We start from the raw sequence: 105,025 nt of genomic DNA, 5'->3' as shown, positions 1-105,025 counted from the left end.
GCGAATTTCGCTTTGTTTTATTACTAAAGCAAGGTTTAATACAAATAATTCAATCTTTTATTTGGGAATCGAACCCGTCACATTTACATTCACCACTGTACCTATTCCCCATGTCGGCCTCAAATTTAAATAAATATTGCCTCAAATATGTATTTACGTCAAAATGCCATACAGATATGTATCTAACGCGTATATAATATTGATTGATTGATTTCTCGAAATATGGCGTTTCGAGCGTGCCAGTTGAGCACAATTCATTTCGCCAATGTCACGTTGTATGGAAAACACACGAAGGAAATTGACCGGTAATAAAAAAGATAAATATACACAATTATAGAATACATGTAAAAAAAAGAGATCCTGTGTTAGTACAGCCTTCACCTAAAACAAAACAAACACAAATTTACAATATATACACAACACATTAGATTAGTAATAAATAATATTTTACATGGGGGTTAATTTAAAGTTTTATTTTGTTAAGTTTAATATATTTACATAAAAAATTACATAAAGGACTAAACACAAACATTAACAAACACTGAACATTTAAAGGACGAGGGACTTTATGAGGGAGGACATCATATAAGGGACGAGTTAACTTAGGACAAGAGAAAAGGATGTGGGAAGGGGAGCCGTCGTCCAGGCCACATTCACACAGAGAGTGGTCCCTGACCCTGATCTTAGCTAGATGTACAGGAGTAGAAGCATGCCCAAGACGTAAGCGACAGATTGTTGTAATAATCCTCCGTTCAATAAACCTTTGAGAATAAAACCAAGGTCGCCTAGGAATATCAGGTTGAATAAGGGCGTAATACTTACCTTTATGGGATTTTGACTCACTCCAGGAATTATTCCAGGACTTATGCAGATGAATATCCGCAAGGGACATCAGATCTTGGGCGGAATTGGAGAAATGGTCTAATGTGCCACACTGAATAGCTGATTTAGCGCAGGAGTCTGCAGATTCATTCCCACTGATTCCAGAATGTCCTGGAATCCACACCAAAGTAACATCCAAACCCTTTAGATGACAAGAGTACAATTCTTTACGAATCCTTAAAACAATTGAAGATCTCAATCTACTATAAAATGGGCTTCCCTTTAAGGCCATTAAGCAGCTTAGTGAGTCAGTAAAAATAACCGTCTGTTTAAAATTGTGGGAATGTGTAAACAGGACTGCTTCTAACAAAGCAACAGCCTCGCCTGTGAACACAGATGATTCGGGAGGGCATTTAAATTGTAATATAATTTTGAATTTTGGTATCCAGCAAGCTGCACCAACACAGCTTTCTTTTGAAAGCTTTGATGCATCTGTAAAGATGAGGATGTGATTTGAAAAATTTTCATTTACTATGGATTGAAATTTTGTGTTGGTGCCAGGATCTCCCTTGGTTAGGCCAAGATTTGTGACGATACAAGGAGAATGAACTAGGGCGTTATACGGTGTAAGGAATAGTGGATTAGAAGGAAAACAAGTCAAAGGATTAGGAAGAGAGGTAAGTCTAAGGAAGCTATCAAGCAGGTATGGTAAAGGTTTGCCTTGAGGAATGAGATCAGCTAGCTTAGATAGCTTAGACCGTAGAGGATGGGAAGACAGCTGCAACATTTTACTCACAAATCGATCGGAAAGGAATTGTCGGCGGATAGGAAGTGGAGGATCTACACACTCCACCTGCAATGCATTGGTAGGAGTAGACTTCATCGCACCTAGGATAATCCGAAGACATTTATATTGTATTCGGTTTAATTTTTCAGTAGGTAATTTATTAAAGGGGTCTAACACAAATAATCCATAGTCAATATGACTGCGAATTATAGCATTGTACAGCAGTTTTTGAGTATAAGGGTGTGCGCCCCACCACACACCAGACACAGCTCTCAAAGCATTAATGCCTTTTTCACATTTCCTGCTGAGATATTCAGCATGAGCAACTCCGTTCAATCGCTTATCAAGTATTATGCCTAAAAATTTGACGTTTTCTGTTAGATGAATGGGAATATTATCACACAAAATTTGAAAATTTGGAATTACTCTCTTTTTTGTAAACACGACCGCTTGACATTTAGCTACCGACAATGCCAGGCCATGCTCAGAGAGCCACTGGTTAAGATAGTGCAAGGCAGTATTTAAGCGAAAAGTTATGTCCTCCATAGAATTTGAGCTGTAATAGAGGACGATGTCATCAGCATACTGAAGGATGTTACAGAAATTATTAACAGATAATTCAAGGTCATGTGTGTATATGTTATACAACAGCGGACTAAGAGCTGAACCTTGAGGAAGACCTTTCCAGACAAGTCTGGAAGGTATAGTAAGAAGCGGATGTCTTACAGATACCGATCTCCCGGTCAGCAGATTACATATGTAATGGGACATCCTCGGCGGAATACTCAGCTGACGCAATTTCTGCCTGAGCACCGGAAGAAGAACATTATCATATGCAGATGCGACATCTAAAAAGACACCAACCAAATACTCTCCTTTGGCAAAGGCTCGTCGAATATCTGTAGTAAGAATACTGAGACTATCAATAGTACTTAGCCCCTTTCTAAAGCCAAACTGAGAGGGCGCTAAGATATTCCTACTTTCCACTATCCATTCCAGTCGATTTTTCAAAAGCCGTTCAACAATCTTAGATATAGTAGATGCCAGGGCAATGGGTCTATAGGAATTAAAATCTGAAGGACATTTTCCAGGTTTGAGGATAGGGATAACAATTTGGGACTTCCATGAGTTGGGTATATTGCCTGATTGAAATATTTTATTTATCATGTTTAGAAAATGGTGTTTAGATTTATCATTTAATCTTGTAATAAAGGAGTAAGAAATACCATCCTCACCTGGACTGGTATCCTTTAAATCCGTTAAGACGTTTTTAAGTTCTTCAAAGGAAAAAGGAAGATCCATTTCCTCCGAAGATTCAACCGGCGTGGATATAAATAAATCTTGGGATGGGACAAAAGGAGGAGCCAATTTGTTTGCAAAATCGTTGAGCCAAACAGAAGGATTATTGGAATTGGGACTGCTGACATTGTTAAGAGATCGGCGAAATCTCTTAACATTTGTCCAAACAAGGGAAGGAGAGGAACGAGGACTAAGGGATTCACACAAACTTATCCAACCACGTTTTTTCTTTTTCCAAATGCAATTTCTAAACTTCGCATCCTTGCGTCTGTAGTCGATAAAATTTTCCATAGTCATACAGGCTGCGTATGACTCCTCGGCAGATGTTCGCCGAAGGACAGAATCAGAGCATTCCTGATCCCACCAGGGATTGAAATGCATCCAATTCTGAATGGAGCGGTATTTGGGGATATGTAGGTCAGCAGCAGACATAATAGCAGAGACAAACCCTTCATAGTAAACAAAGATACTCTCATAATTACCAGACTCAGAAAGATTGCACAACATGCAATCCACAGAGTCGGCGTACTCGTTCCAGTTGGCCTTTTTTAAATTAAATCTATGGGGAAGGGAAGGACTAGGAGTGGAAGGAAGTCTATTATTTAAGGACAGCAAAATCGGGAAATGATCACTACCATGGGTAGATGGAAGTACAGACCATGATAGTTGGGAAGCAAGAGAAGGAGAAGATAAGGAAAGATCAATAGCAGACCTAGGGTTCTGATTTGGATTAACCCTACGAGTCGGTGATCCATCATTGAGAATGCAGAGATCCACATCATCAATCATGTCCAGCAACGAAGGCGAAAATCCATCACAGTAGTAACACCCCCACAAAGTGTGATGGGTGTTAAAATCACCCAGGACCACCACAGGGCTGGGAAGCGAAGAGATAATAGACTTAAGCTCTAGAAAGATGGAAGGGGAAGGATGAGGGATGTAAACAGAAAGGAAGGAAATACCAAGGGTCCTCACAGCAACAGCATTCAACTGTTGACTATGAGAAGGGAGAGGAATACGGGAATATGGAGAAGAGTGCTGGATGAGGATAGCACTACCTCCATACCCGTCATTTCTGTCCTCCCTTAAACAGGCGAAACCTGGCACCCTGAATCGGGAGTCAGGCACCAGCCATGTTTCTGAGAGGGCAATAATGACAGGATTATGCAGAGAAATAATAGAAAGTAGTTCATGCTTTTTAGCACGAATACTTTTACTATTCCACTGCAGGAAGAATAGTGGAGCCATTGTTGAGGATTTTAAAGATTTTGAGTAGGTTTTGGGCAACGTAGGACGGTAAAGGAAGTTCATCAGCAGTTGAGATTATGCTCACAAGAGTGTCAGTCAAAGCAATTAACAGATCCTTTGTAGATTCTGCTGGACTGTCAGAACCTTGATTTAGTGCACAACCATTAGGAAGGGACGAGGAACAATTGCTAATAATGGACTGGTGAGCTTGTCTATTGTATCCCTTTGCCATAGGAGCGTGGGGACGGGGAGCTTGGAAAACTGTTTTACAATAGGATTTAGAGGAAGTAGCAGGTCTGCTTTGTTGGGGTTGGGGGTTTGTGAAAACAGGAGGTGAGAACATTTCCTTAGCAACATCTGCATAGGAACGTTGGACAGATGGGAACCGAGAGGATGCTTCCATATAGGAAATACACTCTTGCGACATAACCGTCTTAATGTTCTGTTGTCTTACAAACTCAGGGCACCCTTTATCAGTTGCAAAATGTTTAGCTGTGCAATGGATGCAGGTTGAATTTTCCTGCCGGATGTCACATGCATCACCAGTATGAGACTGGGAACACCTATAACACCTTGGCTTTGATCTACACTGTGACTTAACATGACCAAAACGACAGCAATTAAGGCACTGGATTGTAGGATATTTATAAAGTTCAATATTAAGGACAGATTTATAGGAGAACACTCTTTCAGGCAATTGTTGGCCACGTATAGTAATTACAACAGTTTGAGTTGGAACCCATGTAACTACACCCTCACTTACATTCTTGCGGTTCATTCGTCTTGCTTTTATAACTTCTCCGCATGCACTAGGGAATATCAGTGAGCCAACAAACTCTTCCAAAGACCATTCAACGGGAATTCCTTTTACAATTCCCATCCTTGTAATATTAAATGTCGGGATTACACAAACATATTTACATAGACTAAGAACAGGGTTATTCAAAAATCTATTTGCTGCATCAGCAGATGTAAATTGGACACTGATTTTATTGCGACCCACATTTTTAACTCCATCATTAACTATATCAGTGATTTTATTAGTATGGAGAAATTGACCAAATTTAATGGCTCTTATAGAGGTCCCTGCAGATGGATCAGGAGATTCCCTTGACACATACACAATAAAGGGACCTTTATCAGTACTAATATAGGATTTTGGGGCATCGGATAAGGCAGGGTGGGTCCATACATTCTGGATGGAAGGAGTGGCGGTGGATGGGTCTATAATAGTTTTTTTAATAATATCCTGGCTTGAGGATGTTTCCTCAACTTGCCTCTTTCTATTAAACACTTGAGCTGTAGAATTTACATTACCCCCCCCAGGATCAGGGGGGTCAGGCGGAGGATCAGGGTCCATCTTAAAATAAAATAACCTAACTATTAACTAACACTAATCTAAACTATAAAACAGCACAACTACTCACTATTACCAATTACCTTATTAGTATGGATCTATTTACATTATTATATAATGTTTCCACTAAGTAAATAAAGAGTTTCAACACTAAAAAAGATATATTTTCACTAACACGTGTGTCAACCAAAACAAACGTCAGCGAAAAAAAAATCTATATAATATTTATGCACTCTTCCAGTGAAAGCTTGACATTTGGTCTTGACGTGGTTAATGTCAGAGGTTTCGTCAGCGTGTCGCAAAATGGCTGAACGCGCTCATCTATCTCTCACACGACGCCTTTTTCGTTATTCTAATGATAGTAATTAGGTAAAATTGATTGCAAATACATTATATTTTACAACACTAGTCGTCGCTCGTAACTTTGTTTGAATTGACTTGAAAAATTCTATTTTTTCCCTCGTTGTAATTACTACAAATTTTCTTTTAGTTCTCCTCTACACTCCCTAACCTACATACATACCAAATTCAACTTTTCTAAGTCCAAGAGTTTGTCTGTGCTATGTCTGTCTATTACTTAGGAACAGACTCAATTTACAAATATCTTTCAGTTAGACTTGTCTCTATCGTAAATAGTAATTATTTATTTCTTTGTTCTTTAGATAACCCGTTTATCGAAAAAGATATGCTATACCTGAAGGAGAGAGAGATTATACAAGATACAATCGATCCATCAGCCTTTCAACGTCCACTGCTGGACATAGGCCCCTAGGCCTAATTCTGGCCACTCCGTCCTGTGCCCTTTGAATCCAGCAGATTCCCGGTCGTCGGTCCACCTGGTTGGAGGGCGGCCTGTGCTCCTTTTGCCGAGACGAGGTCGCCATTCGAGGACTTTTCTTCCCCATCAGTTGTCGACGCTCCTGACAATATGGCCTGCCCATTGCCACTTCAGCTTGTAGATTTTGAGAGCTATGTCGGTAACCCGCGTTAGTCTACGGATTTAATCATTACGAATTTTGTCGCGTAGAGAAATACCAAGCATAGCCCTCTTCATCGCTCGCTGAGCCACTTTGAGCCTGTGGATAAGGCTTGTAATGAAGGACCACGTCTCAGCGCCATAAGTTACCACAACAAGATACAAACCCAATTATTAATTAATATCATCCAATATACCGACACCCAAAAATATCCGCCTTAAATACAAGATATCATCAAATAACCGGCTTTTAATATCATATATATTCTATTTAATATCGATTTTCTATAGTTTAAGATTAAAATATTTCAAATAAATTATGTATATATAACATTCTTGATGAGTTATAATTAGCATAGCTATATTCCATCTACCATCACGCCATCACGTGCAGTGACAAGGCCTTTGGACGCTATAATTTATGGTTTATGATATAATAATTAAAATATATCCGTTTCATACTATTATAGTAAGGATAAGATGTATGGTAATTGAACGCGATAGTCGTGGGTTCTAATCTTGACATAATATTTATATTTTAGTAGCATTTAGCGGCGGCTTCGCCCGCGTCATCAAATGGAAATATCTCTGATCGCTATCTGGAACACTATACTAGCAATTCAGATCAAAGTTCCTGACATTATTTTTGCTTTCTTGCTCTACCAGGGACAAATTTAGGTGTTGAGTTTCGCTAATCACCACGCAATATCTCAAAATTTGGGGTGTGCATGGGCACCAGAGTGTCTCAACTCTACGTTCCCTCTGCCTAGGCTGCTACAGGATGCTGTATCCTGCAAGGCTTAAATGATATATACATATATGAAAATATATTGGAAACCTTTTATTTATGTTATTAAATTGTTTTATGATAATTAATCAAATGTCAAGAATTATTACAATTTTGAATAATAAATTATGAAGAACTTTAAGAAGAAGCTCAATAAAATATTAATGATATAATGCGGAAACAGAACTAGTTGTAATTAACATTTCGTTTTTTTTTTATTTTATGACTGCTGACGATAGCCGTGGGTTCAATTCTGTATTAGGGAAATGCTTAACACATTATATTTTTTTTATATATCTATTTATCTACCCTTATTGGTGCAATTTTCTATTGATAATGGTCTCCTTCGGTGTAGACAAAGATTAATCTTATGTTAAAATTCTCCGTTCTCCACTAGCCGCTGCCTAGCAAAAGGGGGGTTTTTTTAAAAGTAATATGACTATAGTTAAATCTAATCGGTTAATAATCCGAAAACCGTTGATGATTTTTAATATATTCAATTTCTTAGTGCATAATTATTATATAGAAATATAAATATAATAAATCATTAATAAATGGTTATTTTTAATAAATAATTAATGTAAAGACTTGAATATAAATGTGAGTGGTAAGGTGATTTCTGATTAAGCTAGCTTCCTCATCATTAGATTAAATATTACGTAGATATCTACTCTCCTATTATATTAGGAGGCCAGTATAGTAAACGCGACAGGTTTTGAGTTCGATTCTTACTCAAGGAAATGAAAAAAACATATAATTGAGCTGAAGAGTTTGTTTGGTTGAATGAATCGACAAATTCTTTTGGTCAATTCGAACCATTACTTCAGTTATTTTATTGTGTTGGATATTTAATAGGTTAAATAAAGCCAAGTATATTAAATTGCGATTAATATTTGTATAATATTATTAGACCCAGACCGTCGTGGCGTAGCGGCACAGCAGCTAACTGACGGTTGTGGATTCTAGTTCCACTCGGGGAAATTAATTATTATCATTTTATCGCTCTGGTAAGAAGACAACGCAACGTTTAGTTCCCCCGCTTAACCAAACCCAAAAATAGCGCAGCGGGTTCCCTCTACTTACTTTTGTACGTACGAAATACGTGAAGCTAAAAAATATATTTTAATCTACCACGTAAATAAACCTTGCTTCATTTTGTATATCAAATAATAATTCAATCAATGGCTCTCATTACATCACCGTGTAACCACAATCCGCCATGGATTACGGAATGTTTCAAATATCACACGTCGTTAAGGCATTGCCCGGAAATGCCTATTCATTACACGTGGATTGATGTATTTTACCTTATATTTCAATGTTTATTGATACGAGGCCTTTATGGCGCAGTAGGACAGCGTCTAATCGTTAACGACGGTTGTGGGTTCGATCCCCATTCCAGAGAATTATTGTATTACGCCATTTAACATGCATTGTCTCGAAAATTTTGTAGAAAATGAGGAATGGAGTGTCTTAACACTAGATTCCCTCTGCCTAACCGGTTTACCATGAAAAAACGTAAATCTGTTTAGTTTTTTTTTATTAACATATTCAAGATATTTGAATATGAGAAGGAATATAAACCTTTATATGCATGCAAGCTTCCCCGGGATTTTCCATTGTACGTCTTTAAGTCCACACAAAAAACTTGCGTGTATTTCCTTGACCTGAGTATGCAAAATCAGCCTTAGATTCTGCCAAATAATATTTTTTGTTACATGTTCCAAATGAACACAAGGTGGAAAAACAGAACGTAAATCTAAATTCTCTGTGCCTAATCTGCAAAATATGTTAACATATAAAAAAGGCAGTATCAATACGACCTCGTTTGAAAATTTATAAAAAAAAACATAATCGTGCGATCACTGACTTCTAACGTATTTTTAGGGTTCCGTGTCTCAAAAGGAAAAATATATCATAGTCTCACTTTGTTGTCTGGCTGTCAAGTCCATTTATCTCGAGATCACATAAAAATATTAAAATTTGAAATTAATATCAAATATTTATGTGGTCTAAGATACGGAACAAATGAGATCTCCCAGTCATATAGTAAATGCATTGTTTTTGCCGCATTTAGTATGAAATTCATCGTTTTGGGCATTGAGCATTTCCTGTAAACCTATAATTATGAAATTTGGAAAGAAGTGACAACTCACAAGAGAAATAAAGGAAATAATAAACTATTATTACAAATTAAAATTTTTTTAGAAAACTGAAGTTTGTCAATTTTTGTTAGTTTTGCTTCACGACCTACATTTAATTTTAAGAAATTGGTACGGAACCGTCGGTTGGCAAGTCTGACTCGCAATTGACGGGTTTTTTTATTGTAAAACCTCCAATCACATTAGTGGCATACATAACAAAGCTATTTATAGTTTAAAATAGATGTTCTCTAGTCATTAGTTCATATGAGAACAAAAGCGAACTGGTCAAGGTGTTTTAAGTGATTGTAATCAAATGGAATTCACTTATACAGTTTATAGTACTACGATTTTTCTATAATAATATGTTCTTCGAAGAAGAAGCGCAGGTTCTAATTCAGGTTCCCGCTATATGAATATATTTACAAATACAAAAACAAAATTATTAATCCTTTGGTAAAGGAACAGGACAGAGTGAAGAGTTTCTTATGTCTAACTTCTTGTCGTTTCTCTATATATATAGACATAAGTATATAATTTCCCTAATAAGAAAGATTAATTATTTTCATTTATTCGTTTTGGCTAGAGTTCCGCCACCCATAACACGCTAGGTCTCATATTCAGGTGAAAATGAGACAACAGAGGGTCTTGACACTGGAATATCTTAGCTCTCTATCTATTCTATCTATACTACTATGGAAGCGAAATTCTATTCGCTTTTTCTCGAACGAAGATGATTACTATGAGTTCCCTAGTTACCCCTGACTCATAATAAATAGAGGAACTACACTCCGCCACTAAATTGTGCACTTAAATCTTTAAAACTTTTATTATAACAAAAAATAGTTAGCGTGCGTTGGGTGATGTAACGTGCGTCTATTGAGGCTGAATAACAATAACTGTTAAGTTATATGTATGCTTATATACACATACATATGTAGATAGATTATTTAATAAATAGCTTCATAGCTGTATTCCTCTTCTAACAAAGTAGGAAGAAGAAACCTAATATTAATGTAGGTACTAATATTCTGTCTTGCTACCAATTTAGGGAATTAAACCCATAACTTTCGATTTTTTTATGTTAGTTATTTAAATATATTGACATAGATGTAGAAGATCCTACACATACGCCAACCGCAGTTTACCTTGTCTTAGAGACATTGCTGGATTGACATCGTGATTTTTTCTTTTAAATCTTTTTTTTTAATAACATTCCCCGGGACGGGACTTGAACTCACTCTCATCTCTGTTATTTAACGAGAATCCACTTTAACTAGGCCATGATGGCCATGTGACGACGTCGACTTACGTAATTGTAAGATTATCATAATATAACAATAACTTTATAACAAAAAAATCAATTTTTGACTGAAATATTATAATTACAAAACGACAATCAGAAATAATGTCCAATCAAATGGGCCGCTCCTTAAACGCTAAGCTTATAAATATATTAAAAAATAAATAAGCCTATTGACGACACTACATTATGTTTTGAACTTAATTTTTTAGGTTTTTCTTTTTAGAAAATAGTCTTAATATGTGTAAAATAGATAATATCCGAGTCACAAATTATTTTTAAACCTATGGTTAAGACATACCGTTTCCCACTTTCCGTAAAATTTTAAAAGCATGGCGTGTTGATTGGTGGAACTCAACTCCGCGCTTTGCATTACCAGTTGTGAAATACAAATACACAATTACCCACCACACGCTTTTTCCCACCTAGCTATATAGACAGAGTAAACCTAGTATTAGGACACTCTGTTCTCCACTTTCTGCCCAATTTTCGAACACAAAATGCATCAAAAATAAAGCCTAAAAGAAAAAACTATAGCAAAAAAATCGCACCGTGCACAGGCATATTTATTTAAATGTCGCCCCGTGACATATTGTACTTGACACCGGCAGACGCGCTCACCTTGACACGCGATGAATGTCGCACTTGCATAATTAGAGAATAAAAATTATAAAACCGTCTCTACCTCTACCAACCTGCCGTGTTGGCTTAGAGAATGAGGAACCATTCACTCGCCACGTGATCTAACTAGTTACATTGTTAGATGCGACACGATAATAATAATCTATATATATAAAATCGAAAGGTCACTCACTCATCACGAAATCTCAGAAACTACAAGTGTTAGGAATCTGAAATTTTGCATAGGAGTTATTTATAGGACGTAGGTGCTCGCTAAGACGGGAATTTGCAATATTCTACTCCTAAGGGGATGAAATAGGGGTTGAAAGTTTGTATGGATTTTTTTTTAAATCGCCACCGAATTTTATAAGATTTGAAATTTAGACTCTTAAAAATATTTAATTGAACACGTGTTTCATGATTTATTAGGATTCATCCTTAAAGGTGCAAATAAGCGGGCGAAGCTGCGCGTTTCCGCTGGTTATTAATAATCATAATAATTATTAATGATTAATAATGATTCTCTCCTATCCTATCCTATTTTATTATTAATCCTACTAATATTATAAATGTGAAGGTTTATGAGGCTAAATGTTTGTTCCACTCTCAAGCAAAAACTACTGAACTGTTTTAGATGAAACTTTACAGCTATATAGCTTATAAATCAGAATATCACATTTTGTAGAATTTGTCTTTAGTGTAATAATAAGTTGCGTGCTTTTATCTTTTGTAAAATATTAAAAGTGTGTTATTTCGTAGATCATACTGTATATATTTGTTTAGTAAGATGATCCCAGAAAGTAAAATGTTATTATTCTACTTGTGTTTATATTGTAGTATGAAAGTTTAAATGTAGCAAAATTTTAAAATATACTTCTTGGATAGTATCTAGAAATATACTAGTATAATACTATAGTATCTAGAATTCTTTTATTTCATATCCTGATCCTGATTTGTACTATATACAACGCTGTATTATTGACTTTATTATAATATAAAAATTTTCGTATATTAAATAAAGGAAAGAAAAACAATGGAAACAAGCACTGATTAGTAAAAACCTGTTATGTTCAAAAAACCTGAGATGGTTACGGAACCGACCGACCATAGACAGTTGGCGCCCTACATTCGTACTAGAAAGGTATATTATGTTAAAAAGAACAAAAAAGAATAAGCGGTAAGAAAATTAGGTGAGAAAATATTAAAAATGTAAAATACTTACTATTAATTAAATTTATTACTACTTATCCAAAGATACTTAAAGTTAGAGTCAGAATTAGAGTCCTCCCTAGATAAATATATCCATTAAGTGTAGCCCAATGGTTTACATGGTTTAATGACAATATGGCATAAAATTTAAATATTATTTTAAAATAAAAAATAAAAAATGCAATTTAATAAAAAGTCTATTAACCCCATGTCATATAACTTATAAATAAATATACTAACACGCTAACTAACATGGAGAACACGGAGGGAAAATAAAAAAAAATTAAAAACACTTTTTTTGATCCATGCAAAATAAAATTAATTCCAGATCGGTTCACCGAAATCTAAAATTCAAAATTATTATTATTAACAACATTGTTTTGTGTACATTTCAATTTCAAATTTATTTACAAAGAATCAGTAACCTTTTACTTTCCACTCAAACAGAGTGACTTAAAAATAAAAAAAATAAACAAATACATTTACAAGAAATAAAAAAAAATTAGGTTACACACACATATATAAGTGATATTCTAATTACATTTCAAACGAAAACACTTTTATTTTTGACCAAGTAAAGATTATTATCGGCTGACATTTCAATTACAAAATCTTTATTTAAAATCGATTAATTTATAATCAGACGATTAGTTAAGTAATATCTACATGTGTGACGTAACTATTTAATGTATTAACAAACAGATGAAGACATTAAAACTTATATTATGTAATAAAAAAAGCAAATATTATTATCGATTAGCCTTAGACATATGACATCTATTGTGCTATATAACAATCGAATTAGATCAGTAAAAAATGTAATATTTTTTGCGATGCTTTCACATAGATCTTGGTATTTTTTTATGGAAAGAACAAGACAAACAAGCATACGGATGGTGTTCCATGTCCACCCAGTATAGTCTGGTGCCCACCCCAGAAATTTAACTTACAAAAAATTTAACCCATAAAATTAATAAAACCACACTTACACGAACATATTTATTCAAAGCTAGTACTGCTAGATGGGGATTCGTGGTAGAAAGAGATTATTACTTTAAGCAATAGGATGAAACCGTCACAGTGAGACAGCGAGTGAAGGTGATTGTGGGTTCGATCCCCGCTCGGAGTAATGATTATATTTTCCCGCCATGGTAACTAAAACACACTTCATACATCATGGATTAGATTGAAGAAATAATAAAGATATGACACTGTAAAAAAGCTGTTTTAATTATTCATCTGAAGACTAAAGGAAGCAATACTTTGAACCTTTTGATCCAGTATTTCCTTACCCTGACAATACAAAGCGCGGGGCAGAGTTCCGCCACTCAACACCTAATGGTAATACAAAGGGAATAAAAAAATCTATTTATATATAATAGAGAAAAAAATATATTTATTTGTAAAAATCATCTTATTCCTGTATCGAGAAGTTTGCCCTTAATGAGGCTTGACTTGAAGCATTGACCTCTGGTTATCCTCACGACTGCGTTATTTATAAAGATTATCTACTAATAGTATCCGTGTGGGCTTATAATCGATTTGTCATAAAATACTAATAAATTTACATGGTTTTTAACGTGACGTAGATTATAGTATTTATATGGTTATGTTTTTTTGTATATTTTTTGGTTCTTTTAGATATTCTAGGAAATTACACGATGATTCACTAAGCACGGCGTTCAGTTCCGCCACTCAGCATTGACTATCTCGAATATTGGGCGGTAATTGGATAACGGTGTATCTTGGGTTACATTAGGTTCCCTAATGCTATGGGCGCGATACAGATAAAAAAATAGGTCAAGAAGGTACAGGGAAAGCTATTTTCTTTTTCTTAGTTATTATTTCTTAAAAAGACAAATTTTGAATTCCTTTTATCTAGGAATATTTTATAAGGATTTAGTGTAACTGATTGTTAATACGACAGGCATCTTTAGTGGAACGTAGACAGAGTCGTGGAGAATCAAAAGTCGGCCTCTCCTTTGAGGCAGTCACGCGCGGGGACATCAAAGATGAAATATTCGGGTGGCCATGGTTTATATCATTGTGAAATTTGTCGTAAAATTAATATCTCAAGGTATCCTAAGTCTAAGATTTTTCGAGAATCTAGAATCTAATGTTATAAGACGCATAAAAAATATATGAGCAGAGATGCCGTGAGATTGTGCAGAGGCACAAGAGAATGACTGTAAAGGCAACGGCTGTGGATTTGATTCCCACTCGGGGAATGAAATATTTAATATTCTTTATTGTTGTTCACATAAATTTGTTATCTACCCTATGAGAAAATAATGAAATAATAAATACTTATATACAATGCGAAAAGAAAAACGGAGGACAAAGTGTCCTAACACTAAATTTTCTCCGCCAAACCTGTAGACTACATAATATAACGTGAAGCTAAAAAAATCATAAGGGATATATCCTACAAAAACTTAACGTATGCGTTTTATGAACACCCTCCGTACGGCGTACGTGACGACACCAATGTAGTTAAACTATATTATAATAACGTTATTATGGATATTTTAAAGTAACAAGTTAGTAGTTACCCGTCTTGGCGCAATGGAACAGTATCTAACTGTAAACACAACGTTTGTGGGTTCGATTCCCACTCAGAGGAATGAATTATTTCTACTTTCTCGCTCTAGGAATAAGACAAAACGTAGCGTTAAGTTCCAGCAATCAAGACGTGGTGCGCGGAGAATAGCATGTCTTAACACTATATATATAGCAGGATAGGGAACCTACTGTTAAGGTTCCCTCTGCCTGCCCTCCTATATATATATAGATACAGCGTGAAAAACTAGAAAAAAATAAAAATGTCTGTCTGTAAAAGACACGACAGACCTACCACTAAAGTGATTCCCATATTTTTTAAACTAATATAATATTAACTTTCAAATGTTCTATACCGTCGTTATACCTATATACCGGCTACTATAAACACAGTGCTGCAGGTGGCAGTAATTAGATCGCAAAAACTGTCGAAGCTCCCCCTCCTTCCTCCCCTCTTAGTAAAAGCTAACTTCGACCGAAAAACCTCTTTAATATTAGCCCTAAGTAGTTTAGTTGGAGCTAGAACTTGCTTACTTCAGTTTTTTCCTATGAAAATGCTTGTGATATATTTTTTATATATTTATATACCTATCTATGTTTATAAATAATAGACTATCTATGTAAATAAATTATTCTATCATTTGAACTTTAGCTATTTAAGCTTTTACTGTTTAGGATTAATATTTAACTGTAGCTAAAAGAGATTGGAAAATTAGATTAAAAGGTAAACTAGCCACGGAAAGGACAAGTTATCAAAGGGACAATCAGATCATTAAAAGTATAATGAAATATATTTTTTAGCTTCACGCACATAGCAAGACTGGCAAAGGTAACATAGTGTTAAGACACTCCTTTCACTATTTTCTGCCGAATTCTGGGGGCATTGCGCTTTGCCTCGAAACCAAAGCGAAGAAATGAAAATATAAATTTATATAAATATTTCATCTCCTCGAACGGAAATCGAACCCACAACCAGTCGATTTTACAGTCACATTTTGTTCCTCAGCACCACAACTGGCCTCTAAGTTATATAATTTATTTATATTCGGTAATATTTATAAAAGACTGTCTCAAAAATAAATTAAAAATAATTAGAAAAACGTAGACACGGTAGCTGTAACACGAGTTTAGGAGATCTCGTTGAAAGGAAGACGAACGTCCGTCGCAATATAAATAGTCTATGTAGGTGATAGTAGGGTGGTTTATTTTTCCTCGTTAATTATACCGGCTAACAAGGTGTTGTTTCGCCTTATTTATTACTTTCTGACTGAAGTCTTTGGTACTTTTAAGAGAAAAATTGTAAAATATTTTATTTTATAAGCGTTGATGTAATTAGTGTTTGGTGGTTTTGAGTTCGAGTCCTTTCTTTCGATTAAATTAATGGATATGAATTTTAATAATTTTAAGTTTTTAGACCTAAAACACTTGGCTGCTTTTATTTTGAACAAATTAAAAAGACTAATTTTGTTTTCTTCAATTTTAGGCATTTTAGAGTGAAATTGGAAAATTACATATGTTACAACAGAACCATAACTACGCATTTTTTCTCTTTACTACACGACAGTTCTCACTATACGACAAATGTGGGTTCGATTCTCTCTCGGGGATAGGTAATAATTATTTTCATATCCTCGCTCTTGTAACAAGATAAAGCGCAGTGTTGAGTTCTGCCATTCAACATGCCAATGCCTCAAATATTGAATGGAAACCATAAATAATTATGCTAAAGTATATGTAATTTAACATATTCAACACACGTCCTAACAGAGAATCGAAAGTATTTATAAGCATTTTCAATTTATTAGAATACTATAATATTATGAATATTATATGGATATAATAAAATATTTGTTGAAAATAAGAAATTCTCACCCAAGTACCTACATACATGACTGTGATATCCGTTACACTTAATCGCAACAATAACAACATTTTTATCACAATACCAAAAATATCTCATAAACAACTAATATTATTCGATTCATTTATATATCGAGGGGAACTTTCACGCGTCGCCTCCCATATTATGATGTTTTTTTGTCATAAATTCATAAGTTTTACGACTTTTTACGTCCCTCCCTACTGCTTCCTAGCCAGGTGGAGTCTCCAGATTTATTAAAGACCCCCTATTTTTATAGGATGAGGGCAATGATAATGATGAAATTCTTCCCGTATAAGCTACGGCTATACGGTTTCTTTCCTCGTAAAATACTTAAATGTTATTGTGAGTTTTTTATGTTTGTTTAATAACTTTATTTTTATTTGTAAGTGATTTTACTTATAGTTGTGTACTGATTAACACAAAGTGTAGGCTTATTGACTTATTTGGATTTTTTGGCGTATAGACTATTTAATTCATCAATACAAATTATTATAAATATCTAAATATTGACGCTTTCAGAAATATACTGTTTAAATAATTTATAGTTTGATGAATTTGATGAATTTATTCATTCAATACCAAAATCCATATGAATGAACCGCCCGATAGATCAAAGATCGCCAAGTTAAGCAAGGTAGATTGGAAAACTTCCACAGTTGCCAGTTCCAAGTGGCGTAATTAACCCCTGAGAGTTAGTTCGTACTTCTTAATCTATCGGGATTCAGGTGCTTTATTGAATCACTAGCCTAATAGTCTTCCCCTTTCGTGTTTATGTTTCCAATATATTGTTTTTTTTTGAGCGTAGCACTATACTTGTAACTATAATATCAAAAAAGTTAGATTAGGTTAGGCACATTGTTGGCACTTTTGGGAATCTTCCCATTTGGAAGAATATGTTATTTTTAGTACTTTTTCAGAAAACGTGTAAAAAATTTTAAGCAGCGCGATTGGAACCTGCGTCGTTTAGACACCGTCCAAGCGATTTCAGGCCAGTCGTGGCGTAGGGGCACGAGCTCTGGTAAGTCACAGAAATGAACGCCGCGTTTTGGCTCGTTACTAAAGCGAGGAAAATGCAAATATTAAATATTTCATTTTCTAGACTGGGAATCGAACTCACAACCCGCTGCGTTTACAATAGCACGCGTGTGCATTACGAGGGTCTCAATTTTATTTAAAAAAATGTCGTACCCTTTTGACTCAGCAAAGTTTCTATAAATTAGCAAGGGTCGCCGAATCACCTGTGGGATCGTCGCGACGAATAAAATTAACTGCCTCCCATTTACGCGTCTGTGTACTGTAATTACTGCTATAGAAATATTTACGTTTTGGTCGTAAATAATAAAGATTGTTATTTTGTTTTCAATTTAATATGTCTTTTTTATTAGACAAAAAAGTTTCAATGTTTATTCTCTAACAAATCTACAGATATAGGTCCACAACTTTTTTTTTATAATGAAAAATTCTCGCATAGCACGTTAGTAAAAGCGAAACTAGTGTTAATCACTCTGTTCCGCCCAATGAAAAGAAAATTAGTGACAAAACCTAACGTGAAAATAAAAATAAATACATAAGAACACACCACGTCGATGTTAAAATTTTTATAAGTATATATTTTTCAGTTTTGTAATAAGGTGATTTTTCATCCATTCATCTATCGCCTAAAAACAAAAGAAAATATAAAAAAATCTAGATTTCATGAAAGTAATTATACCCAAAAATATCCCTTATCTATAAATTGGTCAAAAATATAAACATAGCGTGACGTCAGCCGTCACGGTACGAGGTAGACTGTTTACAACAACAGCGTGACTGGCTTAACGCGCCCTCCGCCGTTACGAGTGTACAGCCTATTGTGTGGGAGGTATGTATTAAACAATAAAAGATCTAATTTAAGTTAAGTTAAAATTATTATACACTTATTATTTAGTTAAGTTAATCTTATATTTAACTGTGATTTTGTCCACATCACGTATTTTTTATATTTTTGTCATCGGTATATTTAGTAATAATCTCTTTTCTTGGCTGGCACCGAATTCAAAAATAATGAATTTTAAGTATTATATATTTTTTTATTTTTTTTATTTTAAAGTCATTTAGAGACATAGTAGGTATTTATAAAATTTAAAGATTTCCCTTCATTTCCATAGAAATCCATCATTAGATTCTGACTTGGTTATGGGACTAATAGGAAAGTACGCTTTTAATAAAAAAAAAAAAACAATTTAAGTCCACCCACAAATAGCGGAGAAATCAACGGACAAACATAAAAAAACTTAACGAATTTAGAACCTCTTTCTTTTCGAAAAAGGAAGTCGATTAAAAACCCAAAACCTCTACCAAATAATTCGTTGGTTCCGTTTCACGCAGCACCCTCCAACATAAAATGAGTATCAAGTGAGCAAGGTAATGGGCCGGCGCCGACTAACTGTTACAGTCGGCTTTTAAAATAAACACATACTTAAATTCTATGGATAAGTATTTTTAATGTGTATTATAAAGAACCTTTTGTGTAAATCTTTTAGAGTTTTATTACTATTAATTATTAATAATAAATATTTATCATGAGAGCGTTTGTTTGAAACCCACGCATAACAGGACAACAGAGGAAGCCTAGTGTCGAGACACTGCGTTTCCATTAAGACACTACCGTTCCTCACTTTCTGAAGAATTCTGAAAGAATTGCGTATTCAGTGGTGAAACTCACCGCCACGCTAGATCGAGGAAATTAATATATTATTTAGTGAGAAACGAACCCTGGACATCTCTTATTTACAGTCCCATGCTTGATGAAGTTGTCGTCATATGATAAGACTTCTTAACTATTAACTTCTTAATTACTTACATTCTTCAGGACTAGGTATACCAAATTAACACATAATAAAACATACATTACGAAAAGACATACACAACGGTGGACTTATCTCTAGAAGAGATCTCTTCCAGCCAACCCGTGGAAGTGGATAAGTGCAAAGTAGCGGGAAAGACAAGATAGTGCAGTGAAATTGAGAAAGACAAAAACTAACCTAACTAAACTAGGGTTTTCACATTCAACCCTAGAGAGATATTATAATGTAATCATAGTCACAACCAGCTTTTTGCCATAGGTACCTATCAGTCGCCAACGAGACGCCTTAAAATTAATATGTTTTGTGCTTTTTACGGAATTATATTTTAAAATTTATGACACTAAAATACGAAAAGCTTAAAAATCTTGCTGCTATCTGCTGGCGGTTGGCCAAACTACCTGCGCAGTAAATAATGCAATCTGAGCTTGCCTCGGTTATTAAAACTGTCAACCCTGGATGTCCTGTACCTACTTAACTAGGTATATTCTCGATGTTTCTGATGGGTGCCAAATTCTGGGAGCATTGAGTCTTGCTACGCTTAACTCAACGCCGGTGCCTCGACACCAGAGCAAAGAAATGGAAATATAAAATATTTGATTTCCTCGAGTAGAATTCGAAGAATTTCTGGTTCTCTGGATCCTCAAATTACTGGATTTAAATAGTGGATATTCGGCATTCAGGTCGATTAAGATGAGGGTTTTTAAAGGCTTTAATAGTAAAAAAATCACAATTAATAATATATTTGACGTTATACAAATTTTTGATTTGGTAACAACCAAAAAATATGTTTTTTTTTGTCAGATTGTCAGATAATTTGCGAGTCTAATAAAACAGTGTGGAGCCCGCGGGCCGGCGTGGGCTGCGATAACTGCGTAATATGTGGTAATGGTTCCGTACTTTAGATATTGTTATAAATTTGTTGGTAATAAATACATTTTTATATTAACAAATATATAGATATTAGCTGGCGTCATGTGCGCCATAGATCCTTATGGTTCAAATCCACATAAGCTAGCAAGCAAGTTTTTTTTTAGGTTCACACTGTATGCTGAGAGAACCTAGTATTAAGACATTTGGTGCACGCACCGCCCAATTTTTGAGACATTGCAGTGTTGAGTTCAACAAAAAAATATAATATATATACCCTGACAGTTGATTGCGAGGAATATTTTTTTTAGTTAAGTAAGTCTATATTTGTATTCATAATGTATTTCGGAACCATTCTACTTTCTTCTTATTTTAAAGGAAAGGTAACAAATAACACTTTTTTTCTAAAAGTCTTTCACTTTATTTCATATGTAATAGCACTCATTCAACGGAAACGCCGCCATTTCCGTCCACCTGTCGCTGCCCAGCATCCGGTCCGATCCTTGACCTCTACAAGTGGTACAAGTGGATAATAGTTGACGTTTTGTCACTTGAAAGTCTTTTTGCTTTGAGTCCTGAGAAAATATTTATTATTTTTATTATGCGAAAATAAATATTTCTCAAAGGCCGTTGTGGCGCAGTGGGTTGGTTGTACATTAGATTCCTATCGGCTACCCAACATAAAAAGCTTTTTTTCAAATCGAACCAGTAGTTCCCGAGATAGCGTGTTGAACCAAATAAACTGCTTTATAACATTAATATAAAAGTCAAAGTATAACAAATAATTGGACCTTTTTCAAGAAAGCTTTCTAATTTAGACTTCTTAAAACTAAAATTAAATACAAACACCAGAAAAACCTTAGACACCCAGCATAAGCTTCCAAGACACATACTCCTTTTCACACCTGAGCAGACAGCGCGGGTGTGGTGCCAAATAACGGCGACTTCCTATCGCCTTCCGCTGCAGACGACTTTAAGGATATATGAATATTTTAATGTGCTCGCCACGCAACGCAAGATACTCTTGAGGATGTTACTGAAAAACATATTTGTTTTGTTTGGACTTGGCTCAAACATTAGCTCTTGGATGCAAAGATTGGTGAACGAATTGGTCATTAGTTGTTTTTCTTTAATAATTCACGCTGTATCCCGCATATTGCAGGGAATTTATTATTAAGACGCACCGTTCCTCACGCACCGCCCAATTTTCGATACATTGCGTGTTAAGTAGCAGAAATTACTCAGGAAATAGGAGGAGGCATGATATTTCCAAAAAATTAGAAATATCATAGCATTCTAAGGCCGTTTTGTCAAACTATAAGCGCAATGGTTTTAGGTTCAATAATAATAATTATAGTTAGTTCAATAATTAGGTTTTGGGTTCAATCGGGGGTATAAATATATTTAAATTATTTTAATTTTCTTTGCACTGGTAGATAAAACGTTACATACCAACTCTTGTCATATTAAATTTCAAAACATAAAATTACAAGTGGGGAATGGAGAGAACTAATATTGCGTTCCTTCTGTTTAGCAATGCGAGAACAAACTTAAATCTGATTTTAAAAATTAACAAAATATAAAAAAAACCTAAAAAACCTTACAAAAGCAAAATTCTGCAATACGCAAACATAAATACCCGCATACATTATACAATACATAATAACAGTTAGTTTTTCAACGTGATCGTGAACGTGAACGTAACGAGGCTACGTTACTGGGAACAGCCACTAGGTATACAATATCAGCATAATTTAACTGTAAAACACGCGTGCCTGGAGCGAAGCCAACCGCCTACCTGCTTTTGTATTGTTCATTTTCTTTATTTAATTTTTTCCTATATAAAAATATACAATGAAAAAAAAAAAACACCCTTTTCTACTTCAAATGCTATGGAATATGCCTCTCACCTCACTCTATCATCTACTATTAAGAGTTCCACAAGTCAAGGTCCTGGCTCCATCATCACACCAGCTCGTTTCTACCATATTATGCTTTTCATATTTTTTGTCACATAGTTAAATAGTCTCAAGTCGAACTTATAAGAGCGTCTCACTTATTTTCTTAGTGTTACAGATCTTCTGCGTAAAGCAGGTTAGACAGAAAGAAGTTAGTGTTAAGACAAGTAGAAAACGTACGTCCACCTATCGCCATTCTTAATTTTAAATCACGGGTTGCGGTGATTTTCGATATTCAACGCCGTGCTTTTTCTTATTAGTGCGGAAAAAAAGAAAAAAATCATATAAATGATATTAATTTGAGCTTATTTTTTTAAACATTGCTTTGGTATTTGGCCACCACCTAGGGTCCCTACTCTTTATGAACGTATATATCCAAGTATTAATTTTAAATTTTTATTTAACGCGGTAGGTACTAATACATAGAATAAAAATGATAAGGCCTTTTTGGCGCAGGCTTGTAAACCTACGGTTATTGGTTCGATTTCCACTCTAGGGAATGAAATATTTAATGTTTTCATTTCTTAGCTTTTCCAACTATAGTAACCAAGCAAGCACGGCGTTGAGTTCCGGGTTTACATTGAAATACTTTTTCGCTTTAATACATTACATATTTTAGTAAAAACATTTTTTTTTATGTTACTGCTACGCCACACACACATTTGGTTGATTTGGACCAGTCCTTGATCTTTCTTTAATATTTAAACAATTCAATAAGTCCATTAGAAACATTAATGTTTTTTACTTCAACAGTTATTACTACAATTACATGCACGATTTTAAATTGAAATTTAATATAAATTTGATTTAAGTAATTATTTAGTGAAATAAAAATATTACAAGAAATAAAAGAATCTAAACGATTCTCGAAGTCACGAGATGTACGTGTTTATTTTGATAAGAATTTATTAAAATTTCACTTGTACGTGTTAGTGTTAATGTAAAGTGGTGGAATTCAACGCCGCTCTCTGTTTGCACGTTGTCTACCAGAGCGGGGAACCATTACTCTCCTGTAGCAACCGAATCCACAAATACCGTATTAACGTCAGAAACGACCCCACAGCGCCGAGACTGCCTCCATTCTAGATTCTAATACAGTTAAAAATAGTGTAAATTTCATTTTTCTCATTAAAGAAGCCAGCCTAGTGTTAAATCACTCCATTTCCCATTTTCTGCCCAATTTTGAACATCGCGTGTTGAATGATGGAACTCAACGCCATACTTTTCCGTATATTCAAATGAAAATAATTTACGTATATTATAATAATCATTCCCCCAAATAGAGGATGGAGGAAGGGAGAATGGAGAATGGAGAATTCCCCAAACTCACAACCACTAGTCTCAAATCTAATTTCTAACATAATAAAAAATAGGGTAATTTAAAAAAAATGGTAGCGAAGTGAATTTAGGCAGGTAGAACAAAGCCGAGGCCAGTGCTGTAACTCAGTGCGTGTGCGCGACACGACAGCGTCGCCCGGTGATTTACTAGCGGTCAAAGATTAACTAACGCTGCATTTTCAATAAAAAATTATGTTTTAGGTCTATTTTTATGTCTAGAAAATATTAAGATTAGGATTAGCAGGTTGAAGTGGCAATGGGCTGGTCACTATTGCCGCAGAACCGATGACCGTTGGGGTAAGCGCGTTCTAGAGGGGAAACCACGCCTCGGCAAGCGTAATGTAGGACGTCCTCCAGCTAGATGGGGTGAAGATATTCGCAAAGTGGCGGGCAATGGCTGGATGCGAAGAGCTGAAGGTCGTGCCCAGTGGCGTGCCATTGGACAGGCCTATGTCCAGCAGTGGACGAGGACAGGCTGATGATGATGATTATGATGATGATAGGAAATATTTCAATCTTACATACATACTCGTATGTGAATATTATGTTATATAGTACAAAATATGTAATATAGAGCGATAAAACTGTATTTTTAAGGATCTCAAAACCTATATAATTTTAATTAATAAAGAGAAACTACATAACAAACCATGGATTCCAATAATTGGAATCAAATGCTAAATAATTGTATTAACTGTTGTGCCTTCTAGAAATTAACAATAATAAATGAGAAACGCGCGCGTAGGTTGAGGGCTTACTAACAATTTATTGTATGTATGTAGGTATGTATGTATATATAAAACAGCATTTCTGTGCAAAGGTAAAGTCCAGGCCCCCCCAGGAAATATATTTAGATATGCTCATGGGAACGTAGTGTCTTAACACTAAGTTCCTAACCTTGCTGTGCGCGGGATACAGCGTGAAGCTGATTTAATTTAATTTTTAACAATAATTGCATTGATAATCTATGAAAACGCACTGTACAAATCAACGAGGCGCGTATGTATGTCACAGCGATATTACGTTTCTAGATTTGTTGTATTTTTGTTCGGACAATACAATCTCTCGTCATATATTTAGGGAGACCAAATATTTGATAACTTAAATATAAAATTCATATAGATATAATGAAAATTCTACATAATTTTCATTATGAAACCGGTTTGCAAATGACTAAGAAATCGATTGACATTCCTTGTTTTGGACACATCAACTGTTAGGTTCCTAGGTTCCCTTCCCTAACGAATTGAACGTAATCGAACTCGCAACCTTCGTGTTTACAGTCGCATGCACGACCTTTATTTATAGATAAGGCTCTATCTTTCATTATTTTTCATTATTTCCTGTCACAACTTAGTAAATTCAATGAAGAGGTTCAACCATAAGGTCTAACGAGGTTACCAGCCCAGCCATATAGCACGTCTAGACTTGGTAATCCCACATACCTGCGTACAATGGACGCTCTTCGATAAAAGAGCATTTTTCTTACCAACAATGGGGAAAGCGTTTAAACTATTTTCAGTGTGGACAGGTGGAAATTCTTTTGTGAATGAACACGTTAATATAATACGAATAAGAATAAAATGAGACATGAGGCCTTCGTGGCCCAGGGGCACAAGGCTGTGACTGTATCCTGACGGCTGGTGGTTCGATCTACTCGAGAGAATGAATTATAATTTATTAATATTTTCTTTTCTTCGCTCTGGCACCTAGGCTAAAACCCAATTCCGGCATTTAATGCTGCCACTCAACACGTAGTGCCTCGAATTTGGTGGAAAATGTGGAAAAACGTATCTTAACACTAGGTTTCTTCTTCCGGGTGCGGGTTCAATTTCGAATTGAGTGTGGGCAATCAACACAAAATTAATTTTCTTTTATCAAATATACACGCTAATTTGAACTAAATCGTTATAATTAAATGATTTTTGAGTTTCACATCTAAAACACCCTACAAAACAAACTAAGAGGCTTCCTTTAGATAATTAAGCCACAAGATAAAGACAGCTCAGTTGTAACGAGATTAGTTAAATCCTAGCTCGTCCGCCCTTATCCAGGTGCTTCTTAAGCGGGCTTTAGTGTCCCTCTTAACTTGAATGCACCTTAGTAGATATAAGAATTTTATGACAATTTTATATGTATAAATAACATATTATTTGGGATGTGACGATGCACAGCATCTGTGAGAGGGCGCTGTATACTTCCCTTTGATTATCCAATGATTTTCACTTCCGGTTGCTGTCTTCGACCAATCAGCGATCGCCGGAAGTCACGTGGTCTCAGGTGGTAGGGCGCCGGAACGTATAATAGGCGACACTACGCTTCTTACCTCATAGCGTCGTTATTTCCCATTAGAGTAACATCGTTTAAAAGTGAAAGTGCTGTGGTAAGTGTAGTGTTGGAGGTGGAATTTCTTCACATCGTGAACCGGATTTCTATATCGGGCCTATTCCTGGAAAGGCCTCCAGCAAAGATGTTCATCCTCATCAAGAGAATTTGCTTTTGTGAAATTCAAAGGTAACAAAATGGACAACGGGTGAGTCATTTGAATCTCTTGTGTAACAAGTTTCTACATGCATGTAATACTGTTCTATTGCTTGGTATTATATATACCAATACTGTAGTGGATTCTGAGCTTACCGAACACGGCTGTGTTATAACCTACAATAAGGTTAGGTATATGTCTCAGATTTTCAGCAGTTATGGCCCAATTTTATTTCAACTAACGGGCATTGCAAAAAGCAAGAGGACTCATCGATTGTTTAACGCTCTTGGAGACGTTCTCGGCATAATGTCATGCGATGTAAACGGAGTGTACTAAATAAATCGATTTTCACCGAGTTTACTTAGTTGTATGATCCATTAATATACTACCTTCGTTTAAATACGATAAATTCGTTAGGAGCGTATCCTGAGCGAGTTATCAAATATATAAAAAATTCTGTTCTCCTCATATATATCAGGGAAGCGGATTATTTAATAGTTGCCAGTTGTCAAAACCAGATGGCGTTGCCTGTCACTCTGACGTGACACCGATCGATGACAATCAGAAATGGGATCGGAACAAGCTCCGGTCCCAACCACCTTATTCTGCGACATATATAAGTCTGTCTATTTTTAGATAAATCTTTTTTATTTATTTGTAATAGGATAATTACTAACGTTGTTGAAATGTTATAATCGCTGGGAGCGTATCCTAAGCGAGTTAACGAATAACAATGGATAAATCTGCGTGGGACTTTCTTTTGGCTTCTTTTGACAATTGCAGGCGAATACTCGGAAGAATTAGACACAAGGATTCGAAGACAATTTCAAAGCCTCCTGGCAGGAAAAGTGTTTCAAACACGGAATATCGGAGGTTCATTTTCTCAATCCAGGAGGAGTGAGGATAAAAGAATTGTGGATTTGCTGCTTATTCATGGTTACTGCCATCGCTGTGAACGTCATAACATTTAGCAATGGGCTCCATAGTATTTAGCAATCACGGGATCTTCTGTATGGCCTCTTCGGCAAAAGTTCTAGCCAGTCACCTTATCTTAGTCGCCTATTAGGGAGAGGGACTAAGAGGGACTCGGGCTATTATTTGACATAAGGTATGTCCAACTATTTAAAGTGCATTTATCCGTACATTAGAATTTAAAAAAAGCTCGGTACTATTTTAATGCTCTCAATTGTACGGGAGGGGGGCAGTTATAAGGAGGCTGCCTCTGAGCGTATCGGAGGCAGTGGCTGATGGTTTGGGCTCCGTAGGCCCTTCCCGGTTTAATCGCGGGAATGCATCTAGCCATTTACCTCCATGCCACCAATAATCCTTTTCCAAGATTATTTGAAGCAGTTAGACCTTCGTCAACCGTACATGCATCAAAAATTGAGAAGCATGCGTTGAGTATGAAACTCTAGCACGTTTAATTATACATTAGCAATTGTCAAGTATCAGTGCATACCGGATATCGGAAGTATGGAGTGAGAACCCGCCGACGGGTAACACAAGCCCAGAACTTAGTACAAGGGTGTTGCATGATTGTTAATAATTTTATTTAAATGTAACCGTATCTTCCTGTATACATTGTGTTAAGAAATACGGAGGCTGCCTATGGGTATATCGGAAACGGGTGTAGATGGTTTGGGGGCTCTGAAAACTCTTTTCGACTTAATAATGAGCATTCTCCATATCGTCTCTGGCTTTATCCAATAAGAATTTTCAAGCGGTTCGAGAAAGCAAGGATAGAAAATGGTGCGAGTCGAACGTTCTACAACTGATAAAGCAAACCAATAGGATATGGATGGTTGAGTAATGGATAAAAAGAAGCAATGTGTCAAAACTAAATTAAAAAACTGACTAAAATAGCGGGTTCAAGTATTATAAGAAGTCGCCGAAAGTTTCTTTGGGCTAATTTGGCATTACCCTCGTGCAAGTGAGTGCACATCCCCGCGAGTGCCGCGGCAAAAGTATTTTATAGCTGACGTATTATATAATAGATACCGTACATCCCTGTGGTGCATTCGAGTAGCCATCAGCTAGTAATTGAAGCTGATGTAGTGGAAGAAATCTATAATCCATATAGAAGAAAAGAATCCAGCTAGAAAATGCGACGGCGACTGATGTTAGTATTTGGAAAAAGAAGTAAAATTTCCATCTAGCAAGAGTAAGAAGCAGGAGGAGGAGGAAAAGAAGGCAGCTAAATAATTCAGAAGGCACATAAAGACCAAATTAATGTCGCCAGTTGAGCGACTTATTACTGAAGTTGTCAGATATGACAAAATATGAAATGCGAGAATTACAGACGACAACCTTTTATTATTAAGTTGTTGGATACCATAAAGTATGATAATCAATAATACTGCAAAAAAGACTATCAAGAAGTTTCATTCATTTTTTGTAACTTTGGTTCCAAAGCTGAGGAAAGCTAATGAAAATAATCGTCTTCATGGGACATGAGGGCTGGGTAAAGGTAGTTACATAATATATACCTTGGTGATATCCACGTGCGTAACGTAGATATTCCGCTGCATATTGCCATGAGTTTTGCATAAACTGAACCTGGCTAGCGAGGTATACACGTAGTCACAACTCCAATATGGCAGAGAACATGTTGGATGTCTACGACATCATTAAGTCCGGGGAAGTCGGACGTTTAAATTGAGTACATCTGTATTTAAATCGTATATTTTGACACTGTGAAGTTGCTCCTAAAAGCGAATTTCAGAGAGTGAACTATTGTAGTTCTAAAATACAGCTAAGAAGCGATAATTGAAATATTATAAAATTGATTAAAACTTTATTACACTTCGAAGAATGATATAATCATTAGTCGGCCTAAATTTTGTGAAAAACTAATGAGCTCATAAACTCGCATTTTCTAACGCATCGTATATCAAGTACAGTTTGCTTCAAAACTGTACCTAAGTAGCAGATAGGACATTCATATCATGAATTGTCGGTCTGGTTGCGGATCGGGTAAGCATTCATTGATGCTTTTGTGAAGTTGTAATACTCAAAGTATGTGATAATGAAATCAAGTCTTAAATTTTACAAATGCGTTCAAAGGTTTGACCAGTATAAGAATATATTATTGGGCTAAATACATAATATTTTATAGAGCATTCTATTAAATACTCTAGTGTTATAAATATGTTGTACTAATGGCATCAATTACAAGGTAATTTTTAACTTGGGTAACTACTTCATCATCATCATCATCATCAGCCTGTCCTCGTCCACTGCTGGACGTGGGCCTCTCCAATGGCGCGCCGCTGGGCTCTATCTTCGGCTCTCTGCATCCGGCCGTTGCCGCCACCTTGCGGACATCGTCACCCCATCTAGCGGGAAGACGGTCTTTAATTACGCTTGCCAAGGCGTGGTGTCCACTTTAGAACGCATCTACTTACTATAAATTTATTATAGTTGTTAAAAAAAGGAAGTATGGAGTTGGTTGCCGGTTCTATCTACGACCCGCTGTCTGAGCCGGAGATGGTTTCCAATAGACCGGACGACATTTTCATTGTCATTTCGATCCTGCTCGTACTTCTAACATCATATTTCGTTTAGAAATATTTTGGTGAAACAGGTGACCTGTCGAAAATTACGCTCTAGAGATGGTGGTGTCATCCTAAGAAAAATGTTTTTCTAGGTTCTACATTAAGAAACTAGCTAGACCACCGGAAACAGGCTACAAAAGGTAACAATTTTGTTGTGTAACTTAGAGGTGAGGCTACGCAAGGGCTTCATGAATAATAATCAATACTTATATAAACAGGTTATTAAATTATTATCAAAAGAAGTGAGCACGTCTAGCTTTATTATTTAGACGGTTATGCGAGCTTCCTTTCCTACTCATGCTTATCAGCGAGTTACGGATCATCTTTTAAAATTTGTTTGTATGCAAATTATAAGTAAATCTAATAATTGAAGTTAGATTATTTTGGCTCAGCTTCCGGCAGAGCGATTATTAATTGAATTAAAAAATTAAGCAATTAACAATTTGCTTATAAATAAAACAATGTTACTCATGTTTTTTGTGGTTTTACAGATCAATTTATCTGAATGTATCAGAATCGGTTTATACAATCATTCTGATTTAGATCACATAGCGTCGTGCGTGGTCACCAGGAGTTATAAACACGTCTCTCACAGATGCTGTGCATCGTCACATCCCAAATAATAGTACAAGTTTTACATAACAATAAAACTTGTATTATTGTGGAGAGACGATGCACAGCATCATTTTAAGGCTCCTGGTGAGAATCTGCTATGAGGTAAGAAGCGTAGTGTCGCCTATTATACGTTCCGGCGCCCTACCACCTGAGACCACGTGACTTCCGGCGATCGCTGATTGGTCGAAGACAGCAACCGGAAGTGAAAATCATTGGATAATCAAAGGGAAGTATACAGCGCCCTCTCACAGATGCTGTGCATCGTCTCTCCACAATAATACAAGTTTTATTGTTATGTAAAACTTGTACTATTATTGTTAAAATTTAAGCAATTTTGTTTTTAAAATAAAATAAATTATCAATATCGCGAAAATTTAACGGTGTGTGGGAAACGGAGTGTCTTTCTCTCTGCCTAGCCTAACTAAACTAACACTATTGGCTAAATGACGGGCGATAAACTATTATTTTAATTTAATTATTCCTCATAAATAATAACTGATTCCAGTCGTAGAGTACAAAAATGTGACTGTAAACGCGACTGGTTGTGGGTTCAATATCGACTCGAGTAAATGCAATATTTATTTAAATTTATATTTTCTTTTCTTTACTCTAGTGTCGAGGCAAAGGGCGGCGTTAAGTTCCGCCACTCAACACGCTATGCCGTGTGGGGAATGGAGCGTCTTAACACGAAATTCCCTCTGCCTACCCTGCTGTGTGCGGGATACAGCGGAAAGCTAATTTAATTTTAATTATTAATTTAATAACGTTAAACACATCTATAAGTAGGTATCTACGTGCACTTGGATCAAGCCCTAGATAAGACGGCAGTAACAAACGTTAACTAATCTCATTAGTATCGCGTCGTATCGTAGCGTCGACAGGTAGGAGTTAAATCAAACTAAAGTGTTGCTAATGGAAGGTCGATTTAAAGGAGCTTTTACACATAAATAGCTATTAAGTACTAATTACGGACGGAAGCCATCGTGGTGTATCGATACAGTGTTTGAGTGTGTGAGTTCAATTCCCACTTGGGGTAATGGGTATTTAGACTATTTTAATTTCCCCTTTTCAGTGAGAGAAGAGTTGCAGATCCATGCACAATGTTTTAATATAGAGAAAGGAGTGTCTAAGCCTTACGTTCCCTCTGTCCTGATATACAAGAAAAATATAATAGTTGTGTGTAAAAATATTTTAAACTGTTTACATACTTATTATTAAGCGTATTACAAATTATTTTAAACTTTAAACGTTTATTTAGCAGTATCTTAGTTAGTAGTTCATTAAAATATACTTTCCCATTTCCCTACATTTTAGCACAGCAATAAAGACAAAATAATGTTACTTACAAACACACAAATATGCAAAAATGTAATTATAATTAAAAAAAAATCAATATATTTAAAATTTAATTCACATAACACTTCAAAAAACGTACTAAACAAGACTTCTATAACTCTACAAGACCTTAGAAATATATCCACCCAATATAAATTACCCCACAAACCTACCATAGAAGACATACTATTACTATCATATTTTATTACATACACACAAATCACCCCCTCGATCCATCACACGTGTTTGAATGAGGGATCCTCAGGTCGCTATCCGTCAGGATTAGGTACTGGCATTATGCTGTGTTCATTGAGACCACCTTCAGAAAGTATGAAGCTCTTGGAAGCTTTGAATATTAGCAGTAATCTCTTATTATTTATAGAATAGAAGATTTTCTTTATATAATATAATAATTTGATATTGGGTCAAGGGGTTCTAGCCTAAATATCGTAAAACATAATATTATATAACAAACAAGGAATATTATAATTGAATACAACGACAAAAGGTTCATATCCCACAAGGTTGCGTGAAGTTGAAAAAAAATCAAATCTTTTCTGTCGAATTTAAAGGAATATTAAACAAATATTTTATTATACAAACAATTGCGGCGTTAAGTTCCGCTACTCAACACACAATGCCTCCAGAATGTGGCGGAAAATGGGGCGGTTTTAACACGAGGGCCCCTCTGCACCTGCAAAAGAAACACATTATTAAATTGTACACTTCTAATTCCCACATTCGTGTTCCATACCAACTGTTTTAAACTTAACAAACACCCTGTATACACAAGTGTTTCACATCAAGAGCGAAGGTTCCCAAAATACTAAAATTCAAAACGGAAATAGGAACAAATACGCGTTATTCAGTATAAGTCACATAAATAATGCTCCATTGCAATAATGTCGGACGTTTGCGCAAAATATTAGCATGTAAAGTAGCAATCCACTTATGTGACTTTTACCTGCACTCCTCGTCTGTTACTCTACCCCTGGCGAAAGCGAAGGTCGTGGAGTCGAGTTGTACTTCATTTTATTATATTTTTTAAGCTTAGAAGGATCCGGATCACTTCGTTCCTGATGTTCAGCCCAAATTTGGAGATAATGAGTGTTTTGAGAATTGGATCCACAATAGACATATTTTTAGACAATACATAAAATTGTATATATTCAAACTTTACTAAAAAGCTTTCTTGATAATATGAGTTAAAACTTACTTACTTAAATATTTATACTCAGAAATCTATATGAGGTAATGATAAATTCAAAAATAATTAATTAATTATAAGTATATTTAAAAACAATAATTTTATCACTACACTCTCCCAGCCTATCGTGTTTAATTAAAATTAATAATAACAATAACTTTTACATAAATCATCATAATATTTAATAGAATCTTGGCAGATCCATGATTTTTTAAGTTTTACACTTAAATCTTCTCTATAAATGAAATAAAGGTAAACCCAAATCTATTTTTAATTCCACAATAAAATAAACCTAATTAACAAACAAATTTAAAACAGCATCTACTCCACAGATCCCCTCACACACAATTTGTCGAGGACTTACCTCTTCATAAAGAGGGCTGGAATTTTTCTTTATGTTCCGGATCGAGGAGCTCCTGAGAGGTTTACGCGATCACAAGATGGCTGCGATCTTTTACGACATTATCAAACTTCCATTCTTGTATTAAGTTATTGATAAAGCTTTGCACAACCAGAAGATACGGTAGGTATTTGAATATAAATTTATATTTTCCAGATGAAATTGGATTGGACGTTGAGTTATTATATCTTTATACTGTTCTCCTGGTTTTAGTTGAGAATTTTTCAAATATTCTTTTAAATATTTAAGTAAAATATGACGTTTGCTGTTGGGATAATACATTCCATTACTAAAGGTATGTTTTATTAGCAAGCATAAATTACATTGACAACACATTACTTTTATTTGGGTTTAGTAAGATTATTTCTAATAATTCTTATTGAGTTTGAACAATGAAGGCGAGTGCTAATGTAAAAGATCACAGTGTAGGCCAGTCGTGGCGCATATGCCCCTAGTATGTGACTTTAAGCGCGACTCGTTGCGGGTTCGATCACCACTCGTGGGAATCAAATATTTATTTTAAACATATTTTTTTATTACTTGACTTTGGTGTCGACGCAAAGCATGCCTTCGAGTTCCGCCACTCAACACGCATTGCCTCCAGAATTCGCCGGAAAATCTCAATCTCAACACCGATCTTGGCCATTTTACCAGAGCGAAGAGCTTTTTTTAAATTTAAAGTAACAAAATGCATTTATGTAAGTTTTTTATAAAGTGATACATTTCTAATCTAGAAGCGGCATTCCTAGCGTCTCTGCGATAGGAAGGTTGAAGATATAAATTATCATTAGTGTACACAGGCAAGGCGGATGCACCGGACACCGATCACGTAGCAAATAGATATGGTATTTTTTTTATTTTCAATATTTTAGATATAAAATCCTGCTATGATCTTGAAAGTAAATATCACATGAACTATTTTTTTTAATCATTGAAAGATAAGCCATAACTAAATGCCGGCAGAAAGCGGACACTAGGTTCTCTCTGAGTATTTTACTATACAAAAAAAGACCTAAAGCAGCTTTTATAAATATAAAAAAAGTCATCAAATAAATTAGTAGTTTTTTAAAATATATTTTTGATCGCGGCGCACCGGCATAAGGGTGTGACAGTAACGCGACGGTTGTGGGCTCGATTCCCACTCGAAGAAATTAAATATTTATTTACATTTATATTTTCATTTCTTCGCTCTGGTGTCGAGGCAAAAGGCGGCGTTGATATCCGCTCAACACGCAATGCCTCCAGAATTCGGTGGAAAATGGGGAACGGAGTATCTTAACACTAGGTTCTCTACCCTGCTGTGTGCGAAATACAGCGTGAAGCTGTTTTAAATTTAAGTTAAAATTTTTTTTTTAATATATTTTTTAAATCACATCCACGTAACTCTACTCCGCATGGCGCCCGCACAGACTGCACTTACGGTGAAACAGTACAAATTGAAAACTCAACCGACGGTAAACGACGCACGACGTTGATTTGTCGACTCTATACTCTAACTATACTCGTAACTATATATATATATATTGTATTTGTATTGTTGGAAATTTATTGCGAAAGAATTAGGTTATTGTTGGAAATAACAAACTTAAACGGAAAATATATTTGTCAAATAAAATTTCATGGCATTTTTGATTTTGGATAAATTGTTAGAGATATATACATGTGTTTTATTGGGACTTTATGCTTTGATATAGGTAGTCTACGTTGTATTACTTTTTATTCTTAAGAATTAAGTTTAAATAATATCAATAACAATTATTTTAATAATTTTCATATAAAAATAATTTCAAGTACAAATTATAACAATTTATTTTCAGTAATTTTAGCTTAGATTTAGATCTAAGTCCTAGGACGTGATGCTTTTAAGTTGATTTAGGAAAATATATAATCACTAGCGGCCCGCTCGCGGTTACACCCACGTGAACTATGTTATTATTAATTTCTGTCTCCATGACTACGTCCTAGTGACGTCTATGCAAAATTTGAGGCTCCTAGCATTTGTAGTAAAGAAGTTTCATACAAACTTTCGACCCCAAAAACAACCCCTTAGAAATCGAATATTGCAAATTCCCGTCTTAGCGAGCACCTACGTCCTATAAGTAACTCCTATGCAAAATTTTAGATTCCTAGCACTGGTAGTTTCTGAGATTTCGTGATGAGTGAGTGACCTTTCGATTTTATATATATAGATAACTAGTGGACCCGGACGCGGCTACGCCTGCTTCAACTATAAGAATATTTATTAAATATATTCATTAAATTATTTTCAATTTTCAATAGAATTAGTAAGAAAATATAAGCTTAAATAATCAAAAAGAATAATAAGTAGATACACATTATTAGAAAAAATTATCTGAGTTATTGAAATTAACCAACAAAAGGATTAAAAGTAACTAAAGGATAGATATTCTTAATATTAGAAAAAGTACCTAAAGTTTTCCGTACATAGATATCGACTCTACGAAATAACTAAACATTTCTCTCTATTGAGTATGATAATTTTAGCGGGCAATATCAAATAAAATAAGAAGAGAATCAAAGTGTATTTTAAATTATTTATAAACAACAAATAAAGTTCGAAAATGTATGAAAATTTATAAAACCGTCAACGTCATCTGCCCGTTCGCGTCGGTCATACTGTGCCGCCCGCTAGGTGGCTAGGTCATTTGGAATCAGTGATATCTCCTTAAGGTATAGCGCGCACTAGTGATTTTTGTCACCGTGACTGTTGCGTCACTGTCACCGTGTACATTACACTTAATGAAGGTGCGCGCATTTGGATACGTGACAATTGGGTGACTTTTTGTCCGCGGAGGACGGCAACACGCCGGTGACGCAACTGTCACCGCGTCCATAGATTTGTATGCCCGTGCGCGCATTAGCAACTAAATGTCACCTTCCCCTTGCGGTTTCCATACTAGTCGTCTTCCGCATAAATATGAAACAGCAGCGTGTTGCATTGCAGCACCGAATTTTTATTTCAAGAATGGCGTCAAGTTCATCACCAAGGCAAAACGTGTGTTTTCATGAAGATAAAATAGACAATGACAATACTGATTGACGAAATTGAGTTGAGGCCATTGCTCTAAGACAAATGAAAAGTTGAAAGCCAATATTTTCTACATTTGCTTTTTTTTCTATTTCTTACCAACCATCTCTTCGAGATCCATTTTATCAAATGTAAAAAATTTCGTCACTGTCATCGCAAGTGCGCGCAGTCGCGAAAAGTATGGTGACATATCAGTGACAAAAAATTTATTGTCACCGTGACAAAAGTTACCAGTGCGCGCTAAGGCTAATTATTTATTAGAATGTTACACAGTAAACTATATTTTCAATCTAGATAAAATGTTAATAGTGACTATTATATTTATTTTCATAAGGATCAATATCAAAATGTCGCGGTAACGGTTGCGTAGCGACGCGACGGTTGTTATTAACATGGCAGAATAAATTGCATGTCAAATTAGAAAGTACTTTAAAATATATTAGTATATATGTGTAATGTAATGTTATATAGCCTATAGCACTTCTGAAGAATGCAGCTTTCATACAAAACAAAAACAATGAAAATCGGACCAGTAGATCCAGAGATCTTAGCGTTCAAACAAACAAACAAACAAACAAACTCTTCCGCTTTATTATATTAGTATAGATTAATCAATTATTTTCTTTTTCGCATCTCACATACACACAATAGCTAAAAATAGCAAGAACAAGTATAGTGAAGTGTGTTATTAGACGCCTGTACATCTATATTTTTACATAGCTTCTTTATATTGTTTGCTTTAATAGTTTTCTAGGCAATTAAGCCATTTTACCTTCAAATAACTTAAACATTATAGTTAAATAACTGCACTAATTAAATATGTCCTTTAATTAGGTTTGGGAGAAGAGGGTACTCTGTCTCTGAATGCAAGCACTATGTGGCTGCCTGTGTGGAAGTCGACGACTGTAAAGGCGCCACCTGCGAGAAAAAAAAATCATTAAAAAAATTATTCATTATACATATAATATTTTTTACAAATATAGGTAATATTGAAATCTATATAGCACAGCAGAACAGCGTCTGACTCAACGCGACAGTTATGCATTCGATTCCCACTCGGCAAAATTAATTACTGTCTTGTCCTTGCTCTGATAAATAAGATAACTCACTATGTTGAGTTCCGGCACTTAGTACTGGAACTGAGTGTCTTTTCTCTCTGATCTTACCATGTTTTATGCAGGTTACAGAATGGACATAAAAAAACACTGTTTTACACATACATACATTATATAATACAATCCTTAAAAGTTTGAGCGAAGGTAGAAGGCATTAATCTCTGAACGTTTCCGGCGGCCGTCATCCTCTTATTACTTGTAAGTTCGGCATTTCAGGTACATTTTTTATCTGAAACTTGGGCAACTCAGAAAGTAATCGACAGTAAGAATTAATGTGGCGTCACTAACTCGGCCGTCGCCTCTGACTTTTAAAAATCTCTCTTTCTTAATTTTTACATCATTGCAAGGTGTTAGAGGTGTAGTGGTGTGCGTTGATGTGTTATCGATGATATTATTTTAAGCTAATTATTTTATAATATTTAAAAAAAATACATTTCAATGTTTCTTGTGCTTCTTGAATACTAGTGTTATATCCTATGTGGATATATTGAAATCATACATTTTTTTTAATTACTATAATATAAAAAATCATTATACTAAACACAATTATAACGATAACGTAATATTAATATTTCACAAGGAGTTATATTTTATATAAGCTTGATTGACTTATTGTGAGAATGAATGAATATCAGTGCCTTTTATTTCTACATAAGACTTTAATTAGACACAATACGGGAGGTCCGCTCAACGGCCGCACGACAAGGTTCGAGTCTCGCAGGGTGCAACCACTTAGTGCATTTCTTCAGGGACAGAGTATATAGCTAAAGCTGTTATAATTACGTGTAAATATCGACATCGATAAAATAACACCTCCTTGTATGCGTCTACGAAGAAACCTATTAATAATTTGCGGGTGGTAAAGTTTTTAAAGTGTTTTCCTCCACCTTGTCGGGATGTCGGCCGCTAGAACCATTAATTACGTGCCTGAACCTGATGATATTGTTGAATTTTTTATGAAGGGCCAACAAGGGGAACGCGTCGATTATGTCGAGATTACCGTGTTTTTATTATGAACACGAGCTTACTTCATGAATTATTTATGTAATTAATATAGGTACAATTATACTACATTAGAATAGGTAGGTGGGCCTATATAAACACTAATTGAAAGTAATGATTAATATTTTATATATTGGTTTTTTAAACATTATTTATTTACTGCTCTAATAGTATGAGTCAATTCCATTTTGCCTTTTCTAGGCATATATAGATATTGTGTGCTGATTTGTGATATCTGAGGCGAAACTCTTATCACTTGTCAGAAAAAAACAGAAAAAAAGCTTAGGTATATATTAGGTATATAGTAACATTAATAATTCCTTGAGTGGAAATCGAATCCAAAGCTTTTATTCAAAATTTTCTTCAATAGCTTCTTAATTGAATCACATTTTTTTTTTATATTTGAACCACATTAAATATTTTTCTAAACAGGTAAACTCTATTACAGAGTTCCTTCGTTTTCTCATTTGCGTAATGTCACAAGCATTTCCTTGAGTGAAAATTAAATCAACAATTGTTGTATGGAATGGTATAATTTGTACCTAATGGAGCGGGTGATAAGAGCGACGACGCCTACGCCAGGGCGGTGACGGTGTTCGTGGACGTGGACGTGACAGTGCGAGGTGCTCAAGGTGTAAATGGCCCCTTCAAATTCAAAGGAAAACCTGTTTTGTAGGCATTGTTTTCCATTTTCTTTTGAATTAAGAAATAAAATATGTTTTTCGAAGCTTTTTTCTTTATATTTAAATATCAAAATTTAATTTTGTTAGGTAAGAGTTTCAGTGTAAGCTTTGGAATGGTCTATTAATTTATGAATGTACTAAGTCGGATAATGTGAATTTGATCCCCACCCAAATATATCTCCTTTTTCGCCTGAGTTCAAAATATTTAGTTTAGTTTTCAGTTCTCGTAAGTGTTCAAACTCAATGCCCCGTTTTATCTTGCCAGAACGAGAAAATGCAAAGATACATCTTATTCTCTTATCTTATTCTCTCGGATTTTATTAATTCCAATGCCGGATTGAACCCACGACCACTACGCCAAGGCCCTTATAGTGAAAATCATTATAACACGCTTTAGGTATATTATTTATTACTGACTTTTTCTAATATAATCATAATTAATATTAAGATTACATTCTATACTTTCAAAGATTATAAAAAATAAAAGAAATCTTTTTCCCAACATATTGTACCACAGAGAATATATAAACTCGGCAAGCTCATAATGTAAGTACACCTAGACACGTGAAAAATGTCGTCGTGAAACTGTCGTCTCAGCGGCAGCGGGTAACATGCGATTGTTAGTTTCTCAGTCTTAGTTGATAAATAAATAAAGGTGAGAGTTACAAAGTAAAATAATCGTAGAATTATGTATGTGAAAGTTTATTATTAAGCAAGTTTCTTACAAAATACACTAGTGATTGGAACCTCCTTTAAAGCATGTTGTTGTCTGTACCAGGAGATGTATGACTTCATTCTTCATATGACGTACTCAAATGATCAGTTTTTAACTGAAAATAACGATTTAAGTAGTATTTTTTTAATTATGCTGTTATTATGTCATAGTTTGTAAAATATATAGCTTCACTCCTTTGAACGAATAGCAGGGTAGGCAAGGATAATTTGGTGTTAAGTTATTCCATTCTCCACCATCCGATCAATTTTCGGCACAAAGCGTTCAGAGTGGCGATACTCAACATCGCCTTTTCTCTTCAAGAGCGGAGAAATTAAAATAATTTTAATATAATTATTCTCTCGAGTGAGAATAGAACCCACGCCATGGGATTAACAATTATACGCTGTCCCACTACACCAAGACGGTCTCAAATAGTTCTAACGTTCATATCTAACTTTTTTCATGGTATTTGTAAAATTAAATTAAGTACATTAAGAAAAAAAAATACAAAAAAATCACAAAAATACAAAATATAGCTGTAACAAGATATAGACAAAATTACATTATAAATATAATAATATTATTTAAAATTTATCTAACTTAGATGATTTTAAAATGAATAAACTACATTAGGCGTTTTTTAACGTCCGTCAAAACAGGATGTCGCCCAAAGCGCTTCCGGCCGATAACAACATCCTGTACGAAGTTTCACCAAGTTTCTCCAAGTTTCCCGAAGTTCGCGAAGCAGGTGCTCGTTTCGGATAAAAAATTTCCACCTTTTGTTGGCTGAATCTTTTTATGAAGAATAAGTTTTAAGACGGATCTGTTTTATGGAATTATTGTCAAGTAATACGCCGCGATGGGGAAAGTTTTCAGCACTTTATTTTTTCTGTGCTGAATTATATTCTCCAGTCTATGAATTTTAAATGATGTTTGAAATAAATGTCTGGTAATGTTGTTTTAGCGGCTCTTTATCACTAGTGAAGTAGCCAGAGAGAAATGAACGCCAAACGATACTTACTCGTTACTAATCTATCCATACATGACTTCTGAAGGGTCCTCATACTTTCATGGCCTCCCTCAGCATCATCCACACTGTGTTCTGAAATATCAACCGAGGTCTTTACCTGTCTCTCTTACCACTCACTTTTGCTTTTGCCATTCTTTCGTCATTAATCCTTCGACGTGCCCAGACCATAAATAGAAATATCTAGTATTTTGTTAAAAAAAATAATTCAAATTCTGTTGTGTTGTCTTTTCCGTTGTTAAAAGATCTTGATCAAGAGACCAAGATGTGCACTTATCTGCAGGAAATACACAATTCATCGTTAAATAAACACAAGATAAATATTTTAGGATATACCAAGCCAAAACCTTAACTGACCCAACTATCCCAATTAACAATTATCTAAATCAATTTAGAAACACTCATTAAGTTGATAAGATTCATCGATCACGTGACGGGCTTACGGCTAATCTGACTCTACATTAAACAACAATTTAGACTCAGGTATTATAATAAATCTTCCCAATCGCCCCGGGGCCACCCACTCGGTGGGAACCCACCAATTTACGAGATATTTCAACTATTGCAAATGGTACTTTAATACAATGTATTTGGGATGAGGGTAGTTGTAAAATTATGGGTAATTGTGTGTAATGGCTACGGCCGGTGTATAGCGAGATATTAATCCATCAGATCGTGATTAGATTCGGTGGCACGGAGTAATATATTCCAAGGTGTCAGCTTTAGAGATGTCTGGTGTCGATGTCTGTTATTGATTATGATGGACTGACAGTTCGTGTTATTATTCTTTGGGTTATAAGATAATTTTAAGTCTATTTACAATTTAATATTGATGTAGTTACAGTATTCCGCTTATTGCATAGGGTTAAGATTTTTCATTATCTGCCCATTTTTTGAGACATTCCACCACTTTGTCATGTTGCCAGATTGGGGGAATGAAAATAAATTATTCCCACGAATAAAAAACGAACCCACGACCATCGCGTTACAGACGCAGTGCTGCTGGGCCACGACCTCAAGTGAGTGTGAGTTACTTAGAAACCCTTTGTTTTTTTTTTGACAAATATTTAAATATTTTCAACACTTTCGTATTGTCAATCTTTTTCATAATTAAATGGACTTTAATATTTCATGACATCTTGTCACGCCCTTCCACATTCACCCATTCATTAAAAAATTGCAAAATTTCTCTTTCTACATATATTTAGTATCAAAATATATATAAGAAATATAACAAATAATAATAAACAACATACTATAACATATGTATCGATACAGGTAACCCTACAATCAGGGTGCAGCCGTCGATAGTCGAAGTTCGTGCCGCGGCAAGAGCAGGCCGCCTTAGCGACACCTTTAGATATCAATAACTTGTACATAAGTGCTTTACGCTCCATATTTATAGTATGGCTGTGGCCTATGGGAGATTATATTAGAAAGCAGGAAAAGCTTATAAATTTTGTATGTTTTTTAAATTACTAATGTATTTATTATTGTTTTTAATAAACAGCGGCCAGTCCTCCTTTGAGAAAATGAAATGTTTAATATTTTTATATAGTCCAGTTCCATCACTCAACACACAATGCCTCCAGAAATCAGCGAAAAATGGATAATGGAGTGTCTTAACACTAGGGTTCCCTACCTACCGTGTTACATGCGGGATACAGCGTGAACCTAACAAAAATAATAAGCATTATTTTACACTCAACCAAAAATAGCAATCCACCTTACCAAAAAACTTCGAGCTTCAAAATTTGCTTTAATAACACCTCTACCACCACAAATTTTCGTATTGACAACGTTCCCTCTAATCAAATGTAATTTGCCCAAGATCACAGAGCGGGTGATGCAGGGCGCAGCTACCTTATTTAATTATACCTAATTCAAATGTAGGTGTCTATTCAAATTCGGGAAATACCTATTATTATACCAGTTTTGAGTCTACCTACGTAATTGATAGTTACAATGAAGCTTACAGTTTGGATTTGAATGAGTTTTTTTAGCAAATTTCTTTATTATGATTTTTTATAATATTTCTTTGTAATTTTATTTTTATGAAACTAAATGTTATGAAAAGTTATATTCCATTTAATATAATAATGGACAGGTTAGATAAATAGTGAAGTTTATTTCGTGTAACAGCACTTCTTCAAATCAAAATCTAATAGAGAAATTAAATTATAACAATTTCTCTTAAACAAATTATGCAAAATAATAAATAGTTTCAAATAAAAATAGAACCATTGGGGACTATTAGTTTTTTATTATTATGCTTAGTCCACTTCTAGCTCCCACGAATGCAATTTTCATTGTAGAATTTTAAAAGAAAAAATAAATACTGTCGCAAGATGATCGAGGTAACCACAACTATCAAAAAATGCGGCATAAAATTACTGTGGTACTAATTTAAAAAAATAAACAAAAATACAAAACAAAAGCACAAATAATAAAACCAAACACCATATTTAGTTCTAGTTCAACTTTACCAATTTGAATACTTACAAAATTGGTTAAAACTTTCATATTACCAGGCATTAGGCACACACCGGACCTGCGGGCGATTGTAGCAAAGTATCCAAAAAAGCACCCGAGAGCAGCCCGAGAGTCGACAGTTCACTCAGAGCAGACATCGTCCACCAACTTTAGCGTAATTATCAACTTTCCAATCCGCTTAAAATGGCTAAGCGTTTGAAATTAGTTACAAATTAAAATACGCGGGCACCTGTCTCCGCAGAGCCGATTACTGGTGACGGGGCTTGTCGGGTTGCTGAGGCTTTAGTACAGCCCCACAGGGTTATGGGGGCTGCTGTTTGAAGGAAGGCTTCTTGGAGTAATTATAATAGGAAGAAATTAAGTAGGAAGTTGTGCGCGTATAATTTAGTGAAATTTTGTATTGAGATACAAGACAGGGTGTAAGACTGCATTTAGCTCAGCTAATAAACACGCAATGTCTCAAAAATGGGGAAGGGCATATCTTGACATTACTTTCCCTTTGCCTACCCAACTAAAAGCGAGATAAAGCGTAAAGCTGAGGGGCTAATTTCATAGGAATAGTTTTCTATGAAAATACTCCTGAAAACTATGTCTGTCTGTATGACCGTGTATTTGGTGAAACTGAAACAGTAGAAACTGTAATTTAAGTACCTACCGCTAAAATAAAAACTAAGTAACACTCAAAAAACCCTTAAAATATTGATCACCAAAAAGCCCAACAAAATTTGTACAAAATTTCCATCGCAACTTAGCGCGACTAATATTTTCCAGCAAGTAATATTTAAGCCTTTTCACAAACTCGCTTCGTGCTCGGCAGTAAGCTAACAACAATGCACCTCTGGGGGCCCGTAGCGCTGGCCGCCTTAGCACCTTAGCAGGTATAACCATGACATTTTACCCTCTCCCCCTCGACGACGTTCAGGGTTGTTGACAATGGTTATAGTCTATTGGGGATGTTTTGTATAATTTACCTGCTCTTTACAACTGTGAAACTGGATTTTCGTATGAGATTTTTATGTTGGTAGGGCGTTTTGTAATAGGAAAGGAAATATTTAATATTTTCATTTCTTCGCTGTAGTGTCGAAGGAAATCGCGGCGTTAACTTCCGCTACTCAACACGCATGCCTCTAGAATTCAACGAAAAATGGGGAACGGGGTTTCTTAACTCTGCCTACCCTGTTACATACGGGATATGGTCTGAGATTAAAATTTTATGATGACATAAATTAGAATTTTCTTTTAATTTTCATTTAGGAAACCCACAATCATTAATAACAAAGAATATCCAAACTCTAAAAGTTCTACAAAAGACTAAAACAAACACACTGCCCCCACATCCCATATACTCGTAGAGTGATCTCGTAGCTCGTGAAGCTCGTTTCCCTCTCCATCACTGTATCGACACAGTTTAGACACAATCGTGGCTAAGCACCTGCTCGCCACTTAACCCGCTTGCAAAGCGCTGACTGCCACCGAACCACGGACTCTTTTACGTGAGAAACTTGTATAGGGGTGCTGGTGTTCGTGTATCGATTATATTTACTTTAATAATAGTTTTATCGATATTTCCGAGGCCAGTTGTGGCGTAGCGTCAGAAGCATGCGAGTATAGGCATCGGCCAGGTTATGACCAAACAACAGATATATTTTTTTTTATTCTCAGCTTCACGCTGTAACCCGCACGTAGTAAGGTAGGTAGAGAAAGCCTACTGTTTAAACAATACGCTCCCCACTTTCTCAAATTATCTAAACCGAATAAATATTAAAAAATAATTTACTATGAAGCCAGTCATGGCGCAAAAGCATAAGCGTGTGACTATAAACGTGACAGACTGGGGCTTTAATTCCCTCTCGGGGATACGAAATATTTAATTTTTTCATTCGCTCTCATAACGAGGCAAAACGCGGCCTTGAGTTGCGCCATTTAACACTAAATGCCCACATATTTCAGCGAAAAGTGAGGAACAGAGTGTCTTAACACTATCTACCCTGCGAAATATGACATGAAGGTAAAAAAAACAAAAGAAAATACTATGAGTCCACGATATTCAGTCAAACCCTATCCAATATCGAGTGCAAGTGTTCGTGAGGCGATGCATGCCCATCGAGCACGCGCTACCTCCGCGCGGCTGTAGTGTAGTGGGGCACTCTGGGTCACTGGGGCACGTGGCGTCCTTGCTATTTGTTTTTTTTTAGACCTAGTCTTCTATGCAAATTTATTGAACTTTTTAGTATGCTCGCTTAATACATGATTTGGTTTCTTTCTTTTTAAAATATATGTAATCGTGAATATTAAATTTAATGTGTGTACTCAATGTAATGTTTTAAATATTTCAATGCGTTTTAATATTTTATTACACCATTACAGTAAATAAATCATGTAAAGCCAATCCAAATATAACTCTCTTAGCAATTTAATACCTAGAGATTATACCTAATATTTAGTTTTACGCCCAGTTTAAGTTGATAAACTCGTATATAAAAATTTTAATGATCCTGTTTAAAATATTTAAAAACTGTGTAGTTTTTTTACTGCAGTCTATCTTACACAGCAGGGAAGGCAGATCTAACCAATGTGCTTTCCGCCAATATTTTACTTATTACTTGTAGAGTGGCTGAGCTTGACGACGAAATCGAACCCAGAACGAAAACATTTAATATATAATTTTACCACCATGATGGCTATTTAAAGTAAAAAAAATAATCTAATAGGTATTAAAAAATAAAAAAAGTCATTAATTATTTTGTAAAATTTATTAGTGATCTCGATAGTAATAAAATACTTGCTCTACTCTCAACGCGCTACATGTGCCGCCGCGGATAAGGCACCGTGCTAACATTACCTTATTTAGTTTAATAGTATAGCTAAATTAAATATACGCTTAATTATATGAAACTTATATTTTATTACAATTTGATGGAGAGCAATTCAGATATTTTTCTACAAACATAATATTTTATCTGTTGATTTGAATTTCCAAAATTCATAAACAAAACTGAAATTGTAGGTATATATAAATAATTTAAAAATATATAAGAAAAAGGAAAGTTTCAAGAGCTTGAACCCCAGATACCTTCAAAATAACATGCAAGATTTTCATTCATATGCATAGTATATTATTTATAAGATATATTTAAATTAGCTATATTTATATATGTGCATATTTCCTGTGACACTTCTTTTTAATGCAATAGTACGTACGTATACGTAGACTAGTTTAGCCAAAAATATAAATTAATTTATCCATGCAACTGTGTGAAAGTGGAATTGAACCCACAATTATTGCGTATAGTTAGGATACATGTCACCTGTGCCATAATGGCGTCTATCTATCAATATAGTGTATGTCATTTCTACTGATGTGACCTAATTTCCCTATGTTATTGTATAACATATAGTATAAACAACAGTATAAAAAAGTACAAAAATCTATTATTGATTTAGTCTGTATCTATTTCGCACAAAACTAAGCTAAAGGAAAGTAAATCTACATACATTTTAAATTGCAACTATAAGTACTCCATATAAAACCCCCCCTCAAAATATTTACTTTGCACAAGCCTGAACCAGCTGCCTTCACAATACAATGCAATGCACATAAGGAATATAATATATTTCATTTAAATTTGTTCTACAAATACAAGTGTCACAGGATTTTTTACTACATTCGTATTTCTTACTATAATCAAAGTCTTAAGGCTACTTACACACTTGTCACGTTTAAATGTGAAATAACGAAAAAAATACATGTTAGGACAATTTTCGAATGATTGTTATTTTTTTTATATTTTATTATAATATGAATTCGACAAAATAGTCATAACTTTGCACAACTTACCTAAAAATAGTTTAATTATAATTTTTGTAAGGTTTGAGTCACGAAGTTACGTTACTAAAAAAAACAACAATTTACAAAATCAGTAGCGAACTTTACCTTAAAAAGTTTATAATTTATAATTGATGCGTCCCAATAGAGAGAGCACAAGAAACTGGGGTTTTTTACAATCAAAACAAAAATGTCATTGATATGTCATATCTCAAAAAAGTAAACATATTTGATATCTACAGGTATTATGTGACTTTGATATACGTTGAAATAAATAAGTGTGGATTTAATAAAAAAACACATTATCCTAACATGTGCATAGGGGTTTAACACAAGACTTGTACAATTTGGACGGAAAATAAAAAGCTCAAATCACTTTCAGCTACATATATATTAAATTCAGTTACAGTAAAGATGCTCCAGAATTTGGTGGTAGGTGTGAAACGGAAGTGTATTAATGGAAACAGTTTCTTAACACTAGGTTCCCAGGTTCCCTATGCCCTGATATGTGCGGAAAGCAGCATTAAGCTGCTTGCGAGTGACCGGGTTTTTAAATGCTTAGACGCTAATGCAAATGAAGGTTTGATTTTCTACTTTTTTAGTGTAAAAAGAAAAAAATCAAAGACTAGATATACAGAGTACTAAATTACAGAACGAAACTCCATTAAATTCATTTCATTTTCTATATATATGTAGCTGATAAAAAAAATAACTAATTTCATACAAAATAAGGAGATTCCAATATTTATCGAATACATAAGCTAAAGATAACTTACATCTAATTTGTATCTTTTGCTATATATATTATATTATTTAATGGATAATTTTCATTATAATTATTTATTGTACAGGAAGGCTTGGAATAAGTGATTTTGGACTGTTTATATTGCGTTCTAGTGTTAGCTCAAAGCTTTTTTTATACTAGGCGTGATGTATATTATTTAAAGTATAAAATTATAAAATTGTTTTCAAAAATAAAAAAAATATTTATTTATGAAAATCCTTTGGGGTGAATATTATTATCGCAAATGTTTTTTTAAGAAAAATATTTTTAAATAACTGTGATATTTCATTGACTTTAATTTAAAAAAAAACTTGATTTGGTACAAATAATATAAAATACAAATAAACACAAAGTACACAAATATACATATAAAATTATTTATAAAAAAGATTACAAATTTTATAAAAATTATGTTTACATCTCGATCGTTGACAATGTGCTTCAATCGTGCGTCAATTTCCTTAAATTTAAATTTATATCAAATTTATATTACTTAATTGCGTAAAACTAAACAATCTAGTGTTTGAAAGCTATTAGATAATAGTAAAGTAGGGTTGCCAGATATATTTATTTTTCCTTAAAAGTGTTTTCTTTTTCCTAAATACTTCATTCCCCCGAACCGACAGCCGCGGCTATGGCTTAAATATTTACTTATAAACTTTTAAATACCTGGCAACACTATAAGATATTCAATATATAGAAGAAATAGTTTATAAAAGTAGCCAAATGGCACTTAATGGGAGAAATAGTTTGGAAAAATGTCAAAGATTATAAAAAGTGTCTAATTCATTTCTTAAATTAAAATACTTTTAAAGTAAAATTGTGTAAATAAAAAAAATTGAGATACAATATATTATAGTCTTCTACGTTTCATTACAACATGAAATAGACTATAAAAAAATTAAATAGATCTATAATTATTATCGTGTACATATTATAAATAATTGATTTATTTATGAGAAAACTTATGTGCATGTCGCCGACAAACAAACAAAAATTACGGCAGTATTTTTTTTTATATCGAAAATTAAACCAATATTTCGAATATTGTAATATCAATACAAATACAATACTAAATGTTTCATTTTTACTTGCTTTATATACTTATTAGCAGAAATTCCAAAACCAGCAGAATAAATGTCACTGGGACCCTAAAAAAACTAATTTTGCATTACAGGATGGCGTCATAGTTCATTGTTCTAAAAATTTCCAAGTCAACTTGACTTTGAAAATTTTATACTTTTTGTAAAATCAAGCTTCTGATATAAAAGAAGAATTGAAATGTAAATAGTCAAGTTTTTGAGTTATATACCAACAGAATACAAGAAAGGTGTACAAAATTGTGTTATCTATGGTATTGTATTATTGCAATTACCGAGAAGATACCATGATATAGAAACATTATTGGTAATGTCTATATGAAGAATTCGCGGCGTTTAGTTACGCGTGCTCCGGTGGCGGCCGCTAGTGCTGCGGCGTCGGGATCAGGAGCACCGTCAGCGCCACGTTCTTCCTGTATAACAATTTAAAAAAATTAAAAACGTATTAAAAAATTCACGTAACGAAACACGCAGTCGCGCCTCTTTTAGAACGCTTAGACATTTTGCAAAAGGAACCTAATGTCAAAACACTCTGTTTTCATTCTCGAGACATCCCAATTCGAGACATTTCGTGTTACGACTAAAGAGGTGTCACTCAACGCTACACTTTGCCTTACAAGAGCAAAACTAAAAATAATTAATTATTTATCTACATAATATAACTTTACCTGAGTAAGATATTCTCCCTTGTGCCTGGAGAGAGCTCTCACAAGCACTATGGCCACGATTATCAGCAACAGGAATATGAATGCCAGTACCGCTGCAAATGAATGAAACAAATTAATCAATCATTACAATAAAAAAAAATCTTTATTTATTTAAAGTCACTTTATTTTTGGTATAATATATTATTGCTATTAAAATACTCACTCCCAAGTATAGCTTCGTCGGTGCGATGGAAGTCGAGGTCGGTGGCGAGATCGGCCGGTGGCGGTGGGCGGGTCTCAGCGCGCTCCGGAGGATGGGTGACCGGTTCTACCCCACAAAAGTCTTCGTGCAAGACACCTGGGGAGAGAAAATCGTTGTTTTCATTGTTCTGATTTGCAGACAAAGGGATGTCAAATTTATGTCAACAAATTATAAGAGTGCCTTTGTTTTTATAAAAGAAATCTACAAACCTCCTATGGTCCTAACATTGGGCGGTGGATCCTGCTGGAACAGCAGCTTCAGGGGGTAAATATCATCAAACTCAACTCTACTGACGCACCCCACGAAACCTTCATTCATAGATTCATTTCTCCCCACATACATATATTGTATATTATTAAATTGGGCGTCGGCCGACTCTCGTATGTTGAAATGGTACTCTTGTGTCTCATAGTTGTCCACCTGTTGGTGGGAATTTTTGAAAAATTAAATTTCCAATCAATTAACAAATATCCGGTAATAGTAAATAAAAAGCTGTTGATGACAATTATGAAAGTGTTATTCCACACTTGGGTAAGAAAAATACTTCTAGGACAAAAATTTGAAAATTCCGCTATATTAACATTTTTATACTAGAGATATGTTATATTAGTTAAAAAAATAAATAAGAACTAATACATAAAACATAATTAATACAAATCATTATACCTGAAAAACTATAGTAGAGCCACTATCTTTCCTTGATATTCTCACATCATGATACTGTCCAAGAGCGAAATGCTTGCCTTGGAATATTATTTCTTGCCTTTCGAAACCAAAATCAAATACTACTCGAAGATGACCTGTAAATTATATAAAATAATGAAGATGTAGGCCATCCAAAAATGGCATTGATTTTTAACCCCTCCCACGTCTTTGTCACAGTTGGTAATATTTGTGAGAAAACTTGATAATAATACTTAATACTTGAAACTAACATATAAAGAGAAATTGTAACAAAGTTATACCTCAGTTAATTAATGTTTTAGGATTAACTTAATTTAGAATTTTTCACTTATTAAACTTAAAAAAAAAGGTAATGGTTTATAATAATTGCATAACGCCATGGCTACGATCCTTTTTTGGAGGAATAAATAAAAATATAAAAAAAAACCCAACTTACCAGAATTAGACACCATAAGTGTCAAATATTCCCCAGAAATATTAGAATAGAAACCCAACAGGAATCCCTTAGGGTTAGTGGTGGTGAAACCCACGCGTATCTTTTCATTGATAGTAGACCTCCATGAACCAAGGAAATCGTATTTCACCATCGAATTCGGTCGCAGATTAACACCGATTTCTGGATAATAGAGAAAAAATATGTTCTTAGTGTTATTTTTATGTAAAGGTTGTTTAAAAGGTCATGGAATTCTTATGAGTTGAAAACTATATGAGAAAAATAAATAAAAATAAAATATTTGTGTTTAATGTTGTTTTAAAATATCCGGAAATAGATGTAAAAACACAAATTATCAATAGAATGGAATTAAATTAATAGATTAAGTAATATTATTGTATACATATATATATATATATATATATATATATATATATATATATATGACGGCGCGCTGCTATGTTTAGTTTTAATTATAATTTCGCAATTATTACATTTCGATTTTAATTGATTTATGTAATGGATTATATTAGAAGAATATTTAAAATGGAGCGGGTAACCCCGAATAGGGTAGTAGGTGTAGCCACGAGTAATAGCAGACGTCATTGGTTGACAGCTATGGCGTGAGATGTTCACCAATTAAACTATTGGCTCCTAATCTATTGTAATTTTGTTAATCTTGTGAGATTTATTGTAAACCTGTTATGTAAACGAGTAATAAGACATTGTAGAATATAAGTGTGACTTTTATTTAAACATCTCTGTTGCTACAACGCCCACAAATGAATAGTAACAGCCAAGACCGCTTGGAGGCTCCTTTTGATGCTTCTACATATATATATGTATACAATATATAATATGTTGTAAGGCATGGACCAAATATTTGTATCATCTTAAATGACAAGATTAAAAGCGTTATAATTAAAAGTATAACATACCATCAGCACAAATAGGTCCTTTGAACGCCGTCCAACGACAGTCGCAGGAGTACGAGTCGTAGCCCTCGAGACACGTGCCGTTATTGAGGCAAGGCGACGATAAACACTTGCCGATACATCCCTCTGACACACCATATAGACCTGGTGGAATTTTAACGGGTAAAGAGTTTTTTTTTAAGAAATTTAATAATGAGAATACAAACTCCCAAGCAAATGCCGCTTTTAACACCGTTATCTAAGAAGCGGGGGTTCCAATCACGCTGCGCCCAAATTTTTTACACATTTTCTAAAAATACCTTGATCTTACCTCGTCTTGCGTAGGATCTTAAGTCCACTGCCTTGCCATCCAACAATAACGCTCGTATACACCCTACGAAACCGTCTTTACGGTCGAGGGAGGCGCCTACTACTAGCGCAGTGGTTAATTGTAACGCTCGCACTGGTTCCTTGGCTGTGCGGATTTGATTTTTGAGTGCACCGTCTACTACTACTCTGGCTTCTTTTCTGTAATTATAGTTTTATTTTATACCCCGCGTATAGCAGAGTAGCGGAGCGAGCATTTAGTGTTAAGACACTCCGTTACTAATGCCCAGCCCTATTTTCGAGACATTGGGTGTTGAGTGGCGGAAGTCAAGCTACAGGTTTAGTAGTAGGTTAGAGTAAACATATTCAGAAGATTGGGTTATACTTTTATATAATGACATATCTGTGGGGAGCGGACTGTCGACTTTATGAAGGTTGAAAAGTCTAGTTGAGATTGAACTGGACATTGTTATGTTTTGAATTCAAATTTCACTATAGGAAATACATAACACCATGACAAAGAATAATTATATATAAAAAATATACAAAAAAATTACCTATTCCTCTCAATAGAAACGGAATGCCAGTTATTATCGGCGAGACGGTTACTAGTCTCCACCGACACGCCGAGCGGAGTATCTCCCACTTGGAACTGGAACTGAAGCTGCTTACCGCCGATGATGGACAGCTTTATGTAGTCTTGCGGACCCTGGTAGAAAATAAGTCATAATTAATAAAAAAAATACTTTAATAAAAAATCTATGAAATTTTTATTTTTTATTTTTTTATTTAAAAAAAGGAAGATGATTATGTATTTGAAATGTATGATTGTAGAAATACAATTTAATGGAATATAATTGATTATATTGTACTTTCCAGAGAATACACTATTAAAAAAATTACAATTCATAAACAAAACAATTTAACACAAAATTTAAATATCTACATCGCAAAAGCAAGAATTATAAATAAAAAAAGATAATAAAAACCTTAGAATGTAAAAGCACAGCATTTTCCTTAGTGGTCTTAAATTCGAAGTAAATATCACCACTGTGCCCGAGGTCGAATGTGGGGAGAGTGATTACTGCATCAGATATCCTGAATGTTACTGCATTGTTGAATAGATCTGGAATATAATTTTATATATATTTTAAAAATAATGTTTGTCAATAGACAAAGGCGGCTTTCAGGTTCATCACTCAACACGCAATGTACAGAGAATTGTGCGGTGGCGTTACATGCACATATGTGATCTCGCATCCACACAAGGGATCTCAAATGCGTGTGTTCTAGTAAAACACAAAAAGTAAAATATATATCACCATCTCCTTCACATAGCAATGGTCCCAATGTATATCGTCCTTCTTTCTCATCAAGATGGCTGCCTGTATCACCAAATCGGAGTTGTTTCACAGGCAAATATTCCTTTTCTGTAATATCGCCACCGTCAACTTGGAATTCTGTTATATAAATAGACATTATATTATTATTTTTCAATATTCAAGCGTTACAAAGGTATAATTTTTTTAATTAGTAATAACAAGATCAAAGCATATTTTTAGTCACCTAGGGCCGCGGCAGGTCCATGCTCCGCGTCGCAGTTGCACCACTTGGTGGGGTCGGCACAGGAGGCGGAGAGGCCGCACGCGCACATTCGCGAGCCGGGCGGCGCGCCCGCCCAGTAATCCATGCGCTGGCCGGCGCGCGACACCCACCATGCGAATGGATGGAAGTCCGCCTCCTCACCTGGGAGAATATATTTTTTTAGAATATGACTTTAATGCTATGAGGTTATTTGTTAGACCTACTGGCGTACTCTCTCTCTCTACTACAGAGAGAGTACTCTTCATGTTATGTTTATGTAATATTTTTAAACATATTTTTGTAAATATAAAAATAAAAACCAATCTATTAATCATTTATGGTAATTATTGTTTATTCGTGAGAAAAGGGGGAGAAGGAAAAGCTAACAAAAAAAATAATAAAAATCCACACTCACTCCTAGAATTCATAAGTCTTGAATGTCTACACATATATTCGAGTCGTTGTGAACATGTCTGACTTCTATTGAGCAATGCCTCCAGTTGTGCTCTCGTTGCATCATACACAATGTCCTGTCGGAAGCTGCCTGGCTCTTGATAGCCGTCGACTACAGTGGAGTGGGTGGAGGAGTGCTGGATTGATGTAACTATGCGACCGTCAGCTGTAGAGAGAAAATCGATGTTATTGATTGATAAGGATTTTTTGTTTTGGATTTTTGAATAATGTTAATCTTTAATGGCAATTAAAGTGTGTTAACAATAAAATACCTGTCTTGTACACTACTGTACTGAGATATAAAAATATTGACTTTGACTTAATTTGCTTGATTTAACTTTATTGTGTCGCAGTGGCACAGGCTTTGCCAATAAACGCGATAGTTGTCGGTTCAATCGTCTTTGAGGGAATAAAAAATTTTCATTTCTATTCAATTCTGTCACTGAAAACGCAGTGTCTCGAATTCAGATGGAATATGCGACTTATATCCTAAGTTTCCTTGACAAAAAACTATACTTACAATAAAAATGACAAGTGGCCGGGAATGGTGGTAAGGGACCAGATGCATCTACGTCCAAGTAAACTGAGGCTGAGGCCTGTCGCGAACCTGTACCCCCCGCGCCTGACTGCTGATACGCTGTACACGATACAGGATGGACCGCTGTGAAAAAAATATACAAAGTTTAATATAATCGTATAAAAATTTGAGCGTAGCAGAACTCGAACCCATGCTTCTTGTGCGCCGTCCAAACGCTCGTCGCCAATTTAGCCATGTAGTAGAAGGTAACGTCACAACGTAAATACGATTATAACAATTTATTGATTCGAACTCTAAGCATTATTTATATATTTACTAATAATGCTTAGGGTTGGAATCCCGATTTTTCCCGATCCGTTTTTTTATATACATAAGTTATAAGTTTCTTGAAAAAATCCTTAAATTATTTTTTTTAATAACTATATCAGTGATCTAAAATCATCTAAAAGTACTAGTGATAGCAATAATACTTACAAGTGTGACAGACAGCGCCCGCATATCCAGTACCGGTGCAGTCGCAGCTAAACTCCTCAGCGCTCTGCCCGCACACGCCGCCGTGCTCGCAAGGGTTCGGGTTGCACCTGAACATAATATGTACAAATATTCATTTTAGACGTGTTAAATATGGATAAAAGTGATTTATACTTAGTTTTGTCTCATCAAAATAAAAACATAATATTAAAACGATTTTTTTTTTTATTTTTATACATAAACTTATACCCTTAGAAAGAGATTAAAACAAAATATATAAATCCCTTGACCAATATATAAAAAAAAGAAATAATCATGATATTTAAAATTAACAGTATTATATTTAAATCGCACATTACTATGTAAGCAGTGGCAACACAAATATATTATCTACCCACCTATCAATCATATGACAAGCGTCGAAAACCACTTCGTTAGGGCAGCAGTACTCCTCCTTCTTCCAATCAGTAGGTAAACGGTAGTTACCATCCACTGCTATCTTACGCATACACCCGATGAAACCACGGGGCGGAGCTTTACCACCTGAAATAAAAAAAAAATCTTAGTAACAATCAACACGACTGCCGATAACACAACTGTGTATGTAGAAAAATCAGCTTACGCCTTGCAAACTGTATATTTATAACAATTTAAAAAAAAAGACTGACTCTAGAGCAAACTCTATCAAATATATATTCAATTTTTCTCAACTTTCAGTAAATTTTATTAATATTTTGTCTAACTTGACTACCTATTGAGCTAACTAACCTGCAATATAATACAAGTCCCCAGTAAAGAACCTCATCCGCTTGCTAGTCCTCACAGGACGGCGGTCCACCGCCAGCACCAAGCTATCCGGCGCTAGCGTCAATACTAACTCGTGCCAGCGCCCGTCGTTGTATACCTCTGCATAGTTGTCTAATTTCACTTTGGGTGATCCGGTTTCGGTGTATAGCTCGATTTTAACTTTGCCTTCTTCTAGAAATACCTGTTGAGAAAATTATATATTTATATGTGGTTAATTTATATTTTTTTATAAAATAAGCAATAAATTTAAACAAACATTAACATACCTTAACATAACCTTCGCTCTTGAACTTATGGAATATCAATAAGCCATGATTCTCATATGTACGGAACTCTAGAGACACATTTAATGTGTTCCCACCGGTGTAACCCCTTAGTTTGGCATATGAGCCTTCTTTTAAAAACGTTATTGGTACTACTGGCGGCTCCTGAAAAAAAAATACTTGGAAATTTAGCATTTTAAAAAACTTTTTATACCTTTTTAAGATTTCATAAATTTTTCATATATATATTTTTAAATATTTTTTTATAAATTTTTTATTATTGCGTCTAACAGACGCCGGACCCTTGTCTGAACTACCAACATGGAGTACATACCCGTAACATGAATTCAAACCCATAACGTAATTTGGACACAACAAATCTACCAGCTTTAATTGGGTTTGAAATCACAATTTCATTCTTTATCAAATTTATGCTATTGTATTTTAGATTAAAAAGACTTACCGGACATGTATAAAGAGTATTAACTTTCTGAAACTTAAATGCCTCTCCAGTTTCATATCCCTGCTTCAAATCTTGAATCACGTTAGTTGTATTCAAATACATGTTTTCAATACATCCTGTGAAGTTTTGTGTTACAACCAAGCCTTCTTGTGAATTGGGAACTCCACCGATGTAGAGCTAAAATAGATAATTTATAAAAATATATCATAAGAAACTAAAAAACCTTTGTATTAACACAATAAATAATAATAATAATAAATGACATTATTGATTGGACTACAAATAATTTTATAAAATATATTTTTTTTTGCTAGAACTAGTTTTCATAAATTATATATAATTAGAAAAAATAGTTCGGGAAATTAAAATCTAAATAGTATAATCGATCTAATGAAAAAAATTAAACTAGTTTTAAGGGGAGTTTGTATTGTCAAATTGTATGCAAAAAAAAACTGTTGTCATAAAATAATAACATGATGAAAATAATAATTATTACTTACAGCTCTATTTAAATTAAGCCTAGAAAACTCCCCCTTAATCCTTCCCTGTACCACAACTCGATCAACAGAAAACACTATATCTCTTCTATTACGCGAAATCACCACATCGTGCCAGATGTTATCGTCTAAGAGACTTCCCACTGATAACGAGGTTGATGTCGCAGAACCTGATAAAAGAGAAAAAATTAAAATTTGTAAAAATTGTAAAAATCCAATACACATAATGTGTAAAATTATATATCTAGAGGCCATAGGGAAAACGCGACGATTGCGGGTTCGATTTCCATTGCATTGCATAGCGAATTATTTTCACTTTCTCACTTCAGTCAGAGGCAAGGCGGAGAATTAACTTCCATTAGAGAATTGGACGACGTCTTAATACTAGATTCCCAGTGCCTACCCTAATATAAGCGGAATACGATGTGAAGCTAAAAATTTATATAATATTTTTTTCAAATTGACGCATATATATCAATCTATAGCAAGCATTGATCTATTAGCAAGGTAGTCAAAGGGAAACCTGTATTCATTAAGACATTTATTATATTCATCTTTATTTGTATGGCATTCAGTATCCAATTACTAAACTGTAGTAAAAACGATAAATATTTAAAAAACATATTTAAGAATTATTGAATGAGGCCAAGTAAAACAATGGCCTCTCACTCATTGACATTCATAAGTGAACGAAAGTGTTTTTATTGGCAGTCGGCCATATTGACTAAGATTGTAGAGTTACGGCGCCTTGTAAATTACAGCACTGTATACGAAATGTCGCTAAAATTGGCAGCCTTCTTGATTTATCTTTTCCATTCACCTCCTTAGTAAGATGAGATAAATTACTCTAACTATGAAAGATTGTTCTTGAACCAGATCACTTTGAATTTCGTTACTTATTTTTTTCTCTAATATTGTTTATTTAATATTTATCTACTTATTTACAGACCAAAAAACAAAAAATTATAAAAAAATCCCCAAACGAAATCTAAACCCACAAATAAGGCCATTTAACGTTCTTCAATGTAACGTTTCGTATACATACATATAAGTACATACTAAGAGCGTTTTTTCCTATAACAAGTAAATCTATACTAATTCACACTAACATTATTATATTCAGCTGAAGAATTTGTTTGGTTAATATAATAACAGTATAACAGTTAAAGTAATATTAAAACATCGTTACAAATATATATCACCGAGTATAAAATTTAGACAAAAAAAAGGAATTTCGACCAACTCACCAAGATCCACATTGAGCACTAATCTATTATCTCGTAGTTGCAACGCCAAGTAATCTCCCTGGGTACCCCTCGAATACATCAGGGCACCTGAGGCCACGCTCGTCTTGAACCTGAAGCGTATGGTCTCGCGCAATGCGGAGATGGGGTCCCGGAGGAGGTCCACTTTGATTAACGAGGACCCGTTGAAGTAGAGGGTATCGGCCACTGTGGACAATATGTTTGTTTTAGCCCCTCGTTGTATCCCGCTTTATGTGGGAGGGAACCTAGTGTTGACATAAAGTAGTAAGATTCTTACACACTGGCCAATTTCAGGAGAAACTCAGCGCAACGCTTTCTTTTTGTTTCAGATAAGGAAATTAAATAATAAATTTCCCCCGAACGAATAGAACCCACAAGCGTCGTGTTTACACTTAGAAGCTGCTGCGCGACAACAGTAAATGGGTTGTTATAATTTATCTCAATGTCCAATATAGATAATTTCAAAAGTATATTAATTTCTGTATTTATGCATCTCCTGTACTTAGTTTAAATACATAGAGACAATCAAGTAATAAATTACTTAATTCATACATATTATTTTGTCTTAGAAATAAAATATAACAATGCCGATATTATAAATGTCACAGTTCTAAGAATATTTTGTAATAATAATATAAAAAATACAATGTTATTATAATATTAAATACTAAAATAATAATTAATTAATTAAATAATTAATTAATTAATTAACAATAATTTAATACAATTTTTTACATAAATGTAATAGACAAAAGCCATACCATAATCACACCCATAGACTTCCACCCTCATGGAAATCTTGTCCCTCCATCGCATGGGGTTTATCCGTATGTACTGCGCTATGATGGGAACTTCGAATTCGTTTTTAACCACTGTGTTACCGTCGTGGTTACCTTCGAACATCTAGAAGTGTCGAAATTCTATATATAATATAGTAAATTCTACACGCCGCTGTTGCATACCTATTTGTTTGTATAAGGCACGATGTTTATACTTTATTTTCATTGCATTTCCAGCCTTTACAGATAAAACTATTAGCTTAACGCCATATCCCGCTTATCAGAACCTAATGTTAAAGCTCTATTTCTTCTTGCTTTGCTCTTGTTACCAAAATGAGGAAATGAAAATAATTTATTCCCTTGGGGCAATAGTAGGGATCGAAACCACAACCGTGTTTACAGTCAGACGTGCCGCTGCGCCACGACGGCCTAATACAGTTAAATCTACGTCCTTTTATTTTCCAATTTCTTCGCTTATGTACTAAAGCCGCCGTCTTTAACTTAATACTTTTACTAATAAAACCTTTTTAAGTTTGTGTACCTCTAAAAAAACTATTTAAATCAGAACTTAAATAATTTTATTAACAATAATTGCAAAAGCCAATTATTGAAAATAAATAATATTTATTAATTTATTGGTCACTTTCTATTCTTGACAAATAACATCAAGAACGCAGTTGGGATTTGACTGCATGCAAAATTTATCGAAATCCCTTAGGACAAACGTTTCTATTCTATTATTAGACGGTTTTATATGGTCAGAAAATTGGAGCATTAGGTCTAATCTCAAATACGGCATTTATACATATAGTACAAAATACTTACATTATCTCATAGATTATCTAATTTCCTCTGTTAGTTGTTCTGTTGTCATAACATTCTTCAGTAATATAAGAAGTTATTTTCACCATAACATAATATAAAACCAATATATTAAACAATAATAGAATAATATATAAATAGAAAAGATAGCAGTGCGAAAAAAGACCATCATAAGGTCAAAAATCACCTGAGTATATCCATCTTTATTAGAAACCGGCCGCCAGCTCTCTCCATCATCAGAATACTGTATCATATATTCCGTTACAAACTCTTCCGTTGCAAAACGTCCCCTAGTAGCTATACCACGGAGTTCCTTGCGTTTTCCAAGGTTTATCGTCAAATGTTGGTAGTAGGAACTCTCTTTGGCCGTCCAAGCGGATGTGCCTTCACCAATTAGTTAGTGCTTTGTTAGTTATGTGAAAGATATCTTAGCTGGACATTGTTAATAATATAACTAGATATTGAGTTTTTATTTTTCATCTTCGCGCTGTACCCCGCATCAGTGGAGGTAGAGAGAACCAGGAAACCAGAACAGTGTAATGTTGCTCCTTTACCCACTTTCGTCCAAATTATCGAGACATCAATCAAATTATCGAAGCATATCAGAGTGAGGGAAGTCAACGCCGCGCTTAGTCTTATTACCAGAGTGAAGAGATCATCAATCATTCTGCGTGTCATGTTTACAGTCACGACGGCCTCTGACTGACAGTACATAAAATATAAGATTTTATGTTAATCTGTTTGTTCATATGTATTTCAAATCGTATAAGAAGGTTAAATTTTACTAAAGCATAAAGTCCTATTCCTATTGTACGACCATTTTGAAATATAACTAAAATAACATTTTAGAAAACAATTAATTTTAAAAGTTTCATTTGAAGGGCATTCAAATAATTCAGTTTTCTAAAATAGGCGCTATACACATAAAAGGGGTGTCTCAAGGTCACAACCAGGGTTACGACATGGATGACGCAAGCAAAATTCAACTTACGAATTTACAGTGAAAATGTTTTTCATGTCCAGCTAAGATATAAATATAGAAATTGATACAGATAGTTAAATAATGAAGAAATATATTATAAACTAAGATAGATACTTAATACAAATTGAAAAATATATCTACTAAGAAAAAAAATCATATAAAAAAAACTAGTCTAAAAACCTATGCCAGTGCAAAACAAGCATCTAACTATAATGACATGCCAATAGTAATTTTAGTCAGAGGACCCATAATGATGTTAAGTAGAACCCATATCTATATATATTTACCTTGACTTCACCACCAGACGCCTTATATTGAACATAATCGAGGCCGTTGGAGCCATAACTGATATGGTACTCCTGAACGAATTCTTGAGAATGTGCTCTTCCTTGAGTTGCTACTCGTGTTATATTCTTGACTGTTCCAAGGTCTATCACAAGTTGCTGATCAAAATCATTTTCTGACGCCGTCCACGCATTGGTACCTTACGTTTAAAATACTACTTTTTTTAGTGTAATTTTCTTCTTGTTAGTATTTTAGTTAGTAATTGTTTCCGGTTAATTAAATAAAGTCAATGTTAATTTTTGTACTCTTTTAGTAATTTTATTCCCAAAACCTACCATTATTTGATAACACATATTTTAACATAGAAAAGTAAAATATACACAAAAAGTAATATTTCAATTAAAACAATTCTTAAACAAAATTTAAAATTAAACAAAATCATCTCTTAAACTATAAAATAAAAATAAACCATATTGTTTAAAATTTCACCAACACAAAAAAATAATTAATACTAAGATAACTTTTCCTCTTTTCTAAGAAAATTATTAACAAAATCAGTATCTGGGTGAACCATTGGCTTAGCTTCTCTCACAACATCATCAAATGTTAAGAAATCATATGAGACGGGAGTTATATCTTCTTCTTTATCAACTTGCATTGCAACTGCTACAGTATGATTCTTGTCTAATAAAGTTTCTTCAAACACCCAGTCTTCCTTAAGACTATTTTTAATATATAGCTTTGTATCTGTAAGTAATTTCCCAAGTTCTAACTCAGATTTGACTGAAAAGCTTATATCTATTAATGGTATTGTAATTCCTATGCCAATATTCTTCACATAACTCTCTTTTAAACACCACATTCTATAGAAACTAGCAATTTGCTCCAATTCTGTTGGGTAACTTTTGATTTTTATCCACTCATGACTGGAAAATTGTCTTTTCATCAATCGAAAGAACTCTTGTATATTCTTATTGGCTGGAGGCTCTATTTTCATTATGTCAATGCCAATGTTTTTTCTTGTATTACCAGCAAACACTACATAATCACCTTGATGAGATACATTGAAGTTAACAAATTTGTCACCAACATTTAATAAATATGGCTTCCCAAAACCATCTCGACCTAAACAAACTTCCTCATATGCTATAGAACTTGAAATATGAGCAAATTTTCTTAATATTAATCTTCCAATTAAAGATGATTTTGCATCTTCTTGGAAAACATATTTTGAGATTCTCAGTTTTTCCTCTGTTTGCATATAGCTTGATGCAGCTAATAACTGGCTAAATGTAGGTTTCCATGCTTTAACATTAAAAGCCCATCTTACATTTAAATTCTCCATATTTTATTTTGTTAAGTTTCTAATACTCGTAAAATTGTATTTTGCTATTAATGTTGGTTAAATTGTGTCAATGTTGACCTGTTGAGAATGAATCCTAGTTCAAGGTCCCTTAATAATATTTTAGTTAACATTTATCACACTTAGAACAGTGGTAAAAATAATTTTGTAAATAATAACACATCCACATAAAAAACATGCATGTATATAACAAACAAAACCAATTTAACAATATACAATGAACTACAGCAACCGAAAACAGCATCAAAAAATCTATTACTTCAAGCAAAATTATAAAATGCAAATTACTTATAAGAAAATATGCCTATCTGAATATTTTACTAAATAAATAAGGAACAATTTATATCAGTGAACTTAATTTTTCGTGATTAAACAAATAATAAAGCGGGTCTCACCATACAACTTAGCATTATCTGGCCCTCTTTCCCTCAAACTAGAAGTTGCAGTAAGTTTAGCACCATCTACAAGAGGCTCGTTACATTCGTAGTCGTAATAATATTTTGCTGAATCTAAAAATTATACATTATTTCAATATATCGAAATTTATCAAAGCATTAAATATTTATAAGCTATGCAGTCTAAAATTCAAAGTTTCAGTTGATCGTAACGTTGTATATATTGTTTACGGAAGATTCAAAATGCCAATATAACTTACCTGCATTAATATTCGTCGTGCTACACAAAAGTAACAAAATATAATAGAACATTGAACGACTCATCATAATTTCATACTTGTTTCTTTCTGATAATATAATATAAAGTAAGTCAGTCAAAAAATCAAATAAAACTGTTTGATCATTACGATCGGCGTTGTCAAACTCGTCACGCCGGACAACACCCCAAATGCGTTTTCCTTACCATTGAAAACAAGAAACTTCATATAAAACCCCTCTGATTGGTCAAATATTCATATTATTTTTTTCGAAGTATAAAACAAAGCTTTCTTTTTGTTTTCGTTCTAAAACATTTACTCTTCGAAGGCTTTTCAAAACTAAACAGCGTAACGATATTATTATTATACGGCAATTATACATTATTTTAAAATAAATATCAAATAAAACGGGAAACATTTTTTTTTCTTATTTCTTATTAAAATCTAATAAGATCCATTGTCCATTGTATAAGTTCGTTTTGTAATTTATTTTGTTCCTCTTCTTACCCTAAAAAAGTGGCAACACTTAAATGCAATTTTCATTGACGATTTACATTATAGAATCAATTGTTAAAGTTTTTCTTTTCATAAATTAACAAATTTAGAATTACGTGTGTAGAAATTTATTTGTGGAATATTTTCGTTAAACCTATAAAGCGCAAATTAAAAGTGTATATTTTGATACTTCCTCCCCTGTGCCCTTATACATTTACCGCAGCCTGTAACTTTCCCGTTAGCTGCATTAAAATCAATATTTTATTTGTGCCACGTTCTTGCGGCATTTGATTTAACATTATCAAAGGAATGTAATTTATTTTTCGATACATTTTTCATTTAAAGGTAAGTGTTCAAACATTTTATGACTCATAATTATTCAAATGATCTCAGACTTGAACCAAAAGTTGGAGACTATAGCGGTGTATGTACACTATACACAGTATTCAATAATCTATGCTTATAAAATTAAGATTCTATTTACATACGAGCTCGAGAATTTTATTTCTAACGTAATATAAGATATTTTTTTGTTATAATATAATGGTAATACTTTTGTCTTAAAATAATTTTATAACAATCTAAAAAGCAAACAGGAAAACGTTTCATTGAACTGTTTATTTTCAATGCATTATTACACTGACTGTAGTATGTAAGAGGCATATGGCATTTTATTGGTATTATATTTATACAAATCACTTGTTTATTGTTTAAACATGGAATATAAAATGTTATAATGAAATTTTGAATATTTTTCTTTTATTTAATATTATTTTTATTATTGCTTATTAAAGTATAATTTAGATCACTACAGTCCTAAATTCAAATATATAATATATAAAAATATTTTAACAGTCATGTCTAGCATGTCAGATCGTAAAGCTGAGCTGGAGCGTAAGAAAGCCAAGCTCCAGGCTCTTAGAGATGAAAAAGATCGTCGTCGCAGGGAAAAAGAACAGAAAGATGCAGAGGAAGCATTGGTATGTTTATAAGTGAAAGAATTTAGAAACAGTGAATACTCTTAAGTTTTATTATTTAATGAAAATATTTTGACACAACTAACTGCACATAATTTTGTCATGGAAAGAATACTTTCCACATTATATTTTTATCATATGTTTTGAAATATTGCTGTGGACAAAATATATAACTATACTAGTTAACATAGTTTTTCAATTCTTTTATTTGTGTTTTTTAATTATTATTTTTTTAAATTAATTATACACTTAAATACATTTATTATGTTCCAGCAAAGGGCAAGCACAGCCTCAAGTCTTGACAGCCGCAGGGATTTAGATGAGATGCTGTCATCTCTAGGAGTGGCTCCGGTTAAAGATGTTCTGTCGTCTTTATCTTCCATGACATCTTTGACACCACCGCAAACAGCATCACCCGATGCCAGTCTGCCGCATACTGATAAATCTAGCCTACCTCCACACGGGTATATATATTTCCACTTCGAAAATAATTTGAATGTAAAAATGCAATAATTGAACTCATAACTATTGTGTTTTCTATTCCACCATGATGGCCTTAAATTTGTTAAATTTAGTAACTTCATAAAAATGTATTTGATGTTATTAACAACAAAAATAGATTGTAACATACAAAAAAATTTCAACATAGGTAATTTAGAAAATATTGGTTAATTGAGTAGAGCTGAGATGATTCTATGTTGCACAAGTTTGAGCCTTAGTATATCAATCTTAATTTTTCTGTCTAAAATATAGTTGCTTATAGATTGAGAAGATATATATTTTTTCTCAATCAATCTATTTATCTAACAATAAAATATAATAAAAATTGCTTTCCAGAGGTGCAAAGAAGCCCCCACAGTTGCAAGTAGTGTCCGTACAGTCTACTGACATACCGCCAAAGGAAAATGTCACATACGCAAAACAAACTCAAACAACAACATCTGGTGTAACTGAATTGCGTGATGGTAAGTTTTTTGTTTTTATTATGAAATAATTTGATATGCATTTGGTTTTAGGATGTCTTCAATTTGTAAATTGAAGTTTCTTGTGCTAAATAATAAACAAAATAAAATTTTTTACTAATTTGCACTTGGATTTTGTGAATTTTGACAGTTTTATAACCATGATTATTTTTAAATATTAACTTTAATAATGGGATTTTATCTTTTACATATATATACATATGTTTTAACATGTGTATGTCATAAGAACATGTGGATTTATAATGTGACACAATATTTGCCCTTTAATGTCAAATTTTATTTGACAACAAAGTCGGCATTCAAATTCTCAAATACTAGTTATTGCTAGAATTTATATTTTGCATAAGATATTTGTTTTCAAAATGTTATATATCATTGATTGTCAATGTTTGACAAAATTAGCAATGTATACTTTAGTTATTTGGGAGTTTGTGTCAGTTTATTAATATATTAATTAATTATTTAACTGTGATGTCTGGGTGATGGTTTTAACAAGGTTATTTGCAAATATTTTTATTATTTATTTTAATATAATTCATTATTTACTTAGCTAACAATTCATTAATAATGCATAAATTTCATACATAAAATTCCATTTGAGTTATTGCTTTTTTTTGTTTTGTTTTTATTTTAGAGTACATATTTGCAAATAGACCGCACATGTGATAACCAACGACATCTGTAGTTACGAAACAGTATTTACTTTTCTCGCATCATTTTTGTTGTGGCCTAATTGGTAGTCTGAATTTGTTTTATGTCTCAATTGTCATTTAGTTTTCATTTAAACTAGTAGAAATATATATAAAAAAACCATTTTGAATAGTTAATAGTAACTTGAAGAATATTTTTTTATATCTTAATTTTAAACAATGCTATATGACATACATTTTTCAAATAAGTTTCAATTAGTATTCATTAATAATTTTAGTAATAGTATTATTGATTCATAAATTCGGACTACACATGCTACTCGGACTTAATTCGATCTAAAAGTACATTTCACGCAAAATTTTATTTTTATTAGCTTTTTAAATAACCCATTTCTGTGGGTTGTATATAGAACTAGAAATTGTCACAATTTGGGATTAATCATTAAAAAAAGCCATTTCAAAGTCCAGTGCCAGTGCCTAATAGCTATGAAAAAAATTACATTTATACTTATGATATGGCTTGCTTTCAATAGTTTTTATAAAAAAATGTAATAATATGATAATAGAAGGTAATAAGACTATTCAAGGTAAGTCCCCTTTTTTATTTACCACACTACCTGCGGTGAAAGTTACCATGGTCACTAAGATTGAGTTGTGTGTCATACACAACTATTAGTTGTTTTCATTCGACAAAGAGGATGACACCACAGATAGAAAGGAATTACTCAAATATTTACCGTACCATAATATATATCATAGATTTTTTTTTTGAAATCCCATATTGTGACTCATATAAAATAATAAATAAATATAAAATAATAAATAAATATAAATTAAAAAGGAAAAGTAAAAGTAAATACTGTATTGAGTTAGGTGCAATGTTTGTGTTTGTGCTACCATATAAAGGCTGCTCTTCCAATGCATCACCGCTTGCAGGATACATGGAGGACTGGTGGCGGCCGCGGAAAGGTAAATATTCAATAACTTATTAACATTACATATCATTTTTGAAATGTTATTCCACACTAAGAATAAAACAATACATTTTTAGAAAACGTATAAAAAAGAATTATCTGGAACTCAGACACGCGCCTTTTGAAAACCGTTCAAGAAAATTTCGAATAGAAAATTTAACGTTTTCATTTTAATTTTATACGTTTTTTTAAATATTATTAACACTACTTACTTACGTTACGGTTTGGATAACTTGTGGGAAATCACGGTAATAATTGGCAAACATTTCGTTACCGTCGTGGTAATCATTGGGGGATCATATCATTACCATTTTGGTAATCATTGTAATCAAATGGTTACCATGTTGGTAATATTCGGTAATTTATTTTGTGTTGTAATGTAGGATACGAAGTTTATTATTATTATTTTACGTAACAAAGTCATGTGGGGTTTAATTAATCAATTCATGTTTTAATCATCTTTTGGAATGACAAATGAGGGGTTAGTGATCAATTCTTTCCCAATTTTAATTGAATCTTAAAAAAATATTATTCGTTGTAGTAATAAGTATACACTAATAGTGTTAATTGCTTATTTTTTAATTTTTGTTCAACAACATGGAATGGAAATTCCCTGTCTCCTCAATTACAGAATTTAATTTTTTTTCTTTCATTGGGAATTCCAGAATAAATACATTTTGTATGTGGCTATTTAATAACTGGAATCATTTATCTATGGTGCATGGTATACGTGACACATAGTTTTATTTTTATTTAAAATTTTGTACAATAAAATTATGGAGATAATATAAATATTTTCACATACGCATGGTGGAATTTTTACAACATAGGCATGCTTTTAATAACTACACAAGCACTGAACATCGTTTTATTATTTTAAATATGTAATCATTATTTTATATTTCTATTATTATTGAAATAATTTCAAATATCAACTGAAACTTTTGTCACATGAAAAAATACCGTATTTTTTTGTCCTTATTGAAGTTTTTTAAAATTTTCATTATATGTTAGTGATGTAAAGTTTCAGAAGTCCAAATGTAAGCAAACAATTGTTTTTTTATTATTTATACGAGTATATCGAACGATATATTTATTTGAACTGACAGATGATTTGATTTTTTTGTCCTAATATAGCGCACGCAACTGACTACTACGGTAAGTCATTATTCCTCCTGATCGCTTTCTATCGTTCTAACATTCCTCCCTCTTTACTTTCCGCCGTTAACTTGGTGTCGGTTATATATATTAGGTCCATTATATCTGTATATATAGAGTATATCCTTTTTGTCACGCTTCTAGAAGTTTCTACTAACATGTCATAGCGGTTTAGCCAGATTGCTCGATAATCACCCATTTCATTTTAAAATCTCCTTCCAGAATGTTTTTATCTAGAAATCTGGTACATTCTCTACGACTAAGGTCAAGCAACTCTCGGGAATAATGCATCGCCGTATGATGTGGTTATATATTCCATTACCAAAAATACTATCTTATTAAAATGTGGCCTTCCAGAGTTCTCCACGTGGCCTACGAGCCACTAAAGAGGCCACAAATATTATATAAGCACATAAAAATATAAAAAAAGTATTATTCATTATAATATGTGTATATTTGATTATGGTGTTGGTATGGGGATCGCCATATCATCTCACGCCCACTTACCCTTTCGATTCGACTAACAAACACTGCACAGGTCTTAACACTACGGACCCATTTCATTCAACTATACGACTGGTTCATCGGCCTTCTCTAACTTGGACCTGGTCCTGCAATGCAAGCCATACCCAGTAATATTCCTTTATTTACGTAGTGTTTTCTTTTTGTGGGGCGATGTCCAAAAGCTTATACCAATGATTGGCCAAATTGAACCGTAAAAATCAAAAGATTCTAGTACAAACCTTTAGAAACAGTCATACAGTTAAATCAAATGGATTCACGAATCATGCTGTAAATTATGAATCGTTTCGCTGTTATATGTATAGTTCTGATTTTGTAATTTATATGGTCGAAAGATACTGACATTATTTTTGTTTTCCTCCCTTTTTTCAAGACGAGTACAATCTAAACCCGGGTTTAGAGTGGGAGGACGAGTTCACAGGTAGGTTTCAACTCCGAATCATAAGACATCGACTAAACTTGCCCTTGGTAGAGCCTGTGCCCTGTCACTAAGCATGCAAGCTCCTTATCTATTTCTTCATATATTTAACGCTATTTATCAATATATAGACGCTAACAATACCATTTAACATCGCACATCAGATTCATACGTGATATGTGGATTTATACAGTGTGTTCGCTGTTGATTTAATTATACATGTCTGTATAAGTTCACTTATCGACACAACTTGATGTTATACTCAGTATTTTTTTTTTTTATATTTTATATTTAATTATATTATTTATATGTATATGAAAGCTAAATATACGTGGCCTTATTATTATTTGTTTTTTTTTTTAAATATTTTGCATGTGACAGAAAATTATCGTGTGTATGCATGACTTAAAGTCATTGATTTGGTATCATTTAGATTTTATTTCGTATTTATTTTATATAAGATTACTCTCTAGTGGAGAGCTCGGGAAGTTGTTTTTTTGCATACTTTTATTGATTAGAGCTTTCTGTCACTCACGTTTAAACGCTTAGTTACTTCTAGTGTGTGTCCGATTTGCAGCACGTTGTGCGCTCTTCAACTGTCTAAGATGGATTGAGAACGCAAAATGGTGTCGCCATGACAGTCTCTACAAATAAACAGATAAAATATGTTGAGAATCATGATTATAGTTACAGTATAAGGCAGGATTCACACTATAGTGACAATAAAAAAAAAACTGTGTCCAATCTCATATTCTTATATGTGAAACTTATTCTTAAATGTGTGCTCTCGTATAAGAATAATGTTAACAGACCGAGAACAACCTGACACTGTTGGATCGCTAGTGTGCATAGTCCACAATAGGTTAAAACTATAATTTAGCAATGATTTTTTAGTGTTAAGGCTTTACAACTTATTGCAATGCAAACTTTAAATAATAAAATCAAAATTCTTTAGTCTTTTTATTAGATGAACGTACTCTTTTATCCTATCACATGCAGTCTGTATGTACATTTTATTTTTAAAAATTTTAGTTACTTAGTGAAATTATAGGCTTGATATATTTTTTCCCTTAATGATAATTGCATAAAAAGTCTTATACTGTAACTATAATTTTTGTTACGATTCCCAAATATCGATTCCTCACAAACAGTATAAGATTCCAATTTCCAAAGCTTGATGAGCTTACAAAGGACTTAATTTATGAGTAATATTAACGAGTTGATGCTCATATTCAAACATGCCATGCCTTTCGTGCTAATAATTTTAATTTATAACATTTCGTTAAAAAAAATATCCAATATGGGCTATTTTTGTCGTCGATTTTTGGTAACTTATTAGTATTAGTAACAATTAACAATACATAAAAAAGTTAATCTGTGTCATGCAAAACTCTTTGTGAGTTTGACTGCAGGATCTCGAGTCTATTTACTTGTGTTAAGTGAATATAGATTTTAGATAAACATCCAGTATTGGATACTTTTTTTTGGTGAAATTTTCTATTAATGTCATAATTTTCTATTAATATCAGTACAAATTGCAGTTGCAATACATTATTAAGTTCTTCGTGAGACACTTATTGCTTTGAAATTCTCAAGTGTAAGATGTACAATATCTTTCCTTATAACAGTTCTGTTTAATTTTTTTTATTACGTAGTTACCTCTTTTACCTGTACCTAAATATATTTTACATCTTATACTAATCACATTCGTTCTAAGTAGCTCTATTAGATATCACGATATAACCTCTTCGCTGGTAGAATGGATATTGCGAACACCCTCTTCCTTTCATACATCACGAAAACATTTCATGGTCCTATGAAGTTATTTAAAAAAAACACACATTTTTAATCTGCGCCTGTTTTAATAAGAAAAATTTAGATACAAGGATTGATAATAATTAATTGATTTCAATAAAAATTAAATAACTTTATCGGACATTAATATACTGCGATTGACTTAATTACAATTAAAATTTTAATATAAATTAATAATTTTTCTATAAGTAATGAATTTGTGAAAGTTTTATACATTAAATATGAGAAATACGTAAGTCAATCGCGGCCCGCTTGGTCGTCGGCCGCAAAGGGCCATCCTTATTCACCGTCCAGTGCTTACATTCGACGGGGACGGCGCACGGCAAGGCGATGACGAGGAGGCCGCGTTCCACGGGAAGCTCCCGCCGGGCATCTTGCCGCACGGCCTGCCCACCGTCAAGGAGGTGCAGCCGGCGGTCACCGAGGCGCCCGTCGAGAAGAAAGAGGAGGAGAAGGAGAAGAAGGGTAAGTTGGTTGTATAATAATTTAGTACTCCGAGTGGTAATCGAAGGCAGAACCGTCGCGTTAACTATCGGACGCGGTGCCGCGATGGCCTCTAATTGATTGTGTATAACATGCAACATTTTAGCTTCTTGCTTTATAAACATAAGAGAGTAGGCAGAAGAAACCTGGGAAACTAATGTTAAGACAGACCGTTCCTATTAAGACACTTTCGTTTCCAACTCTCCGCTGATTTCTGAAGATATTGCGTATTATGTGGCAGAACTCAACGCTGTATTTTGTCTCGTTACGAGATGAAAATACTAAATATTCCATTTTCTCATGAGGAAATAAAACTCACAACCTGTCCAGTTCACTGTCGCACTTTTTTTTGCCATGGCCGGCCTCGATTATTAAAAAAGTTAGATTTTACATAGTTATATTTTAAATATTATAACGTTTGCCCTCAGTTCGCGAGCTGAGCAACGACGAGAAACAGACCATTCTCCTGTCGTCGGAGTTCCAGAAGTTCGTCAGCCGCGCGGGGCGGGTCATCGAGCGCGCGCTCGCCGAGTCCGTGGATATCTACACCGATTACACAGGCGGCGGGGACAATGAGAATGCACAGTTTGTAGTTTTTTATTATACTTTTTATTGAAATATTTTTAATAAAGTATAAAAAAAAAAAAATATCACTATATGTGATATACCAATAAAGTTTATTGTAAAAAAATATAGTAATTAAACAAATTGTACCATATGCGTATATATATATATTTTTTAAATTACTTAATTTAAATAATATGGATTTTGATCTTATAGATGACAGGATTAAATACAGATTTTAGTAAATTTAATACATTTTTTTTAGTTAATAAAAGACTACATTAATCTGTTTTTACCATTCCAGAGATGACAAATCCGACGCCCGTCTCTCCCTCGTCCGTACATTCAGCGACGAACGCTGGTCCCGCGGACGTTGTGTGACATGTCTCGACTGGTCTTCAGTTCATCCTGAACTGCTGCTGGCCTCTTACCACAACAGTGATGATGCACCCCACGACCCTGACGGTGTGTGCCTCGTGTGGAACACCAAGTTCAAGAAATCCACGCCGGAGGATATATTCCATTGTCAGTCGCCGGTCATGAGTGCTACCTTTGCTAGGTAGGATGTTGTGATGCTTTTTCTTATTAACCATTAGCCATATTAAGATTAATATAAATATAGATTAATACTTGCATAGAACATTAATATATATTCTCATAAATGTGAAACTTATAACCATTGTGTGTATAGTAACATGGCTTCCAAGTCCGAATTTAGTTGATGGTGTTAAAATTGACATGTATTTTAGTATGATTTTAATATTAAATCAAAAAATGTCAATGTATCTGGACCTACAATTTATTAACATTTTTTTTTCAAACAGGTTCCACCCCAACTTAATCCTAGGCGGTACATACTCCGGACAAATAGTGCTATGGGACAATCGCGTTCAAAAACGTACACCTATCCAACGTACGCCACTCTCATCCCTAGCACACACCCATCCCGTCTACTGCTTATCAGTTGTGGGCAGTCAAAATGCCCATAACCTAATATCAGTGTCCACTGATGGGAGAATGTGTTCCTGGTCTCTGGATATGCTGTCCCAGCCCCAGGAAACCCTGGAGCTTCAGCATAGGCAAAGTAAGGCTGTGGCGGTGACGGCCATGGACTTTCCACATGGGGATGTCAATAATTTTGTGTTGGGAGGTGAAGATGGACATATTTATAGTGGATGCAGGTAATTATGGGAATATTGATATTATGAAGTGTTTGTAAAATATTAATATGTAGTTAATATTAAACGGTATGTAATATATTTATTATTAATATTCTGTATATGTACACCATTTGTGAATTTTGAAAATAGCACATCTTGACATCTTGATCTTGTTCAAACCAAATTTCATCAAAAGTGTTAATTCATATAAGTCGTGATTCAGAAGTAATAATAATTGATTATTTCCGTCTTAGTTACCTAATAACTACCAAAGTGATCATTATTCAAAATCCATATCCCCTAATAGTTGGATGTATGTGCACAGAAACATTCAGGCTTTATAAAATAACGAAAGTCTTTACTATTTCCTCTATTACCACATTTTCTATTGGTTTGATGAAATCAATTTTAGTTTTATATGTGGAGAAAACAATAAATAGATACCCCCACAAACATCCTGTTTCCTATTAAAGCAGCAATTTTTCAGTACCATCGAAATTGCTACCAAAATTGACCGAGTAACTTACTGCTCTTCTTAATGTGAATTGTCGGCTCTTGATTGATCTGCTATTAGTATTAAGATAGTCGGACGGAACACTGATACATAGAATACATATGTATACGTAACACAGGCATGGTCAGCGCGCCGGCGTATCGGAGAGCGTAGAGGCGCACGCGGGCCCCGTGACGGCGGTGGCGTGCCATGCTGCGCCCGCCGCGCTCGATCTCGCGCACCTCTACCTCTCCGCCTCCGTCGACTGGAGCGTCAAGCTGTGGAGCACCAAGGTACGCGATGTGATACTGACTACTGACCTAACAACTAGTGGGTGCTTAGCGGTATATTGTCATTTCAGTGTAGAAAGGAATTAACCCACATGTTACAAGTTTTGAGACTTGTTACAGTGAATAGTATACGTGGAATTCGTAAATATATTTTTTTGAACATAAAAATTTCTAAAATTAATGATTTCGCTCACAGATTTAGCAGTATTATTATTAATTTAGCGACAATTATTTCTTAATATATTTATTATTCTCATTTTGATATGTTTATATTGTATTTAATTTTATTATTTAATATATAGAAGCTTTGAGGGAATGAAATATTTCATATTTTCACTCTGTTAAAGAGATTAAAGCGCGGCGTTGACTTCTGGCACGAAACTAAAGTGTTTTAACGAAGAACGGAGTGAATGTTGATATTAGATTCCAAGATTCCCTCTGCCTGCCCTTGCTATGTGCGAGATACAGAGTAAAGTGTCTAACACAGCCTATGCCTACAGGAGAACAAAGCGCTATACTCGTTCGAAGACAGCGGTGACTACGTGGCGGACGTGCGCTGGTCGCCCGCGCACCCCGCGCTCTTCGCCGCCGCCGACGCCGCTGGCCGCCTCGACCTCTGGAACCTCAACAGGGACACTGAGGTATGTGCACAACACACAATCACACGAGGAATCACAAATTTTTAAAATAGCTCATTTTAGGAATAGTCATTTTATGTAAGTAATTTCTATTTAATGTGGCCAGCTTAATCTTTTATTTACCGTGTGAGACTTAGATTATCCATAAAATACCGAAAAGGATAGATGCCTTTCTTAGCCTTCCAATTTAAAGATAGATGATTACTGTACTGCATACTGCATACACGATATGTGTGATGTCATACGGATGGACGTCCTGTTGAACTTTGAGTTCAATAAATGCAAAAAATACATATAATTGTATTCTAAGTGTTCTTATTGTGCCAATATATCAACATGATTTACATGTAGTATATGTATTTATTTATAATATTATATTTAACAGCATATACAAAAACAAACATATAAAAAATTCATATTGCACATAGGTGCCGATAGCGTCAGTGCAGTCGGAAGGCGGCGTGGCGTTTAACCGCGTATCGTGGAGCCCGAGCGGTGGTCACGTGACCGCCGGTGACGACAACGGCAAGATATGGGTGTATGAATTAGCCGAGGTAATTAACACTTATTTGATGTTTACTTTATCAAGGGCGGCACTGTGGTACAGTATATAAATGTAGCAAACACATGAGGGTTACTTGGTCATGGGTTCAATCACTGTTTACAGTAAAGTTGTTTTTATTACTCAGTTTGATAAAGAGGTTGTCATGCAATGTATGCTTATCCTGTTATAGTGTATATTTGTGTGAGATAGCGGTTTAAATAAAATATCTATATACAAACGCCTGCAGCCCGGACCGGTTCGTGAATCCGGCTTCGCCATGCTATCAATTAATATAAAAAAATGAATGAGTGAATTGTAATTAATGGATAATGTATGAGAATATATAAAATATTTGTGTGGTGTGACAGAACGTGGCGCAGCCGCGGCACGACGAGTGGAGCAAGTTCGTGTACACGCTGCAGGAGCTGCGCAACAACCAGGCCGACGACGACGCGGACCGCCTCAGCCTCGCCTCCGGACCGCCCTCGCTCTCCTCGCTCACCTCGCTCGCCTCCAACCCGCTCAGGTCACACACTCTCCTACGACAGTTCACTTTTTATGTTGTTATAAATGTAACCTTTTATTTTACGTTTATAAACGAAAGAAAAAATACATTTCTCAAGGTTAAATGTTTACAATTAACTAAAAAATATAAACATAAGATTTAATGGTTTCATTTTAGTAATGTAATAAAATTATAGTGTTCAAAAAGTATGAAGAAATTAAAATTTGATGAAGTTTTGTCATGTTTGTGGAAGTAATCTCAATGAATGCGTTACTCGCGTCCTTACATTTTCATACGGAGGCAATATAATTTTTCATACTTATTTACAAAAAAATATGAGAATTTGGGAGATATTAAGAACAACTTTTACATTTTCAATAATTTTTCTAATTTCTATAATATATATTTGTTCATCCCTGCTTTCTAGAAAACCTGTTAAATAAGCGCTTTTGTATATGCCCAATGAAATCATAGTCACTTACTATAAGTAAAGATTTTAATGTTAATAAAATAAAAAATATGTTTTCAGATAACTGATGCACTGGAATGTTCGCTGCGGGTGGAAGGTGTAGATTAGAAAAAAAGGGAAGGTCAGACTGAAGGGAATTGTGGTGCATGTTATTGTAGAAATATTGTACAGTTGAAACTGTAATATATGATTGTAAGGAAAAATTCAAGTACATATCACTTTTCATATAATATGGTATCATTATTTATTGTCTTTTAACACATATACACACAATTACTTATGTGGTATTGTCTAAAAATTAAGAAAATTAATTTTAGTTATTTTATAAATTGAAAAGTGTACTTGAATTATTCTTATTATTATATTATGCTTACCGTCGTGTTTACATTGTGAAGCATTTAAAAAATCTGCTGTCTGCAATTCCTTTAGTCCAAGAAGAGATTACTTAATACAGCTTTATGATTAGTGATTCAAGGTAAACAAAAACCCGTTGCGAATAAACTAATATTCAAAAACGGCACAATGAGATAGTAAAAGAATATTACATACTACATATAATATGAATATTCTCTGGATATTATATACTAATTAAAAGCATTGAAAATTGTAAGAAACAAAAGGGTAGTCAGATTACACAAATAACATTGATTACATAAAATAAAAGCTTTTAATGAATAGGTAAATTTCGCTTTTAAAATTGTGCAACTTTATAGTTGCTGAGAAATATTTTTATTAAGTGTATTTAATATTAATTGCACACTACGAAAAAAGTATTAAAAAACATAAATATTTGAATAAAGCTTGACTTGAACCCACGGTGATTGCAAGAGGTGCAAGTCAGGTTCCATCATATTAAAATTTCTAGTAAATGTTACGGTCTATGTATTATATACTTATATGATATTAAATACATATAAATAAAAGGTAAATATTATAAAATAAATGTTTGCTTTATTTTTATTATCTAATAGAGCAGCTCTTTGTTTCGCTAAATGATAAAATTGTTAAATTATTGTTACTTTCTTTAAACATTGTTTAACTCTAGTATTAGAGATATATTTATTAAAAAAACCTATCACCTAACAGGTTAATACTTGTAAGTATATATGTAATTTATAATAAAAAACATCATTGCTTCGAAATAAGTGTTTTATTAGAATAATGTATTCCTTTTTCACAGATAACATTTCTTTATTGTTATATCAAATAAATGTAAATAGACTTACCTTAGACTCTGAAAGATAAATAAAACTACTATATTAAATTATCAAATTCATATATTTATGGTATAATACATTACAATAAATAAATTAATCTGGTTTGAATGGTATAACTATGTTTCCTTTTGACAAATTGACTTCATCCCAACAAGTACAGTGTAAGGTCTTTCTATCCATGACATCTGTGTATAGTTTCCCATCTAGGTGGTCCATTTCATGTTGAGCTATCCTTGCAGCCCAGCCTCTAAAAACTTTTAATATTTCTTCTCCCTCTGAGTTGTATCCTGCAACCAATTAATGATATAATAATATTTTTAAATCTATTACTACTTTTCTTAATTGTTCTAAATTAGAAGTTCCAGTTATGACCAATTTAGTTGCTTAGCAATATAGCTTATAAAACAGTTATGAATATGATTAAAAGACAATTATGTTTTTAGGAATTTAAGCATCCTATAGTGATATCTATAAGAGGAGTATGTTGTTCTAAATCCTGTTATAAATACATACAGGCCTAGCGTGATATTTATTATAGTCTGGCAAACATGTTATTGATAATGGGAAGCACGCGCGGCAAATTGCGCAGAAAGCGTATTTTGATGTCTGCACATAGACACCCGCTCACGCCGGACCGATTCCCCGTAAGGGCTCGCGGGGAATCGTTGCGGGGTGTGACCGGGCTACGGTACAGTCGAGTGCACTGTTGTGCACATTGTGTCGCTATCAGTTCATTACTATAAAATATGAATATAATATCATATGATAGCATCATATATACGGAATGGCATAGTAGAGCATATTTATCTAGTAATCATATAATAATTAGTGTGTTAGCTTAAGCAACATGCAAAATGAAGTTATGGTAAATTAAACAATTAAATAAAAAACTGAATTAAATTATTATAATGAGGCCAAAAACAAATCTTCTCAATCCAAATTCAATAAAAAAAGTAAAATTTAAAAAGTAAATTTAATATATAAAACATGCAAACAAATACAAGATTTTGGCGTTAGGCAACATGCAAAATCAACTTATGGGTAAGTAAATATTTTTTTTAATAATGGAAATAGAGATCTTAACAAATAAATTATGTTAATAAATTATATCTCCAAATTAAATCAAAACTTTATTACCGTTTTATTTAAAACGTTAGTTAATGCATGCAAGAAAGTAAAAAATAAAAATTGACAAATAATAAAGCTCAATCAAAACGGTAAAAGGCATTTTTGTTTACAATTAATTATATTCTTGTTTGAACAATATAGTGTGAGCTCGATTATACCTTTAAAGATGTGTGGGTGCGAATTTCCTGTAAGGACGTAGTGCTCACACTGACGCAAATGGCAAACTATGGCAAAGGGATACCGCACTCTCATTTTTTGTACCTCTAAATTTATTGAAATAATTTACCCAATATTATTTTCTTTTATATAATCTTTAAGAAGTTTAAATATTGCCAGATATTTATTTATTCATATTGCATAGTTTATAAGCTTGTATTATGCACACTGAATGTTTATGTTGTATATAAGTGTGTATATAGTATATACACATATACGTAAATATCATGTGCCATTAGTTATATAAGCAGAAGCTTAGAATTGATTAATTATTTATTGACTCAAAAATGTTATTATACTTTTCGGGCTAGTCTTGATTTTATTCTCGACAACAATGTATGGAACAGCTGATTATGTTGCGATATTTAGATATCCTCATAAAATTTTCGTTTTGTATAATTTACTACAACATAAACATGATCAGATATTTTAATTATCGTATAGGTAAATGTGATTTGCTAAGCGTGAGGTAAAACAACATAACAGGGTCACACTGATCGAACATTCTCTGCTCATATGTATACTGTGCAATTTACCGCGTGTGCTTCCCATTATCAATAACATATTTGCCAGACTATACTAAGTTCTCTGACAGATTGTACAGAAGTCTGGGGAATAGATTACATTCTACATAAAATAATGAAAAGGACAAGTTTCTTTAGACCAATTAATAAAAACAATTAATAAAAATGGCTCATATAGTTTTGCAAATGATGCAAAAGTAATAGTTGAAATTTAGAAATAATATAATTACTTTATGCTTTACAAATCCAAAATTAAAAGACTATTACCAAAAAAGTTGTTTTTTTGGAAATAATTTTAGTTATCTTTGTAATATCAATTTACCTGTGACTTGAACTTCATTATATCTAGCAACATCTGCAGAAAATGATCTGATGCTTTCACAACCTTCAGAATGTATCAGTTTCTTATAATCAACTATTTTCAATGTTGGATTAACAAAAACCTATAACATTTAAATTTCTGATAAAATATTTCAATAAAAATATTAAACAAAAATATATATATATTTACAGTTAATGGGATAGCACTTATGTCTTTCCTTTTAGTTACGTCTGCAGGTAAGTTGGCTATTTGTTTGGGCGTCAGCTTCATAATAAATATTCTAATATTAACGCCAATTTGAGGTGCAGCCATTCCAACACTGCTATACCGTTCAAGAACATTTTTCATATTTTGTATCACATTTTGTACTTCTTTTGATTTAATTTGTTCAATAGGAACTGGCTCACATATTTTACGTAATATAGGATCACCGATTTGTACCACATGCTCGTATGGAGGCTTTGAACGTCCATGGCTCGGTGCTAGCCTTGCATACCAATTGATAGCTTTTCTCATTAAGCCCATTTCAGTGAAATTTACATAAATATTTTGTTTATTATATTATTGAGCTTACAAATAGTAAAAAATAGTAAAATTAATTTAAATTTCCATTACAGTTCACAACTTCACACTCAATGTTTGAAGTGACAGACGTCAAAGATAAGTTATCACTTGTCAGTGTCACTGTTATTACTAGCTCATGTTAAAGTCGTTCGGAAACCGGATACGGTCTACGTTATACACAAAATATTCGACAAATGATTATGCTTATTCATATTTCATAATCATAACACACAGAATTTAAATTACTGTTAATTTTACACTAACACAAGATTATAACAACCGTTGAAGTTGTAAGCGTTCTATTCTTATTAGACAAGTCTTTGTTATCATTACATGTATACACAATTTATTATAAAATTTGTATAAATGTCAAATATTTTATTAGTAAAAATTGAATATTAAAATGAAATGAATTTTATAAAATGTCTCACAAACAAAAGAAACAAATATTAACTGTTAATGTTTACTATTCTAAGAAAAGATAATTTTTATATTATGTTATAGTTCAAGTCTAGTATATGTTCCTTGGTTCAAGTTCGATGCGGGTATTATGATTAATCACTATTCAAAAACGATTTAAAAGTTTAAATGTAAATCGCGCGCAAACCCTAATCTTTTTAAAAAGTTTGACATTCTAAAATTCCAAGCCAAGTATATTAATTATTTTCAAATTTTTAGTTTGTAGGTATCAAAATATGTCTTTCGTTGGCCTTTCGCGTCAAGTCTCTCGCGCGTCCTTTTGTCCTTTAATACTGATAAGCAATAAAGTTGTTATCGAACTATAGTTAATTCAGTTAAATTTGATTTTTTTTCTCTTTATTTGTATTTTATCAAATATAACTAGCATTAAATAGATACTTAAACTTATTCTGCTGAACCATAAAAATAATTTTATTTATACCTGTATTATGATTTGAACTATCTTGTAATTTATATTTCGATAGAAAGGAGACATTTGTTACCTCAAGGATTTTTGATGAAATAAAATAAACTAACTTTTTTATTAAGTAACAAACGTAACAGGCCTTACTACCTAAAAATACTTGTGCTCCTAACATTTCAGATGTGTAAATCAAACATATTATTAAAAACATCAAGTTTCATGTCAAGAACTATGTCTACAACTCCAAATGTAATATTTGAAATATTAAATAATGCAGGCATCATAACTCTGAACAGACCAAAAGTTTTAAACTCTGTTAATATATCCATGTTATCTAAAATACTATCACAAATGCGGGAATGGGAGACCAAAAGGAAATTAGTAATTATTAAAGGAGCTGGTGATAAAGCATTTTGCCCCGGTGGTGATGTTAAGCAAGCAATTGACAAACTAGAGGGCCCTCAAATATTTAGTGCAGAATACAATGCCAATTACTATATTAATAAATATAAAATTCCTTATGTAGCATTAATACATGGTATCACAATGGGTGGTGGGCTAGGTCTCTCAGTCCATGGAAGGTACAGAGTTGCAACAGAAAAAACTATAATAGCTATGCCTGAAAATAAGATTGGACTGTTTCCAGATGCCAGTGGTAGCTACTTTTTGCCTAGATTGAAAAATAATTTAGGAATTTATATGGGGTTGACTGGTATGAACAATTTTTATTTTTGTTAAATATTTTTAAATTAAAAAAAAAAATTGCAAATATTTAAAAAGTGTAATAGTAATATTATCATAAAATATAATTTTGAGGGTATTAGGGATAGAAATTGGTTTCTAAGTCCTCCCAGGGATACACATAAAGTCTTTAATTCTAGTGGTAAGTGGAGAATGGAGTGTCCTTAATCTTGTCACAAGGTTTTCTTTGCCTTGCTGGAAGCAGAGATGCATGAAAGCATGCAAGAAAACATTCAAAGCTTCTTTTCTTAGTAAATAATATAAAATGTTAATAAGTAAATAAGACTCATATATATTTATAAATACATCTTATAAATGCCCCACTTTCAAACAGGACAGAGGTTAAAGGCCAAAGATGCAGTTTGTGTTGGTGTTGCAACACATTTTATATCAAGCGAGCATTTAAATGAACTTGAAAAATCCCTTTCTGAATGTACCAGCCATGATGATGTCCAGAATTTGTTGGATAAATATAAGGAACCTTTGGAAGAATTTTCTTTGCAACCATATATTAAAGACATAAGTTATTGTTTTGCTGCTCCATCTGTTGAGGAAATTATTCAGAGGCTTGAGAAAATAAAGAATGACTGGTCTTTGGAAACAATTAATGTAAGTTCAAAATATTTATTTTTATTAGTCACTAAAGGGCTTCTCTTATCAATCTTTGTGGTTAATGACTTCAATTGATTAACAAAATATTGTGATTGCTTCTACTCAAGGCAAACAATTATATATTTCTTTTTTAGATTTACACAGCAGTATAGGTAGAGGGAACCTAGGAACATTAAAACAAAGAAAATGAAAATATTAAATATTTCATTTCCTCATGTGGGAATCGAACCCACAACCTGTCGCATTTACAGTCCCACACATAAGCCTATGTGCCACAACTGGCCTTGATAGAAGATTTGTTAAAAATACTTATTAAGATAAATTTGATGGTTTCCAAATTTTTATATGTTTTCTTAATGAGTATTTTTATTTCTCAAGAGTGGAATAATATGCTAAAAATGTTAAAAATATGTATTTATAGTTTTTTTTATATTAATATAGTATTAATATATTTTATAAAACTTTTAGACACTACATCAAATGTGCCCGAGCTCTCTAAAAATTACATTACAAGCATTACAAAATGGTGCCCAGATGGATCTAGCCGACTGCCTTAAAATGGAATACAGAATAGTGTGTCACTCAATTAAAGGATATAATTTTTCTGAAGGTTATTTAATTATTAAATTAGACCTATTTTTTGTGAGTGAATGCTAAACAACAAAGAGTAGTGGATACAAATCTTAACTGACAAAATATGAATATCTAATATAATACATGTTTGGTTTTAATTTGGTAATATTAGAGTTGTCAACTATTTGAAAAGTTTATATAATTTTGAAGCTACTAATAGTTAATTTAAATATAATTTGTCTAAAATTACCTTAATAAAATTTCTTAAATTTGACATCAATGCAGTTATGAGTGTCTGGTGGGTGGAGGTGACTTAAAACTAATTTGCTTCTGCCTACCCTCAAAAAAAAAAATCTATATTTTTATATGATATATTCTTTATTGCGTTTACTAATTAAATATCGTTATATCCAGGTGTACGAGCCCTCATAATAGACAAGGACAACAAACCACAATGGAGACCAAGCACTATAGAAGAAGTCGAAAAAGAGTATGTAGATTCCTTCTTCAAGAAACTTCCAGAAGATAAAGAACTTAAATTCTTTTATGCAGACTAATAAATATCTTCCATGTGCATACAGCAATCTCATATGTCTTCCATGTACATATAGCGATCAGTTAAATTTTATAATATGTTTAGGTGGAAAGTATTTATATAAATTTAGACTATAATTAATAAGAAAAATGTTTTCAATTGCTTAAAACATATGAAGGATGTATTTCTTTCTCTTTTAAATTATGTATTAGTATGTAAGTATTACAGGGTTTATGACTATACTACTTATTATCATATTTAACTAAGAAATAAAATTTAAATATATATATATATATCTTTTAATTTATACAACATTTTACTTGATAGTTATGTTAAATGTATACTATTTTAAAGTATGACACGAAAATAATGCTATAAGTATGTAAATTTTAATCATATCAATATCCTTTCTCGATAACTGATATTATTTTACATACAGAAACTGGTATAAAATTTTAATTTTCTTTTTATAGGAAAATTACTAACTTTTAGGTGAAGTGATGGATTTAAATTAATATATAAGCAGAGAAAATCTAGTGTTAAGAAATAAAAGTATTAAAAATTTATTTTCCTCAAGTCGGATTTAAAGCCACAACCTGTCTGGTCGCAGTTACACTGTGCCCTTGCGCCGCAATTGGCCTTAAATATTTATACGTTTTCTAAAAACAAGATAGGAAAATATAAAGATCAGAAACTATTGGTGTTTTATAGGTTGAACTATTTACATACTTTTATTACATGTTTTATAGTATGGCTGTGTCTTCGAAGACCTTAAGTTACTTCGTCGTCTCGTCTCATCATCGTCTTTAATCTCAAGTAAAGACTTGTCAGTATTTTTGTACTTATATGGATATTTTTATTTTTACATCAAATATCTTTTTACAGGAAAATGTTTTCATTGAAATATCTATGAGGAAATAACCTATATTTTTTATTAGAGTCTCTAGATCGATATTTTTAAATGTTAAGATAATAAAAACAAAGAATTTATAGTTTCGGTAAATTAACTATCACATAGTCATAATAAGAAGGAGCATAAATAACAGTATAAAAGTCTTAAAAAAACAAGCCAGTTTGTAACCAGTCGTGGCACTGGGGCACAGTGTGTCTGTAAACGCAACAGATTTTGAGTTCGATTCCCATTCGAGGAAATGAATTATTTAATGTTTTCATTTCTTCACTCTGGGGTCGAGTTCGTATTTCGCCACTCAAGACACAATGCCTCGAATATTTGGCGGCATTCCCTTTGCTATATGAAGTTGAAACAAAAAATACTTACTTTTAGTAACTTACATTTTTGGACCATGAAATTTGAATATTCAATTAATTATACAGAGTTGCCAGTTTGAATTAGTTAGCTTTTATTAAAATTATGACTGAAAATATTACATTTAGACTCAATAATGCCTAAATTTGTCATTAAAAATTACTTTCTTATAACTTTAATATGTAAATAATGAAAGATTAAACACATTCGAACATGTTTACACATTAGATTAGATCTTCCACATCATGTTTTTCCAGTATTTGACAGTAGATAAGATAAGAGAGAAAAAACACATATTTTTTTAGACTATTCAAAATAACTTTAAAATTTGTACTAAATAAGATAAATAAAGAGGCATATACTTATTACATTTATTAGTATTTACTAAATGTTTTTACATATAGTCTACAATTTATGGACGGCATGTATTTTTCAACAAAAAATTGCGAGTAACTTTAATAAACAAGTTCTGTATTTTATGAATATTAAATTCGCACGGAAACGATAAGGCTGTTTAAACAATCAGGGTTCAAGTTCAATAAAAGTAAGTAACTTATGTAATTACATTTTTAAAATGATATAATTTACTATTTTTTAACAAAAAATAACTATTTTCTAGTAACTAATAAAATATGTATAAATTTAATTGTGCACAGTAAATAAAAAGTGGCTTATTATACAAAAAATAAATAAGTTATAAATTAAAAGTAATAACTTGCAGATGTTTAAATTAAGAATACCACCACAAAGTATATTATTTTTAAAAAGAACAATGTCCAGCCAGGAGTCAGATGTGTTATTTGAGACAGTAAATAATGCAGGGGTTATCATATTAAACAGGCCCAAAGCTTTAAATTCTTTGAATACATCCATGGTATCAAAACTATTACCACAATTACGGGAATGGGAGAGCAAGAAACACTTAGTGATTATAAAAGGAGCTGGTGATAAAGCATTCTGTGCAGGAGGTGATGTGAAACAAGCAATCGATAAGGACGAAGGTCCAAGATTTTTCCACACTGAATACAATGTAAATTATCTTATTGGAAAATATAAAATACCATATGTAGCTTTAATAAATGGTATTACAATGGGAGGCGGACTTGGTGTGTCAGTGCATGGCAGGTACAGGGTGGCCACTGAGAAAACTATGATTGCAATGCCTGAAACGAAAATTGGATTATTTCCTGATGTTGGAGGCTCTTATTTCTTACCTAGGTTACAAGTCAATTTAGGACTTTATTTAGGATTAACTGGTATGTCTTAAATCAAATTATCATAATCATTTCATTACTAAGATATTATTGTAAATGGAGAAATAAAAGAAGTATTATTTACGTTATTTATTTGCTGTAATTAAAATATTTTTTTAATGTTTTTTTTAGGTGACAGGTTAAAAGGCAAAGATGTAGTTAAAGCAGGTATAGCGACACATTTTGTATCCAGCCAGCGTTTATATGAATTAGAAATGCTACTATCAAGATGTACCAGTGATGGAGAAGTACAGGCATTATTAAACAAATTCAATGAGCCCCCTGAAGAATTCTCTCTTGCACCTAATATTAAACATATTAATTATTGTTTTGCTGCTTCCACTGTAGAAGAAATAATAGAAAGGTTGGAAAAAGTTCAAAATGACTGGTCTGTTAAAACTTTAAAGGTAAGCAAGTGTGTCTGTATTTTAATTTATTTTAAAAAAATATTTAGGGTGATGAACAATTGGTAGTAAAATGCAAATGTATGATTTTTTAAGTTTTTGTTTGTGAGTTTGTCTGATTGTATACATACATTTTCTAAAATAAAAAGACAAATTTGAAAACTTTTGTTAGCTATTACTATTGTTGATTTTGAAAATTTGCACACTAAATGTAGAACTATAATAGTCCAGCAAAACTATAAGAAATAATGACATGCCATCTTTATAAAAGTTTTTCAGGGATTTTAAAGTAACATATAAAAATTTAAGATTGAAGAAGATGGAAAGTTAACAGAGAACTATAATAGCTTAACTAAAAATTTAAATGAAGAAAGCCACTATAGCAAAAACTGTTCACCATGGTACAGTTTCATTGTCAAATAAAATGTATTCTAATAATGAGACTAAATTAAATGCGTTCCATTTCCCCGTTTTGGTAATACAAAACAAGTCATTGAGTTGCGTGAGACGTGAGCCCCAGAGTGAGTGGAGTAATTTAGTTGGTTTGCATATAGTTCTTTAGCAATTCTGTGATAGTCAAAGTTGTGAGCAGCAACTAGTGATAAATAACTTTAATTTATTTTTTATGAAATTAGACATGATATTATAAATATTTCAGACTTTAAGTCAAATGTGTCCAGGCTCTCTCAAAATAACAATGAGAGCATTACAAAGAGGTGCTCAGTTAGAGCTGCCACAGTGTCTCAAGATGGAATACAGATTAGCAAACCGTTCTACATGCAACCATGACTTTCCGGAAGGTTTGATTAAATTTTATATTCACTTTCAATGCCTTACTTTATTTACATGGACAAGTACTATTGAGTCTCATTATATTTGTGTTTTAAAATATATTATTTTATAAACTACCTAAATATTACAGTATATATTCCTCTTATTTCTCTACAAACTGCCAAAAATATATTTTAACAAGAAATTTTATTATAATGCAGGTGTCCGAGCTCTTCTCATAGATAAAGATAACAACCCTCAATGGAAACATAAATCGTTAGCCGAAGTTGATGATGACTATGTTGAAGAATACTTTAAGAAACTCCCAGATGATAAGGAACTAAAGTTTTTTGATTCAAAACTTTAATAATTAAGTTTGATATAAACTTTTTAAAACTTTTGTAATGGACTTTGCATATATTTTTATATATATGTAGTAAGAGAGTTTATAACTTTTTTATATAAAAGGGAATATATGATATTATTATTTGTTAAAAAAAATCTTATAGAAAAATATGTGCCTTTTAATAAACAATTGTATTAAATAAAATATATATCATTATTTTTACAAGAATATATGAAACTTTTTTAAAGACATTTTTATATATATTGGAATATCTATATAAAAAATGTCTTAATAAATTTGCTTAGGAAATAAAATAAAATGATCATAAATAAAATTATCAGATTACCTCTGACATAAAGGGATGACTTCATTGTTATCAATTAAAACATTTTTTTCTAGACACAAGCATCAGTATATACTATTTTTTCTTTTATATAACTATTGTTTGGTTAAATTTATGATTAAAACCTAAAGATAAGTTCAACCATATAATAGATATATAAAATAATTAAAAAATATCCATTTAGTGCCAAATCATAGTTGCTTGCGTCTTTTTTTATATAGTCTACTCAGATACTTATAAATGTTTGCTCCTCTTAATCTTGAATATCTTAAGATCGTGATTTTTTTATCTTTAAAGATTTGTTTATCAGTATGATTTATGTAAAAATACAGAAAAGAAATGAAAGCCAAAATCTATATATTTTATTTAAAAATAAATCAAATATCTACTCTATTGTTACACAAAGTACAGTACGGTCAACAAGCCGTGGCCGCCCTAAAGTTAGCTGTATGGCTTTGCAGACAAGAATTTATAATTTTTCTTACTTATGATTATTTTCTTCAGGCCAAGACTAGTTGGCTCGTTGGTAATATGTGGAGGACTGTATCTAAATGGAGGTAAATATTTGTACAAACAACAATTAATACAGCAAGGAGAATGCTGAATAAGACGATTTCACAATCTGAAAACAAATAAATAAAGAATAAAATATCACAAAAAAAAAAAAAAAAAGATTAAAATTGTGTCCATTTACCTACCGATAAATATGATTGGTAAGAAATGACGATGTTAAAGCTTCGAATGACTACGTCCTTCTGTAAAATTGTTAAGTATTCTTTATTATCTATATCTATATCTATATATCTATATCTATATCTATATATATAATAAAACTGTAAAGAGGGTAAAATCTGTACATTGAAAATAAACTAAAAAAAACACTTCAGGGGGACTCAATACAACTAATAGAAGGTAAAAATATAATTTTTGGAATTCTTGTCTGTCTGTCTGTTGTGACTCTTTAACGCAAAAACTACAGGACGGATTTAAATGAAACTTCTTTTGTTGCATAGCTATTAGTCTTCGCCTACATATAGGCTATAATTTATTTTGATAGCCCGAATACCTGATGTGAAGCCCTAGCAGCCCGCCTAATCTATAAGAGATATCAATACAACGCTTTAGGAAAAGTTATTCAGTGTGATGAGCATTTTCTGTTCTGTTGACATAAAAAAAATGGATCTAATGTAAAACCCCAGTCACCCAGCTCAATTTTATAAGATATATGATGAGTCACCTTAAAATAAATTATTCTACGTAATAAACATTTGTTTTGACGTTTCTTGATACCATAATTATTATTTGAAATGGTTCAACACCAAATGATAGAAATTTAAGTAAATATATATAATTTAAATAAAAATAAAAAAAAAACCAAATACGGTAACATAATATATGTGTATTACAGAAAAAAATATTACATTCTTATAAATTTGAGGCCCGTTGTGGCGCAATGGCACAAGCACGCGACTATAAACACGACAAGTTCTGGGTTCGATTCCTACTCGAAGAAATGAAATATTTAATATTTTCATTACTTCACTCTGTAACGAGGCAAAAATAATTTTATAATATCAAAAAAATATACGAAAGGATCTTCTTATTTATAAAAATTAATCGCTGAATGTGTTGCTCAGCGCAAATCTCGAGAGCAGCTGAACCGATTTCGCTAATATTTTTTTTATAATATTCCTTGAAGTACAAGGATGGTTTTAACGAAGAGAAAACTTAAAAAAATTGCCAGAAAGGTTCTAAAAACAACACTTTTATATTCCCATACAAAAGATCCGTATTAATACTTAAAAGTCAATTTGGACTTTAATACCCTACTATAAAGTTTAAATGTTAGTAGCTGGATTCCTGAAAGGCAAAACAATTGAGTGACGTTAGTATCGTATAAATATTACAGCCCAAGATCCCAGAGCCGCACGACCGACGTCATTTTAGCAAAGCTGAAATTTTGAGGACTATTAGTTTTACATGTAGTTAAGACAGTATCCTTACTCGCACAATTAGTACATTTTTACAGTAACTTGAAAATGGGATCCTTTCAGAGGTAGCGAAAAATACCGATATATCCCTTTCTGGGAAAATGATGAAGCCATCGGATTGATCTGGTTGCTTATGAGGAGTCTTGAAATAGTCCGTAAATAATATATTTTAAATTTTAGATTTACTTTAATGTAATTTGCCCCAATTTTAAAGAACCTTTAGGACGTCTGGCATAAGTAAAGGTCCACGTGAAAGAATGTGAAATATACATTTTTTACTTTAAAACATATATAAAAATTCTCTTCCTTACTTAAGGGAGCGTTTTAAATTGACACTTCCAAGTGAAAGACCTGTACGCTCATGTGTAACTCTGAGAAAGCTTGAGTGCCCTATATTTAATACCTCTTTCTATGAAAAATCTTTCACAGTTCAAGCAGTGCGCTTATGGAACTTACTACCTAACTCTATAGAGTCGGGCAATCCATCTCTAAATACTTTCAAAATCAAATTAAAACAACATTTTCTCAATCTCAATTAGAATCTTTAGTAGTCGGTTTTTTTTTTATTAATTTTCTTTTTCTGTTTCAACTCTTTTATGTCATTGTATATATGTAGGTATAGTAATATTGGTTAAAATTATGTATATTTGTATGTAGGTTTATTATTATTATTAACATTATATTAAAATACCGCACCCGAATCATTTCTTTTACCATCCCCTACATTCAAGGGTTTCTGGTAGAGATCTCTATTAGAGATAAGTTATCCATTGTACACATTTTTTCTGTTGTCATAAGTTTTCTGTACTTTCTTTCTTGTGTGGTACATAAATATATGAATAAAAAAGAGACTTTCTACTTTAACGCAACTGGAAGTGTGCTTTAAGTTGGCACTATCTCTGAAGGTTTTTTAAGTTAGAGAGTATGCATACAGTCTTAAGTACATATTAGACTATCAATCCTCAAAATTTCAGCTTTGCTAAAATGATGTAGGTCTGGGGGTCCTGGGATCTCAGTCTATTAAAGTCAATATTTGTCAATATTTCTATGACAAGATGTCACTTGAAATGTAAACGTCTCATTGTGCGTCTATATTACTAAATCTAAAAGCCACAAATTTTATAAAATTAATAAAGTGTTGTGTATTTGTGACTTACTAAATATGCCTTCTATAAGGCGGTGGACAAATTTAGGCAGAAGAATCTAATCGTACTGCCCAGAACGTGAAGATCGCAATGAACGTGAGCACGATAGTTGACTGATAATGGTGCAAATTTGAATCGAGCTGCTTTTTGTTACGGTATATCAATTGATGCCAGCAGTGCCTACAGCTGTGTTGCTATTGGATCTATGAACTCAGCTTGCCAATATTGTAAGGTTATTGTAAAAACTCAGTTTGCCAATCAATTTGGTGGCGCAATGATTTTATTATAAGGAGGAGGATTGCCAGTGGTTCCACGTTCAATGCAAGCTGATGAACTGAATTCATGTTTAAAGTCCTCGAAATTGTGGAAACATGTCAAGGTATTACATTTAAGCAAGAATATGCGTCATGTTGCACAATGATCAATCTGCAGACATATTCTCTAAACAACTCATTGATATTGGTAATAGCAAACTTCCTATATATGCGCTGACTGGCTGCATTACCTTTCCTGATAGTTTTTGTCAGTTAACGTAATCAAAAGATGAACTCATTCATAAAGTGCTTCCAAATGTTGCCGAAATGTTGCTGATTATTTATTCCATAATTGGTTGAGCGAAAGAGCTTTACTGGCTGCCAAACACACTGATGTAAATGAATTAAATATAAATTTTGAAGATGGCATTCCTGGCAAAATAAGGACACATAAGTCAGTTGATACGGCAACTAATGAAGATGATGTCGTGAACTATCCACCGGAATTTTTAAATTCACTTGATTTGCCAGGATTGCCGCCTCACAACCTTCAATTAAAGCTTGAATGTGTAGTTATAATGTTGCGAAATATTAACCAACTGAAACTTTGTAACGGCACACGATTAGCGATAAAAAAATAATGAATAACGTAATAGAAGCAATCATATTGAAAGGAAAGTATAAAGGAGAAGACTTTTTGATGATGCGGGGCATCCCAATGATTTCGACTGACATACCATTCGAGTTTAAAAGACTACAGTTTCCAGTGCGGCTTGCTTTCACAATGACTATAAACAAATCCCAGGGGCAGTTATTAAGTGTTTGTGGTATTAATATAGAAAATTCATGTTTCTCGCATGGTTTGTTGTATGTTGTCTGTTCCCGTGTTGGAAAACCATCTGCTCTGTTTGTTTACGCGCCAGATAATCAAACAAAAAATAACGTGTATCATAAAGTACTACAATGAAAATGAAACTGAATTTAGAATAAGTAAAAATAAAATAAAATATAATAAGTAGGCATCATAATAAGATATCGGAAATTGTTATTTTTATTATAATTTTTAATGAATATTATAAGAATTAAAAATGATTTAAGTTTTTATTTTTTTTTATCTTACTAGCTGACTCGGTGTCGCGAATAGCAGAATACATATTAAAAAAAAATCGACTGTTAGGCGATACGAAGTTCGCGGGTCTGCTAGTTTGTTATAAAGTTGGAACAATGTCTTAACATTATGGTTCCTCTCCCTGCCCTGCTGTGTGCTTTTTAATTTAATTTAATTTAATTTATTTTTTTATATTTTAAAATGGTACAAAATATTAGGAAACCTAATATTTAAGAAAATTAAAACAAATATTTTATGTGTGGCACCAATAGATAATTTTACTATATCTTAGTCTTTAAGAAATATTTTTTTAGTATCACTTTATTCTGCATTTTGAAGATAAAGAAAACTAGAGATCTTTGATTGTTTTTCTATTTTCCAAACATTTAAAAAAAATACTTTTAAGTGGTGATTACATAAGCATACTGAATTTTCTGTAACTATTTATTATCATCATGTTAACCTTAGCGATGTTCCAAAGATCCGTATCCGCGGATGTGGACATTGAAAATCTGGATTCGTATCCGTTATTCACGGTTATATAAACGGTTTTAAAAGGTATATGTCTACTTAAATACCCAATGTATTTTACCATAATACTTCTTTTACAATTTACCTGTCCTTGCGCTATCCCTAAAATAATTGAAGTTCGCACTCTTCTTAACGTGTCGCCGGTACAATGGTGCCAGCCAGATGAAAATATAGCTGAAGGTATTAAAGCTGCCTGTAAATATTTCAATTACTGAATTTATTTAAATTATGACGTACAATATTTATAAATTAATTATTTACCTAAAATACCTAAATCATTTTCATTTCTCTGTTCCGGTAACGACAAAGGGGGACGATATGCTCTGCGATTCATGGTCCCTCGTCAATTTTGTGTAAAGTGAACGAAGTGTGAACACTAGGTTCCCTTGTTTCCTCTATTACCTATTATGAGCGTAGTGCGACCGTTTTTTTTTATTTCCCTCTTCAACGAACATAATATAAACAACACTGTCAACAAGTCGTGAAGTTAGGTTTTCTGAACTTATGTGCATTGTTTATTTGGGAAGAAAGTATGCAAAAGTAAGAAAAATTGTACAATCCTTCTAGAGTTAACTATAGGGCGGCCACGATTTGTTGACCGCACTGTAAATTTATTTAGAAATAAATATGCACCTCAACTGTTATATCTCCGGCGTTCCACATGATGAGACCAGTGCAAATGAGAACACAAATACTCGTAGTAGCAATAACCATAGCCGTCGTAAGTGTACGTTCCGAGTTCTAAAAAAATTGTTAATATAATTAGAATCACATTCGTTTCATATATAGCAGGGTAGCTAGAGAGAAGAGAGCGCTCAATACTTCGATAAAACATTTAAATTTTTCACGCCATTACTTAGATCCTTTTGCACTTGGACAGATGCAAAATTACCTACTTATTTTAATTTCTTTGTTCTGGCAAGACAAATGGTAGAATTGAGATTCTGCACTCAACAGTCAGTGTCCAGAATTTCAATAAGTTCTCTCTACCATGCTATATAATAAGGGAATATTTTTACTCACCATCATCTGTAACATTAAAAAAGAAAGAGCATAAACGCAAACCATCATCTGCCCACCGAACACGAAGCTACAGCTTAGTTGACATTGTGATGTACACCTTACATAAAATAATAAAAATAAAACACGTTAAAATAATTAGCGATGCGCGACTTATGCGCGGCTTCGCCTGCTTAAACGTTGTTTCTTCTGTTATAGCCAAATTATACATTTTTTTAAAATAAAGCTATATTATTATAAGATTTTATCTTAAACAAACAAACTTACCTCAGTACTTGAGAATGAAGCTTAATACCAACTTTAAGCGACTGTTCGTATTTTAATTGCTTTTCATGTGAGTCTATAGTTTCGTTATAGAATATATCATTTAAGCTATAAAAATATTTTTGCAAAATTTTAAACTGATGGCTTATTCCGACCGATATTATTATGGTCAAGACGATGCCAATCGATACCCTGGCCATGAAAGCCCACCAAACCAAGTAAAAGAACAACCGTGCGAAACTTGAGAAGACGCTAGTATCTTCACTATCAGGCCATGCTGTTACAACAGTGGTGAAAGACCCTTCTGTCAAACAATATGTGTATTATTATTAATCTTAAATTTCTTCTATATGATTACTTTATTTATACCAACAATTTATTAAATAAAAAAAATCCATACAAAATCTATTATATAACCCATGGACATAAACCATAATCTCTGGTCTTTTAAAACATTACGACCTTTTGCATCTAATTTTATTCAACTAAGTAACTGTTCATATCTATTAACATCATTAGTAAATATATATTTGTCTATACAATATACATACTGTACTTAAATACAAACCTGAGAAGATAACTTCCATAAAAGCATGGAAACCGTAAGATAGTAGCGCTGAGCTAGCACTCATCACATAAGCTATGGAGTAGTATGTAGCTCTCTTGATCATTTGCTTCTCAATTTCTGAATCATTATATACCGATTTCATGTCAATACTCAACATTATTAATAAACGTTTGATATTTTTTTTATAATACTGAGATCCTATATAATAACTTCCAAGGATACAATGTGTAGGCACAAAGAGGTAGAGATCAGAAAATTGCTTTTCAGTTAAATCACTTCTAGTGAATAATGCTCCCATTTCCATTAAGACAAATATAATCAAAGAAAACGTAATAATTTTATTAAAATATTTAGTAAATTTGTTATCGAATATGTTTTCTATCCACAAATTGTGTATACCGCAGAAACACCCTATTTTGTTTGCTATTGATATAAACTTAATTGTTTCGTTCGTTTCGTAAATCATTTTGCTATCTTTGATTTTATTATTTGATTAAAAATGAAGAGAAAGGTAAAAGGAGGATTTAAAATTTATTATATCATTCTATTTGCTACGGCGTTTCTTTTATATATATCTACCTAGGATAATGTAAATGAATGATAGCAAAGACGAATTTATTGTTGATTATTAATAATACCTGTTATTACCCACCCACAAGAGTGTGGTTAATTATATTATATATTATTACATAATAATTATGGGTTCGATCCCCATTCGAGGAAGTGAAATATTTATTTACGTTTATATTTCCATTTCTTCGCTCTGGTATCGATGCAAAAGCGCGGCGTTGAGTTTTGCCATTCAACACGCAATGCCTCTAGAATTCGGCAGAATGTGGGGAACGGAGTGTCTTAACACTAGGTTCCCTCTGCCTACCATCTGTGTGCGGGATACAACTTTATTATTATACGTATTTATTTAAACTTAGGCAATTCTATAACATTCAAGAATTTATAATATAAAAACCCTTAGAATACGTCCACATGGTTTTGTAATAAGCTTCTTTATATAATAATATAATAGATACTGCGTATTAATTTAAATTACTTATAATTAAAAGACGGCTATAGTGAAATTAACATCTATGGTGGATTAGTAAATCTATTATTTATAATGGTGACACAATTTATTGAGCTATTAGAATTTCAATGTTAATTCAATTTCAATTATCTCTCTTTGTATAAAATTAGAATTCCTATAATTTTCATCCTATAATTCTCTATAATTGTCGTAACTACGAAAATTATAGAGTATTATCAATAATATTAATACATTAAAAAATAACATATACCTTTATTTAAAAAAAAAAGCATATTAATTTTATTTACCGTGTAAATAAAATTAATATGCTTTGTGAAAACAATATTATGCTTATGTTTTTTTTATTCCTAAACGTTAATTTATTTAGTGATTAATCTGTGCTCATTACACATGTCAATGTCAAAAATCTTAAAAATATATTATCCTTATGTTCCTTGATATTATCTATTTATTTTTATATACTTTGGAGTTTATCACTTAAAGTAGTGACTATTATAATTAAAAGAAATACAAATAGAGTATAAACTTATAGGAAATATTTATGATTATAATATTTAAATAATAGTCATATTATTTATTTATTAGAAATAATGCGTCCGTATACTAAAAAACATTCACAATATCAATTAATTGAAGGTGTTCACGAACTGTGCAGATTGTGTATGGAAAAAACAAATAAATCTATTCCAATATTTACCGATTCACATAGCATTTGCGCCACCCTCACTATGAGGATTATGATGTGTGTCGGCTTAGAGGTACGCTCCTCTGCGAGATTCTGTGTTTTCAATAAAAACAAAACAAACTCAATACAAAACATTTTGATTTCTTTATTTTTGTTTCATTTTCACTAAAAAATTAACAAAAAAACTGCTTAAAGAAACTGAGCCTAAAAATAAGAAAACCTGAATATAAAAGTTTTTTTAATAATAGATAACCCGCGAAGAATGTCTACCCAACATTATTTGTACGCAGTGTCATGAAGCATTAAATAATTATTATGAATTCAAGAAGAAATGTATGCTCACATACCAGAAACTTAAATCTCATATGTTAGCTGTAAAACAGAAGGAGGCAAAGAAATCGTCAGATTTAAAAACAATGGAGTACAGTCATCAAATTATAACCATAGAAAATCTAGGTACTGCAATTCAATTTTAGCAATAAACTTTGTTTTGTGTAGCAATTTTTAATGATCTCTCTACAGAGATGCTAAAATTATAAACAATCAAAAATAATAAAAATGTATGGGTCCCTGGAAGGTGCATATTTCCATGGGGAGGGGAGGTCCTGCTATGTTTGAAATTTATCTTATCTTTTCTAAAAATAATTTTCTTTTCTTAATATGTAATAATACTTTAAAAATATAAACAATTTAGGTACTTTTGAGGAGGCTGCACAAGTGCCAGTGCTTGGAAACCATCCATTACAAATTGACTTAGATAACATAACTAATATAGCTCTTAGTGAAGATATAATTTTGGAGGAACCAATAACAGGATATTTACCCAAACAGGTTATTATTTATTAATCTATTCTAATTTTATAACAAAAGTTAGAAGAAAAATTCTAATTTTACTATTATCCAATTTTATAATCATAAAAAAAATTATACATTACTACTCTAATATAAATGAAATATTCTTTGGTAGTTGATGACTAAAAATGTTGATTAATTCCATATTATTTTGAAATTAACAAAAATTTGTATTGACACTGGTAAAATTAGACAATTTTATTTTTACATTCTTATCCCACATATTACATTTACATTTTAGCACATTACTTAGACAAGTAATGTGCTAAGAATGTAATAAGTGTGTACTCACTCCCAAGCTAGATTGCTTGACATCATATCACTTCGAGAACTTTTTTATTTTTCTACTCTCTTAAGATAAACACAACATTGAATTCCTCTACTCACCACATACTTTGGGCAAAAGTGGATTTTTAGAATGGTAATCTTTGCATAGCCTGCTATATATGGGTGAAGTACAAAAATATAATAGAGCTGATGCAATGTGTGAGTTTCTATATTCCTAAATCTATTTATTAGTATTTTTTTTTGTTTAGCTTCAAGTTATCAATCCTTCACATAGCAGCAAGGGGAACTTAATATTTGACCACTTTGTTCTCCATTAAGATAATCGCTTTCCCACGTTCATTGGAGGAGGCATTGCATATTCAGTGGCAGAACTCAACACCGCGCCTTACTTCATTGCCTCCAAAACGAAAAAATGAAAATATTTAAACAAATTCCCACAAAACAGGTGTACTGGAAAGACTACACACTGGGTCCTTTTTTTCTAGGATGATATACCTGAAGAAAGAATACCGTCACCACCCCCACCCCCACCACCTACGCCCCCACCACCGTCAGACATGCCGGAGTTTCTATCAACATTACTGTTAGAATTACGCATATTAAAGAAAAATGGAGATGAAAATATTCTACAAGATCCTAGTTTAAGGACTGTGGAGATTGAAGCTGATGAAACAGTATTTACTTTACAGATACTTGAGATAGAAGAGGTAAGTTATAAAAATATAAATTATATTATAATAAATAATATTGTCTTATATTTATTTATTATTTGTGTTGGGTTCAATACAAAAAAAATGCTTAATTCAAACCTACAGTTCCCAAATATAGTGTGATCAACTAAACAAAATTACTATCCATCACTTATATGCATAATAATTTCAACTTGCAGGAACAACCATTTGTCATAGATCCAGTGCCAAAAAGAAGTGTAATTGTACAACATGTGACTGGGGAAAATTCAAAATCTGAACTCATACATTCAGATATTGTTGAGGAGTAAGTTATTATTTGGCGTCGCCCGTTTAAACCTCACGATTATTTATTTATTTTTTCAGCTTCTCGCTGTATCCCGGTTGTAGCAGCGTAGGCAGAGGGAACGCCATTTTCCGTGGGCGTGTTGAGTTGTTGCCACAGCTAGGAAATGAAAATGTTCAGTGCAGTTCTTAATTTATGGCACTTTGAGCATGCCAGTTGAAATGAAAATGTTTATAAATAATAATTAATCCCCTAAAGTGGGAATTGATCCCACGACCGTCACGTTTACGTTGTTTACGCTGCTGCGCCACGACGGCATCTTATTATTATCTACTTAGTAATCTGAATTGCTTTCGTTTGCTAAGTGCATTAATACATTAAAAGCTCAAGTTTCAACTAATTCAATAATGCAGTTTCTTTTGTAGGAATTGTTTTAGTTTCTACTACATTGATAAATGATCCCAAATGTAGAGTTTTTCATATACCTTATATATATATAGACCGATTACAATTTTATTGTATGTTTAAATGTTTTAAATGCTATGGTACAGTGTCTGACTGTAAACGCGGTGGTTGTGCGTTCAATCCTGTTAAGGATTTATTTTGGGGATAGTTGTCCCGACCTGCGCGCCGTGCCACAAGGTTGTCTTGGAATCTGTCTTGTATTACATTACATCTAATTTGCCACAAAATCCTAAAGTAACAATTGCTACCTTTGCTAATTAACTGCTTTTTTAACTTCAAACAAATGTCCGATTGAAGCTTCTAGGATTCTTCAGAATAGCCTTGAAAGCATGAAGGAATGGCTGGCAAAATAAAGAGTGGCTGCAAATGTAGCCAAATCAGTACATGTGTCATTTACCTTAAGCAAGGAAAACACTAAATGATATACAACTCGCACACCAAGACTAATTTACGAGACGAGATTAATTTAAAATACAAATAAAATATAAATTAAAACCATAAAAAATGCCTAATAAACAAGGCTAGACAGCTAACAATCCCTGAAAGCATACACTACCTCAAGAATGCAAAAGACCTCGTCGACCAGGACAGTCATCATAAAGATTGACTACATAAAAGAGTACTCCATTGGAAGTATCATTTAACTGACACCTTCAAGCCTGTTGCTTTCTAGTCATCTGCTCATAGCTACAAAAATTTACATTGTAATTATTTACAATGTCAGTAAATATTGTTGTGAAAAATTATGTGTAATTAGTTGGTTGCGGTAAACGCAAGAGACAATCAAATTTCCACACGTTCTTAACATATATAACTGTCTCCCCTCAGCGGGCGGCCGCGCTGTGCGCAGTGCGGCAAGACGTTCGCTTCGGCGGGCGCGCTGCGGCGCCACGCGCGCACGCACTCGGGCGAGCGCCCCTATGCCTGCGCGCGCTGCGGGCGCGCTTTCGCGCAGCGCGAGGTGCTGCGCCGGCACGAGCTCGTGCACAGCGGTAGGTACTCGCGCAGAGCAGGGGAACCTTTCACACATCGCCGCCTATTGGAGGCATTCATCGCGCTTTACCTCGTTAGCAGAATGAGAAAATCAAAATATTAAATATTTTATTCTTGCAAGTGGGAATCGAACCAGCAACCGTCGCATTTGCAGACACAAGCTTGTGTCCCTGTGCCACGATGGTCTCAAATAATATAAAGTAAGTAAGATTAGATTTTTTACGCCGTTTGGCAAACAATATTTAATGAATAAAATATTATATTAAATTCTTATTGTCTATTTAATTGTCTTTACAGAGGAGCGTCCACATAAGTGCAGCACGTGCCCGAAGAGCTTCACGCAGCGCAACGCACTCGAGGCGCACTTACGCTCGCACGCGGCGCCGAACGCGCGCGCGCTCGCTCTGCACGCCTGCGCGCGCTGCCCCAAGGTGTTTCTGCACGCCTCCGGTACGTACTGCCTGTCGGTGTACCTGACGTGTTGGGCATTCATTTTTTCTGTAAAAAATTGTAATTTCATCAAATTTGTTTAATTTTATTTTCCTTAAAAGAGACGGGCATTAAATCATTTAATTATATTTTGGCTAAGATGCTTTTTACACATATTTTTTACTCCACGCTGTACATAGCAGGATAAGCAGAAGCAACCTGGGAACATAATGTCAAGTCACTCTGTTCTACATATTTCACATATTTTTTTCACACACACCCACACATTTTTTACATCTGCGATCAATATCATTATATTACTTAAACAAAAAATTATATTGCATTCTCAATTCCCCATCTATTTCTTAATTTACAATGGACAAAGTGGAAACCCTTTCACTCTTTCCACAGTAACTGGAGAAGCTAACCCCCAAACCCCGAACAATTGCTTAATCGTTCATAACCTTTGAATGTTATACAAGTATAAACCAAATCAATACAACACCACGTTGTATCGGTAGCCGCGGTCATTTAATCTTTCGTTCTTTAATGTTCTTTCGCCCCCGAAACTTGTTTTACGCAAAAAAAATGAAAATTACTATTTTAATAAATTATGAAAAAATCATTATGGATTTTTATTAGGTCTCAGCCGCCACATGATGATGCACAATGGACGAGTGTTCGCTTGTGGCGCATGCCAGCGCCGCTTCAGCGACCAGAGCTCGCTGCTGCGACACCTGCGCCTACAGCACCAACCCACCGTTACCGTGGCCTCTGCTATTGTGGCCTCTGCCACCGTCGCTTCTGCCACTGCCACCACTGCTACTGTGACCTCTGCCGTCGGACCTGCGCATGACGTCGTCTCGTAATTGTATATAACGTCATAATACTGTTGTGTTTTAAGAATATATTCATTTTATTAATTTAATATTTATATTATAATATTTACTTGTCACATAAGATTTCAAGCTACAGAATTTGATACTGTGATGTTGTAATATTCTTAGCAGCTTTTGGGAGGTCTTACGAAATTATACAGAGCCACCATCACTGTGGTCACTGCCATAGCAACCTCTGCCTTTGCCACTGTTGTCACACCACAGTAATGCTCGCGCAAGACATGTCTACTGGCCTGGCTTACGTGGCCTGTGATGTCATAGCTCTTTTTGTATACTATATGTGTACATTGTACTATAATAAGCGTGACCTCCGTCATCTCACCTACGTAAGACATCGCTGATGATGTCATAGCCTGTTGTATATAAATAAATAATATATTCATTAGTAGTTAATTGGCCCCCAGCCTGATCGACGACCACAAGCCCCTCGGCTTCGATTCTCGCATGAGATGCCCTCGTCGCCGACATCATCTCAAGCACGCACCTAGTGTTCAGTCTTTCTCAAGTACCGAGTACCCTATTCTCTAACCACACGGTGATTCTGTAAGGGTCAATAGGGCAAACAGCATTAACCTCATGTTCGAAAAAAAAAGTTCATTGATATTGTATATTAAACTTTTAAATATGTATTGTCATATAGCTTATATTTGTGTCCTACTTGTATAATAAAGAGTCGCGATTGCGATAGTGTAGTAAAAACTGATGAGTCACTCCGTTTTCCATTCTTATTGTAGCTTCTAATTATTTATACACTGTTGTAGATGAAATTTGTGATGAAAATGTATGTATGCAGCTGTGTATTGGTAATTACTTTTTTGTGATATAAATGTGAAAATATGAAATAGATAGGGCCAAAGGAAACTGAAACGATTCCATACATTTTTGGGCCCAGAATGTAAAGAGATGAAAATGGTATGGTTTAATATGTTCAGGGTCATTATTTCTTCCCTGAAAATTCTATAAATTTTGTCTATCTGATAGCGATAGATGACTGTCAGTATTAAATTTTCAAATAAATTATAAACTGTACGGTCGATCCCATCGTCATTCTTTAAGTAAAATAAATATTTAGTATCTGCTTTCTCTCGATAGATGATTTATTGATTTGATGATTAGATTCTCTAGCTAAATCGCGCTATCGTTTTGCTTGTTTTAATGTATAAAGCTTTCCGAGGCTCCAGGCGATTTTGATCGCGACATATACAGTCGGTTTCTAGTTATTAAGGAAGAACAATTGATACACTGGCTCTGCTTGTCGAGTCTTCTTCGTGGCTATTACCTCGTTCCATGTATTTGACATTCTGAGAATTCAACAAGAAGTCCAAGTAGCGTTGCCAACTATCAATAGTTTTAATATAAAAAAGCCCATGCGAGACCGTATTGATTGAATAGCTATATCGAAACTATCGATAGTTCGAAAGGGTACAATACTATCGGACAATGCAATACTATCGATAGTATCGATACTTTTCTGACTGGGAGATACGATACTGTCGATAGTATTGCATTGTCCGATAGTATTGTACCCTTTTGAACTATCGATAGTCTTTCTATCGGAAAACTATCGATAGAATATCGATAGCCTATCGATAGTCCACTATCGATTGGCAATACTAAGTACAAGTTCTCAATAACGGTTAAGGATCTAAAACTTATTATACTTATACTTTCATTTTTATCCACTTTTAGTATGTCAATTAATAATTATTTGCTATTCTACAAATGAAAAAAATTACAAATTTTTAGACCACATCTCAACTCTTTACATTTTAGCCTAAATGTTTCAGTCTCCTTTGATAATTAGATGAAATTTATGATCATCTTATTCTCATTAATTGAAAATAAAAACAATGAATGAATTTACTAAGTTACTTAGAAATTAAATCAGCTTCACGCTTTATCCCGCACACAGAAGAGTAGGCAGAGGGAACCTAGTGTTAAGACATTCCGTTCCTCACTTTCCGACGAATTCTGGAGGCACTGCGTGTTGAGTGGCGGAACTAAAGCCGCTCTTTGCCTCGACACCAGAGCGAAGAAATGAAAATATAAATGTAAATAAATATTTCATTTCCTCGAGTGGGGATGGAACACACAACCGTCGCGTTACAGTCACACCCTTGTGCCACTGCGCCACGACGGCCTCAAGTAAGTTACTTAGTAGATTTTAAATATTTGTATATATCTATAATATATTACTGTTTCTTGTACATAATATAAAACTAAAATGGCGCTAGTAGGTATAGCGTCGCTTTTTACTGATCATGTAATATTAAAGCGGACTGTATTAAAATTATATAGAAAATTAATTAATAATTAACCATTATGATTTTTTTTTTCAACGTGATTTTTTTTATTTTAATTAATATAGTTAAAAACGATAGTAATATGTGAATAAACAAGGACATTTCTATTCTTATCAAATCTGTATGATAAATAATTTTAAGTTCCTATCATATTTAATTAAGTAAATTAAGAAAATATATGTAAATAAAGTTCTTTTACTCTTCATTCAATTTAAATTGTCTGTACAGTACCTTAGAGGTCCTACGCCTGAATAGTATCTATCGCAGCACTTTGCTCTATGATCATTCTAGAATGACATGAATAGAAAAATTGTCTACGGCTTTGGTGAATAAAACGTGGTTTCTGCGCCAACGTGTAATTTTTAAAGTAAAATATTTAAATTTTAAAGCAATAGTTTTTAATGGTGTTTCTCTTTACAGGTTAGTACTAAATCATATCAGTTTCACACTGTAATTAAAATTTATAAAAATAAATTTCTCTTTACAGAGCAACAACTA

General features: G+C 33.3%; 8 protein-coding genes across 35 annotated transcripts; 4 read left to right on the top strand and 4 right to left on the bottom strand.

The window, feature by feature from the left end:
• Positions 1-46,411: 46,411 nt before the first annotated feature.
• Nrx-IV (neurexin-4) lies at positions 46,412-64,085 on the bottom strand. Of its 2 annotated transcripts, none has more exons than XM_085187388.1 (25): positions 63,882-64,085; positions 63,622-63,735; positions 60,784-60,980; positions 59,757-59,898; positions 58,978-59,181; positions 57,734-57,900; positions 57,234-57,410; positions 56,774-56,935; positions 56,469-56,688; positions 56,099-56,243; positions 55,704-55,810; positions 55,212-55,352; positions 54,654-54,857; positions 54,221-54,400; positions 53,977-54,114; positions 53,644-53,780; positions 53,212-53,363; positions 52,659-52,855; positions 52,352-52,492; positions 51,417-51,596; positions 50,963-51,096; positions 50,506-50,716; positions 50,258-50,392; positions 50,056-50,147; positions 46,412-49,800 (listed from the first exon to the last, which is right to left on the bottom strand). In XM_085187388.1, the coding sequence occupies exons 1-25, from the start codon at positions 63,946-63,948 to the stop codon at positions 49,702-49,704; spliced, it is 3,843 nt and encodes a 1,280-aa protein (XP_085043514.1). In that variant the 5' UTR covers positions 63,949-64,085; the 3' UTR covers positions 46,412-49,701. The 2 variants fall into 2 exon arrangements, with proteins under 2 accessions (XP_085043514.1, XP_085043513.1); XM_085187387.1 differs by lacking the exon at positions 60,784-60,980 and adding an exon at positions 61,866-62,062 and having other exon boundaries at positions 63,882-64,084.
• Positions 64,086-64,351: 266 nt separating this feature from the next.
• On the top strand, positions 64,352-78,158 carry sw (cytoplasmic dynein 1 intermediate chain short wing). 24 transcript variants are annotated; one of them, XM_085187399.1, is made up of 16 exons: positions 64,352-64,718; positions 65,229-65,353; positions 65,624-65,814; positions 66,188-66,315; positions 67,920-67,952; positions 69,095-69,115; positions 70,011-70,058; positions 72,198-72,335; positions 72,782-72,938; positions 73,222-73,476; positions 73,742-74,098; positions 74,710-74,863; positions 75,361-75,501; positions 75,927-76,052; positions 76,411-76,568; positions 77,077-78,158. In XM_085187399.1, the coding sequence occupies exons 2-16, from the start codon at positions 65,231-65,233 to the stop codon at positions 77,078-77,080; spliced, it is 2,034 nt and encodes a 677-aa protein (XP_085043525.1). In that variant the 5' UTR covers positions 64,352-64,718; positions 65,229-65,230; the 3' UTR covers positions 77,081-78,158. The 24 variants fall into 24 exon arrangements, with proteins under 24 accessions (XP_085043525.1, XP_085043521.1, XP_085043518.1 ...); XM_085187395.1 differs by having other exon boundaries at positions 64,356-64,718; positions 72,177-72,335; XM_085187392.1 differs by having other exon boundaries at positions 64,356-64,718; positions 72,165-72,335.
• Positions 78,159-78,275: 117 nt separating this feature from the next.
• Positions 78,276-81,269, bottom strand: LOC146538437 (peptide deformylase, mitochondrial-like). The gene is made up of 3 exons (XM_085187417.1): positions 80,613-81,269; positions 80,424-80,544; positions 78,276-78,520 (listed from the first exon to the last, which is right to left on the bottom strand). Exons 1-3 carry the CDS (start codon positions 80,946-80,948, stop codon positions 78,327-78,329), a joined length of 651 nt encoding a protein of 216 aa, XP_085043543.1. The 5' UTR covers positions 80,949-81,269; the 3' UTR covers positions 78,276-78,326.
• A 126-nt stretch (positions 81,270-81,395) lies between these two features.
• LOC146538436 (3-hydroxyisobutyryl-CoA hydrolase, mitochondrial-like) lies at positions 81,396-84,616 on the top strand. 3 transcript variants are annotated; one of them, XM_085187414.1, is made up of 5 exons: positions 81,396-81,532; positions 82,051-82,582; positions 82,946-83,220; positions 83,692-83,833; positions 84,211-84,616. In XM_085187414.1, the coding sequence occupies exons 1-5, from the start codon at positions 81,506-81,508 to the stop codon at positions 84,351-84,353; spliced, it is 1,119 nt and encodes a 372-aa protein (XP_085043540.1). In that variant the 5' UTR covers positions 81,396-81,505; the 3' UTR covers positions 84,354-84,616. The 3 variants fall into 3 exon arrangements, with proteins under 3 accessions (XP_085043540.1, XP_085043541.1, XP_085043542.1); XM_085187415.1 differs by having other exon boundaries at positions 81,516-81,638; XM_085187416.1 differs by lacking the exon at positions 81,396-81,532 and adding an exon at positions 81,650-81,668.
• Positions 84,617-85,852: 1,236 nt separating this feature from the next.
• On the top strand, positions 85,853-88,576 carry LOC146538435 (3-hydroxyisobutyryl-CoA hydrolase, mitochondrial-like). Its single transcript, XM_085186452.1, has 5 exons — positions 85,853-86,142; positions 86,320-86,854; positions 86,984-87,258; positions 87,914-88,055; positions 88,248-88,576. The coding sequence occupies exons 2-5, from the start codon at positions 86,320-86,322 to the stop codon at positions 88,391-88,393; spliced, it is 1,098 nt and encodes a 365-aa protein (XP_085042578.1). The 5' UTR covers positions 85,853-86,142; the 3' UTR covers positions 88,394-88,576.
• Positions 88,577-89,066: 490 nt separating this feature from the next.
• On the bottom strand, positions 89,067-94,929 carry LOC146538434 (uncharacterized). Its single transcript, XM_085186453.1, has 5 exons — positions 94,768-94,929; positions 94,378-94,485; positions 93,830-93,937; positions 89,414-89,470; positions 89,067-89,337 (listed from the first exon to the last, which is right to left on the bottom strand). Exons 1-5 carry the CDS (start codon positions 94,813-94,815, stop codon positions 89,296-89,298), a joined length of 363 nt encoding a protein of 120 aa, XP_085042579.1. The 5' UTR covers positions 94,816-94,929; the 3' UTR covers positions 89,067-89,295.
• An 87-nt stretch (positions 94,930-95,016) lies between these two features.
• LOC146538433 (uncharacterized) lies at positions 95,017-96,585 on the bottom strand. Its single transcript, XM_085187052.1, has 2 exons — positions 95,597-96,585; positions 95,017-95,341 (listed from the first exon to the last, which is right to left on the bottom strand). The coding sequence occupies exons 1-2, from the start codon at positions 96,060-96,062 to the stop codon at positions 95,028-95,030; spliced, it is 780 nt and encodes a 259-aa protein (XP_085043178.1). The 5' UTR covers positions 96,063-96,585; the 3' UTR covers positions 95,017-95,027.
• Positions 96,586-97,030: 445 nt separating this feature from the next.
• LOC146538432 (uncharacterized) lies at positions 97,031-104,736 on the top strand. Of its 2 annotated transcripts, none has more exons than XM_085186449.1 (8): positions 97,031-97,396; positions 97,614-97,779; positions 98,018-98,154; positions 98,949-99,170; positions 99,353-99,459; positions 100,732-100,895; positions 101,194-101,346; positions 101,968-104,736. In XM_085186449.1, exons 1-8 carry the CDS (start codon positions 97,229-97,231, stop codon positions 102,192-102,194), a joined length of 1,344 nt encoding a protein of 447 aa, XP_085042575.1. In that variant the 5' UTR covers positions 97,031-97,228; the 3' UTR covers positions 102,195-104,736. The 2 variants fall into 2 exon arrangements, with proteins under 2 accessions (XP_085042575.1, XP_085042574.1); XM_085186448.1 differs by having other exon boundaries at positions 97,032-97,396; positions 97,572-97,779.
• The last annotated feature ends 289 nt before the right edge of the window (positions 104,737-105,025 follow it).

The sequence above is a fragment of the Heliconius melpomene genome, chromosome 6 (assembly GCF_056956725.1).
Source record: "Heliconius melpomene rosina isolate 202511_hmr_F chromosome 6, ASM5695672v1, whole genome shotgun sequence".
NCBI classification, from domain to species: Eukaryota; Metazoa; Arthropoda; class Insecta; order Lepidoptera; family Nymphalidae; genus Heliconius; species Heliconius melpomene.
The sequence above is the reverse complement of the archived record's forward strand: the minus strand, read 5'-3'. Positions and strand labels throughout refer to the sequence as shown.

Excerpts from the sequence above, each read along its gene's own strand:
- LOC146538436 (XM_085187414.1), top strand. The coding sequence starts at position 81,506 with ATGTTCCTTGGTTCAAGTTCGATGCGG. Across the intron at positions 82,583-82,945 it reads AATTTATATGGGGTTGACTG|GACAGAGGTTAAAGGCCAAA; the intron begins GTATGAACAATT and ends ACTTTCAAACAG. Across the intron at positions 83,221-83,691 it reads GGTCTTTGGAAACAATTAAT|ACACTACATCAAATGTGCCC; the intron begins GTAAGTTCAAAA and ends TAAAACTTTTAG.
- LOC146538432 (XM_085186448.1), top strand. The coding sequence starts at position 97,229 with ATGCGTCCGTATACTAAAAAACATTCACAATATCAATTAATTGAAGGT. Across the intron at positions 100,896-101,193 it reads GCACGAGCTCGTGCACAGCG|AGGAGCGTCCACATAAGTGC; the intron begins GTAGGTACTCGC and ends TTGTCTTTACAG. Across the intron at positions 101,347-101,967 it reads GGTGTTTCTGCACGCCTCCG|GTCTCAGCCGCCACATGATG; the intron begins GTACGTACTGCC and ends GATTTTTATTAG.
- LOC146538433 (XM_085187052.1), bottom strand. The coding sequence starts at position 96,062 with ATGATTTACGAAACGAACGAAACAATTAAGTTTATATCAATAGCAAAC. Across the intron at positions 95,342-95,596 it reads TATGGAAGTTATCTTCTCAG|GTTTGACAGAAGGGTCTTTC; the intron begins GTTTGTATTTAA and ends AATACACATATT.
- LOC146538434 (XM_085186453.1), bottom strand. The coding sequence starts at position 94,815 with ATGATGGTTTGCGTTTATGCTCTTTCTTTTTTAATGTTACAGATGATG. Across the intron at positions 94,486-94,767 it reads TTTTAATGTTACAGATGATG|AACTCGGAACGTACACTTAC; the intron begins GTGAGTAAAAAT and ends CAATTTTTTTAG. Across the intron at positions 89,338-89,413 it reads CTTACCAATCATATTTATCG|ATTGTGAAATCGTCTTATTC; the intron begins GTAGGTAAATGG and ends ATTTGTTTTCAG.
- LOC146538435 (XM_085186452.1), top strand. The coding sequence starts at position 86,320 with ATGTTTAAATTAAGAATACCACCACAAAGTATATTATTTTTAAAAAGA. Across the intron at positions 87,259-87,913 it reads GGTCTGTTAAAACTTTAAAG|ACTTTAAGTCAAATGTGTCC; the intron begins GTAAGCAAGTGT and ends TAAATATTTCAG. Across the intron at positions 88,056-88,247 it reads CAACCATGACTTTCCGGAAG|GTGTCCGAGCTCTTCTCATA; the intron begins GTTTGATTAAAT and ends ATTATAATGCAG.
- Nrx-IV (XM_085187388.1), bottom strand. The coding sequence starts at position 63,948 with ATGATGAGTCGTTCAATGTTCTATTATATTTTGTTACTTTTGTGTAGC. Across the intron at positions 53,781-53,976 it reads ATTGCTATGTGAAGGAGATG|ATCTATTCAACAATGCAGTA; the intron begins GTGATATATATT and ends ATTATATTCCAG. Across the intron at positions 52,856-53,211 it reads GTTTCTATTGAGAGGAATAG|AAAAGAAGCCAGAGTAGTAG; the intron begins GTAATTTTTTTG and ends CTATAATTACAG.
- LOC146538437 (XM_085187417.1), bottom strand. The coding sequence starts at position 80,948 with ATGGGCTTAATGAGAAAAGCTATCAATTGGTATGCAAGGCTAGCACCG. Across the intron at positions 80,545-80,612 it reads TAAGTGCTATCCCATTAACT|GTTTTTGTTAATCCAACATT; the intron begins GTAAATATATAT and ends TAAATGTTATAG. Across the intron at positions 78,521-80,423 it reads TAATGAAGTTCAAGTCACAG|GATACAACTCAGAGGGAGAA; the intron begins GTAAATTGATAT and ends AATTGGTTGCAG.
- sw (XM_085187389.1), top strand. The coding sequence starts at position 65,231 with ATGTCTAGCATGTCAGATCGTAAAGCTGAGCTGGAGCGTAAGAAAGCC. Across the intron at positions 69,116-70,010 it reads GCACGCAACTGACTACTACG|ACGAGTACAATCTAAACCCG; the intron begins GTAAGTCATTAT and ends CCTTTTTTCAAG. Across the intron at positions 75,502-75,926 it reads ACCTCAACAGGGACACTGAG|GTGCCGATAGCGTCAGTGCA; the intron begins GTATGTGCACAA and ends TATTGCACATAG.